Source organism: Aulonocara stuartgranti, assembly GCF_965226115.1.
Source record: "Aulonocara stuartgranti genome assembly, chromosome: 15".
Taxonomy (NCBI): Eukaryota; Metazoa; Chordata; class Actinopteri; order Cichliformes; family Cichlidae; genus Aulonocara; species Aulonocara stuartgranti.
In genome coordinates, this window is record NC_138951.1 from 12,492,392 (window position 1) to 12,614,287 (window position 121,896).

Sequence of the window (121,896 nt, forward strand, 5' to 3'; positions counted from 1 at the left end):
ATACATGATCACAAATTAAGAAAACAAATGTGCCAAAGTAATTGTTTAGGTTTTGGGTTTGTTTGTTTGTTTGTTTGTTTGTTTTTGCTCATTCCGTTTATAGGCAGAAAAGTATTTAAAAGTATGAATGAGATCTAATGTTAAAATGCCCAGTGACTTTGCAGATACTGCATTTAAATTAAATCAGTGACCAGAGGTTAACAGGCAGCCTTTGCAGTTGAACCTTGTAAAGAAAGATCATACATGTTGTAAACCTGCTCAACATTTGGCAATAAACCCCTTTCTGATTCTGATTCTGATTCTGATTCTACATTACTGACTGACTCCACTTTTTCAAATAAGATATGGTGATGATCAAGAGAAGAATCACCTGTGACAAAAATCACTGTGACAGAATCAGGAAGCTACAAGGTAGATGAAGCATCATAAGCATGCATAAATAATGTCACGATAGTCAAGTGCAGACTACATTGTTATTCATATGACTTGTAAATGTGAATATGAAAATATATTTGAATATAATACATCCAATCTTAGTCTTTCATTCTCAGTTTTATGACCATGAAAGGTTTCGATGGGACTGTAGACTGGATACTTGGTACTCATCACTAGCTCGTTAGTGCTCACCTCATTTATCCTCCAGGACACAAGGGGGCAGCACAGGGAAATGATTTCACCTTCTGTCCGCTCTCTCAAAAACATGGCGTCTCTCATGGTTCGCAAACGTGAATTATTCTCTTTGGCAAGGATATTGAGTGGTGTCTCATATTTGGTATGGTAACTAACTTGTTTTTCATTTTAGATAACGTTTTCTAACAGTTTACTAACATGGCAGGTCTCTAGCTTTTGAAAAATTACCGTAGCTAGTTAGCCAATCGTAGATTTTGGCCATTCGTGGCAGCTGCACAACCGAGGTCATTTGTACATTTCAATAAAAAGAGCTTGATTCTGTTTTCAGGGACCGGCAAGTTTGAGTGTCTGTTCGGGTCACAGGAAATGTAATATAACTCGGTAGGTAACCCCCCCATCTTTTAAATGAGTTGAGCCATAATTGCTTACGTGAATCACATGAATTTTCACACGAAGCAGGGGTGCAGCAGTTTTAAATTAAATTATGAAGAGACTTACAAACAGTTTTTACTGTTTTTTGATAAGATCTGTCAGTAAAGATAAATAGCATGTGTTTTTGGAGCACTTTTTTTGGCTGTATCGGAATGCAACGTGTTTATTTCCCCATGGAAATTAAGTAAATAATGTAAAGAAAAGGACATCTTATAGGTACAGTATACTCACAATCCTTAATAAAATAAAACAACACTAGCAGTATATTCAGGCAGTGAACAGGAACACCATGAAGCTAAGCCAGAAAAGCCCAGAGGCATTAAGCACCTTGTGCAGTTGAAGTGCACTTTTTTCTAAGCACATTTATTGTATAAGCAGTTATTCTGTATCTCCTCTGCAGGTTTCACCTCCCTCTGACTCCCAGCACTTCTTTCCACACGACAGTTTTAACGTCAGCAGCACAATCGGCAGTAAGTTATCATTATCATTCTTATATCAGGCTGGTGCTGTAGTGAAATACAACAAACCTACAGTGGTTTATATTCAAAGGCCATCGCTTGGAATTGCATGTGGCGTTAAGGCTTTCTTTTCTCCTTTGGTCCAGATCACAGTCACAGAGGAGCCGGACACACTGTTCCAGAAACTGGTGGTTTTGGTTAAAGGTCATGACAGAGCTGTGTTGGACAGCTATGAGTTCTTTGCCACCATGACAGCTAAAGAACTGGGCATCAGTCTTGGAAAAGTGTGAGTTTTAGCAGCCACACACTAACTCTAGTAAAGGTTCTGTCTAAAATCTTCTGTCTAAAATCTTCTTGTAATGCCATGACTTTTTTTGGGATCTTCTTCCTCCATCACAGTTTTGAACCTCCGAAGGACATTGAGAGGTTAACACTCCTGAAGTCAATACACATTTTCAAAAAACACAGAGTCCAGTATGAGATGAGAACTCACTACCGGTGCATCGAGGTGAGAAGCTCTAATTTTTAAAAAAAAAAAAATTAAAATCCAACAAGAAAAAAATGCACAAAAAGCCATTAAAAGGAGTTCGGTATTATTCACCTAGTTACATTTTACTGGAAACTTCTAACCTTTGCATAATAACACAAATGAGCTTTGTGTTTGTGCCAGTTATTGCATGTCATTATAAGGTAATTTGTTTAACATGTTTATTTTTATTTTTTGTCTCTGTAGCTGCATCATATAACAGGCTGTACAGCACAAGTGTACCTTGAATACATTCAGAGGAATCTTCCGGAAGGTGTAGCCATGGAGGTGACGAAGGTGAGGTTTTGCAGAGATCGATGTACACCCAAACTCGCGCACCAGTATCATCAATATCAGTGTCTGCAGGCTAGATGCTTTCCATTGCAAAGCTTATTAGTATGGCCCTCCATGATATTCCCAATTCTAATGTGCCCCCTTGGGAAAATTAATTTCCCACTCCTAACTTAGGTTGTTAATAAATTTGGCCTGTCCCCTGTTACAAATGGTAAAGAGAAGCTTTCAGTTGATGAACAGTGTGGCCTGGTTGAAGTCAAAACTGGATACAAAACATGCACAATGTTTTCAGTTAAACATGAAATGAATTCTCCCTTGAAAAAATTAACCCTTAACAACAACAAAAAAAACCCCTAATATATATGTGATCATTTTGAGATTAAATTAAAATCTATTTTGAGAAGATGAAATGTGTAGATTATAGTTGTTTACAACTTCCACAGTTGCTTTACCCTCTTTTGATGATGAACTCATACTTCAGAATTGGTTTTAGTAACAAGGTGGGAAACTATTTCCCTTCTAGCTCAGTATGTTAAGGATAAGGACGTTGAAAAGATGTTGCAGAAAACTGCATCTGGTCAGGCAGAAAACCACACACCTGAAAGAGTGGATTTGTCCAAAATGAAATGGCTGGTAATGGACAAATGGAAGGTTATCGATGGTTGCACCATCGTGCAATAAAAAGTACGCATGTTGGATCACAAGACGGCTGATCATTTAGTTTTAATCGACTCGTCTAAACAAGGTATTTTGTAAAGTGTATAGCAGCTGGTGCTGTTTGTCTTGAAACAACTAATCTGCTCATTTAGAATTTTTTAAAATTTTGTCTTTATTCTCAAAATGATAATTTATTTTTTTTCATAATGTGGTCTAATACTCCTTCGACATTTCCCAGTAAAGCTGAATATGACAGTCCTTCCCTATCTGTGCAATTCTGTGTGGGAAAGGGCAACTTTCATATGATGTTCTCGCTCTTCTATTCTGTTCATGTTGACAGACTGCAATGGAGAAGGTTCCTGGTCACATCCTTGAACCGATGTGGAAGGAAATTCCCACAGATGATAAGCCCAGCCAGTAAATCCAGCACCTGTGACTAACAGATGTCTATTAAATGTGTTTTCCTGTGATTGTTTTTTGTTTGTTTGTTTTTTTTAAAGCATGTTGTCTTTTCTGTTGCAAAGCTATGTGAAATAAACTGAATATGTACACAACTCATTCTTTGTAGTTCAGGTTGTAGTTTATCTGGGACTGTTTCAAATAAGTCAAAAGTTTTTGTTTGACGAGCTGCAGTGATATCGGGATGAACTGTATGTATACGTGCAGATACAAGACCAGCACACACGAGACCTTTGCTTTGTACATTTATTGATTAAAACAGTATACATCAAATCACAAAACAGCGTATACAGCATAGTCATTCTGATGATTGGCACCTCATTTTATTTTACGTGTATTCATCGTATGGTTACCTTCAAAAGGACAAAGTGGAGGTGTTTAATCGTTTCTTTATGTTGTAGAGGAGTTAAGTGTCAACTAATTCAAGTTCACTGGAGGGATCTTTTTTGCTTGCTAGTTTTGTTGGCCTTTTCATTTTGAAATCTATCCTGTCTGTTAAAACCTGGCCTCACAGGAATCTCAATCATTTAGCAAGCACTCAAGTAGGTTCAGACAGGCTTTATCAAATCCTAGATGAATTTCAGCTAATCGAACTATTGCATCTATACCTTCCTGAAACCATTTTTGTATGCTGTTTAAAAAAAAAAAAGAAGTCTAAATACTTAAGTATGATTGCCAGTAGCTTATACTGCTTCTAATGGCTCTAATCACTGAATGTTTCTTGAAATATAGTCCCTTAAATGTAAACAGTGGATGATAGTGACTTAGAAAGTGATGCAACAGTGGTGAGAAAGTCCTGTAAATCTGTAAATGTAGCATCCTCCAGCTACCACTGGTTCAGTTTACACAACAACAGTGCTTAAAGTTTTTTCACCACCACAGCTGTCCTAAATTAACAGTGCTGATAGTTACCAAAATCTCTGTTTCTCTACTGGATAATCATCAAAATCATATTTTAAATGCTGAACTATAATTTGTTTAATTAAATTATTTTATTTAATTTCTGACTTCTTATAAATCCTGTGTGAAAATGTGGCTGAAATTTGGGTATAAAAACACTGTTATATAAATAATATAATTTTTAGTTTGAAATAAGTTTTTGACAAATTTCTAAAAAAAAAAAAATTAATTTTGTTTTTAATGATAGGTGGTCTGATAAATTATCTGTTGTAGCTAAATTACCAAGAAGCTAAATTAAAGTGCTGTGTGCAGATAAAAAAAAAATAGATCTTTAATTCTACCACTTTAGAATTTGTTATAATATAAACCACTGATAAATTCTATAAATTATATTCCAACTATAAATGAACTAAAATGGCTTTTTGTTGGTCAAAAAGATAAAAAGTCTGACAGCCTTCCTCTGTGACCCAGCAGGGGGAAAAATGTTGTGCTGAACACTGAAGAGTGTAAAATGTCTACTGGCCTCCTGAACCAAAGCATTGTTAATCTGTGGGTCGTTCCATCGCTTCTCAGTACATAGTCTAACCTGTGATATCAGCACGAATGTTACCGTTACAGCTAACAGGGGCTTCACGTGTCCAATAAGGTGTGGAAGTGAGCTAGAATGCACCATCCACATTAGCCTGGAAGTAGTTAAATGAAACATCTCGATTTCCTGAGTAGAAGACTACGCGCTATATATCAAGCATGCCATTTTCCCCATCACGGTACAGATGCACCTCCAAACCCACAAATCCTCTAAAATCTCACCACTCCCCAGTATGACTCTGACGTTGCTCCACCTTGAGGTCCTGAAAGAGAGAATCTCCTTGTTTTGGAGAGGAAGGGGTTTAGGGATTAAGACACAAGAGGAGGCTCACCTTTTCAAGTGATGTGCCGAACCTCAGGTGTCACGCCGCTGGTGAAGGAGGGGAGAGATGTGAGGGAGGGCCTGGGTTCCTTGGGGCCCGGGAGGTTAACTGTACTGTGTGGCCCCCCCCCCTTCAGGAGACAACAACAGTTAGTCTGTTATAATCAACTAAAGGGAGAAACTGGGACTTCAGAGGCTGATGTAGCAAAATGTAGTCAAAAATGTTGAAGAAATGGAAAAAGACAGGAAGAGAAAGGGGGCAGGATGCAACACCTGGCTGTGGCTATTTACTTATCACCTCTCCTTGCACGTGTACCTATATTCAAGCAACGTGTGGTTCACAGAATAAAGTCCTTGTTTATCTAGAAAAAATTATTTTCTTCAGATGGTTGCACCTTTGCTTTTAGCTTTAAAAATTCAGCTGGCCTTAATCACCACACTACGGATAAACTGTAAAACCGAAGACCCTCTTAAGTCATTATATCCCAATTTGAGCAAATGTGTGCACATTGTAAACCCACATCTATTGTTATTATTATTTTTATTAAATATAAAAAGGTGGAACTATTTCATGCATGCAAGCAATTAGATTTGAAATTATACAAGAGTACAGGAGATAAGATAAATAGATTTGACTGAAAAAAACAAAACAAACTCTAGAAGGTTTTCCGAGCCAGCTGTCCCCTTTGAAACGGGGTCAGCATCTTTTAGAAACAGAATAAATAAGTTATAATTCTTGGTCATATCAGAGTGTCTGTTCAGATGATGTCCTCCTTTTAGACATGCTACCACTCATTTTAAACTGAGAGATGTCTTGTATGTGGAGCGGCTCCGTGTCCTCCAATCAATTTTACACTGGTAGCTACAAGGCCGTAAACCTTTACTATAAGTACAATTCATTGTTTAGTTTTACATTTTTTAAGCCATAAATTAATTGAAGCCCTCAGTCTACAGAATTCAGTGAGATCTAAAGTGAACATCAAGATTTCCTGGTCCTCCAGATAGTAAAAACTAAAGCAAAACTATTAATTACACGAATCAAATGTTCACTTTAAAGTATCACATAAATAAATGTAAGCTCACACTTACAATGCAGTTCATACTGTTTCACAGAGACGTTGTAGTCGGTAATAACAACTCTCAGACTTGTTTGTGAACAAATAAAAAAAGAAGAAGTTGAGTTTATTTTTTTTGTTGTTTTATTATTTTGTTCTTTCACGTCTATCTCTTGACGGTTCCCAAAACACATTCACAGTTTCACAAGTTATGTTAATTACAATGAATATAAAATAGTAACACTTAAAAAAAAACACAGTAAAGAGTAACTTCTTATCATTAACTGGAGCAAATATGAATGGAATTTGCTCTAATAAGAAACCTGGTATATATGTGTGTGTGTATATATATATATATATATATATATATCTATATATCAGTATGCTATTCATTTATAATGCTTTTTTGTCATCACACAATAGATCGCTGGAGACAAACATGAATGTTCCAAACAGCAATACTCATAACTTAAAATACCTGCACATTAAAAGATATATAATATGAAATTAAATACTCATTAATACTCGACAAGCTGGATAAAGACTTGTAAAACGTGTCAAACAATAATTAGTGCACTGTTTAGTGAGGTTATGAATACATAACCATATCCATGTAGCATGAGGAAAGATTAGGGAGGTCCAAGGTGGACCAAACTAATAAACAGTAGTGTTTGAGGGCTGCTGTGCACTCCTTCCCCTCCCTTTTAAAATTTTCCCCTCTACCCCCACCTTCAGAAATACAGTGTCACCCCATTTGTTAACCTTTATTCATTAGGGGTCAGGAAAAAGGCTCACAGGGCGACTGTAACAAGAAACACAGAACATTTAATTTTGGAGAACAAACTCGTTTTAACAACTTCTGTTAAAATACGAACAGTATTTATAGGTAACAGAACTTGGGAATCCCTTTACATTATTCGGTTATAAATCGTTTTTAATTCGTCCTCAGTTGCCCTTTAGTCATTTTCACATTTTTCTCTTTGCCAGTGGACAATACCAACAACCAAACATGTCGGCACAGAGTATTTCTTGAGATACTCAAAAGATAACTCAGACTTTTATTTTTTTTTATAAACACATCATTCGGGGGCATTTCATTCACTGCACGACTACAGGGCCTCTTCTACATTAACAGCTGCTTAGTTATAGTTTTTAGAGCAGGCTGTATTAAAAGCGTCGGCCACCAGGGGGGCCTGGCCACCTCTGGCCTCTGCCAGGTGGGGGGTGAGGCGGAGGAGAGACCGGTCCATTGTGGTAGCTGTGTAAAAGGATAAAATCACACATTGGATTCTTGGCTTTGGCCAATAGGGGGCACACTCTGATAAGAGCAGCCATCTGAACGACTCTAGTTTAAGGCGGGGGAACTGAGATCCCCTCTGCTCTGCACCTTTGAACTTGCAAAATACAGCTTCATGTTTCATGCACTATTTAAGAGTTTAGCTTAAAAAAATAACTTCACTTTACATTTGCTACAGTAGAAAACTATTAAAGCAAAAATGCTTCTTTTTGACACAGAGCTATCAAAAAATTGAAAAGAATTTAACTATAAGCAGGCTGAAGAGAAAGGGACAGAAAAGACTGTGCATTAGTGTCACAAACCTCTGTGCTTTTGCTGCATCTCAGATCTCAAAGACAAACTCTCAGATTCTCTAAATTTAACAATCTGGTTACCGTGCACACAAAGCACAGAGATTTGTGACATTTTAAGCTTAAGCATGATATGAATATTAAAACACCGCTTACCCTCGTGGGCCTCGCGGACGGAAGGGGCGCGGAGGTCCAGGGGGTGGCATGCCACGGCCTCGAGGGTGTGGCGGACGCCCTCTGAAACCAGGATGACCTGGAGGAGGGGGTGGAGGGGGTCCATGCCTGTAGAGGAAGAACATTTTCAGGCAGTAAGGAATAAGACATTTGAAAGTGACAGGTCAGCTCTAGCTATGTGCTTTGTGGGTGTCTGTGCATGTTATGTGCCTGAATGAGGCGTTTACCTGGGCATGGGTGGAAAGGGGCCTCTGAGGTGCATAGGAGGAGGTGGGGGAGGGGGAAGAGGAGGGCCCATGCCCATAGGTCCAGCCCTACCTCGAGGACCTCTGAGGTCAGGGTAAGGACGCATCCTCCCCATTCCTCTGCAAGGGAAGAAGGTGCAGCATAATTTATCTAAATTGACACATGTAATGGATCAAAAGTTAAGTATGTAAAATGCATCTAAATACAGAAATACTCAGTAGTGGCTGTCTATAAGCATTTCCTTTTTATGTTTACCAACTGAAAATATGTGTTTAGAAACTAACCAAGTTATAAAACTTACATATTACAGAATATCAACACTGTGCGTGTCAGACATCAATAAAAGTACCTCATGGGCCCAAATCCATTCATGGCTCCATCCTTTACTCGACCCCTTCCAGGTCCTGGTGGCCCAAAGCCTTTCATCATGCCCCGCCCACCACGCATGCCACCTCTACTCATACGCCCCCCTCGCCCACGGCCTTTGGCCCCACGACCCCTGAAGGAAAATAACAAAGGGAAAACTGACACTGTCCTTCTAGTTCAGGTTCAGTCTTGTTAAGCTGTAACAAAAAAATAAAATAAAATAAAAAAAAAACACTGACGCACTTTAAATTTTTTATATCTAATCTTGCATAAAACCACAAGAATTGTCATGTTGTCAAATAGTAAGGCATTTAGACTACATAAATAGATATGGGTGTGAAGAGATGCATCTTTAAATCATTATAAAGGAAATCTGCAGGACCTGATTAAGTATTAGTAGAAAACTACTACATTAATTACTGTGACTTGCTGTGGTGAAATTAAAAATCTGCTGGAGATCAAAGAACAAGAAAAACACGTATGCATCCATTAAAATTTACAACAGAGTCCAGGTTGAAGATTTACTGTGAAATCTATAACAATCATTTAACACCAGGCTAAAAAAAAAGTTAAGCTTTTACAGATTATATCTGTGACACAGTACGACCTCTCTCAGTTACTGCCACTATAGGACAAAACAGTAAGCTATTAATAGCATGACCTTGCCATGACAGTTTCCTATAGACATATCTGAAAGATGAAGCAGGAAAAAAAAAGACCTAAACTCGAATAACCGGCATGTGTACACAAATGAAACAGAAGACTGTAACAGACAGCAGGACAGACCTGGATTTGAGTTGGATTACATGTTTCTCTGAGTCATCCATGGAAGTTTCTGTGACTCTCTCTTCTGTGTCCGTGTCCATCTGAAACAATCCCAAGTCAATAGTTATGTGCAGAAGATCAGCAGTAATAAGCACTAGATTCATACTTGTACCTGTACAAAACATAATGATATAGATATAGACAATGAACACCATCATGAACAGAAGAGCTGCGTTCAAACATACTATTTTTTAAGTGTTTATTATGTAATGCTGGAAACTGCACTGCAATGTCTTTGATTTGTATTCTAATATACTGAGAGGCACTTCATTTTCTGCATTCTGGTGATTTTTTTGCACTAATTTGTATGTTGTCTGCATAAATTACACAGGAAATGCCTTTAATCAATTTATTTCTTCAAGACTAATAAAACAGAACAATAAAGCACTAGAAGATAACTGTATATATATGAAGTGATATAACGCAGTCAGGCTCCCTGGTATTCTGTTTCACTTTTAAATGATTACTCTCCACTTTCCTCGTGTTTGTGTGCTGCTGAATCAGCACAAATACAGGCAGGATTTACTCGCCTATCCTTCCTTTGGATTGCTCTGTTCCAGTTTTGAGTCTGTGTGTAATTGCCTGGCAAGTTTGTGTAATTGCGTTTTATTAACAGGCTGATTAAATACTCATATGGCACCTCTTCAGCTCTCTTAAAAATTAAATCACGTCATACATTTTTATATCCTGGACTTTAATAGCTTAAATATATTTCAACAAGACATCTGCTCATGTTTTCTCATTCTAAAGGATCAGCCTGCTGAAAGCTAAAAGATCTAACGCATTACCTTAAGATTAGTTAACCACTACCAACCCCGGGTTATAAACAATAGGCTCAAAACCTCCAAACAGGAGTAATTACAGTCCTGTGTTATTTTTATTTTTGGAGGAGGGTGGGGGCTATCAAAAAGATCAGAATACATCAGAAGAGATCAGAATTTACTATGATACAAAGGCAATCTTGTTACACAGAAATTCTATAATAAAGATGTGCACCAAAACCTCCTCATGGTTGCTGGGTGGATAAAACTTAACCACACTGACAAAGACTAACACCGAGGACATGTCCCGTTTAATTTACCTGTATTTTTTACTTCATTAGTCTTACATAATAAAAACAAAACGGAACATATTTTTACATTTTTCTTTAAGTCTAGTTAATATTATTACCCTTTCTCTTAACTTTATTTTGTCACACCCACTTTTAGTCAATGCAATAAATTTGATCACTGAATAATTTTATGCCTAATAAAGTCTACAGCTAAATCTCCCGAGAGTTATTTCCATTAGTTTATTATCCTCATTTTGCAATAATGAGGGATGAGTCGCTCATTCTACACCCACCTAAACATCCATTTAAGCCAGGATGTAGACGGAAAGTACACTGTTCTGCTTATAATTTATTATATAGAGAGATTTGTATGTAACAGGTCCAATGGCTGAGCCACACACTTAAAATGTTTAATGGCTATGAACATGGCATGAAGCACACTCGTTCATACGTACATTTTACAGTGATATTTTGAAGACAGAAAGCCTGCAAAGCCAAAGGCACGTCGAGCGTCATGGAAACAATTTTATCCCGATCCTAGGAGGCGGCTGAGGTTGTGTGAGCTTTTAAATATCAAGCTAGCAGCAGCGGCAGAGGGGGTTGGGGACGACCTGTGCGACAAATACAGTTCGAGCCTCTAATAATACTTCTTAATACCTCTCATGAATAGTAGCAAATAGTGAGCCCAGCCGGCTAAAATATACACGTAAAGCGATAAAGGGCCCCGTCTAATTCCTGGAACTTCCAGGGCAGGTATGACAGAATTACGCTATGTTGCAAATTTTTTAAAGAACAGTCTAATATAAACAAATTTCAAAGACACATTTAATGATATTTTCCTAATTGAAAATATAAACAGAATAAACTTCAGTGACAAGCGTGGGATTAAGTAAAACGTTAGTCATCCAAGAAAGGGGCGTTTCTGTAGATTTTTTTTTACGCTTCTGGAATGACTTACTTCAAATCGGTGACGCCGGTGAGGTAGATTAAAAAAATGATACGGTTTTTGTGATTCCTTAAAAAAAAAAGAAAAAAAAAAGAAAAATAAAAAATATAGATATATACAAAATTTCTAGCAACTCTCGTACCTTCGATGGGCTTTGAAATGGCGGCTTAAACAGACATCCCAGGTTGGGATTTCTTTGTGAAGAGACGCTCGCTTTCAAAGTCACGCCCACAAGGAATAAATGTTTAAACTTGATTGGTTCATTGGTACCGTCATTTAGGCCAAGGTTCGCTTTCTGGGATTCTGATTGGTTGACTCGGCTAACGTGCTTCCAATGGTCTCCAGCCTTGAAAGCGGTTCAGTAATTAAACGGGCCACACGTTCAACACATTACACACGTTTATTGAAGATTGAGGGGAAAAGCATGACTGTAGAACTCATTTGGATTAAAACAGCCGATGAATGCAGAACATTTAGCAGAATACAAATCGACCTGTTTTAGTATTTGAGAAAAATACAAAATTCACACAGCAAAACGTTACCAATTCTCTTAAATTCTAAAAAATATAAAAACAGGAGGGTAAAAGTATGAATCAAGTACGACGACTCTTCTCCAAATTATGTCAACATAAACACTGAGTTCATAATTCCAACAAAAGTATGCCTCATATACAGAAAATATCTGGCAAGTGCAAGTAAAGTAAACAATATGTACATTATAACTGTTAAAAGAAATAAGAGGAAAGTATTAAAATGAGTATTAAACAGATAAGGAAACTAAACGAAATGTCCAAATACGGTCCATTTTCAGTGCATTTACGTGCGACTCAGGAGGTCTGCAAGCTTGTTGATGTATTCAATGGTGTATTTGAGCGTCTGTATCTTGGTCAGGGGCTGCCCTCTTTTGCTGTAGTCCGGCGGCAGGTAGTCCCGAAGCTGGTGCAAAGCCTCTGCGAGGCTCCTCATCCGCATCTTCTCCCGCTCGCTGGCCTTCATGCGTCTTTTGGTGGACATCTTTGGCTTGCCTTGCCTTTGCGCCGGTGGTGCAGTCACTTCTCGGCTCGTGAAGGTGAAGTCTTTGATCTCCCGATGCTGGCTGGAGTAGCACATCTCCGGTGAAGAGCACACTGACTCTCTCTGTGACTCAGGTGAAGTGGGCTGAGGTGACTCTTGGTTTTCTCCAAAGGCGCTCTCATGGCACTTCCACTCAGACAATATTTCAGCTGTAACCACATCCAGGTTCATGTTGGATATCCAGGCGACCAAGCAGCGACGGATGGCATTCAGGGTTTCGGCAGGGAGAGTGTGTGAAAGTGATTTGGCCAAAGTGGTTTTATACAGAAGCTGATCTCCGGAGGTTTAAAGGTTCACAGCTGTAGCGACAAAAGTTCAAAGAAACTCGCAAGTGCCAAAATGCGACCTTCCCGGAGGACATGGTTCGTTAGTCTATCACTGGGGTGTGAATAAGGCTAAATAGAGGGATAATGTGATAGAAAGAAAAATAATTAGATTCCTTTACACTTTAAAGTCTCCCTGACGACAATTATCAGTTTGATGTGATTTGTCTAATGAAGGATGCTGCTTCACCTGGGATCTTCACGCTTCTCAGGCAAAGCAAGCCTGCTTGTGTCTTCAGCGTGGACGTTAACATAAATAAATAAAGACCAGAACTTTGGAAAAAGATAAACTTGCAGAGCCAAACTCTTTATCCTGTCTGGAAATTCCTAAAAGTGACTGTCCTTGTACTTCAACCTCCTTTAAATGTGTACAAATCCCACTAACTCTACTTTACCACACCAACTGGACATGAAAAACTAATATTTTATGTCCTAAGCTTTTGTTCTAATAATAATATAAAACAAATAAGATTAAAGAGCCAGTGTTATAGGACAGAGTTGTTATTTGGGCAGAGGATGCAGCTGTCACCAAGCTCCTGCCAGACCTTTCATGTCTGAAAAGGTGTGAGGCCTCACTCAGGATCAAGGGGACCAACTCTGGTGGGTTGTAAAAATCCAATGGCTCAGCCTCCTCCATGCCTCCTGTCAGCTGCAGGGTCTCCTCCCTGCAGCTCTGTCAAACAGCGGTGGGAGAAAATGAGCACATGTGGTGCCATCAGTGAGTATTTAACACTCTGCATATCCAAAACCTCCTTCTGGTGCATTAAAATTAAACCTCATTTTTCATTAGTATTAAATATGTTAAACTTTATTTGTGCACAGTGGTCTCCTCTGTTTTAGAGAAAGCTTCATTCACAGTAAGCTTATGGCAAAATCTATTTACGTTTCTTGGTTAACAGGTTCGTATATAAAACATTAAAAGACTGAAAATGTAACTCAAAGATATTAGAATCATAATTGTGAGACAATGAAAAGCAGACATTTTTAATATTAATAATTAATATGCTCTATATTGAGTCATTTTCTCAGAGGTTTGAGTTAGTAAGGTGAAACTTTGAAATAATAACCAGTAACTGACTTAAGGATGAAAACAATGTGGGGTTTGGTTGTTTTTTTTTTGGTTTTTTTCCAATGGCGGAAACAAGCTTCCATACTTAAGTCATATTCTGTTGAGTGTTTTTAATTCATTAAAATTTCTGGTTATTATCTCAAAATTTGACCTTACTGTATCAAACATCTGAGAAAATAACATGAAATTTCAAGTTGTTATGTTGGAATTTTGAGAAAATATCCAGAAATTTGGGGATTACTATCTTAAAATTTCAGGTTATTATCACAAATTTTTGGATTATGGATGGGAAAAAATTATTATTTTTTTAGTGACAGAAAAAGTTTCTGCTGAGTGTGGTTTTACATTTATTATGGAAGCTTGTTTCTGCCACTGGAAAGTCAAAAATTTGGATTACTATCTCAAAATTTCAACTTCCTGACTCAAACGTAGAAGAAAATAACTTGAAATATCCCATTATTAATTTGAAATTTTGAGATAACCTGAAATCTTGACTTATATACTGTAAAAGGTTTTTGGATTTTTTTTTAGTGGCAACAAAAAAAACACAAGCTTCCATATCTAATATTTGAGCTTATGTTACAAGTGTTTCCAAAGTCCAGAGTAAACTTTCAGTGTTAAAAGAGCAACAGCTTACATGTTTTTGTCCTTTGTCGTGTAACCACACTGATTACTTCTGAAATTTCAGCCTCAGTCTCTCTGCCAGTGGCAGCGGACTCTCACTACAAATTACAGAGTCGTCGCTCTCTGACACGGTGATGGGTGAGGCTGGAGTGGGAAGGAACATGTTGGCACCCACATCAGCTGCTGGGACATCCTGGCAGTTGTTTTCAGTTGATACAGGTGTGCTGTTATTTTCAAAATGTTTGCTCTGAGGTTTTTGTCTTGCTAAATGAAGGCTCCGAGCAGGTTTTGCAGTTGCTTGGGTCGCTGCGTGTGAAGCAACTGGTTTCAGAGGGAAGTCTGAAACAAAGCTGCCTTTGAGTTTGTGTTTAGGTTTTGTTTTTGTCCGTCTTTGAGGTCCACACTTCTGGTTCTCCACGTCGCTGTCCTCACTGGATGAACGAACGCTCATACACACACTCTTTTTGGTGGTCTGTGGCATGCTCTCGTCCTTCTTGTCACTTGTACCTGGGTTAGAGTGGCACCTCTGTGGTGGGACAACTAATGACTGAATAGCTGTCCTGACAAATTTATATTTGTGTGGCGGCTTTTTGGAGTTGTTAAATGTGTCTTTGGCTTTACTTTGAGCCGGGGCACCTGGCTTTTCTATCTGGGTTTTTTCTGCACGTGCTTCATTTTTCTTAACAGCAGATTCTTTGCTAATCCCACTGGAAATGTGTCCACTGGGTTTTGACTTGACTGCATCATTGCATACCTGATTCACGATTTTGGCTGTATTCTTCATGAGCACCCGCTCCCTTAGAGGACACTCTGAGTAACAGAGCTCTGGAGCAGATCTGGAGTCTACTGGTTTGACATCAGGTGAGATTTTCTGCTCCGTTTTTTGACTCTCTGTTTCACTGTCTGTGGTTTTATTTAGCTCTGGACCAGTGGAGTGGCTGGTAGCTGCTTGTTGGGATGGAGAGGATGTGAAGGACAAAGCATCCCAGTCGATATCACTCAGGTGTAGCGCTTCAATTACAGCAGAGACAGAAGGTGAAGCAACTGGCTCAGAGTCAGCACGAGACAGAGGAGTATTGGGGCAATCACTCAGGCTGGAGCGATCATCTTTTCCTCTTTCATTCTGCTTATGGTTCACCGGTGTGTCCAAAATCACAACCTCTGGTTCATCTGTGCTTGCCAACGTAGGGAGCAGCTTTGGCTGTTGAGTCATAGAATTCGATGAAGAGGAACTCTGAAGAGTCATCTGAGCCAAGAGGTCTGATAAACCATCCGAGGGCTTCTCCTTTTTACTTTTTGGCTTCTTTTCTGTAAAAGAAGACATGTTATCAGAAGATTATCTGAATTAGTTTCCTGTTAATCCTAATACTTTTTCAGTGTCTGTGCCTAGTTTTCCTGCAAACTAGGAATTAAATCTAGATAGCAGTGATGATTTGTGTGTTCAAAGCTCAGTTTGTATAAAATGAAAACAGAGCCTATGAGATTGCTGAATCAAGGCCTCTGCTGTGAACCAGCTACATTTGTATGTGTCCCAGCTGCTTTAATAAACAGTGTTGAGACGCAAGTTTAAGATGCAAGTGTCCTTGATCGGGATGGCCTTGTCATAGCAGAGACATGTGCTTTAATGATGTAAAGCACATAGCTAAAATGGACTTTGTGCATTTAAAGTGGATATCATAAATCTCTGTCTTACTCTTTGTCTTGTTCTCTTCAGCCAGAGCTTTGTGTCTGAGGTAGGTCTCCACCAGCTCAGGGTAGGCCACACGAAACAGAGACTCCTCCTCCACCGTCCTCACCTCACGCTGTTCCTCTGCAGGCCGATCCTCAGGAAACACAAAATGTTCTGCAGAACAGACATCAACATCAGCTCCAACTTCTCACACTGAAGTATTTAAACTCCTCAAACTTTTCATATTTTTTGCCTTAAAAAGTGAGTAATAAATTTAAATATCTAAATGTCCATTAATGTCCTGTTCACTGATCATTGCAGTTCTCAGCACTTTTGTTCTTGTTATTAAAGCACCAGGAAGTAGAAATTTTGAGAGACAATGTCCTTGTGAAATTAAGCTATTTTTAGATTAATATGCAACTTATTTACATATTATTTACTTATTTTAAACCATGACAAAATTATCAGATGATGATACAGTTAGCTGAAAAAAAAAAAGTAGTTATGACAGTTTTTGTAGTTTTGCTTACGTACGCCACCACATTGTTTTAAATCAAACAATCAAGATGTGATTGTAGAGACGACTTTCAGCTTAAATTCAAGAGGCTGTACAAAAATCCTGTAGTGTCAGCCGCTTTTATGCACAGTTCCCTGTTTTCAGAAGTTCAAAATTAACTGAACAAATTTATCATTTAAATGATGATTGTTTTGAATACTTTGGTAAAATCCTTTGCAGTCAATGAATGGCTGTTTCCTCCCTTGAGATGCTCTGCTAGGCACCGTCTGAATATCCAATTTCTTTGCCTATTGTTCACCAACCTTTTGGGTTGCTTTTGCACTATGCTTTGGGTCATTATCGATTTGAATTGTGAAGCACTGTCTGATCCACTTTGCAGCATTTGGCCAACTCCTACATCTATCAGCAGTCACATCATCAATAAACATTTGTAAATTAGTTACACCGGCAGCCATACAAGCCCATGTCATAACATTACCTCCACCATGCTTGACAGATGATCTGATGTACTTTGGATACTTAGCCATTTTCTCTTTCTCTTCTCGTAATCCTGGTACAAGTTAATCTTGGTTTTATGTCTAATGTCTAATTTGGCCCTCTTGTTCTTGAGTGTAACTAGTGGGTTGCACGTTGTTAATGATCCCTCTATATCCATTCATGAAGGTGCCTCTTGATTGTAGACCATGTTTTGGAGTTGTTTTTCTTAGCCATGGAAATGAGTCTGTCATGATGTACTTTAGCTGTCTTCTGTGGTCTTGCAGTCCTTTTGGTGTTGCTGAGCTGATCAGTTCACTAATTATTTTTAAGACTGCACCAGATTTTAGATTTGGCCATGCCTAAATATTTTGCAAACTCTCTAATAGGTTTATTTTGCTGAGATCTTTTAGTTTGTTTTGTTTTAGTCTAATGATGGCTTTATCTGGGATAAAAACCTCTGTCACATTAAACATTTGGAGCTCCCTGGTGTGGCAACCCCTTGTGAGGAAGGAGCAGTTGGCTTCCTTCACTTACACTGGCATCTCTTTTGTGGCTCATATTGAGAGTTGCAGTGAAAAGCTAAAAAATACACGTTGAACACTTGGAATACACTCCAGATCCTTTATTTGCTTAATTTGTCGGGACGGGCCTTACCCAGCCATGAAACTGCCTGTCAGGAGGCCCGTGCATAAAAACACCTTCCTCTGATGTAGAACAATCTAAGTTAGCTGAGATTTTCTGAGGCCACTCACATCAGACGGGCTTGTTAGTTAAGGGGGCTTTAATATGACAGATTTCCCAGCTCAGAGGAGGAAGCCACTTTAGCACCTAGTGCCTGTTGTGACTGATCTGTCACCTCTGAACCCCACCTCACAGCCAGTCACTAACAGACGACTCGGTGACGAGCACCCTACACCCCAACCTCCACTAAACACAGTACTCCTGTCACTCAAATCAGCTTTTTATTCTTGAGTGTCACTTTTCTTCCCCTTCTATTGTATGCTGTGAGTAAATTATACTTTTTTCCCCATCATGGGATTTAAACTGACCTGGTGTTCTCCAGATGACTTCAAAGCAAGCAACGCCATTCCTCACTCTTGGTTTAAATATTCTTTAGCATGAAAAAAAGGTTGAAAGTTAAGGATGTAAAGCTGTTATAATAACAATATCATAAAAGTGATAACTTATCTGACATTAAAAACTGTAACACTACCGGATGGGCTCAACTTGGCAGGACATGTCTGTTCCATATTTTCGGTTCATCAGCTCAGCGTAGGTCATCAACACTAGCACCTTTTCGCTGGTGTAGTGCTTCGGCCACTCCATCTTATCATAGGCGAATTTCTAAAGACACAAAACGTAAATGTTTACACACAGCCCGCCGAACAGATGACCTTACACTTAATAATTTACAAACCCATTAACCTGGATCAGCAGCATATTCGGCTTCCTCCTCTTAAAATGTGACACAGGCTTATCTTTGGAAACCAGAAACTCACGAATGATCTGCAAGACATGGTTTAAGCATTAAAAATTACTCCAATTATTTGTCAAGTTATAATAAAAAATAAAAAAGAAAGATCAAAATGTACCTCAGTGAAAGGAAAATGCTGACTCGCCAGTGTTTTCCTGCAAATAAGAACTTGTCTGTTTAGTTAAATAGTTATTAAATAGCAGAAAATCAGCTTTGACATTCTGAATTGCCATTCACCTCCTGATGTTTGCCTCAAAAGACAAGGCCTGGCGAGTCTGTTCGTAGCGGTGCCAGTCACACGGACACTGGTAATCGAAATCCTGAGGCTGACAGAAGCGATTACTGCCGCAGAGCACACATCCGCGGGACTCGTGAGTCTTAGCTGATCCTGATAACGAAAGAATAACAGTCAGTAAGGGGTCTCAGATGCTGAAATCTCTCACATACTTGCATGTTTTGACGTGACAGTTTAAAAGGCTTTAAAATAGCCACAGGATCAGGAGTGGAGGTCAGAGTTCAAAGCAGGGCACCACTCACCAGGATGTCGACACAAGTTGCAGTGAGGAACCTTCTTTACACCTCCTTCAAACACTTCTGTGGTCTCTTCATTCCACTGGATGAACCTGTAGTTATCAGAAAGAACACGAACACAACTTTTAACTCGGGCTACTCAGAGAGAAACTGCTTAGCTACATTCACGGGTGTTTGTGTTTTCTACCTCTGTAGGAGTGTTTGTCCTTTCAGCGTCTGAATGAGCCTCAGAGCCTGCTCTTTGCCAACACCTGGTATGCCCTTATGGAAACAGGAAAGCATTCAGTAAACAAAAAGCATTGATACTACAGATTTTCCTTTAGCCAATTTCAGATTAAGGTGTCTTCACTACCTTGGGAATATAATCACAGCCAAGGAGAATGGCCAGACCGACAAGATTCTCTCTGGACAGATTTAAGTCTGTTTGCACTCGAGAAGTCTGGTAACAGTCCACCTGAGGGTCCTGCAGTATAAAATACACGTAGGTCAGTGAATGATAGCTTCAAGGCTGCAGGATTTCCAAACCATCTGTAGCGTATTTACACAAGTAACTGCATCTTATTACTCCAAAGAGGTTTTTCTTAAGATTAACTTCCACAGACATACTTTACTGTTCATGTTGAAGTTCCTGTACACAGTACGGGCTCCATACAAGAAAGCGTCTCCATCGTTAGTGATGCAGCCGTCCACCAGGCCCTGTGAGTCCAGGTAGGCACACATGGCCTCAGCCTCTCCAGCAGCTGTCACCCAAGGTACACCCAGGTAGTCCAACATCTCTGCACACTACAGAGGGAGTACAAAGAGATGTAAGGCCACTGGAGGTAACAATTACAAATGAGAAATTTATCCCAGGAGTTCAAATATTTGATTTTTATTTACAACTTAACCATGAAAAGGTAAATAAAAATATTGTTGCCTGACAAAAAAAACCACAATTTGTCATAAAATTTTCAAATAGACTTTCATATTTTCAAGTAAATTTGCCAGTTATTTCCTATAGGTGTAATATAAAAATGTTTCTGTACATGTTTATTGTTGTTTTTTCTTTATTTCTCAAAAATCTAACTTTTTTCTCAAAACTTCTAAATCTGACCTTAATTCTTGCCAGTTTGCTATTTTTGTCCTTATAACTTCATGTTGTTCCTCCAAATTTAAAAATTTCTTTGACATTTTTTTATTTTCTTCTTTTATGGAATTTATATGGTTTTCTCTAAGTTTGACCATTTTTTTCTAGTAAAATGGTGGTTTCTCATCATTGTTTTTATATTTATCATTTTACATTTTTCTCTAAACTTGACAGATCTTGCTTTTTCATCTAAATTGTACCGTCTTAAAAAAAAAATGCCGTCGTAGCAAGCTGAAAAGTGGGCAGAGATAACCACAGACGTTTTCTTTTGAGCAGGAGATTACAGACCTACCTCTCTCAGCACGGCTTTAAAGCGCCCCCTGCTGGTGCCTGTTGCAAACTTCGGAGCAGTGCTCTTCTTGAAGCCTCCATATCTTGTTTCTGTCCTCTTGTTCATGGTTTCTGCTTTAATTTTTGGAGCCTCTCCTTCCATAACAAACACGAGTTTCACCCCCATCAGTGTGAGGGACGATACCCTGAAAAATAAATTCCTGGACACAGCGTGGAGTAAGAAAAGCTTTTAAATTTATAGTTACTTGGAAGCAACAGCGCGATGAGTTTATTATGGGGACATTACCTCAGATGGGGCTTCGTGACTCTCCCCATCATTGCTTGGACGTGCTGGGCTTCGCACACCCACAAACTCAGGTCGACTGCCAGCGTCTTTCCACTCAAACTGTACAGAGGCACCGACTCACGAACCGGCTCCACGATAGACCACAAATCCTGAACGCCCATATTTACACACAATTGGATTGTAAACAATTAAAAACGGAGAAATGTATTTTAAAACCCCCAATGTTACAACAACAAAAACTGTACAGCAAGTCTGAGTTTTCGAACTGTGGCGCCATTGGGCCGCGTCCCATTTTGTTAAAGGTCTACGTACTAACACTGCCTTGTTTCTGCATTAATTGGCTTTGCTCTGAAAACAAAGTGGATGAGAGCTTTACATTTCATCTACAAGGTGATAGTCGTTATATTTATTAACAGATTAATTTAGCTTTAAATAAACAATAAATTATGAAGGACAAAGTAGCAATGAAGGAAACAGTCCACAGAGTCGGTCGAAACCCGGCGGGCTAAATAAGACGTCATATTAAAGCGCCTTCAAATCCTCGTTGCTATGGATACGAGGCACCGTTTACTGTCGCTCTCTTTTCAACCATGGACTCAAAAATACTCATTGAAATTGTGGGTGTGTTTAAAGACTGCAGTTTCCACGTTGCTAAAAGCATCGCCGAGGTAAACTAACGCTTTCTCTGGTTTAATTTCACCTAACCTTTTGACCTTTCACCCGTATTTGTCCACTCTGCTCAACAGGGACTAAAACTGCAGTTTCCTACGGCGTTTCTGGATCCAGAAATTAGGCCACTTTTTGAATTTGAGTGGCACGGGTATCTCTGCGACAAGAAGAAGGTATGTAACAAAATGTTTTTTGCTTTGTAAAAACTGGTAAAAACTAAAACTTAAACCTGCCCCTTGATAAATACTTTCCCTGATAATAATAATAATGATAATGATAATAAGATGCTAAACCAAACACTGAAATTAATTTTAAAAAATTAAAAAGAAAGTAACACTAGGCGTTCTAGATGCATAATCTTTGAGGTTATATTTGTCTTGAGCAACCAAACATTTCTTGGCTCCTTAAGCCTGATCCTGCCAGAGGTTTCTTCCTGTTACAATGGTGCTTTTCTTTCCCACTGTCGCCAAGTTCTATGTATGTGATCTGAAATGCAAGCAGATGAGGTGCTGTGGCAAAATCCTAAAAGGAGCAGCTGAAAGAAGAATGAGCTCAAAGATCAAATTCTTGGACATTTTTAATAGATTCAACTATTTTTTTCCATCTGTGCATCAAAATTGTTGATTAGTTTCTCTTAATTTCATCTTACTCATAGATAACTCAAAAGTTTGAGATAATAACCTGAAATTATTATCATACACAGCAGGCAGGATTTAACATAAGGTATTTAATGGTGGATTGAAAACAAAAGCCAAACAGAATTTGACAGGGAACACATGATGGAGGGCAACAGACATCAGAACAAGGACAAGGGAAGACTGAAGCAATACATACACAAAAACACAGACACAGAGAACACTCGGGGAAGTGGAAACAGCTGAGAAATTAGACACGGGGAGCAATGATGATCAGGGTGCATTCCAAAAGCCCTTCCTATCTCTTTTTCCTAACATCATCAAGGTCAAGAAAAGGTGGGGTAGGAGAACTGATAAGAGAAGAGCAGTGCTTTGAGAAAAAGGAAAATTAAAGCAAGATTTACTCATGTCTGCACCATGCAGAGCTGGCTTCTGATGTTACAAAGCTGCTGGAGCTACTCAAGTGGCACAAAGTCCACTTTGTGACTGAAAGTTGTAAACAGGAATATTTTTGCGGCTGGCCTTTATTGTATATGTATGTGTAGAAATTTCACTTTCTGGAGGAGAATATTTAAACAAGTCATGTAAATGTGATTCACAAAATCTGCAGCACACAATATATGGAAAAATTGCACAACATACAACACTTGGGCATGTTGTGGTTTTGATTGTTGTTATAAGTAGGGTTTATTTTTTAGGAAGGAGAGATGTTATCCAAACAAGTGCGTAATCAGTGCTTTGCATTAACGCAAAGCTGTGAGCGCAATGTCAAAGTTCTTTGTCCTTGAACTCTTCACTCAGTCCTCATACTGAGGATTCAATAATAATAACAACAACGCATTGTATTTATGGAGAGCTTTAGAAATACTTAAAGACACTTTACAAGCAATTAAATACGAAAATCACAGTATGGATAAAATAAAGCAGTTAGAAAGAAATCATAGAATTAAAACTCAAAGCATAATAAAATGTGCAATTCACTTGTATTTTTATTTTATTTTTATTCCTATTTATTCTATTTATCCCCTTCGTATATTTTATTTATATCTGTCTCTGTCTATATATATATATATATATATATATATATACATATATATATAAAATATTCTGTAACTTCTGTCGGTGCTGTGCTTTTTGGAAATCGAATTTCCCAGAGGAACCCACCCGAGGGATTAATAAAGTTCTAGCTTATCTTATCTTAAAATTAAAATGAAACAGAATAGCTAAGCTTCAAAAGATGTGTTTTAAGGCTGGCTTTAGAGATAGGGAACGACTCAATGTTGTGAATGTGGTGCGGGAGAGAGCTCCAAGGACAAGGGGCCACTTGGCGGAAAGCTCTAATGCCCAGAGTGGTCGGGCGAGGAGTAACTCCAAGTGTGAATGAGTGGCAATGTGCAGAAGGTCAGAGAGAGATGGAGGTCCGAGGTTATGGAGAAACTTGTGATCTTATGTTAAATAATGTTTTGTGTTCTTTTGCACGTTGTACAAGTCAGCTGTTCCATATAAACATATTAGAGGATTATATGGTGGAATAGTTTCTCTTCTAAAATTCCCTCTATTAATCACTTATCCCAACTGACCTGAAGTGAAAATTAATTTTGGATAATCATGAAGCCTACAATGCAATAACACACCTTGCTAACATATGCAGAACCTTAAACATTCGTAATCTTAAGCCATTCATATGAAAGCCAAAAGACATTACTATAGTTGCACTAGGTCCTCATTTACATCAAGTGTAAATACCTTGGCTGCAATACATCATGTCAGGTTTCACTCTCTGGTAGACAAAGTTTGACACATAAACGTTATCTACTATCAAAAATAAAAGAGTAAATAACATACACAAGTCAAGATTAACCCTGTGACAGACTGGCGACCTGTCCAGGGTGTACCCTGCCTCTCGCCCTATGACAGCTGGATTAGGCTCCAGTGACCCTGAAAAGAATAAGCAGAAGGGAATGGATGGATGAATGGATGAAATCAGGATTAAGACATGACGCAGCAATAAAGAAACATGGAGACACGACAAACTGGGGAGACAGAATTGGATCACAAAAGATGATAACTAAAGATTATGTGACTGAATGAGGAACACAGACTGGAAACACAGGGGAGCAAGCACTGAAAGGACAAAGGACATCAAATTACAAAATCAAAAAAACATGAGCTCGCAGAAAACTCAAAACATCCCAAAACTCAAAAAAACTGAAATACCCAGGACCATGAAACATTATTTCAGTATTATTGTTGTTATCAGGAAAATACGAGAGAGAGACAGAGAGAGAGAGAGCACTATCACAATATTATATATAATATTAACAGAAATCCGCTCTTTCTAAAAAAGGTCATTTGAATATGTTACTTGGGGTCATACCTGAGGAAAAACACATGACCTATTTTAGACTGCTTTTAAGGATATTTGTGTCTTATAAATGTGAAGCTGCATATAAAATATCAGTCTAATCCTGCCTGGAAAACTGTGTTTTTACAGGTCTCCATATCTGCTGTCGGACATCTCGACCGGACATCCAAATACTTGAAGCATCATCACTATTTTCTAATTTGAGCTCAGTATAGGCATAGTACCAGGTGCTAAGCCTCTTACAGTCTGAAGAAGGATGATAATATTTAGTAAGGGGTTAACTCAACCCGACTGCTGTCAGATAGAAATATATTGTATGGACAAATGTGACACTGACATAATTAATTAATGTGGAAAAGTTATTTGTAAATGTAGCGGAAGTTAAAATGCAGCCTTTCCTTTGAAATATAGAATTTTAGTTGTTGTTTGATGGCATCATCTGAAATGAGTGATGGTGTTATAAATAGTGGAGGTGAACGTGTGGACGACAGCAGGTTTCTGGGGGTTCTTGATGCTCTAAACCTACACAGTAAAATACTGCTGTGATTTATGACATTACAGCTATTCTGGAACGCTGAATCACAGCACGCTCATTGTTGTTCCAAACTTGTGATTCAAGGAGCTGCGTGGTGAAGTGTGGCAGTACTCCAGTAGCCTGATGTGCTTTCTGAACGGCCGTCTCCTCGGTGATGAAAAGGATCTCGCCAGCTGGGCCAAGAATACGTGGGGTTTCACTTTCACCCAGCCGCAAGCTTTGTACACAACTCTTGCTGAGGAGTACTACATCGAACACCTCCAGAAAACTGGGGCAAGTCACGCAAACACTGTCACTTAAATATCCATTATAGGTAAAAATATGTTGACCAGAGAAGTCAAATTCATTTTCCATCCATCCATTCGCTACCGCTTATCCTTTTCAGGGTCGCGGGGGGTGCTGGAGCCAATCCCAGCTGTCATAGGGCGAGAGGCGGGGTACACCCTGGACAGGTCGCCAGTCTGTCACAGGGCTAACACACAAGGACAGACAACCATTCACACTCACACCTAGTGGCAATTTGGATTATCCAATTAACCTATCCCCACAAACTGCATGTCTTTGGACAGTGGGAGGAAGCCAGAGTACCCGGAGGGAACCCATGCAGACATGGGGAGAACATGCAAACTCCACACAGAAAGACCCCGGCCTGATGTTGGAATTGAACCCAGGACCTTCTTGCTGTGCGGCAACAGTGCTAACCACCGTGCCGCCCTCAAATTCAAATTCATTTTACCATATTTAAATATTCTATTAAACATTAAAATATTAAAATATTTTTATTATTTTACAGAACCTCTGTAAAAATTCTGTAAAATAAATTTTTTTCTGCTAAAAGCAGAAATTTCTCTTGTACATAGTTGAAAAGCTGAATTTTAGTGTCATTTATTTCATTTCGTGTTCTATGTTCATGGGAGAGGTATTTATCAGTAGGAAAAGCTGTAAAAAAATACAAAAATACAGAATTTACACCCTCCTTCATGTTTCCTAAGCTCTCCAGTGTGCCAGATTGGAGTCTTTGCCAGGCCATTTCTGGCCCCCAGGCCTTGTGTTTGACAGCCCTGATATAGACAGTTTATTTACTAAATATACGGTGCTGATTTGCTCTTTGATTCCAAATACAGTAGTAAAAAAAAAAGTGGCTTATTAAGTGTATCTTTCTGATGACTGTTTAAAGTCGTGAATATGATTTGAAAACCAATTCATGTAAGATTCTTTCGAAAAATGTTGGGATGCAGCACATTTTATACCTAATCAAAATAACCAAAGGGAGCACACACTCAATATTAAAACTTTATTGTTGAAAAATGTATTTGATGACAACATCATGTTTGGGGGGGAAAAGTGCTCGAGGTGTATAAATAGTCTCGTATTCTTCTTTCAGTGTTCTAAGCTTATGTCTTTCTTTTTCACTGTTTCTTTCCTTGGGTCTCTTGAGTTTAGTCAGCTACTTTAACCTGCTTGGATTACACGCTTTATCTCTGGCAGTACTGCTCATGTCTGGTGTAACTCCATGCCTTTCCAGATATTTTGCATTGTGCATTTGAGTCCACCTCTCACTATATAAAATATTCAACATGCCTATGCTCTTTCACTGTAGCATCAGTTTGTCTTCATGGATGTTGAGATTGCGGGAGAAGCTGCGGGGAGGTTAATGTTTGAGGTGAGCCAACTTTGACACATAAGGCATAGGATCCAAACTCATTTGCATCCTGCTACTTTTCAAATGATCTTTTAAAACAGTCAGTCTAAACATTGAACTCCCGGATAAGAAAATATTTGATCATTACAGATGTGATCAGATATCATGTTTCCTCTGCTCTGCTCAGCTCTTCTCAGATATTTGTCCAAAGACATCCAAGAACTTTGAGGGTCTATGCACAGGAGAGCAAGGACTGTCACAGAGTGGCTTCCCACTCTGCTATAAAGGCTCTCTGTTTCATCGGATTGTGCCCAATGGATGGGTGCAGGGTGGAGGTACACATGTATAAAAACATCAATATAATGTGACATCATACTTAAATATAGATACAGAAAATTTCACGATCTGTGATATATTAAACACTCTCATAAATATGTTGATAAATTGTTTAGATAGTTTTAATGGATTCATTAAATGTATTCATTAAAGTCAGCAGTACAGTTGTGGCTGTACCTATAAATTTCGCAGATATTTCTCCAGAGAGGAAAGGAAATGGAGGCGAGTCAATCTACGGGCTAATGTTTGAAGGTATGCTCTACAGCGTTATGTTTAGAACATACTATATAACTACACTATTGGACTATGATGTCCATAGACAACATTGTGATATGTAGGGAGAGTAGGGAGTGAGTGGAAGAGAGACTGGAGAGGTGGAGGTACGCACTGCACAAACTAGGAATGAAAGTCTGTAGAAGCGAGACAGAACATGTGTGTTAATGAGAGAGAAATGGGTGGAAAATGGATATGTAAGGAGCAGAGGTAGTGAAGGTGAATAGGTTTAATTGCCTGGGGTTAACCATTCAAAGCAACAAGAGAGGTGAAGAAGACAGTGCTGGCAGGGTAGAGTGGGTGGAGACGAATGTCGGGGGTGTTTGTGACAGAAGGAGAGCAGCGAGAGTGAAAGAGAATGTGTAGGAGATGGTAGTGAGAGCTGCTATGATGCATTGTTTGGAGACAATGCCACTAACAGACAAGAGGCCGAGCAGGAGGTGGCAGAGTTGAAGATATTAAAATTTGCACTAGGAGTGACCAGAAGGGAGATGATTAAAAATGAGTATATTAGAGGGAGAGCTCAGGTTGAACAGTTTGGAGACAAAGTTAGAGAGGCAAGGCTGAGATGGTTTGGACTTGTGCAGAGAAGGGATAGTGGATATACTGGACAAAGAATGTTGAATATGGAGCTGCCAGGCAGGAGGAAAAGAGGAGGAGGTTCATGGACGACAGAAGATATTAAACAAAAAGCTAAAGTTCTATATTTCAAAGGGATGGCTGCACTTTAACATCTACTATATTTACAAATAACTTTCCACATGAATGGTGTCAGATATTTAGGCGATAGCGTGTGATCCACTGAAGTGATCCTTAAAGAAAAAGAAGAAGAAAAAGAAGAAGCCATCATTGATTTACTTGTGCTTCCTCTATAAATGTTCACCTGAACTTGCACGTGCCTGCCCCTCTTTTAGATGAGAATTTTGTCATTTCACACACTAAGCGCGGCATCCTGGGAATGGCTAATAAAGGTGCCCACAGCAATGGATCCCAGTTCTACATCACCCTACAGCCAACGCCATGGATGGATAAGACCTATGTTGCCTTTGGGTTGGTGTATCTGATTTTAGCTGAAAGACATCTTTTTAATTCCCACAGCTCTCACGTAGCTTCAAAAGGGAAGTTAAATCTCTTTTCTTCTCTTTTGCAGTCAAGTCGTTGAGGGTCTCGATGTCCTGAGGAGGTTAGAAGAAGCTTCAACTTGCAATGAAAGACCCAAGTATGAGTGTAGAATTACAGCCTGTGGAGTGCTTAAACCAGAGCTCATAAGCTTTAATCATTGATACATTTTTAAGCATTTTTTCCTCAGTTTTTGAATCAGTAAAATAAACGTGGTATGCATGTTTTCTTTTCCTTTTTTGTTAAATAAAAGCTTCACATTTGCATTTTGATTTTTTTTTTAAACTGCATTTTTAAGTCAATAAGCTGTTTCATTCTTTTTGATGAATTAGACACCATCCGCTATGTGCACGTTTGACAGATGTAAAGTTGATAAACTTGTTATGGGGCTTTTATTGTAATATTTATTCGTCTTCTTAGTTCATCTTCTATACAAGTAAAACCTGTGAAATTTGCTTTTTTATTGATGTGTACAGAAACTTTTACTGTGAGAGGGATCTTCACTAAAAACCCAAATACGTCTACTGGACAGAGAGAGCAGCGTAATGGCAAAAAAACAAATGAGCTTTTACTTATGCTTAAAGGAAGTTGGGAAAATGTCATACAATTAAAGTATGAGAAGTACAGTTTATCTATTCTTCTCAATAGCCATCCTCTTCATCACTTTCTACAAGGACTGACAGAGGATGGCTTTTCTTCCTCATACCACGAGCACTGCATTTTTACCTTTGGAGATCCTTTTTGTATTATATTGAGCTTTTAACATGGCAACATTTTTTAAGATTCTATTGGCCTCCTTTATTTCATTTAATTTCTTTCTGATTAATTTTAATTAGATGCTTTTTGTAAATCCTAACTTTTGGCATAAATTGAAGTGATCCTGGGTCATTGACTGAGCATTTTCTGTTTTTTGGAGTCTTAAGTTATTTTGATCTTTAACTATGTTCAGTTTGATACTTAGTTTAGCTTTTTGTTCTAGTTACTGTTATGGTACTGCTTTCACTTTACCCTACTACCCCTTTGTTCCTCATGGATAGTCTAGTCTCCCTCAGTGAATCCCTGTTTCATTACTTTCTGTGTTATTTTGTTAGTTGTGTCCTTTAGTTTACATCTCCATGTCTCGTTATTAGATTTAGGTCACTCCTCTGTAATTCCAAAAGTGTCTCCACTCTGCCCTCATAACCTCTTGAGTGTTTATACCCTCAGTTTGTTTTGTCATACTGTGGTTAGTGTTGTTACTGCTGTTTCTTGATATCTTCCCAGGCTTTTTTCTCTGTTCCAGTGAACTTTGTTTTTATCTGTTTTTTGGATTGTTCCATTTGCACCTCCAACAGAGGTTCTTTATTTTGATCATTGCTTGCTTTTGGGGTCCTCATACAGCATTACCTACTGATGACATGGTATATCTTGACTCATTTCACTGTTTTGCTGATGATTTGCAGATTTATCTACCTTTAAAAGCAGGGTCAGACCATCCTCAGCTCCTATTACGCTGCCTTGATGACGTCAAACAGTGGTTGTCATTAAATTATTTAAAGCTAAATGAAAATAAAACTGAAGTTGTCATTTTTGGCAACTTTAATCACATCGATAGCACTCTGGGCCCCCTTTCCTCCTATTGTAAAACACATGTAAAAAACCTCAGTGTCTACATTGATGGTCCTTTTAAATTGAATAAGCAGGTGAGTGCAGTAGTTCAGTCCTGCTTCTTTCAGTTAAGACAGCTAGCCAAGGTAAAGCCATACCTCCCGGCTAACGTCTTTGAACGTGTTATTCACCTTTTCCTTACTTGCAGATTGGATTACTACAATTCATTGTATTATGGTCTAGACCAGGCCACCATCCATCGTCTTCAGATGGTCCAAAATGCAGCTGCTCGCCTGCTAACTGGTACCAAACGGAGAGAGCATATAACCCCAGTTTTAGCTTCTTTACACTGGCTTCCTGTCTCCTACTGGATCCAATTTAAACTTTTCCTTTTTGTTTTTAAGTCACTTAATGCCTGAGCTCCTCCTTACCTGTCTGAGCTCCTCTCTGCTTATGCTCCAGGAAAAACCACGAGGTCTAGCTCAAAATTAATGCTGTCCATCCCACAGACTTATCTCAAATCTCGTGGTGATAGAGCCTTCTGTGTGGCAGGTCCCAGATTTTGGAATAGTCTCCCCTTAAATATTAGATCTGCACAAACACTTGAGCAATTTAAATCACTACTAAAGACACATTTTTATGCCCTGGCTTTTAACACACCATGACCCAAGCATTCTGGTCATATTTTAAATCGTTTTAATTATTGTTTTAATTCTTTTATTGTCCTATTATTGTTTTATATAGTTATTATTGTATTACATTGTTGCTTTTTAATGCCATTTTTATATTGTTAAGCACTTTGTGCAGCATCGGCTGTTTGAAATGTGCTATATAAATAAACTTGACCTTGACCTCCCATTGCCAAACCTTTGCCCTGCATACTTCGTGTGTTTAGGTAAGATATATAAAAATGTCTGACCACACTGACAATCTTTACCCCACATTTGGTTGTTGACATCTGGTCAGCATATCCGCAATGAATATGGGCATTGTATTCTTGGTAGAGACCCGCATCATCAGGATGGAAATGCTTGACTCAGAACAACGATTCATTGATTTGCAGCGACCCTTTCTCCCTGACATGGCAAGTGCAACCAAACCAAGCCACAAAATAGCTCCACAAAGCAAAACAGAGCCACAGGGTCAACACCCTGTCGGGATAAAAAGTTCAGGCTTGTCCTAAATCTGTCAACAAACTCAATATAATATTACTCACATGTAAGCTTTCCTTCATTGTCAGAGTTAAATATGTTAAATTTTTAATTGGGAGGGGCTAGGATGGACAAGATTAGAAACGAGTAAATAAAAGGGACGGTTCAGGTTGAACGTTTTGGAGACAAAAAGAGGCAGGGCTGAGATAATTTGGACATATGCAGAGCAGGGATAGTGGATGTAAAAGATTAGCTAGGCCCTCCCCGGCTTCAGTGTGAGGTTATTTTAACCGTGTTTTGAGGCACAGGTGCACTTTCATAAGGTGTTTTAAACAGGGTCTCAGCCAATCAGAAGTGCAGTCTCTTCCTCGCTTTAAGACACCCTCCTCCCTTCCCTGTTGTTGACGTACTGCCGACCCATTTCTTGATTTTTCTCACCCCTCCCTAGGAGCTGCCACATGACCTGTCAAGTAGGAAGTGTTGAAGCTAGCGAGCAGCAGCAGGAACAGCGGCGGCACGAAACGCAACACAGAGGGGTAGCTGTGAAATCTCCCGAGTCTCGTTCTCGACGCTTCTCTCAAGATACGTTTACCCCCTCTCCACCCCTGTTGAAGCAGGCTCAGCAATAAGTTGTCCGCAGTCATGTACGTGAAGGTGGTGTTTTTCGCGGTGGCTCTGGCTCTGATTGGCGCGGCGGTCGCGGCAGACTCAGGTAAGTTTTCGCGACCTCTCGTCGCCGAGCTAGTAGCTAGCTACAACCCCGCTCTTTAGCCGGATATCCACCCCCGGGAAACAGATATATCTCCCTGCCCGTTTGGCTCCATTTTCGGTCACCTCCTATTATTTAAAAAAAAAAAATGTCCCGCTTTACGTAAAAATAAAATACCACCCCACCTTATTTCCTTCTAGCAGCTTGTCATCTGTATGTCCACGCTGGCCACTTAGGACTCGAGGACTAGCTAGCGTTTGTTTTTGAGCTCGTTATAGTGGGATTATTTGTGTCATGGTGCGACCTCTGAGAGGAATTGTGACACTCGCTTTAAGCCAAACTGTCATATCCATCTGCCTGGGTTGTTATGGAATATAAACGGGTTAGTTTAGCCACATTTTAAGATCTTTTTACCAGCTTGCTTTGATGATCTGTGCTTAAAGGATTTAAATGTGTAAATTGGCCACCTTCTGGTGATCTACAGGGAAACTATTGGAAGTTACTTTAAATGACAAATAACCATAACTAAAATCTGATTTCTTTGCAGATGGATGTTCCGAGCTAACTTCATGTGATAAATGTGTGGAAGTCGCTGAATGCCACTGGGGTAATTGCTCATGTGAGTACCTGTCTTGTATTTTTGAAGCATGAGAGTAAAGGTTTGTATGTCCAGAAGCCTTGGGGTTTATTGGTTGCATAATTTCCAGTATAGAAAGCAATGATCTCATCCCTGTTTCCCTAAAGCCCAAGCAGCAGCTTAATGTGGTATCCCCAGCTGGTGCCAGTGGATCTGAACAGGCTGGTTTTGGGAAGTAAATTATGGATGCAAGCCAAGTTTGGAGCAATGCTCTGCTACTGTTATATTAAATTGATTGTGGGGGATTAATAAGGGGCTTTTTTTCTCCCTTGGGGCATTTAGATTTATTTTCAGTTCTGGTTGGGGTTTCGATTCCCTTCATTTCTGTGCTGCTTTTTTTTCTATTGTCATAAAGTCAAACCTGCTCTGACGTGTCCCTGATTTATACTCTTTTGCACAGCAGTTAGGAAATATGCTGCCCTAATTTGGAAGTGTGCTGGCTGTGATGTGAAATATGCGTTATTCAGTTACAAGGGTCTGCCATGACTAAAACTACATGACAAATAATTTCCTGGCTAAGTAACGGCTTTTCACTCACTACATCCTCCCCCTGTGGTTTGGTGTGTTTTGTTTTTAGTTGTTTTTTTTTTTTTCACACTCTTACCAGGAAATAAGGTTACAGGTTTTATGGGCAAAGCAGAGATCAAGGTATTGTGATCTTGTTTTCTAAAAATAAAAGGTCTGTTGCACAAATTGAGTCAGCAGATAGGAGTTAAATTATACAATTAAACTTCTGTCATTTTTGGGTTAAAGCACGCTACTTCTTTAATCCTCATGAGTGGTGGAGGCCCACCAGGGGGATATTAACTGTATCACCCTTGAGAACCTTGTTATATATTTGTGCAGTGTCTATGGAAGGAGACACAGCACAGGTCTCTGGTGATTTGTGAAGATGATGATCGGGAGAGGAAGTGAGGGGATGTGTGGCAGGAAGCCTGCAATATCCTTGTGCAGAGGAACTGAAGGAAGGAGCGGATAATGGCAGAAGTGCAGGAAAGAGTGTGGAGATTGGATAAAAGATAAGCTCTCTTCATTATAATTTAAGCCTCAAGTTTGAGACAAAAGTATCTGGTGATCTCAGCCTGGAAATCTTCTGCCTTTAGGCTCGGTTAAAGAACTCTTTGTAATCTCAACTGTATCACAGGTTGGGCCACTGAAGCGAAATGGCAACAGTTAAATTTAATAAGACAGGTGCCTGCGCTTTACCTCTCATGGGAGCTGACCTGTTTGACAGCGTTACTGATGAGAAGCTGTATTCAGATTAGTTGATCCCACACCCCCTCCTGCTTTGTCTCTGAAAGGGAAACGATGATGCACACTGCCTGAAGATTTGTTGGGTGGTTAAACAGGAGAGGTGAGATGGCGGTTAGGTGCCTCTTTTCAGAGGACTGGATTGGTAGGTTTCCCAAAGGAGACATATGCCAGGGTTTACAATTTACGCACGGATGGAGAGGAAAACTCACAAGTCACAGACGCCAAAAGCCCAGAATCTTCAGAAAATATATTAAGATAGCCTTGTTAGGTTTCTAGTAATTTTTAGTTTTATTTCACAAATATTTGTGATAGCAGTTTTTCCCCCCACTCTATCCAAATAAGATAAGAACTCTTGAGTCATGTTTTGTCTACTTGGCCTTTTGTAACCGCTCTCAAGCCTGCTGCATTATAAAGTCCTGGTGTAAGCCTACAGCTAAACCTCTCACACAGTTGTGAATGAATCAGCTCTTCGAAGTGAACTAAGCAAAAACCGGAAAGGTCAGCTCTGGACACGTCCAAGTCGGCTTTTGTGAAATGCAGCATAACCACACTGATGTAGCGAGTAACCGCCTCCTACACTGTCATAACTAGATTTATCTTTGGTTTAGGGATTTTGTATAAACAGGTCTTCAGCGTCATTTCCCTGATGCGTGGTATTTAAAAGCTTGAAAGTTTACATGTGTGGACGCACGCTCTGTAGTGCCTTTTAAGTGCAGGTTGAGATGAGGCTATTTTCTGTGGTATGCTTGAGGCCCTGTGCGACTTACTTTCACTGACATCAATTTGTGGACGTTACCGGGTGGTGATGATAATGGCACCATTTTGGAAAAAGGCTGAGAGCGTGTCCTACCTTTCACAGCTGGCTGTGAGATAACATCTCTCTGACCTATTTGAGAGTGAAAGGAAGGAGGGGGGAAAAATGCTCTTCCTTCGTGGTTCAGCATACGTTGCCTGCAGGGTCTGGTCACACACAAGGTGTGAAATACAAGGCGGGCAAATAATTTCGAATTTACTTGCTCGTGGGCTTCTTGAAAATCACAGTTGGTAAGGTAATGAGTCATTTAAGTTTCCAGCCTAAGGTAGCAGGATGTGCGTAAAAACAGGGAAGAGCTGCACATTTGTGTGTTGTGGCAGCGAACTACCAAATACGCCAACAATCATTTGAGCAGCACAGTGACACACGCTATGCTGAAACATTGCATCATAAGCTTGTCAAACCAGTTATTATAATTCAGTAGCTGCTTGGTAGTCGCTTGTGTCCAAGGCGCAAAATGCACAACTTGATACACAAGACCACAAAATAAGCCCTTTGTGGAGTGGAAAATACAGCTACTGAGTCATTTTTGACTTTGTTCAGACAAAGATGCTTTCAGTAAACCGCTTCAGACTCGCCTGCTGTTAAAAGTTGATTTGTCTTTAATTTATGGGCAGCCACCTGGTGAGGGTCATTGGGCTTGGCTGCTCTGGATTATAGTGTAACAAGAAAAGGTGGTGTATGATGACGTTTTACAGCACCAGGTGCAGCGCAGTGAATGGAAACCGTCCCCTTTTATGATGTTCCTGTATTCAGGATGGTAATGTCTCCATATGCTCATAAACCAATGCGAGAGCGATTTCACAAAAAGACGAGCTCAAGGGTAATTGATGGCTTATCCCATCACCAGATGTTACTGCAGCTTATTGTAACAGAGTCCTGACGGTGAAAAGATATTTCCTTTAAAGACTGTGTTAGGAATCAATGTCCTGTAGACAAGTGACAGCAAAGTGCGTGCCTGCTGTTACTCAGTAACTGTTTTTATGTCCTGTAAGATTTCCTGATAAATGAAAGCCCTGCTTGGCTCAGGGGTCAGCAACCTTTGCTATCAAGAGCCAGACTCAAATAAGTACTTATTTATTTAGTCTGTTTTTTATATTGTTGGTATGCTTAACTTGCGTTTTTACCTTCAGCTTTTGATATAGCTTATTTTTTCTTAATAGTAACAGAGCCTTTTAAGTATAAATTAACCTTATGAACATTATTAATAGGTGTAATTTAAATCTTTTACCACATGTGACCATTATGCAGTGGACCATTTATGATTTAGTATGTCATTGTTCAATAATAGAGCTAGAATATTGAATACATAAATAAATAGCAGCCTACTGGCTTGAACTGTATTTATAGTAAACAAAAAAGGAACATTCAGTAGCACATGGAGCATAGAATAAAGAGAGCAGTGTTGTTAGTAAAAGCAAGCTGATTCAATTCGCTATTTTTCCTCAAGGACATTTATTTACGTTTTCAGGAGGTCTAAGCATTTATGTTTATACATCCATGCTAGTCACCACAATTGAGCCTTAGAGTCACTGGAGATGGGACAGTAAGCCGTGTGTTTGCGACTCCTGGCTTCGTCACTGATATTCATGGAATAAATGCACAATTAAAATGATTTTAAGTAAAAAATTTTAATAATAGGGATGTATATAGTGTTTTTTTCCCTCCCCCTTGCAGATTAGACTTTATTGTATTTAACATATCTGAAAGGGGTGAAAACTGCTCCTCATGATCGAGTTACTCTTTGTATTTTAATTTGAATTTTTTATTTACGGTCATGTTTCAGAATGAAAAACATTGCATTTCTTACATTTGAGATGCAACAGCCAGCATTTTAACATTCCTGCAAAAAAAATAGCCTTCAAGTAGACCAATCATTCAGCTGGAACACATCATACACTTCAGGAGTTTAATTGGACACCATCAATTAATAATTTTTGCCAATTGATCCTTGCAGAATCGTTTCAAAAGCTTTTAGTAAAACGTGGTTCATGCTGAACAGCAGCAGTGAAACTTGCACTGTGAAGCTGGGTGTGGACAGAATGTATAGTCACACGGTGCTGCTGACAGGAGTGACTCATTGTTACGTCACTGTGACACAGGCTGAGCAGTGGAGAAACTCTCACAAATTGACTGAATTTGTGGAATTTCAATTTGCTCCTGTTAATGAAGTCTGTAAAGCAGTGAATCCTGCAGCTTAACTTCTTGTCAGTATTTGGGTCTGGAAAGACTTCATGGAGGGGCAAAGTCCCCTTCTGTCGTGGTTAATAAGTAATGAGATTATTTGCTAAAATGTCATACAACTAGATGACCAAAGCCAACAGGCTGGAAAACAGAGGTGAAGTCACCTTAGCTGAAAACGATGAGGGAATATAACTCAATGACTCTACTTTATATTTGAGGGGGAAACTTGTGTCTCCACGTTTTTGACAGCCTTAAACTGTTTTCACAAATTACCCTCCAACAATGTTTGAAGAATTAAGGCGGGGAATTGCACACAAAAGGAAATAATCCACCTCATACATATTCTCACTAATGGAAAGGCTTCGACTGGTTAAGGCGAGAGATGCTGTCCGAGTAGAGCAAGTAGGAGGAAAAAAACATGATATCCACTCACTAGCTGTGAATTCTGATGGCGATTACCATCTGTAGTCTTCCACGGGCACAATCAGACATTACATGGACTTTGACTGTATGTCTGATCCGATTGAGTCGAGTATTCAGGTACTTGCATGCAGCTCTGCAAGAAATGTCTGGAAGTCCACTTTAGTTACAGGTTACTTAAAGGTGACTTAAAACGCATACGCAAGAGATTAAACCTCAACAAGCCAAAGATGAAATTGCTTCTTATAATTAATTTGCCTTTCTTTATTTCTATTTGTGGGGTTTGTTTATCCCAAAAAGTGGCAAATTCCCAAGTTACTGCAACCAAAACATTAAGTGAAAACTACAAGTTGGAAAATGAACTGTATGATATGAGAATGCAAAATGGTTTCATGAAGCAAAAATTACACAAAGAATGAAGTAGGAAACAAAGTGAAATTAAATAAAGAACCACAATAAATTAAAAGAAAAGGAAAACAAAAAACAAGGCTGCCATGTTAGAGAAGGTGCTCCACTGCCTGTCTATTAAGTGGTGCAGGGGGGGGTCCAGATTACCCTCCCCCTCAGCTTCCACAGTTATTTGGATGCTGGGTTCACAAGCTCGTGGGCAGGTGGAGGAATTCAGACCGCACCAACATTGATGAAAGAGAATTCCCGATCCATGTGGTATGAATGTATTACACAGTTATAGGATAAATAACAAAAACATTTTAACTGTTTCCTGTTGAAATATCGGGCATTCCACCATATTTAGATTATAAACTGTGCCTGTGTGGGTTTCCTCCAGATAACTCGGCGTCCTTTCACTGTTTCAAGATACTTATTGGGTTAAGAGGTGATTTCAAATTGCCCTGAGTGTGAATGGTCATCGGTCTCTCTGTGTTGGCACTGTAATAGGTACCCTGCCTGTCATCCTGTGACAGCTGGGATAGGCTCAAGCCCTCATGACCTTCAGTTTAAATAAGTGGTGGTGAAATACTTGGAGACAACAGGTGATAAAGATTTTTCTTTACATATCTGTTTTGCTTTATTTTGGATAGCTGGGTTTTTACGCATAGTTAACTAAAGAATCTGAATACTTCTGTGATCCCTGAGAAGGTATCCAATTATCTGAAATAAATAAGTAAAAATAAAACAAACTAGTGTGAGACATGCTCAGCTTTAAAGTAAATGAAACGGAAGTGTAATGATGGCGGAGCAGAACATAAAAAGACACCATGACTGCAGGATGTGGGGCTGTGTGAGCAACCGCTCTGGGGGAGATAAGGAATTAGAACTGCTTCACTGCAGATCAAATTGCTGTTTGTATAAATGAGATCGTCATTTGAAGCGTCATCTTAGCACATATGCTTCTTTTCTTTTAGATCGAATATTATTTTAGAGTACACAGAGTGTGTTTTTATTGCTTGTGGCTGCTTTCTGTAATCTGTATGAGCGTAACTTCAGTAATTAACCGTTGCTGACACTAGTTTAACTGCTTGTGCAAATGTAATTAATATAAATCATAAACCAGTCATTTAAAATATCATGCTTTTCTGTCTTTCAGCAATTTTTGGCTGTTACAATGGGACTCTAAAAGGAAATGACTCCTGCATCAACGCCAGCTGCTCCGGTAGGTTTAAAATTAAACTGTTATTCTACACACCAGAGTGTAAATTAACATTTTACGTGTTTTTAACATGATGTTTTGGGCTCTAAGAGATTCTGTTTGTCTCACTAACTAAGGTGTTGATTAATGGTCAGTCTGAGTGTCTGAGTCTTTTCCTGTTTTTCCTATTTGTTTGTGTTTGTAACATTAAAAAAAAATGCTGTTGTAGACTGTTGTGACATGTCTTTGTTGTTTAAGTGGTTTATCTTGCTTTCCTCTTTACCACCTCTTTTGGTGCTGGTTCCCTGTCCATTTTCAGGCTCTGTGAGTACGCCCAATCCTACAACCCCCCATACTACTGTTGTTCCCACCACCTCTAACAGCAACACCACAGGTAACCATTCCCTGAAATCCTCAGCTTTTCCCTCCTGTTGTCTGTGCTAGAGCAGGGCGATATGACCAAAAATATTTATCACGATATACATTTGAAAATTTGCGATAACGATATAACTGACGATATAACTCACACTAGACAAAATACTTTACAACTCCACAACTTTATTAGTGCAAAAAAAAACCCCCATCAATGTATTTTCACTTAAACAAGCAGCTGTTTTATGTGCATTAAAGTTATATAAAAATGTAACAGTGCAAATTCCTTGCTGACAGTTTAACCAAAAGGCATTTCCAGTGGAAATTGGCCGACATATCCTCAGCATAACCATGTATAATATCCACAAAACCTAAAAAGAGGTTATATACACACACACACACACACACACAACATATTATGTTGAAGCACAGTACGTATCACTCCACCAGGCTCCTGACTACGATAGCTGTAATGCTCCGACAATCCATCAAGCGGTGCGGGTTTGTAGCTTAGCAAAGTCATACTAAAACATTTGACAGATTTTCGAGCGCCGTGTAGCACATAAAATCGTTTCGCGGTCAGTAAACACAACCAGAGTTCATACATAAGGCCCATTGGATTATAAGGGGCACTGTCGATTTTCAGGAAAATCAAAGGATTGATTTTAAGTGCGCCGTATTTTCCAAAAAACATGGTAATAACGACGGCCCGCTAGCATGCTCTACCAAAAATAGTGCTTTGTTGTGTGTCTGACGGACGAAAGCCAAACCAATTCCACACCACTGAAGTTGCAGCAGTTTTACAAACCAATTCTGGTTCATCCGTTTCATTCAACTTTTTGCTTTCGCCGCCATGCTTTTTCCGACGTATGCATATGAAAACAAAGGCACTGCGCATGCGCGTTTTACCCATATTCTATTGCGATATTTCATTTTTCTATCGTTGCTCAAAATTATACCGGTATTACTGTGAACGGTATGATATGGCCCAGCCCTAGTCTGTGCTAATGTTGAAGTGGTCTCATTAATAAAAATGTGATCTCTTAAAGTTGTAATAAAGAGTTTCATGGATTTCGATACCTAATGCTGCTGTGTTTTCCAACTAGTGGCTTTTATTGCGACAACTAACAACCGCTTTCCATTAATACCTACGTGGATCAACTCGACTCCTTACCCATTACAATGAAGTACAAACTGGCTTTTTGTCAGACTTGGGAATTGTTGTGTAAATTTTTTAATTTTCCATTTCCCTTGTTGCCGGTTTTCAAAAATGGCAGTTGTGATTTTTGTAAAGGAGACTCTCATGATTCATCAAGTGACACAACTAACTAGCCAATCTGTGGCACGTAGACCCTTGATGTCACATTTTCAGATCCATCTTGAAGAGAGCGCTGGACTCAAAACCTATTGATTGGGTTGGCCTTTCCTATAGTTTGTATTGATAATGCTGACTTGTCTGCAAACACTTGCGATATACTTTCTCATCTATATTTGTAGTTAGGTTTTAGTGAAATTTGAAATAACACAGTGAAAATTGCAGCGAGATTCATGTAAGAACCTTCAGCAATCACTTGCCAAGTGGTTGCAGAGTGCAAACGTTTCACTAGCAACCAGTGACTACTGGGGCCACTGACAGGTCTTTAGACCTGCAGGGTTACAGTTGATTTCACAGCAACTGGCCGCAACCATGTTAACTGATGGAAGAATATTCGTTTTTTTTCCATTGCGATCAGTGGTTGCCAGTGGGTCTCTTGGCCTGTGTGAATGAAGCCTTAGGTGAAAAGTTAGATCAGAGTTACAGGGTACAATCAAACAGACAAGCACATCCCGTTGTGCAGTAGCATGGTTGATTCTGAACACAAGGCTATTGATCAGATTTCTAGCGAAAAATAAAAAAACAAAAAAACACAGAATTGAATTTTTAAATCCTCTTTAAGACTCAAGACGCTTGAGGAAAACATCATACAGAGCAGATAAATTCCTGTTGCGGGAGCTGCTCGGTGTGTGGATCAGTCTATTTTCAGGTCTGCTTAAATTACAGGCACCATACCTCCAATTCCTAGCTAACTTCACTGCCCTCTGCTTCTGTCGTTGTTGTTTAGAAAAGAACTTGCATCATATGAAGCATGAAATCAGATTTCAGTGCATCCAAACTATTAACGTTGTTGGTGTGTGCTGAATAGGCGGAGTCAACATTTAAACTGTGTCAGCTGACGCATGAATTGCTCAGTTCAAGCCTATGACTGATACAAAAACAACAAGGTCATTCCTACAGTGCAGGCACAAACTGAAAACTAAAATCAGTTTGTCTTTAATGGCAGCTGGTGATTGCTGGTATCATTTATTATTTCTTTAGCATTTTCTTTACCACATCTTATAATTATTTTATTTATATCATATTATATTATATTACATCTCTCAGTGCACTAACCAAACACCCCATCAGATCCATGGGATTTTGAAATACGTGCTATTTCCTTGCCCCTTCTCGTCTCTTTTTTGCCATCTTCTAGGAAAGAAAAGCTGCTTATCCAGTGTTTACACTCTAGCTAATCAAAGTGTAGCTATAGTGTTAAATCAGGACCAGTGACCAGAAATTTAAATCTTAAGGATTACAAACTGAAACTTGTGATATAACCTGCTTGTTTTGAGGCTAATAGATGGGTAATTACTGTGATTCTACTACAGAGAATGGAACCATTACTACTACTCCTACTGCTACCCCCAATCCACCAACGACACACTCAAACTCCTCGAGTACTTCTTCAAGTAAGTCTCAGAAACTATACGATTTTTACGTCTGTCTTGTAATGTACAGAAACATCAGTAACCGATTTCTGAACTTTCATCTCAGCTGTAACTGTCACAACAGTCAGCCCGACAACCGCCCCTCACAAGAACTCGACCTTTGATGCCGCAAGCTTCATCGGTGGGATAGTGCTGGTCCTGGGGCTGCAAGCCGTCATCTTCTTCCTCTACAAATTCTGCAAGTCCAAGGACCGCAACTACCACACCCTTTGAAAAGTTCGCACTTGACCTATCCTCGCCAACTAGACCCTTTCAGAGAAAGCTCCCTGATCAGCACACACTCATCCATGTGGTCTCAAACAGTGTTTTCAAGCAGGTTAATTTTGTAATCAATCATCTTTGTGGCACTTGTGATTCTAGCCTCCCTTAGTGCTGCTGTTGTAGTCACTATAGAGGAACCCACGCATGCCCGTATGTGTGATAAATCAACAGCCAAACAGATCCTCAGTGACGAGGCATTCAGGCCTTGAGCATATGGATTACATCATCTGGTAGCTGCTCCCACCTCCATCATGCAGTTACTCATTTCTGCAAAGACCATTTCCCAGTGAATCTGAAAGGAAGGGGGGTTGTGTTATTTACAGCCTTCCTTCTCATACCTTCGTCAGTTAAAAAGGCCACATAAGAGTTAAAAGAATTATCCATGTATACAAAGCGGCTCAGGAGTCGTACAGCTACAGAGGTCACGTTGATTTGGAAACACTGTTTGAGATCACAACTGCTCTTTAACACGACGACTTTGATGATTCAGTTTTGCTTTTGCCCTGTTAAATTGTGGTTTCCTCCCCTCTGTGCAGCTGTATTATGTATATTTGTTCATAGATGATGTAAAAGAGGTGGGGATTCTTTTTTTTTTTTTTTTTTTTTTTTTTTTTTTTTTTTAAAAAGGGGATAAAAGCAGAACCAAATCATCCAATGTCGTGGATAAAACAAAAAAACAGGCTTATTTATTGATGGGTGTCTCCAGTAACATTTAGGAGTGCTGTGTGTTTTCTCCTGCTGAATCCTACCTTTCCATCCTAATATTCAAGATGTTAAAACACCAACTGCCAGCGGGGCAGCTCAGTGCAATAAATCATGTATCGAGCTCATTTCCCAGCCATTAATCTCCCAAACTTCCTGATCTTAACCGGTGTCAAATTGTCCATGCACGGGTTGCCAACGTGGAGCTGGCTGTTCTATTCTGTGGAGTAATTGAAAGGATCAAAAATTAATGATGGTAGAATATTTGTTAAAAACGAGAATGGGGAAGTTTTGGGTTGTTGTTTGTGTTTTTTTTTTGTTTTTTTTTTTTTTAATAGTAAGTACATTTCTTGATGTAGACAGTGAAAGCAGTGAAGTGCCTTTAATGTCCTATATGACTTAAAGAGAAGGAGGGGTGAGTGTTTATTAGTTTATAAGAGCGAGAGAACTGTATCGCCGTGAGAACCATCGTATTGCAGCTGGACTGAAGAGCCTTTAATGTTGGTGAATACAGTAGATGGTGATAACAGGAGGGCCTGGGTCTTCTTTTGGGGGGTGGGGGGGTCCACTGTAAGTTAATCAGATATTCAGTGCATGAAACCCACAGTTACTTCAGTGGTAACTTTGTAGAAAGTACTTAAAGGTACTCTAGCATCTAATTTACCCTCTAAAAGCTCGCAATTCATGTTTTCCAAGTTCAACCAGGGAGGGGGGTTTTAGAGTGGTGTTGTAAATCTGAGTGAAGAAATGGGGAGAATATTGGGCGTGTTTAAAAACTTGAGAATCAGAGAGAGTGAATAGGGGTAAATGTTGGACTGTTTTGACTGTTTTGTTGTTTTTGTCAAATGAGCATCGCACCTCTTGATTTTGGATTTTTGCCATGTTAAGTGAGAGGATTGTGAATGAAGAAACAGCTTGGTGGCTGTGCTTAAAGCTTGTGCCGATTCCTCTGATTAGCTTGCTGCTAACTGTGATTATTTTCTTATTTCTCTTGTACATAGCCACATCCTGTGTTGTTGTTGTTGTTGTTGTTGTTTTTTTTGTTGTTGTTGTTGTTTTTTTCCTGAGTAGTTGTTGTTGTTGTTGTTGTTTTTGTTTTGTTTTTTTTCTTGTAGTTGCTTGCCAGTGTCAGGAATGTTTTCTTTAAATGCCTTTTTCCCCTCTTGCATGCTGGATGCTTGGAGTTGTTTTTTCCTTCCTTTGCATATGCTCTTAGGGATTTCAGTATACTTTAAAAAAACAAAACACCCCCCCCCACACACACACACACACACACACACGATTATTTGTGATTGGCCCATATGCTAGTTGAAAGAATGCCTTGAATCAGTGTGCATCAAGCCAAAGTTCTCAGTTTAGGCATGGAAATTGAGCGTTGCACTGACGAGCTTTGTTTTCTATCTTTGCTTTTGTAAATGTTTTCATGGTTTAGCCAAAAAAAAAAAAATAGAAAAAAAATGCTTGTATAAATATTCGTCCTGAAATATTACTAGATAATGAATGAATGATCAGCTTGTTTTTTAAGACATTCAGTGGAAATGTTTTTCTTCTTATTGTTTGATTTGGTTTGGGGTTTTTTTTTTCTTTTTTGCTTACGTGATTTCTGGATTACACGTTTTCTGCTGCTCACCATTAACACGCCTTTAAAACCTACAGTCACCTGATGGCATTAGGCTACAGCCCAAAGACCCATGTGTGGCAGGTAGGCTGCAGAGTTTTTTGCCTTAGCTGCACCCCTTCGTTCACTCTCTGTACGTGGAGTCCCTTCGGCCAATTTAAAAGAAACATTTGAGTTCATTCCCAGCTGCTGAGTGGGCTGCTGTGAAACTCTGTTCAGCGTGGTCGCTGCGTTCCTTACAAACCATCAAATGTTGATATCCATGGATAACTGATCTCCATTGTGTTTACTCTGCAACTTCTACAAGATACCTACGCAGTCCCTGCACCTTTTTAAGGAAAAGTGCCTTATTCAGTTGATTTCATAGATATATCTATAGATATATAAAGTTGTATTGCAAAATGATATGCCACATGTATTAAGTAACGATGGGACTCAGCACTTTCAGGCCCCTGTGAAGTGGTTTTCTGTGTCGTATTCTGCTTAAATGTCTGTTTATGTCACAATCGGCCTTAACTTCTTGATCAAACGAGTAGTGATAAGCATGGTGGGGCGGAAGGGAGAGGTTGACTGTGTTCCATTCTTTCAAGCGATGCCATTGAAGCAGCATTTTAAGTATACAGCAGAATCAAAGGTGCTGCTTTAGTGATTTGAATCCTTTACGTTTCAGCTTAATAAAGCACGCATGTGGCCTGGACAGCCTCTCACACGCATATAGAGATAAAATTCACCAGTAAAGTTGCAACCACAGCCACAAACCTCTAGCGTTGTAAAGTCACACTTCCTCCACGCTGCAAATGGTCACATGGTGACTCCACTTTGATTCTAATTTGCAATTGCTGTATCAGATGACCTTGCTTTCTGTCTTTTGTAAGATTTCAAATTCAAAATCCAAACTCGTTTGGTTGCGGAGTTCTCTCATATCAGTGTTCTGCTCAGAGAGAGAGATGTGTATGTTTTATTTTATTTTTTTCCTCCTTTCTCTTGTGGGTTTAATGCTTTTGTTTGTTTTTGTTAAAGGCCATCAGTCTTGTAGGTACAACCTTTGGGCTTTCCCCTCTCACATAGCCATATGTAGACTCCTGCAGGTGCCAGAATGCCTCCTAAAAAGTTTTGTGCTTATTTTGTGCCCTTCTTTTCTCCCACTTCCTCTTAAACTTTGTTTTGTTTTGGGGGTTTCTTTTGGTTTTTTTTGCCTCGTTTCCTAGTGTTGCCTTTTAATTTCACAATGTTAAACCAATAAAGTTTGAATATTGTAAAATGAATCACTGCAGCGTAACATTTGCTTGGGAACTCGTCATTTACATCAGTGGAAAGACGATACCTGGGCAGGTCTTGTAGAGCGCTTGTCACCATGGTTACAGTTGAAAAGCCATTTAAAAGGTGGTGTATCAGTTTCTGTGTGAGTATAAGTAATACTGGCTCAAATTCAGAAGGACAGATTGTCCTGATAAAGAGGAAGCGAGCATAAATGCAAATAATTTATGCAGAAATTCTACACTAATGGCAAAATTATCAATATATTTTACATTTTCTTTCATAGTTCATGGAGTGACTCCATATTGTATGGGTTTCCACATTGACAAGTCAAAGATCCTTGATTTGAGCCCAGGAGTAGACCCAAATCCCCTTTTGAGGTTGCTAAATCAAACATGTAGACAGCTGGTGAATAAGGGAGCAGCTGTCACGACCATTTATATTTAAAGAAAACAAAAACGAAACCCAAAAACCTAATTTGATATATGAAACGCATACTAGTTTTATTTATAGCACCAAGACCCAACAATGATACAGAGAAAACCTCAACAATCGGGCGCTGTTGAGCGAGCACTTGGTGAGAATAGGAAGGAAAAACTTCCTTGTCAGTTCTCCCAACCCTGAATGTTAATTGTTGACTTTAGAAGTGAGCATAACGGAAGCACGAGCCTTATTTCAGTATATATGCTGTATATTTAATCAGGTCTTTGGTTTGTGTGGGTCTCTTTAAATTGACAGTAGATGCAAAATGACGAACACAATAACTTTGCTTATAACAGTATCAAGACTTTCTGTCAACATCTAACAGTCTGAACACATTGGTTTCTGTTTAAAGCTTCTGCTAAGGTGAATTAATCCTGCTTGTTTTCCATGGGTGGATAAAGATCTTTACTGAGCGTGTGCATATTGAATTTCAGCATTCAGCTTGTTTCTGTTTTGAGAAACTGAGAGTTACGCTGTTACGGCAGTTTTCTATTTTCATACTTTAAGCGAGGTGATTGAGCACATACCCCAAAATGTTACAAATAATCTGGAACCATAAAATTTTTAATTTGTTTGTCTGAGAAACTGTTCCAACTTTCGACCAGCTTCACCTGCTCCTTTAGGTGTGTTGCTCTCTGTTTACTTAAGAGTCTAGTGGAAAAAGTACACTCACTGACACACATGCTTTCTTTGTATTGCCCATACAGGATCCACTCCAATCCACCCTGCCCAATCCCTGCTCTCAATTTTCATTTCCTTGTGTATCAGGGGCTCATGACCTACTGTGAGGCTGATGGGTCATAAAGTGATTATATGGATAAGAAAGCAAAAACAAAATGTGCATAAAGTTCATTCTTTCACTTCTTCAAGACACTAAAAACCTCTTCAGTGAAGCAGCTCAAGGTCAACCCTTAAAAAGTTAGTTAGAAAATCACTGTGGACTGTATACAGACAGGAGAAGCAGACTCCAGTGGAGCCATTATCCACAAATGGAGAAAATTTAAAACAGTGGTGAACCTTCTCAAGAGTGATCGGTCTACCAAAATTAGTCCAAGACCGCATCACTGACTCATCCAAGGAAGTCAGAAAAGAACCCAGAAGAACATCTAAAGAATTGCAGACCTCATTTGCGCAGTTCTAACATTATTCATTATTCAACAGTATGAAACTGACCGGCAAACATGGCATCCATGGGAGAGCCCAAGTAGAAAACCACTGCTGACCAAAAAGAACACAAAGGGTCATGTGACATTTGCCAAAAAAACAGATGATCCTCAATTGATTTGGGACAAATGCTGAAGCTTTTGAAAGGTTTGAGTCCCGTTACATCTGCATAAAACTAACACAGCATTTCTTAAAAAGAGCATCATAGCACCAGTCTAATATGGTGGTGGTAGTGTGATGGTCTGGCTGCTGTGCTGCTTCAGGACGACTTGCTGCCATTGATGGAACCATGATTCTGCTCTCTACCAGAAAATCCTGAAGGATGATGTTCAACTATGAGTTCATGCCCTGAAGTTCAGCTACACTTGGGTTCTGCAGCAAGACAATGATCCAAAACACACCAGCAAGTCCACCACTGAATGGCTTAAGAAAAACAAAATGAAGACTTTGGCCTAGTCCAGTTCAGATGCTGTTGCATGACCTTAAAAGGGCAGTTAGTGCTTGAAAACCCTTCAGTGTGGCTTAATTAAATGAAACAATCCTGCAAAGAGGAGTGATGTAAAAGACTCATTTCTAGTTATTATAACTGTTTGATTGCAGTCCTTGTTGCCAAGAGTGGCACCAGTTATTAGGTTTAGGGGCAATAACATTTTCTTTAATAATTTTTACACAGCCAAGTAGGTTTGGACCATTTTTCTTTCTTTAATAAATGAAATCATCATTTAAAAACTGCACTTTGTATTCACCCAGGCTGTCTTTGTTTAACATTAAAACTAGTTTGATCTGAAAATTAAAGCTGTGAAAAACATGCAAAAAAAAAAAAAAATTTCCATAGACCTGTGTGTAATTAGTTTTACACTCTTGCAGCTCACTGTCACACTGTCTTTGAACGTATATACAACACAAAGCTGAGGTAACCTTTCTCAAAGTCTCCAAAAATAACCCAGTATGTCATAAAGTACAAAGACTGACTAACACTTGCTTAATGACTGTGTTAACTATTTTTATCATTTCTAACATTGACTGTTTGTGTTTCACAAGCAGCTACAAACCTTTGAAAAAGCAGCAGGTACAAAGTGTACTGTATGTCACGTACCATAACCTGTGAATAAAAACCAATGTTTCACACCACCACCCACCAGGGCGCACAGTTTCTCGGGTCATAGGAAAGTTTTGCTTATGTGGTAAAAACCGAAGCTCTGAAGACAATCAGTGAGCATGTGCACACTCAAGACTCACGGTCCGACGGTCTACGCTCTCGAAGAAGCTGTGTGTTTATTTTTGTCGAGCAGATTGTTATTTTTCCAGCGGCCCTGGCAGAGAGGCTGTTCCACAGCCAACGCGATAATGGTTTTGGTCAGTTAAAAGCAAAATCAGCAGCCCTATACTTACTCTTTTCAGGGGCAAACACTGTGTTGCTCTATCAGGAACATCTCTGGGCCTTTTACTAGAACGTGGAAAATCCCCCCACACACTGGGAGATACTACTTTTGGATTTTTCCTCTCTAAAATTTTAAGAAAATACTGCAGTTGGAGCAACTGCTAATCAGACAAAGAAGGGTTGTGTAGTCACAAGGTATCAAAGTTGCAGGGTCAGGAGAGTGGGTGGAGCTGCTGCATAAGTGGACATGGGTTGGGTCTCTAGCTAACCTGATTGTTGTGTCCAGTCATGCTGTGTAATCTAATATGGGAGGACAGAGAAACAATGCATTAGGTGTAGTCTCTCCTCTCTTGCAAACACAAGCTCAGTGCATTGTTTAACCATGCAGTGAACTCTGCAGCATGCCAAGAATACCAAGACCGAGCAATGTTAGTGACATAATGAAATGAATGCAGTAATAAACAAAAGCAGGTATCTCTTGAAAAAAAAAGTCTTGAAAATGTGCTCATTTCAGATCCATGTGACTGCATTACACATCTAAAGTTACTTTAGAGTGTATTAAACTTGATGACAGAATAGCAAAAAATGTTGACTAAGGCCCGATAACGAGGAGATAAGTTGAGGAATGTTATGAGGCAGCTTCACATGTGGTTATTTTCCCCATTATAAGTGGCTGACTCAAATAAACAGCACATGTGTGTGTGCAAAAGGCATGCAGCAAATTTGCCATGTCATCTGACCAGCAAGCACTGGAGAACAGAGCTGTTTCAGCTGTGCAAAGGAAAAAAAAAAAAACAGTGTGTGGCAACAAAAAAATGGGTTTCTCCTACATGCATACAACTAAAAACCCACATCCGTTTGATCTGTGGTCAGGGCTCCATTTATTCAGCTGTTCGACCTGCTGCTGTTCGGGGTGCATTTGATCCCTCTCGATTATACGCAGTGGGGAGACTGGTGCTGCCAGCAACATTACAAAGTTAGAGTTCATTTATCCATCCAATAGCACGACTTGCCAAAGGTGAAAAGCTTCTGATTTAAATATAGAACAGGCTCCGCAGTGCCATCTAGTGGTTGTACATAAACAGTGACAAACATAAATGTGGAAGAAAAATAAACCTGCAATGTGTAGAAACAATAGCCTTTATTAAAAATAAACAACTATGATTACATAAAAGTTATTTAATCCAGCTCATTAGCTCCTTATGGCACATGACTCATTAACATTACTTTTAAATTGGGTTAAGATCATGGTTCACAAACTACACCCTATGAAGGACAGTGTATGTGCAATACTTTATTTAATAAGCACTGTGTAGAATGCCTTATTTCCTCTCCAATTTGTTACTAAAAATGTCCAGAGGTTGTCTGAAGAGCAGAGAAAAAACAAACAAACAAAAAACCCCACACATCATCCAGCTGTAACATCCAGGTCTGCACGCCGAAGGTCTCACTGAGAAAAATCACGTTTCCCAGGAGAGGTCGTCCTGTTTGAGGCTGTTTCTGAACTTCTGTGTCTCTCTGAGAAGCTGCAGGTTTTTTTGAGTAGTCCTATCTGTCCTTCCCTTCTTTTCAGTCTTAACGGGAGAAGGAGCAGGTGGCTTGATCCCACTCAGCCTTTTGGCTGTGTGCTCCTCAGGAGATGATCGGCACTGGGCCAGTTTTTGGATCTGTGGAGGGAGCAGAAAACATCACACATTTGGATCTGTTCAGCACAATTATACACTGCAATAAGCTGCTATTACAAGTCGATCCATCCTCTGTTGAAAACGACAGGATTGTTTTTGACCATTTGTTTATAAGTAGACTTTAATTTATTCAAGCATACATTTCTCTTCTGTTTATTAAAATGTCAGAAATAACAGGAGAAGTGTGTAAATTCTTCAGTGAGGTAATACCAGCTCCACTTAACGACATGCAGCTAAAAAACTGCTTTAAATACATAAAAATACTTTTCTAAAAATATCAAATTAATTTGTTTGAAAATCTCAAAATAATCTTATCACTATTTTTAAGTGGATCTAATGCACTTTTTTTTTTTTTTTTTATTACTGGACTCTGCTTCAACTTTTGGCTCTTACTCTCACAAGCAGTGACCACAGAGGATGGATGCGCATATTTGATTTGGCACAGATTTTTACCCTGGATGCCTTTCCCAAATGCAACTTCCCAGAAATCTGTCTCCCCTCCTGGTTTTGAACCAGACATCTTTTGCATGTAACGTGCACATGTTAACCACTACACCATGGAAGAACTGACTTTTACAGACATGGAATTCATTATTTGAAATTTTGCTTGATATAGGCATTCACCATTGACAATTGGTGGGCTGTCAATGGTGAATGCTTACTGCTGTTTTAAAGCACTTTAAAAGATGATTAGATGATTATTTTCAATGCATCAGATCCAGTTTCTCATTGTGTTACCGAAAATTGTTACAAATCTATCCCCTTTAAGTTGTACCAACTTATAGGTCACATACCATCCTCTGGTGTTTGCGGAGCTTGGTGATCTGAGATCCTTTATCCTCCATCCTGGTGACCAGCAGCTCCAATTCTCTCTGGAGGTCCTGCCTCTGCTCCGGATTTTGAGCTCCATCGATCTGACGCACCAACTCCTGATGCTCACTGACAAAGGTGACAAATATAAAACGACTTTAATAAAAGGTTCACTAATATGTCCAAAAAACTCTGAATAAAGAACTTAAATTATGTTAAATACGCCTTCATTCCTAATGCAGCTCACTGGTTGGCACTACTCACAAGCTCATCTGTCCCAGCTCGTCCTGCAGAGCCAGGAGCAGGTCGGCAAGTGAGCTTAGCGATGGGTCGACGGGCAGCCTGTTAGGCTTCTCTGATGAATCAGAGGAAGATGAAGAAAAGTCCTTTTGGAGGTTTTTCTTCACTCCGCAGCCAGACCTGTGGTGTGCACTCACTCGCTGGCACAGCTGTGGCTGGTGGTGCTTCATCATGTGAAGGATACTTTGCACGTTGGCATGAACCGAATGGCTTGGGCTCGTCGACTAGAGACGGGAATGAAAAGAATCAAAGTAAGAACAAACAACAAAAAAAGAAGTGCAGAAAATTATAAGTGACTTACTGTTCCTGCAACAAAGGGCATTTTCTTGTGCATCGGGCTCTTTGGTAGCAGTTCGGCAGGTTTAGAGGTTTTCTGAGGAAGAAGACAGCTCTCATCACCTCTACATCCAAAGAAATCTCCTTAAATAAATGCCTAAAATTAATTTTTATATCGGTCAGAAAAGTACCCTTATGCTCTTTTTTGTTTTCTTCTTTGGCTTTGTCTCTTCAGAAGTTGGCAGAGATGGTCGAAGGCTGACATCAAACTCTCGTTGCAGCTGCAGTAGTAACAGCAAATCAATGCTTCTTAAGAGTATTTAGTCAAATTTGCCAATCAGCAGCTTTATTGTTGAATATGTGCTGAAAGTTGTGGCGTGGGCAATTTAAAAAAAAAGTTGTGTCTCTAGTTAGCATTTACTTGTTTCTTAACAAGTGCAATCCAAAAACTGACTAACCTCCTCCGCCTTCTCCTGCACGAGTTTACGCTCGTGCTCTTCTTTCAGCAGTTTCTGCTCCAGGATGGAAAGCTTCATCTGAAAATTTATCACAGCGACACACCCTGAAATAATGAACTTTTGGCGATAAGCATTCTGACTAATGAATTAGAGATAAGCAGCATTGGGAAACCTTAGGTTACCTCTGCCAGAGTTTGGGTTCTGCTCAGTTTGAGACACTCTGACTCGAGTTTTTCCAGCTTCTCTCGCTGAATTTGGCTGTTTGAGCTGCTCTTTTGCTCGCTCTGCAGAGAAGCCTTGAGGGGAGTAAAAGTGGCAGGGGGAATATGTGGTTTTTTATGTTACTTACATCCAGAAATGTGAGAAACAAATAGGTGATGATCATGCTTATAGCTGGGATCTACTTTCAAATGACTTTTTGATTCGTAGTATTCTGAGCTACCTGATTTTCCATTAGAGCGCTCCTCTCCTTTTTGGCATTTTCAACCATTTTCCTCATGTAGTCCAGCTGCTTCTCGAGAACCTTACAGCGAGCTTCTGCAGACTGCAGTTTTGAGTCCAGTTCTGTCATTATAAAGCAGAGAACAAACTAATCAATCAGTTAAATGGAGTTGCCAGATCATAGTGACCCACAGTACCCTGTTTCCTTGTTGCTTTCTATTCTTTGTCGCTTACCTCTCCTGGCAGAGTTATCCGTCCCAGGCAGGCTGGCTGCTGTCTGACTGTACAATGTTGTAACTTGTGGATGCTTTTGAGCATCATGGGAAAACTGCTGGTAGCTCTTCTCTGCTTGCGTCCTTTCCAGCTCCAGCCGCCTAATTTTCTCCTGAAGGGTCTTCAGTGCATCAACCACGGCTGATGAAGAGTAAACAACAATACAAAGACATACTAGGTAACTGTAAAAGAAAGCAGTCTGCCCCCTCCCCCCTCAAAAAACTAAACAAAAACAAAAACTTCCACTGTAAGAGACAAATAGCTCATGATAATGAATGCGTCATACCTTTGCTATCAATATTTGGTCTCCTCTGGGAAACTGAGCTGCTGGCCATGTGTGTGCCCATGCTGATAGAAGAGTGTGCATGGGGCTCCGGCTCTCGTGAAGGTTTCACTATCCTGTCTGGTGGCTGGTAGTAGCTTCCAATGTAACTGTTCTTGGAAGGTGAGTCTAAAATCTATACACAACAAGAGGAGGTTGTTTTGGAAACAAATGAATATTTTCATTATCAATAAAATGCCAAGTTTGTAAAATTATAGACAAAAAATGTAAGCGTATACGAGTCAGATTTTTAACAATTTTGAACCTTGAGAATAAATTTGAAATGCAGAGACTAAAATCAGCTCCTGATTACCGCACTGTGAAAAAAGAGAAATAATTTTCTTCTTACTAAAACTGGTTTGGATGTGCAGTTTGCAGAAATATTGCAATTTTGCAACAGTGTGCTAATGGTAATAGTTTCATTTTAAATTACAACATTATTCCTAAAGTGCACAGCTCAAAAACAGGGAATACATGATCAACATAGTATAACACAAAGTTAGTTACACTTCACACTTCAGGGAAATTAATCTGTTTGATTAGGAAGGATAAACCATTGCTTTGCTACAAATGAAAGTGACAACAGGTGACTGCCTTCAACATCATAGGTTAAGACTTGACTTCATTCTAAAAATGAGTATTATAGATTATTATAGAGACGAGTTGCTATCCCAAGCGGAGAAGTTCAAGTATCCTGAGGTCTTGTTAAGACTGATTGATGCAGTGTCTGCATCACCGGTCCATTGTGGTAAAGTGAGAGCTGAACATAAAAACAAAGCTATTGATTTACCAGTCAATCTACATCCCCACCCTTACCTATGGTCACGAGCTCTGGATAGTGACCAAAAGATCAGGAGGTACTCAGAATAGAGCCTCATCCACATCGAAATGAGACAGCTTAGGTGGTTCAGAATGCCTTCTGGGAGAGGTTTTCCACGCATGTCCTACTGAAAGTTAAAAGGATGCCCTGGGGGACATCTCTCAGCTGCCTTGGGAATATCTCGGTGCTCTCAGGCCTAGATGAGCTGATGAGGAGATGTGGGCTCATCTGCTTAGGCTGCTGCGCCCACGACCCCGTTCCCCCTTCACCATGAACCGTCTCTGTGGTTTTTCGCTTTTCCTCATCCATATATTTGTTTAGTAAACAGTAAATACTGATAAAAACTTTGTTTTCGGTGCAATTTCCATGCACTTGCCACACAAAGTAAACAGTAACCGAATCAACAAGCGTTAATCGATTACGCAACTGTACCCCAGTACAGCCAGCTTTCTGCAACAAGGAGGCCGTTTGTAGTCCTAAAAGCTCCACAACAGCAAACATAATGTATTTACAAACACCACCCACTGCATGGACCATTGGCTCCTTTAGGTAGATACCCGTAAAACAAACCAAAAAGATGGTTAAGTGGCAACTTGGCGAAAGTAAACAAGACAGCGCTAACGCGTTAGCCACACCTGCTGCTAACGGCTGATTTACGGACGTTACCTGATCGTGGTACGTCTCCATTTTGCCCTACAGCAAATGATGAGTGCTTCCAAACTAATCATGCGTCTGTCTTTAACGATCCGAGGCTACTTTTATAAGTTAAAATGACTTGTAAGACACCAGCTAACTGACTCCAGCTGTCCTGTCACCAAGAGACAGTCCGGGCTTTTTAAATTTCCCTCCTCTTTGCCGCCCTCCACACTGTGGTTCCGCCTGCGCACTCTTAGTTCCTCCCTCCCCACCAGACTTTTCTCTGCTGGTTAAGAAATATATTATATTTCCATATCTTTTGCTAATTAAATACTATAAGGGTAAAAGGAAACTTAAGCTTGTCCTTATACTCATTCTTTACTCCAACATTCTAATTTACTTCACTGTTATTTCAGTTATTCTTTTTGGGTTTCAGTAGACTGGCATAACTACTTTGAGCTGTATATGACAATTTTCGAATTTTTAAAAATCCGATTATGACACACATATACGTGTCACTTAATTTTCTTTGTGGAACAGTTTCCAGTATTTTCAGCAAACTCAATAAAGACTGTGACCTTTTGGTGATAAGTATGGCATTAGACAGGCTCACCTTCTATAGACTAAAATAAAATTATCCTTTAAATCTTATTTTTCTTGCTGTTCCCTTTAGGGGTTGCCACAGCAAATTATCTGCCTCCACCTCATCCTATCTCTACCATCGTCTGTCATTCCAACCACCACACCATGAACGTTGACTGTGGTATTCCCAATGAAAATCTTGGCATCTTCAACTCTGCCATTCAAGAGGTCTCTCTACCATCTTTTAAACCTCCCCTTTCACTCTTGCTGCTATCTTTCTGTCACAAATCCCCCCAGACACTTGTTTCCACCCACTTCACCCTGCCTGCCCTCTCTTCTTTACCTCTCTGCTGGGGTGGATTGATGGGATTTCTGGGTATGTGCAAAGGGCCCATGTACAGTTAGGGGCCTATCCAAGATGCAGATGTTAGTTGTCAGAGAGGAAGGACAACAACAGGAATATTATACTTACATACAAACATAGTATAAAAGATGAACAAGCTCTAGGTGCTACATTTTCCATTTAATATAAGGTACCCTAGAGTGTTTAATGATGTTGTATTGTGATAGTTGCTTTTCATTGTTTTGTTAAGGTACCATGCTCTCCATTTCGAACTATTCTGTGTACACGTATGCACATACAATGATTCTGAACTTCTTTTTAGATGCAAGGTATTTAATCAATTAACTCTGCAAGGATGCACAACAGGCAACTGGTAAGATGTAGGTGGACTTTTCAGTTATCTAATGTGTGGCCTTTCACTCACTTCATCTAAGTCCCCAGGTCAGTATGGCTGGAATGCATGCTGCACTGACCACTGCATAGCCACACACAGCCTCCAAAATACCAACACAATCAGTAGGCTGGAGTATGTACACGATAAACTGATTTGTGTCTGCTTGTTGACTTTTTTATGTTTCCCCAGGTTGTGGTGAATAAATACAATGTCGTTAGCACTGTAAGTCAATCACACTGTCAACATTTGCACATGCAAATACTCTCTTGCAGCAATAAGCAGCATGTGTGACAGTCCTCCTGCATTACTATTTTTTTCTCATTTGCAACAAACACTTTTTTTTTTTAGTTTTACCATACTTGAACTGAGGTGCATGGCACTTCGTTCTTATGTTGAGATTGATATTTTAATGGTATGGGCTGCATCAGTGTGCAGATTTTTATTAAAGTTAAGAAAATCAAATGGAAACATACAACATATCCACCTCTTTATGTCTTTCTGCTTGTCTGTTATTTCTGATAAACAAGTGAAAGGGGGGCTGCTGCTGCTGAATAAGTGGATGATGGGAGATGTAGTTGCTAAGCGCTACAGTCAAATAGAGAACCTAGGCGGATAAAGAATACAATCCCCATAAACGCTTCCCCCACGAGCACAGGAAACCGCCCACCAACCAATCATCTTCCAGAACCTCCCCGAATGAGTTCGGCTTGGGCTGATTGGCTAATTTGCCCTGCCAATCAAACTTTTACCCTGAAGTTGTTACCTCCTCTTGTTTCTACGCTGGAACCAGCGTTACTGGACAGTGCGGAGGCAAGTCGTCCTGTAACAGGAGAGAGACACCAAAGAATGTGGATAAAGTGAGTGTTTTAGAATGACACTGTTTGGTTTTCAGTCTCAGTGAAAGGTTCGTGTGTGGGAATTTTTTTAAAGAGCGGCGGTGGGTGCTTTAGTGCCGTCTTTGTTAACGGGCAGCTTGAAAGCCCTGGCACGAAGAAAAGAGAGATAAACAAGCAGAGAGATTGAATGGATTTCACTGACACGCCGCGTATTCTTCCTATTATATGCCAAGTTAATATCAAAGTTAAAAGCCGTTAAACCGTAAACCAGTGTTAGTATTTGCAAAATCAAATGCTGTGGCAGTGAATCTAATTGCTCTGACTGTGTTCAAATCCTGTTTTGTTGTTTTGAAAGTTGCTAACAAAGATTAGCAGAATCGTGTGGATTTAAATCACGGATGCAGCTATTGCTTTTTAAATCTGTTTAAAACATGTGGTTAAACCTCATTATATTAGATTTTCTGCAAATCTGAGCAGTATATCTTCAGAGAACTATTTGGCTATATGCTGAAATACATGGTGTGATGATATGCTTTAGATGTGTAGTTGATTTATGCACCATTTTGAGAAGTTTATTTAATGTTTAATCTTAAACTGGGGTTTAAAGACAACAGGAAGGAAGTGCAGTGATATTTAGAGGTGTTAGTGACCAGTGTTTTGTGCCAACTCAACTTTGCAGTTGCTAAATGTTCAACGATGAAGTGCTAAAGAGATTAATAATTTATAATTAATAGTTATATGTAATTTTTTTTCTTGTCAAAAAGGGAAACAGATATCAGCAAAAACATAATAAACAGTGGCACCATCTCTTCTCCACAGTGTTACATTACACACTGGTACAGTACTGACATAAAGTTTCACACCCTTTATAGGGCAGTAATGTGGTATAAGAATGGAAGTATGGAAGATGTACTTCTATTGCTCTTCCCTGGTGCTGAGAGAGACATTTTTGTTTTCCCTGGTAGAGCAGGGGACCCATGAACCGAGGGCCATAGTCCTTACAACAGTGGCTTCAGTTTGATGCTGTGTGTCACTCACCCTCTCTCTCTTTCCCTACTCCCCCCCCCTGCCAAAAGCCAAAAGTCCATTAGCTGTAATATCCAAATTATGGCAAATGAATTCATGAGATATAGGGTGATATATCTGTGTCTTTTATAAGTGGTTCATGTTATTAGTTGGAGTCAAATTTCTCTGATGCTACATCTAAAAGCATAATGCACTTGCATTAACAAAAAGGTGATGCAAGCCTTTCCTGTCCTGTTTATTCGTAGCCTTTTGTGAGACAGCACAAACGGTAGGCCCGCATAAACTGATGGAGGTGCAGGACCAGGAGTCTGTGGGGAGATGGGACAGGCTGGGGAGCCGGGATCCCAGCTCCAGAGCTGATGCGATAGAGAACATCTGCCAGGAGGTCATGCGGAAAGTGGAAACCATTGGGCCCATACCGCCGGTGGCCCCTCTGTCCCTGGCTTCAGGGAGTCCTCCAGGCAACGATCTGAATGATATCCTGGCCCATGTCCTTATGCTCTCCAGACGGTGTCCCTTTGAAGATGTCAGGGAGCGTTGCTCTCAGCTTCTGCGAAACATCCAGGTAAGAGAGTCGCGGTTTTATGATGGGGAACTGTGTTGCATTACGCTGCACCCGACTGTGATATGTCCTCTAGAGCCAGTGTTTATTGTATTGATCTGCAGCCATCTCCCTCTCTTCACCTCTTCATAAGCATTGCAAACACTGTGGTTTAGTAAAAAGCTCAGTGTGACCGCTGCATGGTTTGTCAAAGGGATTACAGTCAGTCACACAATGATACACAAAAATATAGCTGTCCTAACCTTTCAACACGCTGCCAATCATTTTTACGGTGAGATTTAAACTAAACAGATAATCACTGGTTGATTAAGATTTGTCTTTAGCATTAAAGCTAGACATAAGATTTAAGTTTTTTTTATTGCAGAATTTGAAAACAAATTTCTTTGGCTCATGGCTTACACACACTGAGATCTTCCAATAAAAATATTGACACTGCACATACTGTATGTGGGCTTTCTCAGAGAGTTAAGACGTATTTACTGAAAATAAGTAATGCTCTCCATTATTAACAAAACACAGTGTGACACAGCATTTTTGTTTTCACTTTGGCTTTTTTTTTCTTTTTCTTTTCAAGTCCGTTAAGTCTGCCTGTGTTGATTTTTAAATAAATATCCTGGTCATTGTTGTGTAGCAGGTGGCAGTGAATTGAGAAAAAAAATATTATATTGAAGCTGTCAGACTTGGACATGGATACATGGTACTCAGTGAATCCTGAAAACAAAAATCTGTGGGAGAAATGCGCAATGGTGGATGGTGGGGGGGGGGGGGGGGGGGGGGGGGGGGGGTCCTTAAAGTTAACAGGAGAAATATAGATAAAATTAAATAAGATTTATTAGACACACAGTTGGGAAATTTACATGTGGTATATGGTAGCAAAAGGGATAGAGTGGGAATAAAATAAATTGATGCAGCCATTAAAAAAACTTGAAACAGTAGAAGAAAAATGTACACAGTACAAGGTAGAAAGAAATTTAATCTAAATATAAGTGAACAGATAGTTTCAGATGCCTACTAAGAGCAAAATGATATAACGAGTATGACTGAAAACTATTTCACATTGAAATACATCAAATACAAAGAACATTTACTGACTGAGCATTAGAATGGGGAATAAAAGTGATTTAAGTGACTTTGATCGAGGCCCAGGCTGGCCTGAGTATTTCAGGAACTTATGATGGACTGGGATTTTTTTATTTTTTTATTTTTTTCCCACACAATAATCCCTGAGGTTTAAAGACAATGGTCTTAAAAAGAGAGAATATCGAGTGTGAGGCACTTCTCTCAGAGCTCAGAGGAGAATTGCCAGAATGCTTTTAGCTGATAGGAAGGGAACAACTGAAGTAATCACTTGTTATAACCAAGGTGTGGAGCAGCAGAAGAGCAGACAAGTTTGCATTACTGTTTGCTAATAGGAGGAAAATGTGGTTACAATTACCACACAGGCTCATCAAAATTGGATGATAGAAGATTGGAAAAAGTTTGCCTCGTTTTATGAGTGTCCATTTCCGTTCCAACATTTGGATGGCCGGGTCCGAATTTAGCATAGATGACATGAAAGAATGGATCCATCCTGTCTTGTATCAATGGTTCATGCTGGTGGTGGTGTGATAGAGTTGGGGATACATTCTTGGCACAGTTTAGTCCCAACTGAATATCCTTTAAACACCACAGCTTACCTGAACATTGTTTTTGACCATGTCCATCTCTTTATGACTACAGTATACCCATCTTCTGATGGCTGGTTCCAGCAGGATAACACGCCATGTCAAGTCATCTCAGACTGGTTTCTTGGACATGACAATGAGTTCGCTGTACTCTAATGGCTTCCACAGTTCTAGGGGGATGTGCTAGAACAAGAGATTCGCATCATGGATGTGCAGCCAGCAAATCTGCAGCAATTGTGTGATGCAATCGTGTCAACATTGGGCAGAATCTCTGAGGAACGTTTCCAGCACTTTGTTGAATTTATGCAGAATTTATGTAGTTCTGAAGGCAAAAAGAGGTCCAGTCCAGTACTTTTTAGGTGTACTTAATAAAAAAGTTGGTGACTGTATCTGTAATACATGTATATTTATAATAAATATTGTGCTGGGTTTATTTTGTTTTGCCACTATTAGCTATAGAGAATGAAATATTACACTTATCCTGGGTCTACCCTTGTGTTTGCTGTGGCCTGTTCCACTTAATGAGTCCTGTAATAACAAACAAACACTAACCCCAGTAGCTTTGGATGGCCTGACATGTTGTTATTCTGAGGAAATGGGGTGTTTGGCCGTGGCTTTAGTTCCTGTTTGTGCGGAAGTGTTTTTTGAAGATGGAGGCGAGGGACAGGCAGAGATGAGAACGGGAGAAAGCTGCTTTGCGGGTTTAGCTGTCTACCACGGTACGCGCTGTCTGGTATTTCTGAATTATGCTAAGCTGCATTTGGGCACAGCTTGCCAAAGGTTGCATTTATGAGCCCACAGTTAGCTGATGTAGCTCTGGTCCCATGGTGGGAGATCCCTCCTGACACACACACACACACACACACACACACACACCTTTCTCACATTGTCAGGGTTGGAGGGGCTAAAGGGAGGGGTGCTCTGGCTCAGACAGCCTTTAATTCCAGCAGATCCGCTGATTAAAGACAAAATCTTTGAAAGCACAGACAGTCTTTTCCTCGTGTCCTCTAGAGGAGGAAGGCATCCTGCTTAGTGAGAATAATGTACTCTAAAACCCACATGGGTCACATAGCTGTGGGTTGGAGCAATTTTCTGCTTGTTTGTTGCCATAATGAGCACCTCTTTCCTGAGCATTTATCAACCGTGAAAGTAACTCCGGTGATATTATTCAAAGGATGATATGTGCTCTTGTCTGTAGATGTAGCATGAAAAATTATGATAAAAATAATTGCAATAATGCCTAAGAAGAAGGGAAAAAATATTGTGTGTTGGCACAATTCTTTTGCTCATACCTGTGCACATAGATAAGAAGTGTACTGGAGAAGTTATACTCTAGTAATGGACAAGGGCATTTTCTTCTGTTTTAATCCTGGTATCAGACCTTCCACTAATTGTTGAGGAACCCATGTAGCAAATAAAAAGACCTTTTTTTTGGTCTCTAACTTTGCCTCACTTTCTTTTTTTTTAATGCAATCCCACTTGGTGTTTGTTCTTCCTGACTCTGCAGGCGAACTGACTTGCAGGCTTAAACATTTGAGCTATGATGTTGGTCTAGTATTCAGGGGTCACAGGTTTGTTGGCAAAAATAGGGTGATATGCGTACAGGGAGGGGTCGGGTTCCCTTGCGAGGGTCTTCTGGGTAATTGTGAGTCAAAATCGCTTACCAAAACAATTCTGCAGCGTGGTCTTCTGGGGCCTTTGACTTGGCATTCGGCTGCTGAGCTTTATTGATTTCATTTTTATGGGAACCCCAAAGTAAAGATGGGTATGCTACCAAACACACACATGCTCAGAATTAAAGAGAAACGATAGTAAGTGTGTATTCTGAGTCTGTCAAAGGGGTGGGCAGACTCTGTTGGCCGACTCTCTCTCTTTCTCTGGTCATCATGTCCCCAAACTGGATGAAAGGAACCCAGTCTTGGATGGCTGAACAGAGACGGAAAGTTGTTTTTTTTTTTTTTCTTTCTGTGCTTTGCAGTTACACCATTGTGTTAGCCCTTTACCCCTACTTGAATTAAGAGCTAGTCTCAAAAGATCAACCTGTTCTTGTAATTTAGGCCTGTGCCTCTCAGATTTAACGACACAACCTGCACCGTGCGAGAATTAAAAGATGGAGTAAATCAGCGGATGAAGTGAAGAATGTACATTAAATACCAAGTGGCCTTAGTGTCTCTTTGAATCCAAGTCAGTCTGGTTCTTATGTGTTCAGCTGTCACTGCACATCAGACCTGAAATGTGTGGTTAATAGTCATTGTAAGAGTCCTGCACCTTAGTCTGTTAGTATCACACCTTGTTCTACAACCAACTTTCTTTCTTTTATTTTGAATGTGCAAATCGCTATAGTTGCAGTCTTTTAAACACCCTAGGAGATATTTAATCTAAGAAACTTTCCTTCTATTCATCTGTTATGACAGAGTCATGTTTTTTTTTTTGGGGTGGGGGTGGGGTGGGGGGGGGGGGGGGGGCTTTTTTCATAAAAAAGAAATGCAGTCTGTTTTTCTGAGGAACACAGAGGCATTAGATGTTTTAAGCTCCTGAGTGTTTTCACATACTTATTTAAGCTAATAATGGTCATTAGGACTAACTAAGCAGTCTCTCTAATAAACACATATGTGTGATTAAAATGGCTTCCTGGAACTGGCCTCCTCCTAAACTAATGCAGAACATATGGAGTGTCTCTTGGAGATGACGGTAAATATTTAATTATCTCTTTAGGATTGATTTATTCATCTAAGCATAGCTCTTGAACTTGATACGAATAAGCAATCGTAATTGTCAAGTATATGCAGATCTAGCACCTACATCGTGACTTTCCTAAGAGTTAAACTTTGAAGTTGCATGGTAGGTTGATCTCTGACTGATTTCTCCAAGCCTGTGTTACATAATTTTATTTATTTTTAATTGTGGGTTAGGCTTGTTTTCAGAAGACATGTTGTCTGTGTAAGCCTCTCTCAATGGTGGAATTCATTTGGTGAGGCTATATAAACAAACGTTACTTGTCAACCTTGACAGACAGGTGTGTGGACAGATGCAGTACGGCTTTTCTGAGAAGGCAGGGTCAGAGTCCACTTGTAAAATGTGGCAGAAGTTCAGAGAATTGTTTAATGCTTTTTCATTGCAGTCACAGTGACAGAAAGGTTTGCACTGATCTGTTTTATAAGTCTGTGCATGACTGTGCGTATACTGTGCTGGGTTTTTTTGTGTTAGTTAATGTACTGTGTGTGCATGAGTTTGATTGTGAATGCCTGGAGTCTGTGTCTGTCTGCTACCTCTGCTTGCTGTGTAAATATAGATAGTGAGGGCCTTGTATTCTGGTCAGATCTGGTGGATTATGGGCACTCTGTGGTTGAACCAGGGCAAACAAAGTGTATGGTGAGAGGGGGGGGGGGGGGAGAAAGGAGCAGCCGTGGAAGCAGGCAGTGACCTTTGGCACAGTAACTGTACAGTGAAATGCACCATGGATATGGAGGACGCAATAGAGAAATAAAGCTGTGGATTTACAGCTGTCTGCCAGCTGGGCAGAGCAGTGGGACAGAGCAGTGATAGGAGCTGGGTGTGAATTCTCTCTATGGGGTGTCTTACTGAGCTAGATGAAGCTTTATGACACTAAAGGCCCTTTGTCTTCAAGTTTTGAGATGATGATAGTGATAATAGCACAATGACATAGCTCCTGCCTTGATGCCTTGACGCTCCTATTGTAGACCTAAATATCATCACTGACTGCTTTTAGTTACCTGCATGAATTGCTCATTGCTTGTACTGCGACATGGCTTATTGGCCGAGTTGTTATTTTAAACACTGGCATCAGCGTTGGTCCAATAGTTCTGTTAATGCATCCTAATGTGAAATCTTGTACCACAAATGTCTGCAGAGTACAATGTAATAATGAATGCTACCACTATATTGGCTTTCATTTATAAATAGTTGATGTGCAAACTGGGAACCCTAAAATGATGCTGTGCAGATAAAGTGATGAGGGATATTTACCAGAAGGGATTTTTACACAGTTTGAAGATGCCTTCCCCTCCCTTTTCTCTTTCTTGCCAGGATATTAAAAGCCATTTTTAACAAACACACAAGCTCCCACTTTGATCCTACAGCACAGACAGACCCCCACTTTCAGCCAGTACAGCATGCTGCCGGCAGCACACTCAGGAAGACTTAGAGAGAGGGGGGGGGGGGGGCATGTGGGAAATGTGCAACTAGGTCACTGTCAATCCTGTTGTAGATGATAATTTTCCTGTTTTAGCATACATTAGTGGATGTGTGGAAATGCTTTCCTGTAGAATAAGGGGGATTTTTTCTTCTTCTTTCATTTGTTCTAGATAGAGTTTAAACTTCTGCTAAAACATGCAAAGGCTGTATTGTCCTGTCAAAGAGGGAGGGGTGTGTTGGTGTTGTCTTCAGGCATTTGCACAGCATAAGCAGTCGTCATGGTACCAGTGGCATGAGGTGCAATGATGGGATGGGTTAGTTGGCACCGCTACTTGGGGGTGGGGGGTACTTGCTCGTCTGCAATTATTTCTGGACGTGGTATTCAGGAGCTGAAGGGGAGAAAGCGAGGGAGAGGGAATGGAAATAGAAAAGAGACTCTGCCACATTATGATTGCAGCGCACTGAAGGTCAAAAAGAGATGGCGAGAGGGGGAAAAAAAGGACAGCAATAAAGCAATGAGTTTTAATGTGTGGAGAAGAGAGGAGAAGGGGGTGAAACCAAACCAAAAGAGGAGGTGGGACAAATGCTGTCATTCTCTGTATTCAGTTTGAAAACAGTGGAAAACTACTAGCACCCCACAACTGCAAACCACTTTACTCTCAAACCTGGCTCAAGACCTGAGTATTTCCTGACAGAGTCCAGATCCAGACCCTTTTGTGGATTATGTTTCCATGACCCCAAATTAACCTAAAGCCCCAAATAAATGATAATTTTGCTCTCTGGCTTGTCTGATCAGGCATTTATTGAAAGCACAGTTTGACTTTCCCATACACCTCAGGACTGGGAGGAGCAGATGGTGGATGGTGATGTTGAACTTCTTGAAGGGGAGAAGTGCACTTAGAAATCATATGAATAAAACAGCTTAACAGCACATCCAACCAACTCTGTGTGTAAACTCATTATGTCCATGTTTTCATACCTTCAAGTCTTGTTTCGACCTCAGGCTTGTGAGACTACCAAAGGCACTTGTGCCATAAATATGAGTTCAGTCATCCTTGCTGTTGGTATAATGTTGCCAGTAGAAAATTGAAGCTTGCACAACTGTGAATTCATTCTAGGTGTGAAAGATGGAAATTGCAGTCATTTCACAGCTTAGCAACACCTGTCTTAAACAGATTCATCCACAGGGGCAGACCCATTTTAGCAGCAGACTTATCACAGCATGAAAAGCACAGATGTGACTAATCATATAAATGATACAAATTCTTCCCAGGCCCCTCGTGTCATGTATGTTGCCGCCCTGAAATAGTTTACAGGGGTATTAAAAGGTTATCTTTAATGACATTATTGCGCTTTCCCTAACATGTCAACGTGGCCGCTGTGAAAAAGATATATTTAGCCTGTAATCTGACAGCTTTACCCTTTGGCAACCTGTTTTTTTCACTGATGGCATTTGACATGTCAAAACAGGTGTGAATAATAAAAGGAACAGCAGCTGAATTGTGCTTAGCTGCTTCAGTTTGATTGGTCTTTTATTGTTCAAGCGTCAACGTCACTTAATGGCTTACTGAACACTTAAATGAGAGAGAGCCATTGTTGAAGTAATCGTTACATTCATAGTTCAAAAATAGTTACAGCAGTGTGTACATGAGGAGGAAAACTGAGTTCTTTCCTGTAGGGCTGCTCGATTATGGCAAAAATGATAATCACGATTATTTTCACTGAAATTGAGATCACGATTATTTTCACTGAAATTGAGATCACGATTATTTGACGATATTTATTTAACCCTTTAAGACCTACTATAGAACCAAGTCCACCAGAGCTTATATTATTATTTTTTTTTACATGCTGTAGTGCCATTTGTGGGAGCATTTCAAGTTGCTATACATCAATACAACTGTTATAGCCCATATTTTAATAATATGTATGCATTAAGTCCATAGTAATTACATAAATTGCAAAAAAGTGCAATAAACTACAAAAAAAATTGAAAATCGTTTTTGTTTTGTTTACATATATTTCTACTTGGAGAAATTTAAGAGGTTTATCCCTCAAAACTTTAAATACAATAAAGTTGCAAAAAAATAGTTTCCCACCACAGGAAATTTATTTTGAGTGTCTTCATAGTTTTATTTTGGAGATACAGCAATTTTTATATACTGCAGGAAAAACAAAAAAACAATCCTATGATGCAAATTTGCAAAGAAAACAGCATGTGCATCATTTTACTGTGGGAAGTGTTACGAACAGCTGATAGGAACGGCAAAGCGTGTTTCTGGAATATTATGTTTTTGTTCCTGCAAGCGCTTTTTATGCAATTTTTGCAAAGCTATATGTGGAACGAAACCGTGACCGAGGACAAGCTGATGGCATCAGATGTAAGTACAACTCCTCCGGTTTCATATGCAAAACAAATTATTGCGCTAGCTTACACGGTTCAGATTCTACAGGGATTTAAAAATAGTTACGCAAAACGGAGCGTGCTGCTCTGACCGGCTTTAAAGGGTTAACAATGACTTTAAAAAAATAATATAAAATAGTGTGCAACACCACTGAAGTTTTTTTTTTTTTAAACTCTCTTTTCAACCAACGGCAGTCACTCTCCTCTCCAAATAACTTCTGCTTAGCTTTCCGAGCTTCCCTCGGGTCCTCTTAATCAGCGGTCTCCAACCTTTTTTGCGCCACGGACTGGTTTATGCCCGACAATATTTTCACAGACGGCCTTTAAGGTGTCGCGGATAAATGAGGGAGGGGCTAATAATCGGCTCAGTCATTTTTAATGATCGTTGAAAGCCCAGATCGTAATCGTGATTAAAATTCGATTAATTGAGCAGCCCTACTTTCCTGTCTACCTGTCTGTTATGTTGGTATACACCAGGGGTGTCCAACTCCAGTCCCCGAGAGCTACTTTCCTGCAGCTTTTAGATGCATCCCTACTCCAACACGGCTGAATCAGATGGTTGGATTACCTTTTCAGCAGGCCATCAAGTTTGGCAAAGGCCCGGTAACAGCCATTCATTTGATTCAGGTGTGTTGGAATAAGGATGCATCTAAAACCTGCAGGACAGTAGCTCTCGAGAACTGGACACCCCTGGTATACACTGTTTGTTTGTTTTTTTTGTTTTTTTTTCATTGAGGAAAGGATCATGATGAAATCTTTGGTTATTGTTGTAAATAGAATAGAATAGAATAGAATAGAATAGAATAGAATTCAACTTTATTGTCATTGCACATGCACAGGTACAGGGCAACGAAATGCAGTTTGCATCCATCCAGAAGTGCTTTAGTGATATAGATATATTACAATATATATTAGCAATAGTATAGATATGTAAGTATATTACAGAAATGGGTCTATTATGGTATGTTATAATGTACACGGTATGAAGTATGTTGTGAATATGCTATAACTATAAGTATGTACAGGCTGTAGTGAGTACAAGCTATGTACAGGATATGAACAGGATATAAATATGAAAAACTATACAGAATATGAAATAAATAAATTTACAGAAATCTGAGATATACAGCTATACAGAAATGGGAACTATGGAAGTTGTAAACAGTTGTAGAATTAAAGATTATCGAATGTACAGAATGATTATTTACACAGAGCTATACAGTAGTGCAGTTAAGATAAGTGAGGGTGTAGATAGTTTCTACAGAGGCTATATAAAGTGCTAGTGGTTGTGAGTGGTGGTTCACTCCATGTTATTATTGTGTGTTTGAGGGTACAGTTGTCCATTGTGGGTGTGTGTATGTTCAGTCCATATGTTAACGTGGGTCAGATGTCAGGAGGCAGAGTTCAGGAGTCTGACAGCTGTGGGGAAGTAGCTGTTCCGGTACCTGGTGGTCTTAGTCCGGAGGCTCCTGTAGCGCCTCCCAGAGGGCAGGAGGGTGAAGAGTCCATGTGATGGGTGACTGGGGTCTTTGATGATTTTCCCAGCCCTTTTCAGACACCGCTTCCTGTAGATGTCTTTTATGGCAGGAAGTGGTGCTCCGGCGATGCGCTGGGCAGTTTTCACGACCCTCTGCAACGCCTTCCGGTCCGAGGCAGAGCAGTTCCCGTACCAGACTGTTATACAGTTGGTCAGGATGCTCTCGATGGTGCAACGATAGAAGTTCACCAGGATGTCTGAGGACAGGTGGTTCTTCCTCAGAGTCCTCAAGAAGAAGAGGCGCTGATGAGCCTTCTTGACCAGCTTGGAGCAGTTGGTCGTCCAGGTGAGATCCTCGGAGATGTGGACTCCCAGGAACTTGAAGTTGCTCACACGCTCCACAGCCGTCCCCTTAATGTGGATGGGTGGATGTGGGTCAGCATTCCTCCTGTAGTCCACAATGAGCTCCTTGGTCTTCTCGGTGTTAAGCAGCAGGTTGTTTCTGTCGCACCACTCAGCCAGACGATCCACTTCCTCCCTGTAGGCGGCCTCATCGTTGTCACTGATGAGGCCAATCACCGTGGTGTCATCTGCAAACTTAATGATGGTGTTGGAACCATCAGCAGGTCTGCAGTCGTGGGTGAAGAGGGAGTAGAGGAAAGGGCTCATCACACAGCCTTGTGGTACACCGGTGTTCATTGTGATGGTAGATGAGCAGTGGTTATCCAGCCGGACATGTTGGGGGCGGTTGGTCAGGAAGTCCAGTAACCATTTGCAGATGAGGGAACTGATGCCCAGGTCTGTCAGTTTCTTGATGAGTTGTGAGGGGTGGATTGTATTGAATGCTGAACTGAAGTCTATAAACAGCATTCTGGCGTAGGTGTTGTTGTTGTCCAATATCCTAGGGCATAATTTTGACAGTATGGGGAATTTAGGAAATTATCTTTCAGTGTTCCTCCTGGATCTCAGGTATGCCAAGTGTGAAATGGTGGGAATGAAAATGAACACCTCCAAATTTTAGGCTATGAATCCAGTGAGAGTGCCCACTTTTGAATCTGTGTGGTGCAGTGCTAGCAACAACATTGGTTTTACCTACAAATATCATATTTCATAGTATAAAAGATGGACGTAGGTATAAAAGAAAGACATAGATGCTACCCGTTGGTTTGTGAAGATGTTTTGAAGTATTTCTGTCTTTGCCATGTTGGTGTTTTTGTATAGCCGATGTGAGAAGTGAGGGGTACTGACAGTGAAACAACTTGTCAATTACAATTCCTTAACTCATGAGAAAATGAGCATACCCTGGATAATCCTTCTATCTGAACTTAAAAACATAAAAACACAAAATTACAAAATGACTAACTGACACATAAACTCAGCAGGAAAGTATTTAGAGAGGTCAAGTCCGAGGACCATTTTCCCATAGATTTCTAAGGCACCAGAAGTCTTTTCGTAACCACAGCTTGACCCCTTGGTGGCTTTTAAAAAGAACGCTTGTTTAAGCCACTGCATCGGCTTCTCTCTACAGACCCCGAAGCTACTCCCTTCTTATATACCGTTCAAAACAAAATGTTTGGAATTCCAGCAAAGGAGGACGTCGTGTTGCTGTGCGGCAGCAGAAACCTCTTTGTATACCATTTCCTCCAGATGTTATCGTGACCACAACAAGGAGGGTGCAGCCAACATGAGGAATTGTACCAATGTCTCATACGTAGCATACATTTCAGGAGGTGTTGTCATCTTATGCTGTGCATACATCAAATATAATGCGTGCTGCACAGTGTGGCTGTATGCAATACGGGCCTTTTATCCCTCACACTCTTGCTCTTCAATGTTCGTCCTTTTACTCAGACAGGACAGGCTGTGGAGTGGTTCTTCATGCAGCATACTGAGGGGTTGAAGTAGATGTAGTTCCTGTGTTTAGTCACAGGGGGGTGCTCTGTACAAGGTTTTTGGCCTTTTGCTCTCATCTCATGTTGCTTGATGGGAATTTTCCATGTGCTGGGTTGAACGCATGCGATGCTGCACATGATTTTAATTTTTTCCTTTTGTCCTGGTCACTGGGCCTTCATGTGAGGTTATTTGTGCGTGACATTTTCTATTGTTTATGTTCGTCTATATGTGTTCTGTCTGCCTTTTGAACATGAGTCTGTGTCTGTGTTTACATGTCTAGAGAGTTTTATAGCAGGGAGCATGCAGGATTTTGAGTCATCTGCAGAGCAGGTCACAAAGCATGAATAGCCCAGTGGCTGAGGTCCAGACCTCGGTCTGAGGTGGCCCCTATTAGGATACAAACCACACAGGCTAAGCGCCCGGCTTAGTCAGCTGGAATACAGAAAATATTAGGCACACTTGTTCCTGCTTACACCAGAAAACCTTGCACAACCACTAAAGTGGCACAAATTTCTTGTAATCTTTTCTGATGAAGTAATCTATCATGCAAAAATCTCAACATTTACCAGCCATATCCTCTAAAATGTGAAAATTTGAACACTGAATTGAAGATATGTTGGTTCCAGTGTGTTATTTGTACAGTCCGAAGAAACTTCAGCTTAACAAACTTTAAAATGACTTCTCTAAAAAAGTATTTGAGATTTTAGGCCATCTGGGTGTGTCAGAATAAATGGGGCCAAATGTAAAATGAGTGGCTATTTTTTTTTCTTCAAGAGCAGCTCAATCAGAACTGTGCCACTACCATCTCAGATGTATAGTACTACATTAAGGCTTGAAGGAAACAGGCAACACATTAACACAACCATAAATAATGCACACAAAGGCTTGTTCACCCATGTGCACGTCACCCGATCTTGCAAGTACCTCACTTTTTGAAATATGAAGTTAGCTGTGTCAGCACCTGATGGATCATTTCCCATTGGAGTCATTGTGTGGTGCTGCTCACCGAGCAGTGGTGTTGCTCACCGAGCAGTGGTGTTGCTTCAAGCTTTAACCACTGCCAACAGGATTGGCTGTGCTGTTGTTTTAGCCTCAGTGGTATTGTTTCAGGCCCAATGTGTAGGGCTTGTAAGGAAGAGGACTCCCTTACTGCATTTATTTATATTGTATTGTCTGTATAGCACTTTAGAGCACACCTTTCACTTTATTAAAAGCACCTTATCAAGCACTTTATGTAGCTTTGCACTTTAAGCATGGATTTGCACACAAGAAGTTTAAATATTTATTGTCTATTTATTGGGAATTTTAAAATCAGTTGGTAGCCTTATTTCAGATCCTGCACAGCTGCTCCTCGTCAAGGAATGTGGTGGTTGTCTGTCAGGAGAGAAGAATGGTGATTGAGATTGTGATTAAGGTTTACCAATAAGGAAAACTAATGCAAATGTGTGTGTGAAATCTAGGGAAAAGTGTTGCAAATAAGTGTTTGTAAGTTAATGATTACTCACCTTTCTTGCCTGTGTCCTCTTCAAGGTGTTTGGGCAAATGTTTCCCCGGGGGTCCAGACACCATTTAAAGGTTCCGGGAGAGACCATTGGTAAAGAGAGTGTGGTGAATCTTTTTGTGCTTGGGTTTCTGGGTTTTTATAATATTGGGTTTGGTGTAACATTAAGTGTGAAATATTTATTAATATGTAAATGTGAAAATGTATTTATGTATTTATTTATTCTTATTGATATATTGTATACGGTGGTGGAAGGTTGGGATTTAAGAATTTACCTGAGAGTGGAATAATGGTTAAGTCTGTGACAGCTGAACATATTTAAGGCTGCCAGTTGTCATTAGAGGATGGATTTTTGTGCTGTGAAGAAGCTCGACAAGTTAATTGTTTTAAGGAGAGCCATATAGCAAATAAATACTTTGTTCCACTACACTTGCCTTGGTCTGTCTCACTGTGTTTCCAGCCGCTAAGGGCTGCCCTGTTACAGGGCTGGAGGGTATTGTGCTCTCTTCTCGGGGGTATTGACCCAGGCTGATGTATATGTCCTTGTTTATGTTACTGGCCAGTTTGTCAGCATGGTGACAGTTTCACACTACAGGATCTCCACATTCCCACAGTCATTCACCTCTGACCTCAGCTCTTATGCTCCAAAGTTTGAATGTGTGTGGTAAAACAGCAGACTGAGAGCGAGTCTCCATCAGTGATTGACAAGTAGTGTTTGCAATAGCTGCTTGAGTGGGTTTGCATCATAGTGTTTACTTAGGGTGGAAAACACACTTTGTATGTTTGGCCTAAATCTAATTATGTACCTTCACGTTGGAGGGTTTTTTTGGCTTTTACCCCTCAGCTGTAAAAGGCTGACGGAGTATTGTCGTCACCGTACCGGGCGAGCGGCTGGGTGTCCGGGTGGGTGTCGTGGACTCTCAACTTTGTGAACATAAAAACTCAAGAGCAAGGTGGCGTAGAATTTTCAAATTAATACCTTAGGCGCATATCCTAAAAATCTAGTGCGAGTTTAAATATTGGAGGGGTCAGAGGTCAAATGTTTCAGAAATCTTAAGGAAGTCAACTAGGATTTTGATGCTATAGGTGCATTTAAACATGTGCTCATATGTGTGGAGACAGCAGTTTTGCCTCAGTACATCGTCACAGTGAATTTTGAATAAAGCAGTTTCAATTTCAGCTTTAATTTGAGGGGTTAATCAAAAATTTTGCATGAGCACAGCCATTTATGTACATAATCCCACATTTTCAGACATTCAAAGTTAATTATATAATATGATAATATGAGAATTGTCTTAAATACTTGGCTAAATGTCCTTTGCCTAGAGTCTAGAACACATGAAGATAACCAAATGTTGTGTTTTCTCCTTTGAGGTGCTCTGCTAGGGGTTTACTGCAGCCACTTTCAGTGCTGCTTGTCTTTGGATCTCCCTGCATCCACCTTTTTGTGTTCTGTATTGGGAAAGCATGCAGGTGTCTGTTAAGATCAGGTGACTGACATCGCTGCTGAAGAATATCACATTTCTTTGGCGTGAGAAACTCTTGGATTGCTTTTGCAGTTTCTTTATGGTTTTTAGCCATTTGCACTGTGAAGCACTGTCTGCGTTTGAACCTGAGCAGAAAGTTTAGCTCTGTACACTTCCCAATCCGTCCGGCTACTTCAATCAACAGTCAGATCATCAGTCAACACCAGTGGCCCAATTCCTTTGTAGTCCTACATGCCCACACCATAACATTGCCTGCACTATGTTTGACAGCTGATGTAGTATGCTTCAGATTGTGAGTGGTTTCTTTTCTCATCATTCTGGTAGAAGTTTATTTTGTTTTCATGTGTCCAAAGAATTATTTTCTGAACTGTGCAGGCTGTCTTAGATGTTTTCTAGGCTTCCTGTTGTTGATTTTAAAAAGCGGTTTGCACCTTGTTGGTAGACCCTCTATATTTCCATTCATGAAGGCGTCTCATGATTGTAGACGGTCTTATGAAACCATGTTGTGGAATTGTTTTTCTAAACCATGGAAATAAGTCTGTCATCAAGCACTTTAGTTGTCTTCTGTGGTTTTTCAGACCTTTTGGTGTTGCTGAGCTGCCCAGTGCATTCATTCTTTTGAAGAATGCATCAGATTGTTGGTTTGACCACTGCTAAAGTTTTTTCTGTCTCTCTCTGATAGGTTTAGGTACTTATTTATTTACTTTTTTCAGTCTAATGATGGCCACTTTCGCTTGCACTTAGGGCTGTGCGATATGACCAAAATCTCATATCCCTATATAAGAATTCTATCGTCTCGATAACGATATAAATCATAAAAATTTAACATTTTCTGTAAATTCTGTGAATCTCGGGCAGCTCGACTTGCGGTAAGTGTTTCCTTTTTTCTTTTTTTTTTTTTTGTGTGTGTCCCGTTTGGATCTTTAGCCATCAGAATTGTTGTCTTAAGGCCAAGAAAGATGCCAAGCGGATTTATTTTACCAAGTGGATCATCATGGCCTTGCCATATTGGTCCATTTGATTGACCTTTATTATAATTATGAATTTTATTTTCAGTTGCTACAAACGGGACAGACATGACTGGGTGATAGGACAGGGAGAAAGAATGAAAGAAAGAGAGGGAGAGAAAGAAAACCAAAGGGGAGAAGAGATGGTGAGAAGGGGGGGAAGAAAGAAAAAAAACAAAAAAAACAAAAAAAACAAAACAAAACACCTGGGTCACCTGTATGGAGAAAAAAAAACAGAAGAGAAAGCAAACAACAAAGAGCAACATAATAAAAAAAACAGCACCATCACAATAAACTAGCTAGCAGTAGATATCAGTAGATACTAAATAATAAACGATATTGTGCAGCACGCAAGATAGACAGCGCACAATGTGCTTTGAGGCAGCAGTCAAGAAAGCTGTAGTCCGCGTCTGTGAATACCCGTGTGTACACCTGTGTGCATACCTGTGTGGATCAGCATACTTGCATTCCAAAGGTTTCTCCATGTAACGATCTGCTAGGGAGTGTGGGGAGCCCCAGCCCCATCCTCCAGGGTATGAAGCAGGTATGGAGGAGATCAAAACTCCAGACATCCAGAGGCCCCCAGAACACAAGAGACCAAGGAAGACCAACAGAGGGGCAGCCGCGCCACTGTCCCAGTAAGAGCTGAGGAGAGTCCCAGATGAGGGCTCACTCAGCAGCCGCGGAGCAGAAGCCAGGGGGAGTTGCAGTGACGCGCCCGTGAGCTCCGCCGGCAGCCAGCTGTGCCTGAGTGACCGAGCCCCAGGCCGAGAGGCCGGGGGCACCCCACCTCCGAAGTGGCCCGAATGAGCCCCAGGCTCCAGGCCCCGATAAGCGGCCGCCAAGGAGTGAGCCGGTGTGTACCCGGACGCCCACCCCCAGACACAAAGAACCACCAACGCACCGACACCTGAGGGAGTCCGCCACTGGCAGGGGAAGTGGTGGTGGGTGGAGATAGGCCTCCAAACCTTGGAGGGCCTGAGATGTCCCCAGAGAGGTGGCGTCTGATACCCAACCTGACATATAGACACAGACATACAGGCACACACAGACACAAACATCCATTCCCACCCTCATGCTCTCATATGCACTTACTCCACACTCAACCAACGTGGAGACAGACATAAAGAGACACTGTACACACGATCACACACCCCAAGTGTACTCTACGAACCGAGTCTAGGTACCCTTGCCCCTGGAGGGGGGGGAACTGCACCCAGACCCAGGTGGTGTTACCCTTTTCCCTGCGGTGGGGAGAGGCAGACCGCCCCGACTCCGCAGCAGCAGGGAGGCCCCACACTCCAGGCCGCAGTCGGACGGCCAACTCCTCCTAGCCCCCCCGCTCCAGCAAGCCGCAGAGAATGGGGGTGAGAGAAGACTCCAAACCTGTCCCCCCAGCCAGAAGGGGACAGAGAGGGGGGGGGGGGGGTAGGGGGTAGCCTCCTCTGCACCCTGGTGACATACCCCTACTCCAAGGCCCTGCATGTGTGGGTGGTTGTGGTGGAGCGGGAAGAGGGAGGCAGCTGGAGATGGGGAGGGAAGGAAGCGAGGCACTCCCATACTCCGCGACCCGCCAGGGAAAGGGGGCCCAGGCCCATCCAGACCGGGGCCCAGCGCAGCAGCGCCCCCTGGCCCCACAGAGCCCGGGACAGTCCACCCAACCCCACCACAGAGAAAACTGCACCCACCCCACCATCCACTCATCTTCCAGACTACATGAGACAATAGACGCCCAGGCTGAGATCTTCCTCCACCTCTCCTGTATCTCCCCCTCCTGCAGAGAGTTCCTGAGGAGAGGAAAGCTCCTGCAAGGTGTGACAATCTCCCCCACCAGTTGAAGAGCCCCCCAGGTGGCTCGACGCACCGGCGGCACCCTGCGCCAGGGATGGGCCCCCATGCACCCACCCGCCCACAACCCCGGCAACACACAAACCAGGACCCAAGGCCCCGAGGCCCGGCCAGGGCCCCGGCCCAGAGACGGAGCGCCCCCAGAACCTCACGCCCATCCCGGACCCACCCAGGGGCAGACAGGCTACCAGGTCAGTAACCCACGTCCGTCAGCCCAGACCCTCCCCTAACCCTGCTGCACGCAGCCATGAGGAAACAGTCACCCGAGAGCCAAAAGAGCCCCCAACCGGACATGACCGCTACCCCGGGTTGAGCCCCCCAAGGAAGATGCCTCCGGGGAACCCCCCGACGCCCTTAGCCTGTCCCTACCCCCACACCAATCACAACAGTGAAGGCGGGACCAAACTATGACCCCCCACCCCCGCTAGGTGATGGAGCTGATCAAAGGAGCCCAGAGCAATTGATCTGATGTGGTGGCAGAGGCTGTATCAAGACTAATGTAATCTAATAGATAATTTCTATATTGGTTAGAATTAAGATTATTTTTATTTTTCCAGTTCATGAGGACAGTTTTCTTGGCTATGCATAGGGCAGTGAAAACCATATGGGCTATATTCTTTTCTGAAGTGACATTATCTAAGCTGCCCAACAAACACACTAAGGGGGAAGTTGGAATGTTACATTTCAGACACTTTGATAAGTCTTCACATATCTCGCGCCAAAACTTCTGTTTGGCGCGAGTGTTTCCAGCTGCGCGTCATGTAGCTGGAGTCGAGTGTTTTAACCGATGCATGAAACTATACATTTTTAGACATAAGTTGTAACGGCCGCCGTTTTCTTTGTGAGTATTTATAACACGGCGTGCTGCGGGGAAAAGCCTGTTCTAACGTTTGAGTCTAAGGTTTAAGTCTTGAGCTTTATTGTGAAAGCTTTATGTGGAACATAAGCAAGCGGACACGCGATGGTGTTACCGTTGTTGTTGCTAACCACAACGCATAAAAACAGGCGCTTGTCTGTCCGTAGTGTGGTAATGTCAAATAAAAGAGAAAGAGAGAACTTTAAGAAATTAATATAGCCACTACAGTGACCATAAAAACGATGAAAAAATATTGCCGTAAACAGTTTATTTTGCGACACCACGAAACAAACAATAGCGTAAAATGAAACGATAGACGTTTTTATATCGTCATTTTCTAATTAATTGTCTTGCTCCATCATGCTTAAACTTAGAAGTACAATATATGGAATATGCACCACATTATCAAAACTCATGATATTTTGTTATAGGACAGGTGCCGCTACAGGATAAAGTCTGCCAATATTTGCTTTTTTGGCCATGCGGTGGTTGTCAAACTGCGGGATGTGTACAAATACCTTTAAAAAATATGGAAGAAAACTAGGACTATGTTTTGTTTAGTTCTTTTCATACTATATCACTATTGGAATGAACTCTCAGGGCATAACAGCAAAGGGACACCTTTATTTTAAATGCTGGCTTTGGCAAAATAAAACTAACTTAGCCCCTGGAGATGTGAGCTTGCTTTAGCAGTACAACAGTGCTCCAAAAGTCTGGTTAGTCCAGCACATGGACTTCAAAGAGTAGCCAGCAGGTCAACGCAGCTAAATACTGTCTAGTGCCTCTCAAACTCTGGGGTGTGCACAACCGGGTAAAAACATGTGAAACTAAGCTGAATACACATGATGTGCTTGAGTTTACCTTTTTTATTTAAGTAAACTTCATTCTCTGCTTTAATTGTTATTATTGATTTAAAATGGGGGATGGGGTGCTTAAACTTTTTTCAGCATACTAGAAAACATTTGAGAAACACTTGCACTACTCTAATAAACCATAATATACTGCATTATTCAACAATGAAGCCCAGAGAAACATGCAGTTAAAGTCTGCATTGAGCAAGCAGCAGATTTCTTCATCTAGAAGCAGGACCATCATAAAAAACAGAGAGGAACAACAATATTTAACACCACGACCACACCAAACTGCCACAATACCTTCAAAAAATAATGGCAACATTAGAACTGAGAGGCCATCTCTAGTTGTAAAGGAATTAATATCCTTTTTCAGTCTGTTTACTTACAGCATACCATGGCTAGACAGGTGTGAGAGGGTGGGGTAAACGGGGGTTTTAAAATGATTGCAGTGGTTAGCACTGTCGCCTCATATCGAGAAGGTCTTGGGTTTAAATCTTAACAGTCTGCTGGAGCCTTCCTGTGTGGGTTTCTTTCAGATACCTTCATTTCCTCCCACAGTCAAAAGACGTGCGTGTTTGGCCGTTCAAAATTGGCCAAAGGTGTAAATGTGAGTGTGTTTTAGCCCCGCCGTGGACTGACAACATGTCTGGGCCTCAAGCCCGCCTCGCAACCTTCAGCTGGATGAGCAGTTAAGAATTTATTTATTTTTTGCTTTTATCGAGACTTCAAGCTGTGAATGATTAGGGATGTGATCACTTTGAGGAGCACGTGGAAGCTGTGTCAGTGTCTGAATGTTTTGAATAAAATGACTGGTTTGCTAAACACGAGACTCCAGTTAGGTTCCTGTTAGGACTTCTGTGTTTTCCATTTTGTTTTTTAATAACTTTCACTCACTGGTTTGGTTTAGGCATTGAAAGCTGCTCGGTTAGCTTTAGGAAAAAAATGTTCAAATGTACCTTATAGCAACAGTAACCGTACGCACTAACTACTTATAATAATGCCATAACACTTTTCTTGAGCACACAACAACAAAGGTACACCTTGTACCTAAATGACTTGCCACTTGCCACTAATTAATGGTCCTGATATAATAGTAACATAATAACATAAAAGCCTGGTTACCTCAGAGATGAGCCAACTGGCTAACAGCCAGCTAAGTCTTGTATCCTGTATTCCATGAAACGCGGCGTAAAAGTTTATAATATGGATGCAGCAGATTCTTACATCTAACAGTTTGATATAAAAACAGAAAACATTAAACATAACATCAAGACCAAAAATTGCTATTATAACAGCAAACAATAATAACATTGAAAAAATATAAATAAAGAAATTAAAATACACAACTCCTTTTTGTCTGGAAAATGACCTACTAAAAGTACCATGCTTTGTGGGTCTTAAACTGTGGGATGCAGGTGGGTAGTGAGTGGAACCAGGTGAGAGTGTTTGCTGATGCTTTTCAGTGATCTTTTTATTTAAATAAAATCACACTTTATCACACACTTCTGAAACTGTAAATAAGTGACAAAGCAAACTGATCAAACTTTCAGTTTCTGAAGTGTGCCATAAAAAGCTTGAGAACCGCAGCCTTAAGGGTGTTTATGGTTTCAAGTTGCAGAAAGCATCTAATTTTGAAAGCGTAATGAGGCGTTATGTCAAAATGCCTGTGATGATATCGATCCACCACACCAGCCACCCACACGCACACATTCAGCAGATTAAATGATAGTGAGAAATTTTTGTCACAGTGTTGTTGATATGTGTTTTTTGTTTTTTTTCCATCTGCTTGTTTTCTTTTTGACAAAGATGGCTGATAATGATACTTTTTTGTTTAATGTGAAGGGTTTTAGGGGACACTTATTTGTGCTGTGAGAATGCATTTACTCTAATGTTTGCTGACCAAATAATTTATTTCTTTTTTTTTCAACTGCATAAGGAACAAAGCTAAGCTACTTAAAATGATGAGCTTATTGCCCTTACAATGACAAACTGTGTAAATGTACATCTGCTTACCCCAAGTGGCCCAAAAGTGAAGATTTAATTGTTAGCTTAATCTTCACCTCTAAGTAAACAGACATTTTAGGTGTTTCATAATATAAAAATAGTCCACATCCTCCATTATATGTATTTTAACACAATTAGAATTATTATGTATGTTTAAGGAGACTCCATTACTGGATTAAACGCACTGTATTTGTTTGAATGATTGCTCCGTGGTGCGTATACTAAACAGTTTCAAAAACCCTCTTCACTTCACACATCTGCAGTTCTGGACCTGCAGAGCGTTTGCATGGGTGTCCTTCTCAGATAAGCTAGTCGAGAGCATACCCGACCAAGACTTCATGCTGGCTAAGCCTTCTGGTTTCCTGTTGTCTGAGATGAATGAGATGAAATAAATAAATCATCTCTTCTAGACTTTGCCAAATGTTATTAGACAGTTTTTACTGAACGAGGATTTGACAGGGTTTGCTGCACTCAGTAGAATTAGTGTTTTCCAGTGATTGTGGGGTTGTTGTTGTTGTTGCTGTTGCTGTTTTGTTTTTGTTTTTTGTTAACATCAAGACAAAAGAGTGTCAGTGCTTGAACAAAAGTGGTCAAAATATGTTGCCATGAAAAAAGTCTGTATATCATTAGGCTCCAGTTTAAACAGCTTTTGCAAAAAGCAAAATGTTTCATTCACATGCCTAAAGAAAGTCCTATGAGCACTGCTGTGTGCAAATTGTTTATGCATGAAATGGACTGGTTCGTAATCTTTCATACAGGAGGAAGGTCACCGGCCCAGGATAAGAGCACTATAAATCGTCCAATTGGTTGGTATATCATTGCATCTGTATTTGCAACATACATTTTTTTTTTTACATTAGATGCTGAACAAGGAAGTTGTAGTCATATGGTTGGTTCATATCCCCAAAATCTCCTTTAACCTAAAGATGTTCCTTTGACTAAAGATAACAACTTCATTCTGAGCAATGTTGGCCCCTCTGTTTATGTCCACTTCCCTTTTTTTCTTCTTCTTAATAGATTCGATGAATCATGTAAACAATATATTTGTTTAGCAAATGCAGAACAGTATGTGTAACCTTACTAGTGCATACACGTTTCAGTGTTATTTTGACCTATTTGTGCTGTTTTCTCAGCATGATTAGATTTATCAGTTAGCAAAGAAAAAAAATATGGGTGTTAGATGTTGTTTATATACTGAAAATTTGTAATTTTTGCCAGCTGCTAGGTGGCTAGCTGGACACATCTAAATCGACTTTTGTGGATGTAAACGAGAGATTATTGTTGTGACATAAAAATTATATAATGGTTATATAATGCATCATAGGTACATAAAGTCTAAAATTAGGTCATTGTAGTCCATTGTTTGGGGGTCGCTAAGTAACTTGATGACATTTATGTTTGATAGAGATGCAAAACTTTTGCTTATCCTTTACTTGTCAGCGAGTCTGTTAGTGTTCGCCGGTGGTAAGCAACATAATTTTGTCATCAGGTGGTGTGTGCTGGGGGTCCATGGCGACGTCTGTGTGGCTGTCTGTTTTGTCTGTCCAGATTTTTTTATGTTATGGAATAATTATTGATAGATATTGATTTTGAATGCACAAAAAGCCCAGTTCCGAGCTTTATTTCGAAGCTCAGCTGTTGAGGTCTTTGCACATTTTCACACAAATGTCACTGGTGTCCGATTTTCCCTTTGCTAAAATTCATCATCACCTTTGAGCTAATTACAATCTATAATTTTCAGTAAAAATCAGTATACCAGCCCTACAGCAGAGACGTCCGAAAGCTGTGTGTGAAAGATGGTGTGGACGAAGTGAAGAAATGTGACACTTTTAAGAATTGTTCATAAATTACCTAAAAATACAGCTCTGTTATAAACACGGCCGTCTATAATTGGCCAGTGAGAGCAGATTGACAGCATGTTTTTCACACTCTACCCCTTCCTCTCTCCGTCCGTCTCTCACACTTGTCTGTATCTGCCCATCGCTTTGCTTTTGTGGGTTTGTGTGTTTGTGTGAGCGTGTGTGACAAGTGAAACTTGAAGCTACGTGTGTGTGTGTGTGTGTGTGTGTGTGTGTGTGTGTCTGCTCTGTTTGGGACCAGTGTGGTTTCTGTATATATGTTGATTTGGTCATTTCAGATGCCCGTGCCTTGTGCCTTAACTAAGACTCACATGTCAAAGAGGAAATGCTGATGTTCCCCTTTTTTTTTGTGTGTGTGTGTGTGTCTCTCTAACAGTTCAGTGTTTTTCATGTCTGAATATAGAACGGAAACTTCAGCACAAAGGTGCAACTCAAATGGATGGAGTTGTTTACCCTCATTTAGATACTACATGTTCTAAGACATAAATTAACAAGATATAATTACATCATGCTGTCATCCATCACACCTCTGGGATTCATTGGACACTTAGTTGCAGCCAGAGTGTTGTGTGATTCACAAACACACATTCATGCACACACATACATATTTAGCCTGTAGAAAGCAGTCTTGGAATTTCCTGATAACGTTTTACCTAATGCCTCTACTTTTATATCTTTGGACTGTGAAGCACACAAGTAAGATGTTTGTTTTTTTGAATCTTTACTGAGTTGTTTTGCAGAAACCAGTTAGGTAATATTCTGGAAGCTGGTCATTGAACCCTCCGGTGTTTTATTTGTGGCAGTAATCAATGTTATCCCTCTCTTTTTAAATTTTTCCAGATGCTGGCTTTGATGTCACAAACTCAGTCATCAGCATGTGGATTAGGGCTGCCACGATTAGTCGACTAGTCACAATTACGTCGACTATCAAAATCGTCGACGACTGATTTAATAGTCGACGCGTTGTTTGAAGCTTTGTAAGATCACAAAAGACGCAGGAATAAGTAGCAGGATTTAAGAGTGTAATAACGGACTGAAACAGAAGATGGCAGCACTGCATGTACAAGGATGCCAGCTGCCGTTAAACCCCGAAGAAGAAGAAGAAGCTGTGTCCCAGAATTCATAGCGCAGCCCAGCTCAGTTTCCAACAATGGCGGCTGTCACTACCCGATCCGTACCGGAAACCCGATCGGTACCCCGCATGCGCGAAAGGTCTCTACTTCCGGTCGTAGCGTTTTACGATAGTTATGGGTCAGAGTATCTGTTAAGATGTTAAGAATAACAAGTATATCTTAAAATGTTTGCAATAATGAAGCATTTCAGTACAATGTAGACAAAAACGAAAAATAAAAAGAAAGTTACGGATCAGGACTCTCCGATCCTTACTGCACATGTGTAAAGTCTGACCATACAAATCGGGTCTACCCGATCCGTACCGCGCATGTGCAGATGTTTTTTTTCTTCTTCTGTTCGTTTAATGGCAGTTTACTCCCCAGTGTACGAGGATACCGCCACCTGCTGACCGAGCGAATAAACCCTATTGTAAACTGAATTAGCGTCATTACAAACGTGTGTTAAATCTGATTTAGCGATAGTCGAGTGTGTTTATGCTTGTCTGTGAGGAGAGGATTGTTGGAATAGTGATGATGATGTGCGCTATCACTGTCAATTGTCAGTAAACACTTCATCTGGCTTTTGAATCTACACGTGAGATATTACAAAGTCTGCATTATTAACTCTGTAATTAGGCGCCATTCTTCTTATTTTACGGCGCTGTTGCTCAATCGGGGGACGCTCTCTGTTGAGGAGAAAAGCATGAATTTCTTTGTATACGGATTATCCATTGTTTAAATGTCCCGGGCAGTCGAAAAGGAGGCAGAGGTGTTGAGAAATGCTAGGAGCTAACTGGGCGATAACCGTATCAGTCAAATATATTGAATGTCGCAATGTTGGCAAAGAGAGGAAGTGACGTAAGATTTGCGCATGCGGGGTACCGATCGGGTTTCCGGTACGGATCGGGTAGTGACAGCGGCAGCTAGTTAGTTTTAATATTACTCTTATTATTCTTTCTGGGTCACAAAATAAACGTTTAACATATTTTCAGGCGAGAATGTAGCTGTGTAAACCTCAAATATCTGCTCAGTTTATCAAGACACCACATATTTTCAAAAGCGCTCCGAAGTTTTCGGAGACGTCTGTTACCCACTAGCTCGATAGCTAGCTGGGGGCAAGGTCACTAGAGCCGTGAGAACACCGGACTCCCGGCAAATCACGTCTTTCGCTACTCAGGTTAAACATGATATATGAGTCACTTAGATAACTTAAAAATGTTATTGTTTGGCTTTTTTAGTATTTTATTTGTTCCTGAGTAAATCGGTTTGGCTGAGATTAAAGTTATAGTTTTTACACAGCTGAATAAACGTCAAGCAGACAACTGATTATCAGAAGTGTGAGATGCTGGAGAATTTACTCTGGTGTCCTGTTATATTTTAGATAGCAAGGAGTTTATTAAACTTCACCGAAACAATCTGCAAATTTCATTAAAATTTTATAAACTATCATCTTGTCTTTATTTTTAGTTAGCACAGACCGTAAACACTTAAAGCTGTAAGCTAATGATGGTTACATAAGAGCAGATGCTGCTGGTGCAATAAGCTGTACGTTTTACCTCCAATGGATTTGATTAGTCGACTATCAAAATAATCGTTTGTGGCAGCCCTAATGTGGATGACATGCAGTTTCTACTGAGGGATAAGTTTAAGTAACTACCTCAGAACTATTGTTTCAATGAAGCTATTTAGATGCTAGCATTGATTTAAGTTTTAAGTCACATGCAGATAAAGTCAATTTTATCACTGAGGGAAACAGTTGATAGTTCTTTTTATGTGTGATGACAAAAATATTTCTGGATGGACTTATATTAAGCTGGGTACAAACTGAAAGCTCTTGACACATCACTTTGAAGCTGATGACCGGTCACTTATAGGCGTTTCAGGCTCCAGTTGCCTAGGTAACCTAGGCAGTGAATACCTATTGCCAGGTCATATGACAGTCAGTGATATTCTTCACTTGTATTGGTAGTCGATTCAGTTGCTTGTATGAAAGAAGAGAAAACTTTATCTTGAGTGCCAGCAGATGCCACTATGATGTCAACTGCTGGTTTGCTAACTCCTGCTTTAAAGCTTGGGCTTAAAAGGCTTTAAAACTGGTATTTTGTTGTGAATCGGTTTGGGATGTTTATCTGTAATCTACATTATATGTAAACTATCAACACGCACAACCTCTTCAAACCTCGAAATTCTCTCAGGAAAAGCAGGAAAGCATTTTGGAATTTTTCTTTTCTAATTTTGTTTCCAGGGGGTACAGATAAGAAAAATGTGAGTTTGTATAATGGTTCCTAAATGTCTTTTTAAATTCACCCCTGCAAAGTTGTTAAGCACCAATCCCATTTTACAATTAAATCAATTTCTGAATTTCTGTCTCAGATCTAAAATTCTAGTTGGACTCTGAATGTAGTTAATATGAGATTATGTGTATGCACATATAACCCATTTGTAAATTTCCACCACTTTATCCCAGTTAATGTTGTGTTATGTTATTATCACAAACAGATTTTATGTAATTGCCAACTTGACCTCTCAAACTAAATGCAGACTGATAGCAGACTGGCTCAGTTTTATTTCTGTTTGATTGCCGTGTTGTAGCACCAAATTGTAAGATTAGAAATTCATTGTAAACAGTTGGAATAATTTTGGTTGTGCTTTTTTTTTTTTATCATGCATCTGTAGCATTCATCCAATTTAGTGTAATAAATATCACATCCAAACCTTTGATTTGAATATAGGTATATAAAGATGTAGCTCTGTGTTTAAGCACCCACTCTGTATAGATTCACAATTGAGCTCTCTTAATAAAAATATACATAGATAAAGAGTCTGTATCTGGGTTTGCATTGTGTAATACCACCTCTAAATCAGCAGACTCCCTGTGCTGTTGCTGATCAAAACAAGGAATGAACCCTTTGTTTAAAATGCCAAACAAAAAAAAATCCAAGTGTAATCTCTGAGGTTAAAGTTCACATTACACAGAGATCTAAACAAGTACAAATATTTCAAAACAAGGCAAAGCATTGTTTATTGTCCAGGAAAGACAAAATGAGACTGGAATGGAGGTAGGAGAATAAACAGGTCCTTTGAGGGCTAGCAGAAAGTACACTTAAATGTAACAGTAAACAGGGAAAGGATTGAGGATGAGGGAAAAAGTCAACAAAAATTCAAAGAAAGTAGCAAAAGAAAAGTAATTGCTATTGTTGGTTCTAAGAAGGAAGGGTAACGATACAAAGAACTATTAACTTAAGATCTTTATAACGTCTTGCGACAGTGTAGAATGTAAGTATATGCAACACTCTCTATGTACTGCTACTCATGATTTATTGTGTTGCATTACCAGTTATTAGTGTATGCCAAGGTTCCTAAATATTATAAAGTATTTCTCTTGTAAGAAAGAGAAAGTGTTTTGGTGTTTGTGCAAGTAATCAAGAGTGTTTCTTTTCTTTTTTTTTTTTTTTTTTAAGCAATTCCAGATGTTGGCTTTAGCCACACTGATAATATTTCAGACCGAGTCATCAGTGTGTGGATGACACATAGTTTCTAGTAGGTAAACCGAGCTGAGAATGAATTTTTTCTTTTTTTTGGCAGCTGACATGAAAAAGGTCGTAAAAGAAGGTTCAAATGCATTTTAAGTAAAAGTTAATGGTAAGTGAAGAAGTATGGCTTTTGGAGAAGTTTTACACCAAATTCTGACCCTACCATCTGAATGTGGCAGCAGAAAACGAGATGCATCATACCAGAGAATGTTATTCTTATATGGTCTTATTTTGGTGAATTCTGTATAGCACCTGGAATGGTCTTCTGCTGAACATCTGCTTCAAGGTTCAACGTGTTGGGGAGTCAGAGATGCACTCCTGCATACCTTGTTTGTAATGAGTATTCTCCACTGACCTCTGACATCAACAATTTTCAATTCAGTTTGATTTATATGCCGCCAACTCAAAATAACAGTCGCCTCAAAGCGCTTTATATTGTAAGCTAAAGACTGTACACTAATAGAGAGACCGCCAGCAATAAAATGACCCATTCTGAGCAAGCACTTGGTGTGACAGTGGGAATAAAAAACTCCCTTTTAACAGGAAGAGACCTCTGGCAGAACAAGGCTCAGGGAGGGGGATGCAAAGATTCTTGTTTGAAAATCCCAGCATATCAGCACACTCAGACCATCTCACACCAACAATGATACCACATTTAAAGTCACTTAAATCATCTTTTTTCAATTCAATTCAATTCAATTCAATTCAATTTTATTTATATAGCGCCAAATCACAACAAAAGTTGCCTCAAGGCGCTTCATAGATACAGAGAAAAACCCAACAATCATATGACCCCCTATGAGCAAGCACTTTGGCGACAGTGGGAAGGAAAAACTCCCTTTTAACAGGAAGAGACCTCTGGCAGAACAAGGCTCAGGGAGGGGGATGCAAAGATTCTTGTTTGAAAATCCCAGCATATCAGCACACTCAGACCATCTCACACCAACAATGATACCATATTTAAAGTCACTTAAATCATCTTTCTTACCCTGTTCTGATGCTCCGTTTGAACTTAAGCATGGCTACATGCCTAAATATGTTTACTGATTATTCTGGTCGCATAAATATGCAACTAGAATAATTTCTGCAACCAGAGGAGCTGCCCCCTGGTGGCCATTAGCAAGAAAGCAGGTGTACTGCACTTTTTTTTGGCAGAAGCCTGTGTCCATCTTTTTATATATAATCTGTTGCACCATTCTTAGATTTTCCCTGAAAGCTGCTTGGAGTTTGTCGCCCAGTTAACTGAAGCTTCACATATTTCTAATGCTTGTTTAATAAAATTTTCTACTTCACATACATGAAAAGTCTCATTGGGAGAACACAGAAATATAAAAGGCAGATGTTCCCAGCTGTAACATTGGCACTGCTACACTTTAAAAAACAAGGGTGTAGAAGGGAGATAAAGCCCAGCATTGGATTTTATTTTTTAAATGATTTGGTCTGACTTTTATTGATCCTAGTAGTACAAGAATAGTAGGGGCCAAGCTTGGCTAAACTCTTGAGAGATCTAGGCCAGTATCTAGTATCTAGGCCAGAGGGAAATCGATGGTTGGAGAAATGTCAACAACAACCTCTTCTCCATCTGGTTCCCCAGTAGTCTGTGCTGGCAGGTTGCCACACCTTTTCTGGTCCTCTATAGGTTTCTAAGCATCCAAACATGCTGCGAGGCACACCCTGAAGAACCTGAAACCAGACATGCTGTGGATGGCAGCCATCCAGTTCAAAATATTCAGAAATGCTTGGGTTACTCAGTCAGCTATTTCTTTTTCTTCTCTTTTCTTGTTATTCACCGCTGGTTAAGACATTTAGATATTTGCCCATGACTATTTTTACTGTATGATCTGAAGAATCTGTAAACCTCTAAATATGAGAAGCTTTTCTCATCCCTGAACATTTTCTCAACATGTTAGAAGAGTTAATATCTGGAGTAAGAATAGAGACCTTCATGATCTCCATGAGTCTGTTTGGATAAGAGCTCCCCTCGGGAAATCAATCAGTCACAGTCATTCATTGGCTTGTTTTTAAGGGAGTGTCAGCAGGCAACTGACTTGCTTCTCTTCACTTGACGTCAAGAAAGCAGGAGGGAAAGGAAGGAACTGTATAAGAACCCTTTATCGTGATTTGTTGTGAAGATATAATGCAAACAAGTGACATTTGGTAACTTATACAATGTGCTTTTACAGGGCTGATGTCCATCCAGCAAGCAATCAGTTCGCAAGTCCGTGCATTGTTTTCTTAGTCTGAAACAGCAGGTTTTAAACTTAAAATCAGCTGTGAGTACAACTTGTAGCTTACGTAAACTGGCCTTTAAAGATTGATTATACTGAGCAGGCAGATTGGTTGGTGTATAGATTTTCCACATTCTTCACATATCATTCGGTGTACTTTGGACATCAGTCGTGTCAACACAGAAAACAATGTTCCCCTCTCAGTGGCTGTATTACCCATCTGTCATTTTCGTTGCCAGTTCTGTGTGTTTGCTTATCTTCGTCTGGACGCTTTGCTTGTTTTTCTTTTGCAGCGTTGCCTTGCAGCGATATCCAACACAGCTCTATTTGTTTGCCCATTATATCTTGTGTGCTTAACTAGATATACTAAGCCAATTTTGGCCGGCTGGTCAGTTGATTTGTCACATGCTCCTGTATTTTGAATGTTTGCTTTTAATTTGACGGAGCAGGCTGTGATGCAAACAAGTGGTCTTTAGCCATCTTATGTAACAGTAACGTTTGAACTGGCAGCGTTTCAAATAAACTGCTCAGAGCTCAAAGACAAAAAAAAAGTCGATGGGGAAAAAGAATTTGAGTCAGACATCGGTAATAATGTACAACCATTTAGATGAAAGATAGCAAAAGCCAGCATCGATTTTGGAATCTTTAATTTTGTGTAAGTTTGTGTACAAAAACAAGAAAGCCGGAGTCCCTTTTGCTTTCTGCATACAAAAAGGTTTTTAAATATGGACTATATAAATAGACACACACACAAGAAGAACATAAATACAAGGAGTAGATAAAAGTAAGAACAATACAAGTTACAGAAGTCTTAAAATACTATAATATTAGCACACTGATAACTTGAGAGTACCTTCTTATACTTTGTCTGCCAGTAAACTCATGTAGGAAGAAATGCTCCAAAGGTATGAGCAATATTATATTAACAAAACACATGGCTGCACAGGCATTTGAAATTTTGGTGACTTTTTCTATAATTAATCCAGAGACACATGCCTGACTTACCTGTCACATATCAGTGTTGTTATATAAGCCTCAAAACTCAAGCATCAATGCAGTTTTAGTCAAAATTCTGAGAAAACATTCAGTATAATGAATAATTAGTATGGAGCTAAAATGTGGGATTTGAAGGTGGAAAACTACTTTTATAAATTATAAATCATAGATATGAAGGTAGCTCACAGATATGGATCAACAGGGATCAGTTATTTACGTGGTTGAAGAAAAGGGAAAAAAAGATCAGATTGTTGTTGAACCAAGAAATTCATCTGTGAAATTCCACATGTGTTCATTTGTTTCTGAATGTGGGTGTGCAAAGTTGACCATGTATCCGAGAGGCTCGTCCAAACATGACATCATTCCTCCTTTGTCTCTGTAGATTTCCATCATCATCATCATCATCATCATCATCATCATCATCATACATGAGTAAAGGACGATAATAAAGAGTGTGTGCCAGATTTTAAAACCCTGCAAGCTTGTTTTCACATATGAACCAGACACTCATTTTATTGCCAGCAGATCGTAGAAGGTCTGAGAAAACGCTCCTCTTAACAGGGCTGTGTTTTCTCTGCAGTTTTCTTTGGAGATGTGACAGGTTAGCAGTTACAAACAACACTCTGTATTGTGCAATACAGGCTCGTTGCATCAATGTGGCTATAAGAAGGAAGGGGGGAGAGTGAGAAAACAAGTCATGAATGTTCCCCTTGTACAAGTCTGTGAGAACTTTTTTTAATCTCTTGTGCTGTTTGAAACTGAAAATATCCTAGGTTTAAACTATGTCAGTGTTTGCAAAGATTTCCATTAAAAAACATAAAAACTGGAGAAGTGCTTGTCACTCATACATGGAGCTGTTGTTGACTGGTTTGACAGGTGTTCTTCTTGACTGTCTTTCCCCCAATGCCAGCTTTCCACACCCTCCTGACCAGATACAACCAGCAACTGTGAGGTGTGTGTGTGTGTGTGTGTGGGGTGGGGGGTGGGGGGGTAGCAAGAAAGGGAGTGGGGATGTTTATGTGCAAGAAACAAAGTGTGGACTGTATAGGTTCGAGGGAGGGAGGGGGAGGGGGTGTGATTGTCAAAGATAAGTGAATGGTTTGTGTGTGTGTGTGCACTTTACTCACACAAGCACACATGCGTGAATTTGAGATTAGCCCCCACCTAATTGTGGGGAAGCACTCAGAGTCTATTAATGCCTGACCTGACCTCCTCTTCATTCACTCCATCCATTGCTCTGAAGACTCGAGGAAAACACGGAGAGTAGGAAAACAACAACTGCGGTTAACAGAAGGCAAGACGGCTGCTGCTGCTGGCTGCTCTGATTGGTTCAGTGGCAAAGGCTTGAGAGGCTGCCTATTGGCTCAGAGCAGACACACCTCTAGATTCTGTTTATTTGCAGCCAGAAAGTAAAGAGGAGGGGGGGAGTTGGAGGAACGGGATGTCGGGGAGGGGTGCGATTGTGAAGGGGTTGGCGGGTGGGTTACAGTTTGTGCAAAAACAGAAGACATTTGGGAGGAGGGGAACTGCATGTACACTCTGGACGACTTCAGCTGGAGCTTGTTCAAAAACTTCTAGGAAACTAGGATGAATGTTTGTGTTCTGTGTGTGTGTTTGTTGGTTTGTGCTGGGCCCCATTAAAATCACAATCAGGCTCGCCTAATTTGTATCTCTTCCCAGAAAGTTTACCAAGAACTACTTGTGAGCGTTGTTGAGATAGAGGAAAGTCAACATCTTTATCTCTTGTATTATATCAGTATGTTTCTGTGGTCAAGCCTGTACTTGCTTGCAACAAAGGCACCAGTTCATCGTCAACACCAGCTTAGTCACTTGTGTTTTTCACATTTGCCCTAAGGGTGGAACATGCATGTCAGTAATAATCACATGTTGTATACGGTGTTGGAGGGAAGACACAGAGGATTTTGCTTCATGATTTGAAGCGGTTAGATCCTTTGTTTTCCAGACACCAAAGCGGTAGGAGGAGCTTACAGTGTTTGTGTAGCAGTCCAGGTGCACAGATCCTTTCAGGAGGTGAAAGGTCAGTCATTGAGCCAACCATTATTAATAGAGAACAGTTTAAAAGAAGTAAATTCTCTTATAATGCGGTTGCTGAACAACTCAGATATAATGTGTGACATGTTGTGAGGCTTCAGTAACTGTCATTTATAGCGGATATATTGAGCATGTCCTTATTTTTGGTCTTATATTTTTTAACACCAGTAGCGTGGTGTTTAGCACTGCTGCCTCACAGTAAGAAGGTCCTGGATTCTTTTCAAGCTTGGATGTTCTCCCCATGCAAACTGGATCTGGGTACTCCGGCTTCATCCCACAGTCCAAAGACATGCATGGGGTTAGGTTAATTGACTGGTTAATTGTTGCTTCTAAAATTGTCTGTCGGTGTGAATTTTTGTCTATCTCTATGTGGAATGGATGGCGACCTGTCCATGGTGTACTGTGCCTCTCACCCTGTGACAGCTGGGATAGGCTCCAGCCCCTCCCTGACCCTGAAGCAGAAGAAGGTGGATGGATAATAAAACTGATGGATGCTCATATTAAAAATAATAAAATAATATCAGAAAATGTACAAAAGATCCACTCTTGGATTTTAATGATGCCATTGAATATGGATGTCCTTAATACAGTCAGGCGTATAGCTCTGGATGTGAATGCAGCAGCTTTGCCACTTCACATTCAGACCTTCTGTTTGAGATGGGTAGCCAATCAGATAAAAGTTGGCTTAAAGGGAGATGAGCTGAGGTGCAGCGTCACAGCATGAGATAAATGAGAGCTACAAGAATAAGTGCATAGAGTTGGAAATCACCATAATATAATTTAAATATATTTATTTGAAGCTCTAATTTTATCTTGGTTTGATGGATCTCTTTTTAGGGCTATTTTTTTTTATATCACTGGTTCTGTTTTTTGGGTTCCTCATTTACTATAAACCATAATGTGAAGTAGGTTATATTTTGCTGTTGTTAACTATTTGTTATTAGAATATTTATTATTATGTTTTTTGTTTACATTTTTATTTCTAAACAGAAATTTATGGGATGTTTCACAAGTCAATAATTGAGGAACCTGGTTTCAACCCTAAATGTTTTTAATATTTATACTTTTAAATGTTTATTTAAAAGAAATGGGGATTGGAACAGTGGGCAAGACCAAAAAACATGAAGATGATTTATACTTCCTTTCTCCTTTTCACATGTTTTTCCATGTTTTATAGTTTTTGTTTTATGTTTTATTAATCAATGGGATTCTTTGTTTTAGTTGTTGCTGACCACATTAAACCAGATTATATCCCTCTGCAGTAAACAGATACCCTAATGCGTCCAAATCACATGACTGATTTAAGAGCCTTGCTGAGTCTCTGTTTCAACTTGTGTCCAAAAAGTCGAACTTCAAACTCGAAACCAGTTTTTATTCCAAACAGTGCAGTTATGTCGATTTTTTTTTTGACAATTTGATGTATATAATTTGATGTAACCATGCTTACTTTGGGGAGATGTCTTACTGTAAATAACATATTTTATGATGAGATGATTACATTGTTAAATAAGTAAACTAATACATACAGTACAGGCACACCAAGCACACCATTGTTTTTCTTGTGACATTACCAATAAGTTTGATGTGTCACATGGCCCTCTTCCTATTGAAAAACGACTTCTAAATGGCCACCATGGTCACCACCCATCTTGTGGCATTTGCCCCCTCACATATACTAATGTGCCACAAACAGGACTTTAATATCACCAACCATTCCCATGTTATTACGGTGTATCCATATAAATGGCCCACCCTGTAGTTTGATATTGCAAAGCATCATTTGCATCACTTAGACCTTAGAAGGGTGCGTGGGGTCTCAACCCATGAGTTAGTGAAATGGCCTGCATTTGTATAGCGCTTTTCTAGTCCCTGAGGACCCCAAAGCGCTTCACACTACATTCAGTCATTCACCCATTCACACACTAGTATAGTGCACCTATACTATACCCATACTATCTCCTATTATAGGTTGTCATGGAATATCACTTGATAGCTGGCTTTGTGTCTTCTTTGATTGTGCAGTGTAGGATGGGTTACATATATAAACTAAAGTTTTACTTTTTGTTTCGCTGAAATAGTCATGGATATTTGGTAGAGAAAGACCACTGCTGTCTGTGGCCTGTCATAAATTACTCTTTCTCTCTTGTTGCAGTTAATAATATCCAGAGAATTTTAAATTGGCTAAAGTCTTCAAATTACTGTTGTGTCAAGCGATAAAATATGGCACTTTTTAAGCATACACCATGCTTTGCATGCATTTTTATTTGATGGGCTACTTACTATTTCTCTTTTCCACTGATTTAGTCAGTGGATTGTCTGTTTTGATTGCTAGTGGATTAATTAATCGATAATTTGAGCACAGTAAGTTGAACCACGCACTGCTGGTTTTGATTACTCACTGTAGCTCCTGAGGTCAAAGGTACTGTACATGTTTCTATACAAGTACATCTTGATCGCTCCTTCCAGTCTGGTGTGTGTGTGTCTGTGCACAGTGAGAGTGTGTTTATTAACAGGGCCAGCGAGTTGTGCCAGTATGAAAGCTCAGAGCACTGCGGTGACATCCACTCCTTGTTTACCATCTCCCTGTTTCTGTGTATGTATAAGGAAGAGTATCTGGGTGTTCTGTGAAGTGTTAAGAACGTCCGGGCTAGCCTCTGGAAAAAGTAAGGGTTATTAATGCGTGGGCTGCTGAACTCTCCTGAACATCATGTGACAAACTAGCAGATATGGCACGTGTTATTGCGTGACGTCCTACCACACCCCAATCCTTACATCACCTCTGTGTATTTTCGCTCTTTAGGCTGATGTATTTCTGTCACCTACTTGTTGATGTTCAAGCAGCTTGAACAGACCTCCTTCTGGTCATGTGATGTTTTTAAACTGGTGACCTAAAAGTAAGGGACAAAACGAAAAAGTGTCTATGTTAAGGTTAAGTTTTGGCGGTGCATAATGCTGCATATTTGGGTAGCAGAAGCTACTTGATGACTAAGTGTGTTTATGTGCTCGTAACATAAAACTTGCTTGGCTTTGAAAGCAACTTTAGGACACTACTGTTGGACTCTAAGGGATTTAAGGGATTTAGTAAGCTCTAATAATATGTCAACTTGTTGTTTGTAGTGGTGGCTTCCCCTTAGACCACTGTTATGTGTAAGGTGCATTATTTTCTTCCACTTTGCCAAAGTTGTGTCAGTCAGACCTGATATATTGCATATGAGATAACACTTATAGGAGTAAACAAGTGATATGGCTGTGCAGGTGTTTGAGTATTCACCTACCTGTCACCCCCTGCAGGAGGCTGCTGAGGAGTGAAAATTACATGTCCAAGCATGTCGAGACATGATCTTGTGCGGCTCGGTGTATGTCCCCTTTCTGTAGATCTTTTGTTTCTGTGTGTGTGTGTTTGTGTGTGTGCTGGTTATGGAGCAACCAGATGTGTCTATGTAAATCATCCACTGCAGATTTACCACTTTGTGTTTTTCCACATTAAATGTACACGTCTTGAGTTTTATGTTAAGTGTGTAAACATAGCTGCTTTGTGCACCGGGTTTTCTTCCTTCCTGTGTGCCAGTTCACTCAGAGTTTTATATACATCACAAGTGTTTGTATAGACAAGCACAGAGCTGTACTCTTGTGATGTATTAGCTATTGCAGCCAAATTGTGTTAAATATTCAGTTCTTTTGGTCAAACTCTTCCCATATGTGTGTGTGCAGCTGACTGCAGGGGAAAAACAGTTTAAAGCACTGCAGAAGCAACAGTGACAGTGGTGTAGCTGTGATATGGGGTCCATAACAGCTAGTATATTTGTGCATTGGTGTGTTTCAGGAGATTTGTGTGTTCTGTATGAAGCCTGTGGTCTTTGTACTGGCTTGCTCCCACAGTGCTCGCTGGGTTAAACTATTTCATTTGTCATTGTGGGGTATGTGGTTGTGGCAGTGCCACTTGTAAAAACAGAGAGGGGTTTGCCGTGCATTAAAGATGCTGGTGGATGTTGTGAGGTCCTGGGTTCGACTGGTTTCTACAAACCAGTTTAGTGCCCTGAGTTTTTTGTTTTTTCTTCCAGTGTTATATGATATAATAGTTCAAAGAGCACACTGAGGGCAAGAGAGGGAGACAGAAGTGTGAACAACCCATTTGACAGTTGCATAACAGTAACAGTAGCTCTAAAAAAGGCAAAAGAATGAAGATTAATTAACATGAGGAAGATGAATGCACAAACAGTTGTGAGGAAAAGTTGGTCTCTCACAGGAAGTGAGGCTCTTGGTGTGCTACCCAGCACAGGAAGCAGAAAGAGTGGGTAAAAGGTCACCTGAGCTCATGAGAGGGAGTTTCTTCAAGGCTTTAACAGCTTTGTGTGTGTGATATCTACTGTAGCGTACATTAAAATGTTAGACATTAAGCTAAAGCAAGAGCACTTACTTTACAGTTTGCCTACCATGCAGGAACGTTTCAGAATGTAGTTAAACACGCTTGATACTTTCAAACATGTTGTTTTTTTGCTCGATGGGGGATGTCTAAACAATGTCATTCAAAGTGATTTGGAGATTCCAGCTTAGTTTACTAAACCAGTAACTTGTAGGGAAGGGACTATATATGACAGTGAAATGGTATTCTGGAATTGGGTGTATGTTTTTAACACCAACGGTATGAATCATTCCTGTTACGAATTGGAGATGCTTTCAGCTTGCATTATGGGAAGGCACAGTATGCAGTTTTTTGACTCATGCTGAAACACTCTTTTTAAAAATGTTTTTGTCCATAACTCAAGAACATTTTACACACAGCTAACTAATAGACATAGTTACAACTTTGTAAATGTTAAATACACTGCATTTTTATGCAGTGTTATTTAACTTATTTACCACTATTTACCACTCAAAGCACAATTCACATTCAGCCATTTACATGCTCACATATTAGTCACAAAAAAGGACTCTCCACCCCACAGAGATATAGAGAATAAGGAAGAATAGGAAGAAGATTAAAATCACAGTCACCTCAAGATACTTCATACTGTAAGATAAAAACCCTATACTCTTTAAGAGAAAACCCCAACAATGAAAGGGCCCCCACCCTCCATGAGCAAGCAGTTGTCAACAGGAAAAACTCCCTTCGCACATTAGAAACCTCCAGTAGATCGGTGCTAAGGAATGGGCAGCTATGTGCTGTGACTGGTTGGGGCAATGGGAGGAAGACGAGACAAAACGCTGACTAAGTAATAATAATGACAAAAATTTAATGATATACTACAGTGGTATATAAACATGTGGGGAGTCAAAAAAAAGTCAGATCTTTTAGCAGCATAACTAAGGGACATTTAAGAATCACAGCCTTAATTGTAACTTTTACAACAAAGCGTAGGTTTCAGTCTAATCTTAAAAGTGGAGAGAAACTGGGAGCCTGAGGGCCCTTTAAAATCTGCCTCCCATTCTACTTGTAGAAACTCAAGGAACCACAAATAAGCTTATGGTCTGAGAGAATAGTGCTCTGTTAGGATGATATCGTACTATAATGGGGCCTGATTATTTAAGTCCTTTTATGTAAGAGGAAGGATTTTAAATTCAATTCTTCATTTACTGGGAGTCAGTGAGGAAAAGCCAATATGGGAGAAATATGGTCTCACTTTCTAGTAGTACCCGTCAGTACTCTCGCTGCAGCATTTTGGATCAACTGAAGGCTTTACTGGGAATTTTTGGAACATGTTAATAATTAAGTACAATAGTCTATCCCAGAAATGAGGAATCAATGAACCAGTTTTTCAGCATTATTGTGAGACAGGATGTTTCTAATTATAGAGACAGTGTCCAGATGAAAGAAGGCAGTCCTACATATGCAGATGAAATGACTCCCAGATTCCTCACAGTGTGTTAGGATGCCTGGGTCGTTGACCCAGGGTATTTGAGTTTATTATATTATTTATACTTTTTAGTCTTTGGTTTCTTTGAGTTCTGTCTTATGGTTTATGTCTCTGTCTTCTTTAGTTGCTCTGTCTCCCCTATCACCTGTATCCCCTTGTCTAGTTTGCGTCTCTGTGTATCCTTAGTTCCTATATCCCCGTGTTCAGTCAGTGTTTGTGTCTGCCCTGGTCCCACGTCTCTGTTCCCTCTGTAGTGCCTGCATGTGAGTCTGTGTTATGTGTTTCCTGTTTTACTTTGAAGGTCTCTGTCTTATCTCAGTGTGTTCAGTTTACGCTTCCTTTTGTCTCGTCAGTTCTGATTTGCCCCAGCTGTGTTTCCCTCCTGTTATTCATTCCCTGATTGCTCCTTCTGTGTATTTAAGCCCTGTGTTTCTCTGTGTCCGTGTCGCGATCTACCGTTTATTTTGCTGTGTGTTTTGTCAATCCGCCGGTGTTAGTTTATTTTTGACCTTTTTCCCCAGTTATGTTATGTTTGAGTTCAGCATTAAATCTGTTTTGGTTTAAGTTCTGTCTCCGGAGTCTGCACCTTGGGTCCTATTCCTGTCTGCACACAGCCACACCTAACAGTGTTATTGAAGGCCAAGGTAATGCCATCCAGAAAAAGTATCTGGTTTTTAGGGCAAAATATCAACCAAATCTTTTTCTGAATTTAGGAGAAGAAAGTTACAGGACATCCCGGCTTCTATACCTTTAAGACATAACTGTAGTTTAACTAATTGATTTGTGTCATCAGTATCCATAGATAAGCTTTGCATAACAATGAAAATATATGCAGTTTTTCTAATAATGTTACCTAAAGGAAGTATGTAAAAGGTAAATAGTTTTGGTCCCAGGAGAGAATCTTGTATAACTCAATAACCAACTTTCATATTTGAAGACTCCTCATTTACCGTAGTTTTCGGGTCATAAGCCGCTACTTTTTCACCACAGTGTGAACACTGCGGCTTATACTGACGTGCGGCTAATGCATTTTTTTTTTTCATGCGACCAAAAACATTTTGCCTGGCAACAGTAGACCAATAAAATTGATAAGTAGTGTATATATACGGTATATATTTTTACTGGTTGTTAAGAGACGTTGTAATGTTGTTTGTGCACTGTTCCGTAAAAAAACATTAGCAATGTAATTTGTGTGTTACTGATACGTACGTATACTTAAAGGTAGCCGTGTTACAGGCGCTGTTCGAGGAAAAGAAGCATTTGCAGTATGTATTTTTGTATGTTACCATAACGTTTATGTTACCTTACGGATTAAATTAAACGTTAAAAATCCTCACGTGTAATATTTCTGTGTAAATATCTCATATTACGAGTGAAACGCATACGGCTTAAAATCCGGTGCGGCCTATACAAGTATAAAATTGATTTTCTTTCTGAAATTAGAGCATGCGGCTTTTAATCAGGTGCGCTCTGTAGTCCGGGAATTACGGTACATGTACAGACTTGAACTATTGGTTTCAAACGACTGAGGTGGATTTCTTTAATACTGACACTGTATTCTAATCTCTGTAGTGAAATGTTATGATCATTGGTATCAAATGCTGCACTGAGGTCTAACAGGACAAGCACAGTGATGAGTCTACTATGAGAGGTCATAAAAAGATCATTCATCACTTTCACTAGTGCTGTTTCAGTCCTGAGGTGATTTCTGAAACCCAATTGAAACTATTCTAATACAGTCATCACACAAATATATCATTAAGTACACTAAAAAATTGCTTCCTTCTTTATGTTCTTCAATGTTGTGTGCCAACACAAAGCAGAACAGCGATGGGACATTACACATTTAAGTCTTTAAGACATGCCTGCAATTTAATTGAATTGTGTCATAAACTTCATAGAAAGCTATAACTGTGTATCATCTGCATAGAAATGAAAATAGGTGCAGCTTTCTTCTAATATTTGTGTTACATTTATGTAAATTCACCCCCATAGTTAGGTATATTTTTGGACAGTTACACTTTTTCTTTTTCTTTTTTTACAATATTGTGTCTATATACCACTTTTTTATACATTTCCCACACTTTCAGAGGCTCAAGCATGTACTGTTGGGCTGAGATCCTGTGAGAGACTTGGCCATTGAACAATATCCCATTTCCTTGCCTTGAGAAAGTCTTGGGTTGCTTTTTCTGTTTGCTTCGGGCCATTATCCATTTGCATTGTGAAGCACTGTCTGTTCAGTTTTGCAGCATTTGACTGAACCTGGGCTGACAGTATAGCTGTCAGTTCTATACTGCTGTGTACATTTCAGTTGATTCTGTTATTCCTATCAGCGATCACATCATCAATAAACACTACTGAACCAGTTCCACAGGTGTCCATATGTGCACGTGCCATAAGATCACCTCCACCACGTTTGACAGATGATGTGGTATACTTCAGCTTGTGAGCTGGTTATTTTCTTTTTCTTTTTAAATTATAACAATGGTGTTATTGTCCAAATACTTATGGACCTAAATACGTTGCCTCCTTTCACACACCAATCTTAGGTTCTCACTGTGTTACTTTCAGTCAATCTATTTTCACAGGGAGCTCTTCCTTTTCCCCATGCTTATAATTTTTTCTTTTCCCCTTTCTTTCCCATGTACACACAGACACAGTTTTTAGAACCACACACGCTTGCTGGCTGCGAATAGTTCTGGCTTGTTATTGCAGGCAGCTGGTTGAGGGTTTTCCTGTCCAAACAGCCAAACGCTGAGGTGGCAGAGCTGTGAGGGACAGTGGGAGAGAGAATAGGCTGAGTGGGATGACAACCAGCTAATCCTCGGGCTGGACGGGGTGGTGGGGTGGAGCAGGAAATACAGGCCATGGGAGATGGCAGAGATCCAAAGAGTTCTTCCTTGCTCGGCCCAAATGGCCAATACGGCTGGATATACAGTTTCACGTATATACATGAGTTTCGATCTTCAGAAGGGAGAGCTGCACGATGATTTGATCATTGAGCTAATCAAGTCTATTCAAACTCATACAACTCTGGACAGATCCGGACAAATTTAGACGCAGTTAAAGGAAGTTGTTAAGCAATTCTGTCCTGTGATTCAAGATTGCATAAAGTATTTATAAAACTCGCTAAGCTGTAGCATGACACACCATAATTAAAGCTACCACTAATGCCAAAACATTTAGTCCTGCCCCAGGTGATATTAGAGGATGAGTCATGCTCCAAGCACAAGAAGGAAAGCATTTCTGTAGTTTTATGCCTTTTGAATACAAAGTGCTAATGAAGTAGATGCTAAACAGTGGAGCTGAAACAAGTATTAGATTACTGATTAATTCTGTCAAACAACAACTCAATTAATTATTTTCATAAGGGAGTATCTCAGCTGAGAGGATTTTATACTTTTCCTACTCTGATAGAATTGTAAACAGACTATCTTGAGCTTAACCCTCTAACGCCAAGTTTATCACATTTTCCTGAAAAGTCTGACGTCGTAAATGACACACATGCAGTGCTTTCATGAGCAAAAACATTGCGCCAAAAATGCTAGTTGTAAGAAAAATGGTACAGTTTAAAACTTATTCATGCAAAATTATATTTTCTATCAGTTATTTGATGGTTCAGGCTTAGCAGGGTTAAGGTTGTTCTCCTGTTGCATGTTGTATAACAGCATCATCTTGGCAGACATTTTTTCAACACAGGCTTGCAGTTTGTATGCCAACATATTAATCCGCTAATCCAAAGCAAGTTCCAGCTTTTTTGTAGTAGCTTAAATTCCTTCGAGGCATTTTATGTAGAAGAAACAAAACAGACAGGCTTCGATTATTTTAGATTTTATGGTATCATAAATTATTTAGAAGGCACCGACTGTAGTTGGATGTAAATCATACCTCAGGGGGGAACTTGGTTTTTACAAAATGTGTCCTGTGATCGTTTCTGTTATTTGCAAAATTTTGGCATTAAGACTGCAACTGTAAAAGTGACTGGCTGCCTTGTAATAGCACGAGTTTAGAGCATTTCTGTGCTTTCCATCATGTTGTCACAAAGCAGTTGTAAGCTCAAAGTCGTTCACACAAGGCGGAGATAAAAAATTTTCAGTGCTTTGAACATCTGAGGGTACTGACAAATACCAAACTAGTGCTTCCTTCTTGATATTGAAATACAACCAGTATACCTTTTATTTATTTAGTCTACAGCGACAAATGACTAAAACTGCTAAAGAGAAAAAAACCTTCTTGTCATGCGGGTCTCTCAGTCTAATTCAAGTGTTTTCTTGGTAGCACACTACAGCTGGTGCATTTGCAGAGCAGTCAAACTGGAGACACAAGTTTGTGAGCAGGTTCATTATAGGTATTTATAATAAGTATAATAAGGAATAAGTAATCATGATTCTCAGATGGTGCAGAACTTGTGGGAAATTGAACAAAAAAATACTCTTTTACATAAAAAATATGTTAAAAAAAAAAACTGCTATTGTGTGCCTCTTAAAATGTTGGGCTTCCTCTACATTAGTTCTAATTAGTACTCCAGTGATGTTTTTCTCATCAGTGACACCTTTCAGCTTATTGAAGTCTTAAGAGTTACATGCTAATATAATAAATCGAAGCCACTGTTTGTGTGCACTTAACTTACTTAAAAACGTATGTTTCTGATCTTTGCTTGGATTAAAAAAAAGAACTTTGATATTACTTTATTTATTTTAAAACATTCTTTCCAGGCACTAGAGAGTTAACCTATGGCACAGTGGTAACAGGCAACTTTATTTGTTTAGCACACATTACAGCGAGCGGATAGGGTGTCTTGGAAACCTAAATACTCGCAGGAGACACCATAAGCTGTATTACCAGAGTAAATGACCTAAAGTGAAACCCTGTGAGGGTCATGTGACCCCCTCCTGCCTCTCCTTAATGCCCCTCAGTATTATGTAACCTGCACTCTGACACTCCTGTGTGACACTCTGCTCTGGCCTCGACCGATACGTCCTCCAGTTTATGTTTCCTCTTGACACACACACACACACACACACACACACACACACACACACACACACACACACACACACACACACACACACACACACACACATTTGGGGTAGTAAAACATACACAAGCATGGTGCAGCATCCTGAGTCATAAAAACAAACTGGATACTAATCTGATGGAGCCAAGGAACATGGAAAAAGGAAGAGAGAAGGATCAGAAACAAAACAAATAGTAGAGCTGCCCAGCAGAAGCACTGAGCAGTGTGACCTATTCCTGCTCAGCCTTTATGTAAATTTGTTTCATAGTTGCAGATTCATCCTTATGAGTGTCCATAGTCTATGTGTGGAAGGGAAAAGTTACTTTGATGACTGAGATACAAAACTAAAATACAAACAGTGCAGATTTTGAAGTGCTGAATAGACATCGAAGTGTGGGAGTAAGAAAGGTTGGATTGGGAGTAGTTTCTTTGGCAGATGGCCCACGCAGTTGCTTTGGACACGGCCCCTAAATGACAAAGATCGGGAAAATATTAGCCACATTGATACCATACCTCTTTCACACACATCCATTTTACAGACCTTCACCTCTTGGTAGCGTGTGCCTTTTTTGTCTTCTTTGCTGTTAAAGTGGTTTTCAAATACAAATTTAAATTAATAACAGAAACTGTAAACTAGGTCAAGAAGCACCACTGCTTATGACACATCAATGAGGAGTTAAACAGTAAACAGGTCTTATTAATGCTCTCTTTGTTCGGAGAAAAACATTGAAAACCCAGCTAAATGAATAGGCTTTTATTTTATTTTTTTATGTCTTCTTATCAAACAGGCTAAAATCAGCTCTAAAACCAATGAAAACTAAACATTTTCAAACAATGAATGAATCTTAAGTGGGCAAATCTATCCTGGAAACTAACCAAAGCTAAGCTGAATTAAAAAATAAACGACTAAATAACTGAAATAGAAATGAAATCCCGTTAGAAAATACAAACGTATAATAAGTCTGCTCCTCGGGGGACATCATGTTCTTTTGACCCTGCAGTAAGACGACAGCAGAGTATTGTGAATATTGTATGCAGCCATTGGTGGTAGGTCTATTAGCATGCATGCGAGAAACGGCACCCCCTGAGACCTCCATGCAACCTGTATGTGTGTGTGCATGTGTGTGTCCTTGTGTTTTCTGTCAACATGTATTGTAAGCCTGTAGGCCATTGTAGAGAACACATTTCAGCAGTGCGCGTTGTTTGTCTCTTAAGTGTGAGTTACAAAACACAGGGGCTTGAGTAAATCCCGTTTTACTAAATGCACTTGAATACACTGATATACTATACTTGCACAGCTGTTCTCACAGTGACTAATATGTAAAAGCTGAGCATATGTCATCTTGACTTAATTATACTAAACTGTCTTTGCTGTCAACCAGCAGTAACAAGTTGCCATTTAAACAGACATGAATAGACTGCTGTGCACATCTGCAGTTTATGTGCCTATTTTACATTTTATATAAATCAGTGGGTTATTATTATCATTTTTCCTTTTTTAAATTTGGTAACATATGGCCCATTTGTATAAAAAAACCCATCTGTTTTCTGACATCAATTTTGAGAGAAATACTAAAAAAACCAAACGTGTTGAGACAAGTCTTTTTGGGGAAAGTTTCCATGTGATAGCATCAGCTTAGGCATTAGATTCTCTTCCTTTATTCCTCTAAAGGGAAAATACTTTAAGGCACAACAACAGTCTCTTTGTGTAGCTGGCCTATCGGTCTCAGCACTCACAAACTTTATTTATTTGTTCTACCTTTAACCAGGAAGTCCTTTTGAGATCAAATCACTTTTTACAAGGAAGATGGGGCCAAGGTAGCAGCCATATCAGACTCTGGGAAACAGTCGGGGTGTTTTTTTTTCTTCTTCTTTTTCCTTTTTTAAATTTTATATCATCAGATGATCCTTATATCATCTAACAGATGATTTGGTACTATTTAGCTTCTCCAATTTAGATGTCTTGATTTAAGTTGATTTAGTCTGTGATTCATAACAAACAGAGGCCTTTAGTGGAACTGGACTAACTGAGGTCTGATTTTAGCCTTTTGTGGAGAATCTTTATAGAGCTGACGATGTAAGCTACATAAGCAGAGAAACAAATGAAATGAAAATCCCTCCTAGTTACGCACTTTTAGTTGTGATCAGTTTTTCCACGTCTTTATATTTATATTTTGGCAATCACTGGCAAGTAAATTTTTGACATTTATGAGTCAATATATCGATGCAATAAGTTTTCCCTTATATTGAGACAATGATTGTTATTCTCTTACTGATGAATCCAAAAACAGAGGAACTGATGGTACTGAACAGGCCAATAATAACACGAGCTGTGTCGACCTGACACAGTAGTTACACTGTAGGATAAGTGAGATCGTTTCAGAGTTGTTTGCAATTATGATGTCGATAAAGCATAGATTTCCCACTGAAGCATAAATTGTCAGCAATCGCACATGCCTAGAGACCAGTTAGCAACCATTTGGCAACCACAGAGAAAAATGTATTGGTTGTGTGGTTGCTGGAGGTTGTTGGCAGTTGCTGCGAAATTAATAGCCAAAGCCCCATTCAAACAGGCCTAGAGACCTCTCGGTGACCCCTGGGCAACCTCCGGATATATTCCTGGACTAGTTGGTGACTGGTTTCTGAAGGTTTGCAGTCACTGCAGTCATTCATGACAACTTGGAGAATAAAATGGCGAGTGTTTGCAGACAAATCAGTGTCTTCAGGTGGCCGTGGCAATCTGTTTGCAACCAAAGCAATCACGATTCCTCTGCTAGTCGGGTTGGTAACTACTCTCTAGCCTTGTGTGACTGAGGCCTAAATTATTCTTACATCCACAATAATCAGAGTTGAATAAACACTCTCTAAATCTGGTTGAAGCTCTGTTGCTTCACCTACATTTCTTTGGTACAGTAGCCGTTGCCTCTCTCAGTTCTTACAGTAGATCTGCTTACAGTATTCCCAGATTTAGCAAGTTAAATCTTTGTATAACAAAAACATTCTTACATTTTGTACCTTGGTCAGTGTTCAAGCTGGAGCCATAACTCTCTGAGTGTGTGTGTCCTGTCAGAGTCCTCTTTCCTGGCTGCTTCCTGTTCATATCCAGGGGTGTGCTCCACTTCCTTCCTGCGCTGCCACAATCTTTGGTCAGGCTTCCTTCATGGCTTCCAGCTTCATGAAATCTACTGTATCTATCTGCTGCTGTGTGTGGCTGTGCACACGTGCACACGCTGGCGTAGAGGTTGCGCATGGGAAATGGCACACAGGGCTTCTTTGGTGTGTTTTGATGTGATATTTGCTCTGTGAGCACAAATACTGCCAGCACCTCTGAGGTCAGAAGTTGATAAGAGAAGACATGGAGCAATTTTCCCACACGGTGATGTCAGCGCTTGTGAAAATCCCATCAAACCCAAACTGTCTCTGCTCACTTTTAATTTTTTTTGTCTTTTCTCTTGCTTTTCCATTTCATCATTTCAGCAGGGCTACCTAAGCAGAAGTTGGTCGTCATTGATAACTGCCTAGAGGGCAAATGGTCTCCGTTGCTGGCTCAAACTCACAGAAACACAGACCATAAACAAACCAGAAAAAAAAAATCTTGGCTCCAGTTTCTGTGGTTAGTACTTCTCTATCGTTGATGAAATGTCAATTTTCTTGCAACATAGTGGAACGTCTCTGCTTCCACTCTGGGTGCTGTTGTTTTGACCCTTGAAAACCTTATTATTGTCTGCTTATTCCACCACTACAGCTACAGCAGTCAAAGCTTATTTTTTTTGTTTTGTAATCTGGATAAAGCTGTGTACGTTGGACACAACCTAGTAAAGGGATAAAGCATATTATTTAAAGAGGTTGAGGCTCTAATTACAACATTGATTATATTAACTACCACATTCTAAGAGCTGTACTGAAAATTGGAAAAGTTATAGGGTTGTTGTTATTAGCTGTCCACCAGTATATTTCACATACTGGTTACAAACTTACTGTGAAATTACCCCGTGATTCTATTTCACACTCCTCAGCTGTAATTTGTGCTCTGCTGCATGTGCTGTGCTGGAAGTGTAAACAATCGGGACGATGGCTCCGTACACAGAGGATCGTTTTCTGCATTTTTCTTTGAATATTAGCACACAGTAACCAACCTCTGCCAATGCTAATATGTCTGGAATAAGCCAATGTAAATATCAATGTTTATATTGAAAATATTAGCCAGTCCATATAATATTTGGCCTGTTTTTTCCCCCCCAGTGTTCTTTGCTTTCTCGTGCAGTCTTACATTAGTGAATATTAACAGTATGACCTACACATAATGGTTGTTTAGCAGGATGTTTTTTTTATTGTATAGCTGTATTTGTGTTTATGCTGCTCTGTGTTACTTGCTTCCTCATGTTTGTGTCTTTATTTTGTGTGAAATGTGGTTAACAGTGTCGCTTCATGAAATGTTTCTGAGTCTTACCCTCCTCCTGCTGGTTAACTGGGGCTTCTCTATGTGAGGTTTGCACGCTCTCCTTGAGAATTTGCAGGTTTTTCTCTGTCTGCTCCTGTTTCCTCCCCCTAACCAATGACATAGATTAAATTATTTTTTCTAAATCGGCTATATATCCTTTTTTATGTAAAGCCCATTGAATTACATGTACATGTGTACTGTTTGCTTCATTCACCGTCCACTTTGTAAGGTAAAAAATTCAAGAATAACTCGAACAGCCAAATGAGCTACAGCAGCAGAAGACCATACTGGGTGCCACTGCTGTCAGAAAACTGAGTATACAATTAGCACAGACTCATCAAAACTGGGCAACAGTTCGGAATAACGTTGTCTGGTTGAATAGGTCTTGATCTCTTAGACTTAGAATAATCTTCTGAGGTCTTGATGACTGTCAATATTCGCTGTACTTCTAGCTCTGTTTTAGTGTTCATACACTCTAGAAATATATGTTTCTTCTGCCTTTAAATTCTTGTAAAGGTTACTGACACAATGAGAAGGAAACAAAGCGTCTCCCCTGGCCTGTGTACGCCAATCTACTGTATGTGCATGCTTGAAGTTTAAGGTGGACTCTGACAGTGAGGTGTAGTCTATTGATAAACATGTTCAGACTCTGGTTAGTGTCATTGTATCTTGACTCTGAAGCTTCTCTATCTCGTGACAGTCTGGGGTCATGTGACTGTTTCCCTGCGTGTTACTGTCACATTGGAAACTAAGAGGGCGTCTGAAAGGACAACCTGTCTCCCATCTCACTTCAGAGTCTAGCCCAGAGCTCTTGAGCCACTTTGGGAAATCAAATCACAGATAGATAGCCAGTAAATTTAGGGCACGACTGATGTCCCACATGCCAGAGCGGAGCAAGCAGTGAGTTTCTTTTAAGGCTTGCAGTTCAAGTTCATTATTTGTGTTAAAATGGAAAACCCAGTGATTTAAAAACCAGACTCGGGCAAAACAAAACAGGAAGAATTCAGGAGCATTTCTAAAAGCAGATGCCGTGAAAGCAGCCAGACAAAAACAGAAATGCAAATGTCACGTGTTGCTGTCAGATGCAGACAAACTCTCTCCTCCTTTTGGCTACTGGTGTAGATATTTTTAATACTTATGTGTTTTTAAAAACACCCTTTCCATATGTCAGACTATCCACTGTGTGTCTGTGACTGGCATTGTCTAGACAGATTAAGAGATGATGGGCTCATACGCCAGACACCCTAACTCAGTATCAAGCACTGAAGTGCTGCTAAACACTCCTAATCAAACACCTCATTCACTCCTCACAGTCCAAACTTTGGCTTAAAATATCACACCCACTGCCTGTCCCTCTCACTTTTCCTCAAACAAAACAACCCAGCTTCATGGCAAGCCCTCTCCTACACAACCACAAAACACCAAACTATCCCACAAAGAAAGGCATCTGTTTCCTGAGAGAAAAGCACTTTTCAAGAAACCACTGTTTTGTTTTTTGTCTTTCAGAGAAAACCATGTGGAAAACATATTTTCCTCCCCCTTCCACAATTGTTTGCATACTGTATAACCATCTCAGCTTCAGGAGTGTCAGTGTGGTGAGATGCCTGGCTGTCACAGAGGGGGGTTGCATGTGTAAGTAGGACGGTTTGATAAGGAAAAGTAGCAATTTCTGGGTCCAAACCACAGATATGATGAAGAAAACAAATGGTGCAAACAGCCTTTGAACTGAACAAAAAAACAACAAAAGCAAACCCCAAAATCAAAAACAGAAACTGGGAGTGCATTGACCTCATTCAGATTCAGATGGAGAAGAAGTCACTGTTTTGGAAGTGCCTCCTCTGCAAAATCTGGGGACTTGAGGGTCAGCTATGACAGAGTTGTTTTAGCCGTGCGGAGCTGTATAGAGGGGGGCCCTGTTTTCCATACGTGCTGTTCATTCTCGCAGGCTTGTTGTCGGTATGTGGAACAGCCGTGAAGGTTCTTGGCTCTGGGCTCTCAGGTTTTCTTTTTCTCTTTTTTTGTTTTGGCAGAGCTGATGAGTTTGCTGGGGTTTGAGTCGTAGCATCTGTTGCTTTGAGGGGGCCTGCTATTTATCAAACTGAAGCTCTGTCTGCTGGGAGCATAAAGGGGAAAGAAACATGGCTTACTATATAGGTTAACTCCTTCCCTCCCTCTATCGCTCTCTTTTTCCTAAAATCTGGAGACCTGTTTTTCAGCAATGTCTCTGATAAAGATGTGCAGGGAATTTTTAAGACCGACATTACCTACAGCACTTTCTACACCACCTTCTTGTGGCATTGTTAAATGTATGAAAATCAACTTTTTGTGTGAGTATTTGGCACTTGGAGTTGTTTTTCAGAACCCTGCTCACATAGCTGAGTACAGACACACAGATTAGCCCCCGGATTTCCAAAAATCCACCAGCATGTTCTTAGAAAGATCGTATTTTGGGAGGAAAAAAACTTGGAAGCTTGGTTTTGTCCCAGGCACCTTGAAGTAATCAGTGTACTTGTTTTTCTTCTTCTTCTTTTTTTGAGGTACATTAAAAAGACCAGCAGCACACTGTACTGTTAGACAAGTCTTGCCTACTGTGCCTACTGTGTCAGCTTTTTCACAATTTGACTGTGTTTATTTACACACTAGAAACACAGGTATGATCCAAGCTGCTTCTCAGCCAGGTGACTAATGCAACAACACCACATCCTCAATTGTGAGATGATGTTTGACAACATTCCTCGTAACTGTCCCTTTTTAACTGACAAAACACCTTTAAGTAGGCATCGCTTGGATGCAGTGATAAAAGGAAACACTGTAACAGATTAAGAGTATGAGTGAGTGGCAGGTGGATGGGGAGACTGGAAGAAAAGATGTAAACAACTTGACTAAAAGACAGCAGAAAGTTGAAAAACAAGGTGGCATGTCACTCAGGTAAACATAAATGCGCAACATTTTCTTCAAATTTAACTACCTGCTTAAATAATGACTGGTCAGTTTTCTTTGCCTCTCATCCACTTCCTCCTTTGTCCTCATTAGTACAAAAACAAAAGCGTTCTGGCTTCAGTCAAGAGATCAGTGTAAAACCAGAGTCAAAATCAGCAGTGCCCCACCTCTTTGAATTTGTAAGGTTTTCACTTAAAACACTTTAAGACACCAGGACCCCATCATAGCTACTTTACAAAACAACAAACAAATATGTTGCATTTGTGTTTTAAAAATTTCTAAAGTGATATAATAACATACGAAATTACAGCCAAATACAACACTGGCATCAGTTAATGTGTTTATATGGTCGCTCATGTCATAGAGGGATCTGTATAGTTTTGTTGATACCTAACTGATGGATAGGTGGATATGTTCAGCTAATTCATCCATGGCTAATAATCACACTGACAAATTAGCCAAATTTTGGCATGAAATAGTTATGACTTATGAAACTGCCTTAGTTAAAACTAGTCCGTCACTAGAATCATAATAGTATAGGTATCAGTGCATTTAATTTTTTCTGCTGTCAAAAACCGATTGAAAGTAGCAGTAACAACCAGCTCTCTACCTCTGGTTGACCTCTTTCGTCCACAGTGCGATTGCGTAGGTCATCTGGTGGCAACCTGTCTCCAAACAATCGCACACTGACTGAGATTACTCTCAGAGAAATTAGTGAAGGTCTGCAAATAATTGCCATCTAATTTATGACTAGAGACAGATTGCCAACATGTTGCAGGAAATCTAAGTCGTATTTGCCAACTTGACCCAATTAAATCACTTGCTGATTGCAGATTGACTCCGCCTTATTGTTGTTTTATCGTCATCTTAACCCACCAAAATCGCTTTGAAGACAGCAACTGGCTGTGAGTGATTATAGGCCCAGTCTTTGCAATGAGATGGTAAATTTACAGGGTTGGATCTGAGTCTCCAACCACTGTTTTCCCTAGTGTCACATTAGCATAACCTTAGCTTTCTTACTACTTGCAAAAATACAACCTGAGAAATGCTAACTAGTTATTTTCTTTTGACCTCTCTCCTGCTCTGTTGTCTGCTCTAACTCTGCCCTCTGTCATGCCTTCCTTGTGATGTAACTCTTAAAAAACATGTTTTCTTGTTTCGCATTGGCGGTTCACTCTACTGGGCACACAAAGGCTCATTCATTCCAAGTTGTTTGCTTTTTACATCTTTTTAGCCCAGGAGCACAAATTGCTCTCATGTCTATCCTGAATCAGCTATCCCGTCAGCCAATCGGTCCTTTATTTATGCAATTCTTGTTTTGGGTTTAGCCTCCTTGAAGCGTGCCTTCTGACACGCTTCAGAAAGTAGAAAAAGTGCTGGTATATTGTTGTTGTTGTTTCTTTTCTTTCATTAACACTGGCTGAGATGAGAAAAGAATCTAAAAACTATAAGCACCTCTCTGTAATCTGTCTGTCTTCCACGCACACATACAGCTGTGCACATATCCAACACATGCTCTCCAATCAAAACTTTCACACTGAGAGACAGCAACTGGTCAACAGGATATAAAACCTTACTTTTTTCTTTTTTTTCTTTTGTTCTTTATTTCAGAAGTGACCTTTCCCCTACTTTGCTTTTTCTGCACCCAAGCTCGCTTTAGCATTTCTGCTATATTTGTGGTTTTACCCAAGTTTGTCTCATTAACGTTTTCAAACAGTGACATTTACTTTAACCCACTACTTTAAGCTGTAAGCTGGGTCAGGTGACCCGTGTATTTCACTTTTTAGATTTAGGCAAACTGTTTCTGTGTTGTAACTCTGCACAGATTTGTGCAGATCATTATCGGAGTCCAGCTCATTTGCTTTATGCATTATGGCTGAGTCATTGCCATGTATTTGATGAAAGGTTCACACTGTGACGGAGATCACTCTGCTGAGCCTCACCCCTCACCCTTCCTCTCCCTCCTGATTGGTGTTAGTGGAAGGGAAGATGACCATCTGCTGCCCCAGTTGCCCAGTGACTGGACAACAGCCCTCCCTTATGGCACAGTTCCACTGTCCATTGTCTGCTTGAGACAAGCGAGAGATAGTGTGTGTGTGTTCCATTTTTATGTGTGTGTGGCTTAATCTGTCCGTGTATATTTGTATGTCCTCCTCGAAGAGAGCAAAGTATTGTGTGAAGCTTTCCTGTGGGAGTCCCATACAGAACGCACCCTCACCCAGCAGGACGGTCTTCGGTGCGGTGTGCGCGAACTCGACCTTACAGGCGGGTTAGTGCAGGGTCAGATTCATAGGCTGCAGGCCAAAACTTTGCTCTGGTGCATAAAGAGAATGGATTTCCTCTCGAGACATGTGTCCATGATCACACACACACACACACACACACACACACACACACACACACACACACACACACACACACACACACACACACACACACACACACACACAAATAGAGGATCCTGTTGCACTCGCCTAGAAGGGAAATCTGTAGCATTGTCTTAATAGATGGTGGCTTGCACCTGATGCTTGTTGCTGTAACCCTTTAAGTACACTTATTCACTTTCTTCCTAAGAGCTAATAGTGAAGGTTGGCACCACACACAACTGGATTGTTTTCCTTTATCTTGATCAGCTAAACAGCTCTGAACTCTTGCTCCAAAATTAAAATTGACCACCAATTATTAGTTCCTTATTTCACTCATATAGACTGTTATAATGATGCTTGCTGTTCTTAAATCAAATACTCAAACAATGAAACTAATGTATGGTCAAAGGCCACTTTGTTAGGTGTACCTGTTCAACTACAGCTGAGTATGAAGGTCAAGTTCAAGTATGCTGGTATTTTGGAAAGTAGAGTGCAAATTGGACCAGCAAATTGGGACACTGTCAGCAGTAAAGCGGGTGTTTTATACACTGTTGTGATGAAGAGGGGGCTGAACTGCAAGCCAAAGCTGTATCTGTATTCTAACTTTCACCTGTGGTCAAGACATCTGGGCAGTGACCAAAAGAGTAAGGTCACAAATACAAGAGCTCAGATGAGTTTCCTACACAGGGTGGCTGAGAAACATGAGGAGCTCAGATATCCAGAGAGAGCTGAGAGTAGAGCTAATACACATTTACGTTGAAGGGAGCCACTAGAGGTGGTTTGAGAATCTGATAAGCGTGCATCCTGGGTGGCTCCCTTTGGAAGCTCACGCCTAAAAGGGAATGACCGACAGTATAGACCCAGAACCTCTGAAGATCTATCGTATCTGGCCTGGGAGAAGGAATATGTGCCTTAGCCCACCACAACACAACTTTAATTAAGTGTAAGATATTGGATGGACAAATTCTGCTCCCCAATGGGATATCAGCCAATCACATGGGAGCAACTCGAAGTTCATTTAAGCATATAGACATAGCCTGTTGATATTCTAACAGAGCATCAAAATTAGGAAGAAAGGTGATTTAAGTGACTATAAACTCAAGGTGGTTGTTGAGTTTATAGTCACTTGGGGATTGATGGGACTGACTTGGAATGACACACGCTGATTTACTTGGATTTTTACCCCACAACCATCTCTAGGGTTTACAGAGACTTGTCCGAAAAAGAGAAAATATCCAGCGAGCGGCAGTTCTCTGAGAGAAAATATTTTGTTGATGCCAGAGGTCAGAGGAGAACGACTGGAATTCTTGTAAGGCCAGGAAGGCAACAGTAACACAATCACCAATTAACAACACAGGTATACAGAAGAGCATTTCTGATTACACAACACTTTGACGATGGCTCAGGTTATCAAAGTTTTTTTGTTTTTAAATTTTAGTTGCATCTTTGTCTCTAAGTAGTCTGTGCTGCAGTGCATTTCTCAGGAATAAATATAAAAAAACAGAAAAAAAATGCACAGCTGACACACTTTTGAGGGAATAGTTCATGTTAGTACACTTTTTCACTAAATGTCTCCTGGTTGTAGTGAAAAAGAGGAACAGATATGAGTAGAGTAGGATCAATCTTCCCAGGTACCCTTTGGCATGAAAACAAATAAGCACACATAACACTGAATAATGCCTTTAAAGCACAACTTGCGTATTTAAGTGCACCTATGCTTGATTAAACACAGAGCAATAAAAGCTTTTTTGTCACTATGACAGTGATTTACTATGACAGTGATTTAAAACAGACTTATCTTTGTTTAGTTTACAGTAGAAGCCACCGAATATGAATCTAATCTATGCCTGCTTATTGACCGTCTTTGCTCATGAGCCCGTCTCAGTCCATGCTGATGTAACGCAGCATTTGGAGCCTCGGCAGGACGCAGACAGACGGCGCCCCAGGTGAGCCCACGCCGCAAAGATGAGAGTAGCTCATCAGGTTAACACGCTGCTTGTGTTTTCTTACAACAACTCCAAACCAAAATTGAAAGATGTGCAGTGGCTAACCACACATGTCATTCCCAAGATGACAGAAATGTAGTTGTTTCTTTGATAATGAAACCCAATCTGTTGTGTAAAGGGAGGAAAAAATACACATCTTTCTCTTAGTCACCTCGGGCAGTTAATATAGTGTGTTTTTCGTTTGAGTTTGAAATCGAGACCGAGAGTCTGTTTTTAACTTTTCAGATCACACGTTTTTCTCAGGCTGTATTTAGTCAGTGTGATTTGACAGCGTTAGTGTTGTTATTCTTCTCACCCTGTTTCCATTTTTGTCACATCTCTTTTTTTCTCTCCTTCCTGTTGCACAAGCTGCATCTCTCGTCTATGCACAAACAGGTAATGGAGTGACTGAACTGAGCTCAGTTACCCATTATCCCTCCCATTCACTCCTGTCAGTAATCTGCCTGCTCCTCCGCTCCGAGAACCCTCATGATACTGAACTTTTCCTCCCAGACATTTATTGAGAAAAACAAGCCTGGAGAGATTACTTTTTTTTCTGCTTAGCTGAACACATTCAGCTACAGTTCAGTCAGTGGGTCTTAAAGCTCCAACCACATACCAGACATTAGTTTGTGAGTGACAAAATTTATGAGCGACCGTTGAGCAATGCCAAATGCCTGTGTGGCTCAAAATGCTGTTAGGCTCCACTTATTCATTTTTATTACATTTTAACCCTGAATTTAGCCTTTATTGCATAATGAGACACTGTATATTAGATCACAAAAAAAAGAAGGAGCAGGGAGCAAGAATAGAAACTGACAAATACTCCTGAGCATAGCAAGGAGATCTTGTGGATTGGGAATGAGCCATGCTACTCTGGGTTTTTTAGGAGTGTGTGTGTGTGTGCTGTGTGATTGTGTGGGGAAACCTGATAGAAATCTGATTTGGCAGAGCTATTATCCCCTTTAGACTTCCAACAGTAGGCTTACACCGTGCTGTGGCTGCCACTAATCCCATAATGGGCTGACTTTGCACTGAAGCCGCACAAAGACCGTTCCCTTTGGTGAAAACTATGACAGTGGTTTCTGTTAATGGTGCCTATGTATGTGAGCTGCAACACTGTGTGTGTTCAGTTTGTGTGTGTGTGTGTGTGTGTGTCTCCTCAGGTGAGTGGGCAAAGATAGGTAATCTAGTGTACAGAGTCATCGATTTTCCCCGCTGCACAGGAAGTGGCTGGTTATTGATTCTCTGGGACAATGATGTCACTCCAGACGGTGCAGGGTGTTTACTTACCCACGATAATGTACGAGGCGCTTTGTCGCCAAACGCTGGTCAAATAACCCACTCCCTCACTCCTCTCTCTTCGCTCTTTCCACCTCCTGTCTTTTCTTTAATTGCGAATGCCCCCGTTAACCCCAGGTCCAATCATCACAGATGAGCGATGTCGTTTATAAAGGCTAAATATTTTTGCAGCCCTTTATGCTATTATGCATTTGCATTGTAACTTTAATAGCTTTTCCATACACATAGGGTTTTCCCTACACACTGCATTTGTTTAGTCAAAAATGCACTGATGTGACATTTGACTGTGAAGCAGGAAAACGGAAAGCTCGAGACTCTTCTAAGAAAACATTTGCCTTCTCTTTGTGTTTTATCTTCTCTCATTATCCCATCATTGTTTACTGAGTTCCGCTAAAGCAGGACTTTAGCTGTGGAGGATAAATAAACCACTATACTGTTCTATTATGTTAGTTAGTCCTAGTCTAATGAGTGGGAGTAGTGCCCAACCTCACTTTTGGCCCAACGGCATCTACCTGTTTGGCTTACGTAAGACCAGTAACTGCACAATAACAGCCAGCAGGTTAACTGCTTGTTAAATGCTTGTTTGTGGCACTAAAACAAAAAGTACTCACTTTTTTTTCTTTTTTTTAAGTGAAAAGTGTTTTTGTTTTTTAAATGAGTTGTTCATGTGTTCACAGAGTGACTCATGTTTCTCATCAGCACAGGAACGCAATTGGTGCATGCTACACTGGAGAGGAGCCAACTTATCTTAATTCATGTAACTCTTTAAAGTTGGAGAGATATTTGAATCAGTCTTGCGACCACGAGGGGAATGATATGATAGATTTTCTGCCATTGCTTTGCCCTTTTCTCGGCTCCAAGGGCCTGTAATTAATTAACCACAGAGCAAATACGTCCAATGCTACCTGTGGCATGAGACAGAGGACCGCACACGCGCACACACACACAATGCAGGCACACTTCTGTGAGGGTTCATGAGGTCCACAGAGAGTTTGTAAATGCCAAGAGCAAACTCATGTAAACCCTACACATTAACCCAGTTTATTTTTAAGCAAAGCTAAAGAGCAGGTGTAGAGGATTTGGGATAAAAGTGTCTTTAGAAATGTAGCTTTCGACTAAATAAGTTTAGATAGTGCTTTTCACAGACTTAACAGCCGGAAAGTGCCGAACAACAGTTAAAATGCAATATCAACAGAGAATCTTGTTAAAGCAGAATTAGGAAAAAAAAAACAAAAAAACAAACAAACAAAAAAACAAAATGTCAGCAGGAGGCCTGATTAAACAGAAAAGGCTTTTAACTGTTTTTAAAAAGCCAGCCAAATGGAGCTGGAGCGGTAAACTGGTCCAGAGTCTTGGTGCTACAGACTGAAAAGCTTTGTCCCCTCGAGTCAAGCAAAACTACAAAAGCTGCAAGCAATTCGTAAATGTCTGCTGAAAGGCATGGAAGTAAAAAGATTTAATTTGCAAGGTGCAAAAGCTGCTGTACTCTATTTGAAATACATTTAATTCAACTTTGACTAAGACACTTGCATGCCTAAGTAGGCGGTGTTTATGCAAGCAGTGGGATGTATGAAGATATTTCAGCCCAGAAAATAAATGTGCTTCTGTAAGCATTTCCTGCTATTTTTTTCACATTGTTTCAGAAGCTACAGACTCATGATCTCACATCATGTGCTTAAGTTTTCATGTTTGAGGAACTCTCCGGTTTAAGTCCTTGGAAATGAACACGTATGATGGAGAGAACACGTCCTATGGTTGCTTATTTATACTATCACTTTTCTCTCTTGTGTTTGTACACATGATGTCTGCTGGCTTTACTCTGTTTGTGTTTTGTGCGCTTCCTTTCAGACCCCCTGTTTGGAGTCAAACCTGTTGTGCAAAAAGTAAGGGACAACTGAGAGGATCAAAGGTGAAGGGAAGTGAAAACAAAGGGATGTGTTGGCAAACTACTCATCCAGGCTCCTTCTGTTGACCTTTGACTGCTTCAGTTAGTTCTTGGAAAAGAAAATGATGCAAATATTTTTGCATAATTTTCAATCAATTTCCAGTTTTTATTTGAAACTACATAATTGTGGTAAAACATCTATGATGCTGCATCCCACTTAACAAAAAACAACAACAATATATATATTCTTTTGTTTTGTTTTGTTTTGCCTTTAATCACATTCCTTTCATTTGCCTTTTGCATCTAAAAAAGTCCAGATTCACTCCCTGCCAGGCTTTTAATACTCAACCTTACTGGCTTTATTCTGCACGACAAAACACAAGAACTCAGTTTTTTTGTTCTACTTGGATCATGTGATGTGGATGCTGGTGTGTTTGCTTGAAACATTCAGTTTCAGCCTCGGTCTTTTAAGTAGAGTCATGTGAAAAAGCGATGTTTCACAGGACTCGTGTGCAGTGCTGTGAAAACTTAAGTACACCCCATGATTCAGTATCTTGTAGGGACCACCTTATGAAGCAATAACTCGAAGTGATCATTTTCTGTATGACTTTATCCATCTGGAACATCACTGTGGAAAACCTCCGGCCCACTTCTTATAGCGTTGCTTTGGCTCATTCAGCTTTGTGAGCATTGTTTATGTGCAGATGGCCTCACATTTGACTCTAGCGTAATTTGGTATACAGAAGAGTTCATGGTCAACTCATAACTACCCAGCCCAGGTCCTGCAACAGCAAAACAACCACTATGCTTGACAGCTTGATATCCTGTGTTTTGTTTTTTTGTTTTTATCCCCCCCCACACGTGCTACTGCGTTATGGGCAAACATCTCCACTTTGGTGTAGTATGTCTAAAGGACGCTGTTCCAAAAATCTTCTGATTTGTTTAGGTTAAACTTTGAAACCTGCCATGTTCTTTTTAGAGAGAAGCAGCTTTCTCCTGGTGACCCTTTTAAACAAGCCATATTTGTTCAGTCTTTTTCTGATTGGACTGTTATGACTGAGGCCTATAAAGACTGAGATGTAGCTCTTGAGGTTTTTTGGAGTTTCTTTGATCATTGCATGGTCTGACCTTGGAATGAATTTGCTGGGACGTCCACTTCTCGGAAGACTTCAGCATTTTGCTAACACCCGCCTAAATTCTCCAGACCAGCAAACTGCCAAAGTGCCTGCTTTTTATAGACACTTCTTGATGATCGGTTAGTAAAGTGGATTTGATTAGCATCACCTGGTTGCTATGTACCCTCGAGAAGATTAAAATAATGTCAGATGGAAACATTTAAAAGCCTGTTGATCAAGTCAATTTCAACCACGAGCAAGATGATGCTCGTGGTGTCACAGTGTGCGAAGTAAAGGCTCGACAGGTGTAGAAACAATAACTAATTAACAGTTTATTATAACTTAATACACAAAACTTCAGCTGCTCTGTGTTACACTTTATGTAAAAGTGAATTCAGTATGGAGTAAATCAGCCTCAAAAACAAATCTACATGTACAAAAGAAGTGAAATTATGAAATAAATGCTATTTTAATCTGAATTCACAAGCCCAACCATCAGCTGCACAAAATAATCTCTACAATGAATGGAAATGCTGAGTCAGTGACGACAGCAGAAAAGGACGGGCGCCAAGGTGATTGAGTTTCCAACCAATCAAACTGACATTTCATAAACAATTAAACGTTGATATGGCAATCGCCGTGACGTCGCACTCAATGTCCTGCTGGCCGTTTTGTTCTGCGATTCAGTACCAGAGCTCATTGCCTATTTATGAAGTAATAAGACACGGCCAAAACAGTTCGAGGGTAACGATTAGGCCATATCACTTCCTCCACCCTTAAAGAGCAGCAGTATCACATCCCTCTCTTCAACGCTGCAATCAAAATACATCCTGGTGAAGGCAACAGATTGAGAGGTGGTGGAAAAAGAAAGGGGCAGAAGTGAAAGCAGTGAAAGGAAGAGGCAGATTAATGCAGAGTGCAATCATTTCTAATCTTTGCTGTAGCCACTGTGATCTATTACATCAGACTTTTATTAGTGTCTGAACCGGTGTACTTAGCCGTGGTCGCCCCTCTCATAACCAACAGTACTTCTTAATCTAAGTAAGAGTTCACCAGGTTTTATATGAGCAAGGTGGTGATAACAGTTTTTTCTTTTTTACCAGTCTTTGATTCAGTGGCTCACATTATAACAGGAGTAGCTCCAAGGAAGATATTGCTTTCTTTTTATATTTTTGGGGAGTGACTATCCCACAGAAACCGGTGAAGGGTCGGGACTTTTGTGCGCCGTTTACAATGCCTGTCAGGGATTACAGGGTGACGATCAACACCTTTTTGGCTGCTTTCCCAGTAAGATGAGTCATTTCTTGCTCAGTCAGCAAAACCAAGGTCTTGTCAGACAGAGAGAGAGAGAGGAAAAAACAGCTGTGCATGCAAGCAGGCACATAGAACTATTAAAACCAGAGGTGCTGTCTTCTGATGGGTTGTTGGAGTCCTGATGTAAACATAAGATTAGCCATGTGAGCCCCATCTGTTAGTCTTTAGGTAACATAAGTACTAGAAGTAAGTTTGCCTTTAATTTTGCAGACACACTCACTACCACACTTTGTAAAGCCCTTTGGACTTGCACTGTTATCTCTTGACTCCCCATCAACAAGCCTATTGATGTGAAAGGGCATTTGAGATTTTTATTATAGAAATGGAGAGAGAGGCAAAAATATGACGTTTCTACTGATTTGTGGCAGCTTTGTCATTATCATGCTAAAGATAGCAGGGGAGGGTTTGGTATTCTGTGTTTTTCTGTGGGATCTTTTTCTCTTGGAGCCTGTTGTATTATGACAGCTGCCCTCTCCCTGTTAAAATAACATCCCCGGGAACTCACTCTTCCTCACGTGCACATGGGTTGCAGGCCAACACCTCTTCCCCTGGATTGTCGACCACTGTACATAGGGATTTGTGCATGTGCATGTTTATGCCTGGCATTACAAAGCCATAAAAGAAAGGTTACTTTTACTCCCAGATACCTCTTTCCCCTTCGTTTTTCTTTTTTCCGTGTGCTCCCTAAGGCCTCTGCAGTTCCTCTGCGTTTCATGGAATCCAGGGAACGTTGCTTCCTCCCAGTGTTGCTGTGTGCTGGACCAGGAGCTGCTGGTCTTGGAGTGGGGGGGGCACGCCTCTCCTCTCAGGAAAGAAGGCGCTTGGCGAGACCACTCCACTCTGATAGCCTGCCAGAACATACACAGATCAGGGGGAAAAAAGGAGAATGAAAAGGGACCGGGAGTGGCTGAAAGAACCAAAAGGCTACTTTGGTCCGGTTAATTCCTGCAAAGATTCAACTTTTACTCACAAGTCTTTACACAAAGAGAGAATTATGGTTAAACTACATAACATCAGCTCTCACGGCTGACTCTGAAGCTTATGATCAAGACTTTCCCATAACTTAGGATGAGTTCTGTAAGCCTGCGGGACAGGTAACCCTTTGCTCATCAGATGAACAGGCGTAACCTTAGAGCTGTGTTTGAAGAGTGGGGACGAGGAATATCCTCTTTATCTGTGTACAACGTTAACACAAAGTCTGCATGTGCCCAAACTTGGTATATAAAGGTATCGATTTTTCTCCTTTACTGTTAAAAACAGGTTTCACGGCTTTTCAAAGGGACGTGTTTACATGGAAAAACTTCTGTAGTTGTTTTTCAGAGAGGAGAGCTGCTGTTGTGAGCCTCAGGGCTAATTTGAAACATGTGGTTTTTGTGTGAGGCTTTTTAGACATTTTGTTTTGCCACTTTTTATCAGAGAAACTCAAACAGACAGAAATTACAACTTTGCAAATACACGAGAAAACCAAATAGTTTTCTGTGAAGCAGGCCAGATTAGGACTTCATACCTCGGCAGAACTTCTCTCTCTCTCTCTCTCTCTCTCTCTCTCTCTCGCTCTCTCTTTCTCTCTCCCCTTTTTTTTCAGAGAAACAAGAGAAGCAGAGAGAGAGTGCAAAGAAGATTGGTTCCTGAAACTGTTGTTCTGCCCTGTGATTGGTGAAAGCCTGTTGCTAGGCTTATGTCAGTGTTTGAGAGTTTTCCGCTTTCTCTCCTCTGTGCACTGATAGGTCAGGTTAGAACTGGTCTGGTGGACTTCTGCCACTTGTTGAACATCCCCACAGTTTCTGCGGTTCCCTCGCTTCTCACTGCATGAGAAAACACGGCAGCCGCAACGCTGAAAGACACACGTGCAGAATTTACACCCGGCGTCGCTTCCTCTCTGTTTTTAATTCTTATGAACTTTTTATCAACCTCTTTATTGGTTTAAGTCTGTTGTTAATTCTTCCGGGTGCTCGTAAAAGGGAAAAACAGCTGCTCTTTCTGAGCATTTGAGAAAGCAGCTGCCATTCTTTTAAACTAATAAATGTGAACTCTATTCTAC

At 40.2% G+C, this 121,896-nt stretch overlaps 8 protein-coding genes across 16 annotated transcripts; 4 read left to right on the plus strand and 4 right to left on the minus strand.

Annotated features, from left to right (window-relative positions):
• Positions 1-659: 659 nt before the first annotated feature.
• Positions 660-3,555, plus strand: mrps10 (mitochondrial ribosomal protein S10). Its single transcript, XM_082506802.1, has 7 exons — positions 660-772; positions 959-1,011; positions 1,463-1,532; positions 1,667-1,806; positions 1,920-2,028; positions 2,254-2,343; positions 3,338-3,555. Exons 1-7 carry the CDS (start codon positions 668-670, stop codon positions 3,416-3,418), a joined length of 648 nt encoding a protein of 215 aa, XP_082362928.1. The 5' UTR covers positions 660-667; the 3' UTR covers positions 3,419-3,555.
• Positions 3,556-6,447: 2,892 nt separating this feature from the next.
• Positions 6,448-11,842, minus strand: LOC309690006 (uncharacterized protein). Its single transcript, XM_082506808.1, has 6 exons — positions 11,659-11,842; positions 9,481-9,560; positions 8,678-8,827; positions 8,310-8,447; positions 8,065-8,190; positions 6,448-7,579 (listed from the first exon to the last, which is right to left on the minus strand). The coding sequence occupies exons 2-6, from the start codon at positions 9,558-9,560 to the stop codon at positions 7,489-7,491; spliced, it is 585 nt and encodes a 194-aa protein (XP_082362934.1). The 5' UTR covers positions 11,659-11,842; the 3' UTR covers positions 6,448-7,488.
• A 490-nt stretch (positions 11,843-12,332) lies between these two features.
• msgn1 (mesogenin 1) lies at positions 12,333-12,761 on the minus strand (the record flags this gene model as incomplete). The annotated part of the gene is made up of 1 exon (XM_082506458.1): positions 12,333-12,761. The coding sequence occupies one exon, from the start codon at positions 12,759-12,761 to the stop codon at positions 12,333-12,335; it is 429 nt and encodes a 142-aa protein (XP_082362584.1).
• An 8-nt stretch (positions 12,762-12,769) lies between these two features.
• On the minus strand, positions 12,770-21,476 carry gen1 (GEN1 Holliday junction 5' flap endonuclease). Of its 3 annotated transcripts, none has more exons than XM_082506793.1 (14): positions 20,978-21,476; positions 20,693-20,891; positions 19,881-20,057; positions 19,627-19,737; positions 19,462-19,535; positions 19,281-19,366; positions 18,981-19,131; positions 18,862-18,898; positions 18,695-18,775; positions 18,483-18,613; positions 18,319-18,380; positions 16,300-16,449; positions 15,361-15,914; positions 12,770-13,586 (listed from the first exon to the last, which is right to left on the minus strand). In XM_082506793.1, exons 1-14 carry the CDS (start codon positions 21,136-21,138, stop codon positions 13,359-13,361), a joined length of 2,202 nt encoding a protein of 733 aa, XP_082362919.1. In that variant the 5' UTR covers positions 21,139-21,476; the 3' UTR covers positions 12,770-13,358. The 3 variants fall into 3 exon arrangements, with proteins under 3 accessions (XP_082362919.1, XP_082362918.1, XP_082362917.1); XM_082506792.1 differs by having other exon boundaries at positions 13,484-13,586; positions 14,620-15,914; XM_082506791.1 differs by lacking the exon at positions 12,770-13,586 and having other exon boundaries at positions 13,638-15,914.
• A 72-nt stretch (positions 21,477-21,548) lies between these two features.
• ppil6 (peptidylprolyl isomerase (cyclophilin)-like 6) lies at positions 21,549-31,121 on the plus strand. Of its 3 annotated transcripts, XM_082506800.1 has the most exons (9): positions 21,564-21,645; positions 21,724-21,819; positions 25,266-25,454; positions 26,782-26,844; positions 27,011-27,158; positions 27,352-27,411; positions 28,347-28,482; positions 28,583-28,651; positions 29,028-31,121. In XM_082506800.1, the coding sequence occupies exons 1-9, from the start codon at positions 21,568-21,570 to the stop codon at positions 29,056-29,058; spliced, it is 870 nt and encodes a 289-aa protein (XP_082362926.1). In that variant the 5' UTR covers positions 21,564-21,567; the 3' UTR covers positions 29,059-31,121. The 3 variants fall into 3 exon arrangements, with proteins under 3 accessions (XP_082362927.1, XP_082362926.1, XP_082362925.1); XM_082506801.1 differs by having other exon boundaries at positions 21,549-21,594; positions 28,583-31,121; XM_082506799.1 differs by having other exon boundaries at positions 28,583-31,121.
• Positions 31,122-31,532: 411 nt separating this feature from the next.
• cd164 (CD164 molecule, sialomucin) lies at positions 31,533-45,921 on the plus strand. 2 transcript variants are annotated; one of them, XM_082506803.1, is made up of 6 exons: positions 31,543-32,001; positions 32,546-32,617; positions 38,854-38,919; positions 39,215-39,289; positions 41,956-42,036; positions 42,122-45,921. In XM_082506803.1, the coding sequence occupies exons 1-6, from the start codon at positions 31,932-31,934 to the stop codon at positions 42,286-42,288; spliced, it is 531 nt and encodes a 176-aa protein (XP_082362929.1). In that variant the 5' UTR covers positions 31,543-31,931; the 3' UTR covers positions 42,289-45,921. The 2 variants fall into 2 exon arrangements, with proteins under 2 accessions (XP_082362930.1, XP_082362929.1); XM_082506804.1 differs by lacking the exon at positions 39,215-39,289 and having other exon boundaries at positions 31,533-32,001.
• A 4,146-nt stretch (positions 45,922-50,067) lies between these two features.
• On the minus strand, positions 50,068-55,199 carry cep57l1 (centrosomal protein 57, like 1). Of its 2 annotated transcripts, none has more exons than XM_082506789.1 (11): positions 54,993-55,199; positions 53,471-53,642; positions 53,146-53,325; positions 52,913-53,034; positions 52,653-52,766; positions 52,471-52,548; positions 52,204-52,293; positions 52,038-52,109; positions 51,701-51,960; positions 51,421-51,565; positions 50,068-50,608 (listed from the first exon to the last, which is right to left on the minus strand). In XM_082506789.1, exons 1-11 carry the CDS (start codon positions 55,011-55,013, stop codon positions 50,402-50,404), a joined length of 1,461 nt encoding a protein of 486 aa, XP_082362915.1. In that variant the 5' UTR covers positions 55,014-55,199; the 3' UTR covers positions 50,068-50,401. The 2 variants fall into 2 exon arrangements, with proteins under 2 accessions (XP_082362915.1, XP_082362916.1); XM_082506790.1 differs by lacking the exon at positions 54,993-55,199 and adding an exon at positions 54,323-54,976.
• A 1,831-nt stretch (positions 55,200-57,030) lies between these two features.
• On the plus strand, positions 57,031-106,084 carry LOC309690005 (uncharacterized protein). Of its 3 annotated transcripts, none has more exons than XM_082506807.1 (3): positions 57,031-57,138; positions 58,389-58,708; positions 105,985-106,084. In XM_082506807.1, the coding sequence occupies exons 2-3, from the start codon at positions 58,430-58,432 to the stop codon at positions 106,027-106,029; spliced, it is 324 nt and encodes a 107-aa protein (XP_082362933.1). In that variant the 5' UTR covers positions 57,031-57,138; positions 58,389-58,429; the 3' UTR covers positions 106,030-106,084. The 3 variants fall into 3 exon arrangements, with proteins under 3 accessions (XP_082362933.1, XP_082362932.1, XP_082362931.1); XM_082506806.1 differs by lacking the exon at positions 105,985-106,084 and adding an exon at positions 82,555-83,144; XM_082506805.1 differs by lacking the exon at positions 105,985-106,084 and adding an exon at positions 60,425-60,894.
• Positions 106,085-121,896: the final 15,812 nt, after the last annotated feature.

Excerpts from the sequence above, each read along its gene's own strand:
- LOC309690005 (XM_082506805.1), top strand. The coding sequence starts at position 58,430 with ATGGAGGTGCAGGACCAGGAGTCTGTGGGGAGATGGGACAGGCTGGGG. Across the intron at positions 58,709-60,424 it reads AGCTTCTGCGAAACATCCAG|TATACCCATCTTCTGATGGC; the intron begins GTAAGAGAGTCG and ends TTATGACTACAG.
- gen1 (XM_082506792.1), bottom strand. The coding sequence starts at position 21,138 with ATGGGCGTTCAGGATTTGTGGTCTATCGTGGAGCCGGTTCGTGAGTCG. Across the intron at positions 19,367-19,461 it reads GGACAAACACTCCTACAGAG|GTTCATCCAGTGGAATGAAG; the intron begins GTAGAAAACACA and ends TGATAACTACAG. Across the intron at positions 18,381-18,482 it reads TGCCAAGTTGAGCCCATCCG|AATATTTAAACCAAGAGTGA; the intron begins GTAGTGTTACAG and ends TTCATGCTAAAG.
- ppil6 (XM_082506799.1), top strand. The coding sequence starts at position 21,568 with ATGGACTCAAAAATACTCATTGAAATTGTGGGTGTGTTTAAAGACTGC. Across the intron at positions 26,845-27,010 it reads CGGGGAGGTTAATGTTTGAG|CTCTTCTCAGATATTTGTCC; the intron begins GTGAGCCAACTT and ends TGCTCTGCTCAG. Across the intron at positions 27,412-28,346 it reads CTACGGGCTAATGTTTGAAG|ATGAGAATTTTGTCATTTCA; the intron begins GTATGCTCTACA and ends CCCCTCTTTTAG.
- cd164 (XM_082506803.1), top strand. The coding sequence starts at position 31,932 with ATGTACGTGAAGGTGGTGTTTTTCGCGGTGGCTCTGGCTCTGATTGGC. Across the intron at positions 39,290-41,955 it reads CTCTAACAGCAACACCACAG|AGAATGGAACCATTACTACT; the intron begins GTAACCATTCCC and ends ATTCTACTACAG. Across the intron at positions 42,037-42,121 it reads CTCCTCGAGTACTTCTTCAA|CTGTAACTGTCACAACAGTC; the intron begins GTAAGTCTCAGA and ends CTTTCATCTCAG.
- mrps10 (XM_082506802.1), top strand. The coding sequence starts at position 668 with ATGATTTCACCTTCTGTCCGCTCTCTCAAAAACATGGCGTCTCTCATG. Across the intron at positions 773-958 it reads TGAGTGGTGTCTCATATTTG|GGACCGGCAAGTTTGAGTGT; the intron begins GTATGGTAACTA and ends TTCTGTTTTCAG. Across the intron at positions 1,533-1,666 it reads CGTCAGCAGCACAATCGGCA|ATCACAGTCACAGAGGAGCC; the intron begins GTAAGTTATCAT and ends CCTTTGGTCCAG.
- LOC309690006 (XM_082506808.1), bottom strand. The coding sequence starts at position 9,560 with ATGGACACGGACACAGAAGAGAGAGTCACAGAAACTTCCATGGATGAC. Across the intron at positions 8,448-8,677 it reads AATGGATTTGGGCCCATGAG|AGGAATGGGGAGGATGCGTC; the intron begins GTACTTTTATTG and ends CTTCCCTTGCAG. Across the intron at positions 7,580-8,064 it reads CGTCCGCGAGGCCCACGAGG|CTACCACAATGGACCGGTCT; the intron begins GTAAGCGGTGTT and ends CCTTTTACACAG.
- cep57l1 (XM_082506789.1), bottom strand. The coding sequence starts at position 55,013 with ATGGAGACGTACCACGATCAG. Across the intron at positions 53,035-53,145 it reads GGATAACTCTGCCAGGAGAG|AACTGGACTCAAAACTGCAG; the intron begins GTAAGCGACAAA and ends TTATAATGACAG. Across the intron at positions 52,767-52,912 it reads GCGCTCTAATGGAAAATCAG|GCTTCTCTGCAGAGCGAGCA; the intron begins GTAGCTCAGAAT and ends ACTCCCCTCAAG.